This window comes from Alexandromys fortis, unplaced genomic scaffold, assembly GCF_014885135.2.
Source record: "Alexandromys fortis isolate MF-2015 unplaced genomic scaffold, M_Fortis_MF-2015_v1.1 scaffold_219, whole genome shotgun sequence".
NCBI classification, from domain to species: Eukaryota; Metazoa; Chordata; class Mammalia; order Rodentia; family Cricetidae; genus Alexandromys; species Alexandromys fortis.
Window position 1 is genome coordinate 2,002,743 of NW_026068092.1, and position 128,630 is coordinate 2,131,372.

The 128,630-nt window shown below is 43.4% G+C and overlaps 2 protein-coding genes across 4 annotated transcripts in view; both read right to left on the bottom strand.

Moving 5' to 3' along the window:
* Ypel1 (yippee like 1) overlaps positions 1 to 13,144 on the bottom strand; it is a 45,049-nt gene extending 31,905 nt beyond the window's left edge. For both annotated transcript variants that reach the window (XR_007588839.1, XM_050122947.1), the window contains exon 1: positions 12,970 to 13,144. The gene's annotated coding sequence lies outside the window, so the exon portion shown is untranslated. The remainder of the gene's footprint in view (positions 1 to 12,969) is intronic.
* A 26,162-nt stretch (positions 13,145 to 39,306) lies between these two features.
* Positions 39,307 to 106,413, bottom strand: Mapk1 (mitogen-activated protein kinase 1). Of its 2 annotated transcripts, none has more exons than XM_050123000.1 (9): positions 106,162 to 106,413; positions 70,742 to 70,924; positions 69,055 to 69,244; positions 63,294 to 63,410; positions 60,457 to 60,571; positions 60,081 to 60,212; positions 50,828 to 50,937; positions 47,829 to 47,949; positions 39,307 to 42,909 (listed from the first exon to the last, which is right to left on the bottom strand). In XM_050123000.1, the coding sequence occupies exons 1-8, from the start codon at positions 106,269 to 106,271 to the stop codon at positions 47,833 to 47,835; spliced, it is 1,074 nt and encodes a 357-aa protein (XP_049978957.1). In that variant the 5' UTR covers positions 106,272 to 106,413; the 3' UTR covers positions 39,307 to 42,909; positions 47,829 to 47,832. The 2 variants fall into 2 exon arrangements, with proteins under 2 accessions (XP_049978957.1, XP_049978955.1); XM_050122998.1 differs by having other exon boundaries at positions 47,824 to 47,949.
* Between the last annotated feature and the right edge of the window lie 22,217 nt (positions 106,414 to 128,630).

Here is a 128,630-nt window from a genome sequence, read left to right on the forward strand (position 1 = left end):
TTTTTTTTTTTTTTTTTTTGAGACAGGGTTTCTCTGTAGCTTTGGAGTCTGTCCTGGAACTCTCTCTGTAGACCAGGCTGGTCTCGAACTCACAGAGATCTGCCTGCCTCTGCCTCCTGAGTGCTGGGGCTAAAGGCGTGCACCACCACTACCTGGCGACATTATTACTTGCCAGTTAAGGAAAACAGCTCCCCAGACTAGCCAGATGCTGTGTTGCTTCTGTACAGCACTGGAGATGGGAGTCAGGGCCTTGCACATGCTAAGCCAGTGAGCTCCCCCGAGCTGACTTGTATTCCCAGTAATTTTGGGGTGTGTGCATGTGTGTTTACGTGTACATGAATGTTCATGTGTATGGGTGTGTGTATATCGAGAGCAGAGGTCAATCAACTGTGTATGTCTTTCTTCAGGAGCCACCCAACTGTTTTGTTTTAGGTTTATTTTTATTTTATGTGCATGAATATTTGCCTGCATGTATGTCTGTACACTATGTGCATGCAGTGCTCGTGGCTGCCAGTAGAGGGTGTTGGGTCCTTTGGAACTGAAGTTACAAATGGCTGTGAGCTGCCGCATCAGCCGTATCAGTGCTGGGAATCGAGCTCAGGTCCTTTGCGAAGCGCAGTCTACACCCCTCCTAGTTGGATTTCAGTACTGTTGTGTGTATGTTGCATGTGTATGAGCGTAGGCATGCACAGATCATGACACACATGAAGATGCCATAGGACAACTTTTAGGAGCTGGTTTTCTCCTTCCATCATGTCATTGTGGGGTCTTTTGTTCCTGCCACTGCAGATTCCACCGCAGCAGTGCTGCAGCTGAAGTGTGATCCATCTGGCTTTCCGTAGGTTCCAGAGACTGACTCAGAGTTGCAGGCTTGCACAGCAGAAGTTTTCACCTGCTGAGCCACCTCACCAGCCCTCCGTGTTTGAAACAGGGTCCCTCAGTGGCCTGGAACTGCCAATCAGGCTAAGCTGGATGGCTGGCAAGCACAGGGATCTGTGGGTCTCTGTGTCTCTGGTGTGGGGATAGCAGTGTGTGTCCCATGCCATGGACTCTTTAAGACTGGAACGTGAGAATCCAGAATCCACAGCTGCTCAGGCCACAGCACCTGCAGCAGCCCCTTCTCCTCTCCCAGACACCGACAGGCACTGACTCACCTAAGTCTCAGGTCTACATCACAGAACATGGACAGCAGCCCCCACCCTGCCTGCCTCAGAGCACCAGGCTGCAGGGTCTATCCTCAGAGAGCTACGCGGCCTACTTCTACCACACGGGTCTGATTCCTCTCGGAGCCCTCCTCCCCCATGCTGTCTGCTCTTGGGCCTGGCACTCTGGAGTCCCCGCCATTCGGTTTTCTACCTTTCCAGTAAACTCCTCACGTCCAACAGTCCAGCCAATGCTCTTCACGCTGAGCCCCCTTGAGCCTACACCCAAGACCTTTCGCTCCCTGACATTTTCCCTTGAGCACTGAGTCTTCCTCATGTTGGCCTCAAGCCCGTCAGCCTTTTGCCTCAGCATCCTGAGTACTGGCTGAGATTTCAGGCGTGTAGTTTCCAGATGGGTCTTTTAAAAAATGCAAAGGAACTGTCAAGAGGTCCTCAGTGAGAATGAGGTCGTCAGGGTGGGCCTGACAGAGGAGATTCCTCTTAAACCTGCGGCCCACACTGCAAGGCAGTCAAAGCCACCAGGGGAGACAGGTGTTGGCAGGCTGACGCAAGGCCTCAGCAGAAACCAACCCTGTGGACTCCACCTTTCCTGAAGCCTCCAGCACCACCAGGGTTCGCGCTTCCGCAGACGATGCATGCAATGGGTCTTGGAGGCAGGAGAGCATCTAAAGCTCCCCCAGGCTGTCTCCCGTCCTGGGCCTATCCAAAACCACTGGGTGACTGTGCCCTTCCACAGTGCCCCATCTTGACACCACCTCGTTTGGTTTTAGTGTTTCTGTCATGGCAGCTGTGTCCTGTGTATGGATGGCCCCAAGGGATGCCACTGTGCCGTCCAAGTTGTGCTCTGGGTGCAATGTCATGGCCACATGGCTGCATGTGTTCTTTTGGGCGACTGCCACAAGTGCTCACGGTAGCTTGTGGGTTCGCAGCAGCCCTCAGGCTGGTCAGTGCGTAGTGGCCCCACGGATGGCTTGTCTTTGGTAGACAACAGGTGTGTCACTGATCAGCTCTGGGAGCTGAGGGGTCAGGACATATCCTGTCTGCCAGTACGGCCATATCTGAGTATCTTCCCGTGTCACAGGTATAAGACAGCATGGGGTTGGGGCTTTCATTTGCTTCCAGCTGGCCACTCACACAGGAGACATAAGATACAGTCTCGTCTGCGACACTGCTCTCCAGGGGCTCCACTTTCACGGGGCGCCATTCACTTCCATTACAGCTGTATTTATACAAGCGTCTATAACATTCTAAGACGACATGGACAACCTGGCAGCCTGCATGGGGTCCCCTCAGACTCATAGGCTGGTGACCTCCGCATGGAGTGCTGGGTTCCCAGTGCAACAGATGCACCTGGCCCCACATCACTGAGTCTTAGAGATGATGGAGGCGGGGAACTGGCTAGGTTCACAGAAAACATTGTTATCTTCAGTGATCTTGGGCTAACAGGTCACTCCTGTGTCCGCATTCTCTTGGCCTTGAAGCTGTTGATTTCTTCTCCTGCCTCTTTTCCTGACAGCGGTTGATGCTTTGTCCATGTGCTGGAACATGGCCCATTGTGGGACCCAAAACAGATCACAGACATGTCACTGCCTCCTGGAGAGAGAGAGGCTCTGGGACAACTGTGTTTGCCCTGCCTGGTCTGCCAAAGCAGAGAGCACAGCCCTGGAACCATGGAAACCGTAGTAGTTGTTTCTGGGTTACTGAGACAGAAACAACTTCATGTGGTTCATCCCAACTCAGTTTCTGAGGGATTTCAGTTCTTTGTGACAGGAAGGGTATGATGGCAGAGCAACTCCTGTCTGGTGGCGGGAGTCTGTGGACCAGGAAGCAGAGAGAACAAGCCAAAACAAGAAGACACTACCTTTAAAGGCCTACCCTAATCACCCGCCTCCTCCAGGTAGACCCTACAACCTTCCAAAGATCAACACTAGCTGGGGGCCAGGTGAACCTGTGGGGGACTCTGAGACATCAACACCCAAATGCCATCATTGCTTCAAAATCAAACCCAGTGGTTCTGGTAGAGCGGAGCTCCTGAGTAGGTCCTCTCATGGCCTCCTGTGTATCAGGTACATTACGGACATTTGCGCAGTATGCTGCTGACTACTGCATCTCGCCAAGGCATGCACACTGTGAACTCTGGAAAGCATACCTAGATAACAGATGAGTGTGTGTCATATACATGTATGTATGTCATATAAATGTGCGTGTATATGTGTGGACACTCAGTAATGAGCTTCAAGTTCTCCAAAAGAAAAATCTCACTAAACTAAACCAAAGTCTGTCAATAAACTGAAAATCTGTCAGCATATTGCTGGAAAGACGGCTCAGTCAGTGATGTGCCTTTGCCCTTTACTCTGAAGCAAGAGGGCTCGATTTCAGAGCCCCAACACCCATGGTGCAACGTAATGCCCAGGCATGGCGGTACAGTTCAATGGCAGACCCTGTTTCAGAGCAACAACTAGAAGGCCAGGTGTGGTGGCGCACACTCTTAATTTCAGCACTTGGGAGGCAGAGGCAGGAGGATCACTGTGAATTTGAGGCCAGCCTGATCAACAGAGTGAGTTCCAGGACAGCCAAGGCTGATACACAGAGAAACCCTGTCTGGAGAGCAGTGTCTGGGTGTGCAAAGGGTGGGGTCTGGTTCCCAGCACCTATGTCAGCAGGCTCAGAACTGCCTCCAACTCCAGCTCCAGAGGACCCAGCCCCTCTGGCTTCTACAGGCACTGGCCACATGCACATACACATAATGGCCTTCAGGGCACTGGCTGTTCTTCCAGAAGTCCTGAGTTTAATTCCCAGTAACCACATAGTGGGGTCTAGTGCCCTCTTCTGGCCTGCAGCTGTACATGCAGACAGAGCACTCATACATTAAAAGAGTAAATGAAAAAGAGATAGTTTAATCTATCAAAAGTCAATTTGCACTAGCAGTGGTGGCGCACACCTTTAATCCCAGAACTCAGGAGGCAGGTGGGTCTCTGTGAGTTCAAGGCCAGCCTTGTCTACAGAGTGAGTTCCAGAATAGGCAGGGCTACATAGAGAAACCCTGTCTCAAAAGAAAAGAAAAAGAAAAAAGAAAAGTCAACTTCCAGTCTCAAACTACGATCTATCACATTTGGACCAATCTTTCCATAAAGAGGTATTAAAAATTGATAACCAAATAAAACAGTTAAAAAAATTTTGTTGTTGTCATTGTTGAATCTAGCCTTTAATGGCATCTTTTTAGCTCTCTCTCACACACACAAAACAGGCTTTCTATTTAGTTCAAGTTGGCTTTCAACACACTGTCCATCTCTTGTGTACCTGGGATTTCTGGTGCACCGCTACATCCCACCTGGGCCGTTTCCTCAAAGCAACAATGTGAGGTTAAAACAGGATGACCCCATCCTGCAGAAGTCTCTGCTGAGCATGGCGGTTGTTTTGCCCTGAAAGCATCTGGCAGCCCCACGGGGACAGTAACCATAGCACAGCCCCCGATTCCACCAGTCAGAAGGCTTCAGGAATTCCCAATAGATAGGTTTTTGCAAAAGGTCCTAAGGCACCTGGCAAGGGCAGGTGCAAGCACATAGCTGGTTTGGAGAAAGTCTATGTTTTCCAGTCCCGAGATCCCCACCGGAAGAACAACATGGCCATGAGCTGGCCAGATGGCTCAGTGGGAAAAGGGACTTGTCACCAGGCATGGTAACTTGAGAAGGATCACCCGCGTCCTCGTGGTGGTTGGAGGGAACCAGTTCCCAAAGCGGCCCCCTGACCTCCATTTGTATACCGTGGCACACCCCAATTCAATAACAAATGTAATCTTAAAAATCAGAAGAGCACAGTAAAAATAAAATAACCAAGTGGGCTGAGGCATGGCGCAGTGTGGCAGAATACTTGTCTAACAGCCAGGTCTACCCCCACCAAAAAAAAGGAAAGCTCTCAGGAGGACAAAGCACCAGTACCAGGGACAGAAGAGACTCGCAGACACCATGGACACAGGGAAGGACTTCTTGCTCGGTTACAGAGATACACGATTAATAAATGAGGGGAAATGACCTTGCAGATTTAGGAGTTATTATAAATAGCACTAGAAATAAACACCATTAATCCAGTGGGGATTGACAGGAATAAGATGAAGAGCGAATCAGAACTGAAGATGAGTCAGAGAAATGATTGATGAAGGAGTTTCCATGAAGCAACACTAGACTTAAGTGTCTGGGCTAAAGTCCAAGCAGGAGATACAAAGATAAAACCGTGACTAGACATAGAACAAGGGAAGGGGGTATCTGATGCTCAGAAGTGCTTCCACAGTAAACTGAAACCCAGACAGTACTCAGGAAGGGTCAACTTTGGAAAGAGCCAGGTGTGGTGGCCCGCGCAGTTAATCACTTTGGAAAGAGCCAGGTGTGGTGGCCCGCGCAGTTAATCCCAGAACTTGGAGGCAGAGGCAGGCACAGGCAGATCTGAACTGGAGGCCAGCATGGTCTATAGAGTGAGTTCCAGGACAGCCAGGGCTGTTACACAAAGAAACCCTGTCTCAAAAACAACCCTCCCCCCAAAACCAAACAAACCACAAAAACCAAAACAACCGTAAAGATTTCCATCAGCTGTTATCCTGAGCTCTCCATGCAAGAGTCTCTCAGGGAGGGGCTACAACCCAGCATCCCCCAGAACAGAACCAATTCACTTTTATAAAAAATCAGGTAGGGGGCTGGAGAGATGGCTCAGCGGTTGGGAGCATTGTCTGCTCTTACAAAGGTTCTGAGTTCAATTCCCAGCAACCATATGGTGGCTCACGACCATCTGTAATGAGGTCTGGTGCCCTCTTATGGACTGCAGACATACACACAGACAGAATATTGTATACATAATAAATAAATAAACATTAAAAAAAAAAAGAATCAGGTATACGCTCACATCTGTAGTTTCAGCATTTTGAGGGTTAAAGCAGGAGGATTCTGAGTTCTGCGCCAGCCTGCACTACCCAGCAAAACCCTGTCCTCCCTACCACCCTCTAACAAAAACAAAAGAACTGGCGAAATGACACTGTTACACAATTGAAAGGTTCTTACTGTAGTAAAATATCACTAAAGGAAGTTCAAAGATACGGTTCTAGACAAGACGGCAACTCTACGTACTCATACTCAAAACTACAAGTAGAAAATAAAATGGGCTGTGTGGACAATGTGTAGAGTCTAAAAAGACCCAACTGCAGCACATGACAGCAGTCAGGGGAAAGCTCAAGTGGAAAGTGTCTAGAGCCCTGGAATTTTCCCACAAGGATAATAGTGTTTAATTACAGACGTGTTTTCTGAGAAATGTGAGGTCAGAGGAGAATTTCATTACTAGGAGTCCTCATGCATACGAGGCAGATGGTCTTGAGGGAGTCATCATCTACGTGGCCCACTGGTAGGCAAACTGTCATTATAAACTAACTTTGAATCTGATAAAGTAAGGATAAATCTGGAAGTATCTGATGAAATTTCTATAAGAATAAAAATGAAGCCGGGCGGTGGTGTCACACACCTTTAATCCCAGCACTTGGGAGGCAGAGGCAGGTGGATCTGTGAGTTTGGGGTCAGCCTGGTCTACAAGAGCTAGTTCCAAGAAAGACTCCAAAGCTACAGAGAAACCCTGTCTCGAAAAGCCAAAAATAAATAAATAAATAAAAATAAAAAAATAAAAATGGAGTGTGTAACTCCCAAATCCAGTAAGAGAAACAGAGGAATGATGTAAAAACTGGTCTGTTTAGAAGCACTCAAGGGAAAAGAGAAAAAAAATAACGAAAGGAACAGAGGAACTGAGGCCTCTGGCTTCTGTGGATCCCTGCATTCATGTGTATACACACAGACAAACAGGCAAGGTGGCCCATGAGATTCACCAAGGAAAACTCAGCTTCTGCAGGGTTGCTGGGTGGCTGGGCACAGCATGCACAAGCCAGGGCTGTCACCAGAGTCATGCTTGAGTCAGCCTCTGTGGATTCCAGCAAGTGACCTTATTTACACAGATTCAATGTGTCCTTAGCCTACTGTTTAGCTTGGGTCCAGGCTTTGACTTAAATACTTCAGGCAGGGGCTGGAGAGATGGTACAGTGATTAGGAACACTTGGCACTCTTGCAGAGGACCCAGGTTCAGTTTCCAGAGCCTACATCAAGCAGCTCATCACTCACTGCCTGTAACTCCAGTTCCAGGGGATCTGATGCCCTCTTCTGGTGTCTGTGGGTACTGCACACAAATAGTGCACATAAAGACAGGCGCGCGCGCACACACACACACACACACACATAAATAAAAAGATAGAGTAAACAGGTATGCATTCACAACTTTAAGAGGCTGCAAATTCTTGAGCAGCTGAACCATGCCAGCGCCCTGATGAGGAGTGCTGTGCACAGCCCACTGTCGGGCAAGAGCACTGTGAAACTTTGTTTCTCCCAGTCCACAATGCACACTCACCTTATTTGGAGACTGGTGGTCAGTTTTTATGTCAACTTGATTCATGTTAGGATGTCTGGCATCCTCACCTGAATTGTTGTCCACATCAGATAGGCTATGCTCGTGTCTCTGAGAGGTTCTCAGACTGATGACCAAAGTGTAAGAGCCCAGCCCACCCTAGGCAGGTAGGTCTAAGTTATATACAAGACCTAGTTAATTAAGAACTGGAGAGATGCCTCGGTAGTTATGATCACTGGCTGCTCTCGCAGAGGACCTGGTTTCATGGCAGTTCACAACTGTCTGCAACTTCAGTTTGAGGGATCTGACATCTTCTTCTGGCCTCCACAGAAGCTACACACATGTGCATAGACAAACACACAGGCAAAACACCCATACACACACACACACACACACACACACACAAATAGAAATAAATAGATAAAAGCTAGCTGAGCATTGGCCAGCAAGAACATCTTCAATAGTTCCTGGCTCGACCTCCCACGATGATGGAGTAGCACCTGGAAGTGTAAGATGAAGACGCCCTTTCCCTTCCTAAACTACTTTTGGTTGTGGTGTTTATCAGAACAGAAAGCAGAGAAACTATGGCAGAGGCCTTCACCACGTGGCCTGCTCTGGACATGTCCTTACTTGAAGCAGTCATGAAAGGTTAATGACCCTCAAGCCTCAGGTGACCTGAGAAGCTCCCACAGGGAAGCTGGCCTGACTGATGGCACCTGTGGAAGCTTCTGGTCACGAGACCCCACACCAAACCCGCTGGTGTCTACCGCTTCCAGACTACAGGGGACTGATGCAGATGGACTCTTTCATCCCCAAGGTACCCCAAGCGGTCTCCACTTCTGTAGAGAGACGGCAGCCCGCACTGTTCTGGTTCTGCAGGTGCCTGGCTGCCGCCATCAGTCCCTATCTAACCGTCTGTGTCACAGTCCCCAGAGCAGCTCCTAGATTCCCTTCAAGGAGCCGCGCATACAAACTTCAGGTCATCTCAGCAGCTCTGATCCTCGACAGCAGCGGGCAGGCAACAGCCATCCCTGACCTGGTAGCTGTGTGTCAGTCTAACTGCCTTTCAGTCAGAAGCTACAGTGGAAACACTGCAAGACCCAATGAGCAATTAGGAGCCACTGTGAAGTAACTAGAAAGCAAATGCGAGCTGTCGGCCAGGTAAGTCAGGACCAGGTAAGTCGGGACCAGGTCAGGTAAGTCACGGGAAGGGCACTGGAGCCCGAGTGTGGCAGATACCGCCTCCACAACAGACACTGCTTTTGTTTTGTTTTTCTGGTTGTTGTTCTTTTGTTTTTGTTTTTTTTTTTCCTCCTTTTCTTCTCCTTAGCAAACCAGTATGTGGGGTTCCAGAAGTTTCTGATCTAAAATAAACACATACCATTATTTTAGGAGTCTGTGGATCGGGCCCATGTCCATATGGTGTAATTAGCGCACCGTGGAAGACGTAGACTAAGGGGGAGAGTGGAGCGCAGAGGCTCTTGATGTCCGACGGTATAAAGTGTGGAGCCACGGTTCCCTCCAGCTGGCCACACTCCCCCTCCTCTCGCTCTCAAGGCCTCACAATGGAGCTGTGACTGCCCTGGAACTTGCTATGTAGACCGGGCTGACCTAGAACTCACAGGGCTCTGCCTGCCTCTACCTTCCAAGGGCTGGGAGTAATGGCGTGTTTCACCACCTGCCCCACCTTTACCTGTGCCCAGGCTTCTCCACAGCATTCCTTTAACAGGCTCTCACCCCACCACTGAGAAGCAGGTGAGCTTGGGCTAGTCTATAATTTTACTTGGAAGACTCAGACAGGAAGATCAGCTGAACCCAAAAATGTGCAGCCAGCATGGGAAACACAGTGAGGCCTCCTCCGGGGGAGGACTTTCATCCAGAACATTCCTAGGTGTATGTCCCTGCGCTGGAGTGGTCGATCGAAGATTGAAGGAGTTTACATTTGCGAAACAACTGGATAAAAGCAGTCACAATATTCCCTTGTAATAACGAAAAATTAGGATACACCTCAAGCTGGAGAGTCTGTTAATGCCCTCATGTAAACAGACACTGCCAAGATGGGGCTGGAGGCTGTGGTGAGCAAGGGCCTTGTCTGTCTGCACCTTTGTGTTTGCACCACAGGTGTGGTCAGAGGACAACTTTGAGGTGGTTCCCTCCATCCACTGTGTGGGTCTCAGGGACCAGACTCAGGTGCTTAGGGTTGACAACAGGTGTCTTCACTGGCCCTGCACCTGGATATTTTATATTTTGATGCTGAGCATATAAATTGAGTATTCAGATGCCCAGTACCTACACCCAGGCTCGGAAAGATCCCGAAGGAGTCAAAGAGCCACAGTGTCGCTAGAGCTGGCCTCTGGTGGCAGCTACTTGTTTCCTCATGTCCTTTCTTTCCCCACTTGAATCACGGGATGAGACGCTTTCTCCCATACTTCAGGCACCTGGGGACAGTGGTCCCAAGACAAAAATGCCCTGTGCCTGCTGTGGATGCCACCTCCTACTCTCTCGGGACCCTCAGGGGATCTGGCACCTCCACACCAATGTTCGAGCACCTCTTCCCTCAACCCCTCGTCTTCCCCCTCTTTCTGCCATGACCGGGCACAATGCCTACTGTCGGTGTTGTGCAATCGGCTTTCTGGTCTAAGATCCCACAGCACATCCTTCTGCTGCAGTAACATAGCTCTGCACAGCTCGGGCCTGAGACACAAGCCAGCAGAAAGCTGCCTGCTTTCCTCAACTAGCGCGCTGGCTGTGAAGATGGCTGGCAAGCAGAAACACAGCCGGGATTTTAAAGCTTGCCTTTTAGTTCCATGCACACACATCTGACAGGAAAGTCGGGGGTATCAGACCCCTGGGAGCCAGAGTTACAGCTGTCTGTGAGCTGCCTCATGTGGGTGCTAGGAATCAAATGTGGGTCCTTTACAAGAGCAGTGTGCACTCTTAACACGAAGCCATTTCTCAAGTCCTTTCTTTCGTTGTTTTTACACAGGGCTTCACGTAGCTCAGGGTGGCCTAAAACTCAGTATGTAGCCAAGGAATATCTTGAATTCTTCATTTCCTCTGCCACCAGGCCTGGCTAAACTTTTGTTTTTGTTTTTAAAGACAGAATCTCGCTATGTAGCCTTGATGGCCTAGAACTCACAGACATCCCTGTCTTTGCCTCGTTGAGTGCTGGGCATGCCTGGCCTGGCTAAAAGACTTTATTTACTCACATGCTAAATAAAACAATCAAACATTTAAGGATTTTTCACTTCATGTATGTATGTCTGCTGATGGTCTACAGGACCCAGGCATCGAGTTATAATAGGAGGTTATCATCCCCTGGGGACAAAACTGATCTGTCTGATTCTGTCTCATACTGCCTTCCCCAGAATCCTTAGCTCTCCACCCACTCAGGATTTTCTCTCATCTGTACCCGAATCCTCTGCTAAATCCCGTTCCACTTGCCTGGTATAAGACTGGGTTCCGCGTCCTGTGAACGAGCGACTCCTTTATAGTCTAAACTCCCTGTGCCTTTTCAGCCCTCCACCGAGACCACCCAGCCTGCCCTGCCCCCCCCCCCCCCCCCCCCCCCCCTTCGTGACTGAAGACAGATGTGGACACACATTTACCAGCTTTGGTTCTTTAACAGGCAAAAACGACCTGAGATTTAAAGAACAGACCCTTCTCAGTTATTCGGTTTGACCAAATGCACCACAGTAAGGGACGTGAACTGGGTGAGGGTTTGGTGGGACCACCAGAGCTGAGCTGGAAACTTTTGTTTTGTTTTCAAGACATGGTTTCTCTGTGTAGCCCTGGCTGTTCTGGAATTCCTTCTGTAGATCAGGCCTTCAACTCAGAGATCCTCCTGCCTCTGCCTCCAGCGTGCTGGGATTAAAGGCTGAGTACCTCGGGGCCCCAGCAGCTGGAAACGTTTCATTGGCGTGTTCAGCAGGGACGGAACCGTGTGCTGGGCACATGTTCGACCACTGAGCCACACCCACAGCTCTTCTGTAATATTTATGTCATTCTAAAGTTATTCTAAAATAAGTTTATTTACAGAACTGGAGCTGTGGGTAGAATAAGTGACGGAGAGCAGCTGCCTGGAATGCAGGAGGCCCTGAACCAAAACAACAACACAGACTATTACTCAGATTGGCCACTGACATGGTGGACTACACGGCTGTGGTAAGGCAAGAATAAGACATGGTAACCACACAGGGTGCTGGCCAGGAGCACAAGGCCTAGAGATCCTGGTAGCAGCAATCCTCCCACACGCCTCCCAGTCTTTTCAGAGCTCACAGACAATGGCTGGAGAGATATCTCCGTACTTTAGAGCACTCGCTACTCTTGTGGACAGCCCCGGCAGGATTCCCAGCATTCCCATGGTGGCTCACAACCAACTGGAACTTAAGCTCTAGGGGATCTGATATCCTCTTCTGGCTTCTTTGGCACCAGGTACACCCATGGCGAACTTACATGCATGCATGCATGCAAAACATGCATAAATACATATATATGAACGTATTTATTCATATCCCACTACACACGTACGTACACCCACAGGACCAGCTTGTGGTCACAGAAGAACAGCTCCTGGGGAGGGGGAAGCAGGGACTCAGCAAACTTTGTTAGCACATTTACAAGAACACGGCACAGGTGACGATGGGTGAGGGTGGATTGCTCAGAAGGTCCTGGAAAGGCTCCTCGGAGGAGGTGAGCCTTGCCTTGACACCTGAGTAGTTTAGTTCCACCTGCGAGGGGCAGGTACGCTCAATCAGATTAAGACATCAGATTAAGGTAAGTACATTTTGGATATTCAAAAGAAGACAACTGAATTAGAAAGAGCTTTGAATGGAAAATGGTATTTTCAACGTCTATTATCTATCCAAAACAAAATTCTGCCGCCTTTCCCCTCTGGAGCTCAGACCTGATTTGGACGTCAAAGATGAGCTTTTATGTAGGTATTGAGGAGAAAACATCTTATTTAGTTGCTACTATTGGCAATCTGCATTAATAAAGCCTAGAGCCACAAGTGGTAAACAATGAGGACGACTCCTCTTAGTTATTGTTGTACATGCAACTTGAAAACGCCACCCCTTATTTAACATTTCTTTATTGGAGGTATCTTCTGTATTCATTTCCTTTCCCATTTTTTTTAAGGTAGGGTAAAAACAATAGGAGGGTGGCCTTAAAAAAAAATCAAAAGACTGGGGTTTTGCATTGTCTTCCAAAACGTAATGAACCAGATACCAACCCGCCGGAAAAACAGAACAAAAAGTCAACGCGTCCTCCGCGCTCCCGCCCCGCCCGCCGGCGCCCAACAGGTGCTTCCCCCGCCCTCCCGGAGCCGCCGACCGTCGGGTCGCCGCAAGGCACCCGCCGGGGGCCCGCCCGTACTCACGGCCGCTCGGCGGTCCGCGGCCCCGTCCGCAGCGCCCATCCGGCCCAGGCTCGGTCGGCGCGGGCTCGGCTTTCAGGCGGTCCCGGCGTGGCCCGGGACGCGTTCTGGCCGTTGGCGCCCTAGCCCGGCGCGAGGCATCTTCCTGCCGCCGCCCCGCGGGCCGCCTGCCCTTTGTTTTGGAGCGGTGGCCCGGCCCAGCCGCCATAAACGGCCTCGGAACGCCGCGCTGGCCAATCGGTGCCCGCGCCCCGCCCCCGCCGCCCCGCGCGTCCCCGCCCCTCGCCCTGCCCCACGCGCCCACCCGCGTTTCTTAGCGTCCCGGGGACTCGGTTGGAGCCGCCTGCCTCGGCGGAGATCGTGGGGGTCTCGAGGGGCGGGGCCTGGCGAGGGACCCCCTAAGCCCCGAATCCGAGGCGACCGAGCTAGTGGCTGGGCGGTGGGCAGGTCCGGGTCCTGGGTCCACAGGTTTGCGCCTCAGGCTGCTGGCAGGAGGACCGCTGCAGCTGGGTCCCCCGGAGTGCAAGCTTCTTCGCTTTCTCCATCCCGATCATCCTCTCTCAAGTCTCCAAGTCACCACTGAGAGCCTCCAGATCTCCGTGGACTTGAACTGTGGAACCCCCAGATCAGAACAGGGAGCCGATATCCACTTTTCATGTCCACATTTGTGCCTCTTCCATATGCCTGTTATTTTTTTCTTGGTCTCTTTAGATCGATTTAAAAAAAAAAAAAAAGCACACTGCTGAGGGTGGGTGTACACATTTTAATTCGTCTTAGCGCCCTCTGGAGTGTTAGGATTTATTGTGTTGAGAATGCCCCTAATTGATTAGATTGCGGCTTTTGTTGCCAATTACCCATGAGTTGCCATTAAGCGACTCTCAAGTGATTGATTACTCTCTTCCGTATTCTTCCTAACTGAAAGATGGAATTTGATATCGTGTGTGTAATTCAAGATGGCCTCAACTATGCAACCCAAGGATGATCTTGAACTTGGCTCCTAAAACTTATTATTGAGTGAATAAGCGTGCGCAAGCGCACTCAGCATGCAGTGGAGGACAGAGAACAGCTCTGCTTCTCTCCCACCATGTGGGTCCTGTGGTTTGCACTCACATTACCAGGCTTGGCAGAAAGTGCCTTTACCCAGTGAACCATCAGGCTGGCCCTTTTATTTGTAAAGGATTTAATCTTCTAACTTTTTAAGGTTTATTTTTGTTTCTATGTATGCGGATGTGTTAACGTATCCCCCACACACAGGTATCTGTGGAGGCCAGAAGAGGGCATCAAATATTCAGGAGCTGGAATTACAGGTGGCTTTGAATCACCGAATGAGGTTGGGTGTGTGAACAAGCATGCATGTGTGTTTGTGTGCGTGCGTGTATGCTGGTGTGTGTGTAAGACACAGAGACAGAGACACGGACCTATTGTGTTTAAGAGATGCTTGCACACGCATGGGGTGGTTGTTTGTGGGAGCAAGGGCTGCACCACTGAAGACTGATTCTCTTAGACATGATGGGGTGCACCTTTAATCCTAGCAAAGACAGGTGGATCTCTGTGATTCTCTGAGTTAACCTAAATATGGAACTCCATAGCCTACATAGCAAGACCCTGTACCCAAAGTGGAAAAAAGAAAAAGATTTAAAAAGGTAAGAGCAGTGGCTCGGGGTTGAGAGCCCTCATTGCTCTTGCAGGACTGGAGTTTGTTCCCAGCACCCACATCACAACTCAGTTCTAGGGGATCCAACACCTTCTTCTGGCCTCTGTGGTCATCTGCATACATGCAGACACAGAGACATACATTTAAAACTATATGATAAATCTTTAAAAACAGAAAAAGATTTGATATCCCTAGCAGCCGCAAACACACACACACACACACACACATGCACGCACGCACGCACGCACGCACTCGAGCGCGCCTGTGAGTGAATGTGATCAGCTCCTCCTTGCGCTGGGTTCCTCAGTACAGTAACCACACACGTTCAGAAAGTGTGTTCCACAGACACTCCCCTCCTCTGGCTGCCACATTCTCTTTGGCCTGTCTTAGCAGTGTTCCCAGGCTTTGGAGGTGCCAACACAGATGTCCTGTTTAGGGCTGAGCATTCAACTGTCTTGGTTTTTTTTTTTTTTTTTTTGATTTTCGAGACAGGGTTTCTCCATAGCTTTTTGGTTCCTGTCCTGGAACTAGCTCTTCTAGACCAGGCTGGCCTCGAACTCACAGAGATCCTCCTGCCTCTGCCTCCTGAGTGCTGGGATTAAAGGTGTGTGCCACCACCACCTGGCTTCAACTGTCTTGTTTCAAAACTTAAACCAAGGCTGGAGAGATGGCTCAGAGGTTAAGAGCTTCACTTGCTCTACCAAAGATCCTGAGTTCAATTCCCAGCAACCACATGGTGGCTCACAACCATCTGTAATGGGGTCTGGTGCCCTCTTGTGGCCTGCAGGCATAGACACAGACAGAATATTGTATACATAAATATTTTTTTAAAAAACTTAAACCAGTTGTGACTGTTAGCCACTGGCCACTGTAAACGGAAGCGAGCAGCACCGACCCAGGGTGTAACACGAACACGTTGTAAACACGAACATTGAGCAGGGCAGTCTGACCACACAGCCATGAGCAGAGCAGCAGGTTTTCCTTCAGCATTGATGACCTCCTTAGAATGGGCTTTTTTATTGGTTCTTTGTTTTTGTTCTGTTTTGGAGACAGGGATTCACTGTGTAGCCCTGGCTGTCCTAGAACTCACCTCGTAGACCAGGCTGACATTGAACTCAGAGATCCGCTTGACTTGGCCTCCTGAGGGCTGGGATCAAAGGAGGTACCACACCTGCCTGCATCACCATGACTGGCTCTAGAATTGACTTTTGACCATCCATGCATGCATCCATGCAGGGTATCTCTGATCAACTTTTAAAAAAAAAGTTTTTAAATTAGCTTACAAAATAGTAGGTTTACAGATGGCATTTTCATATTTCCTTAACATTGGATAATCTTCCTCCAGCCCCCTGCCCCATGCCAGCTTGACTTTCCACCTCCAACACCCACCAATTCACATAACAGAAATCCTATTGTCCTCCCTGCTGGAAGGCCTCTCCCCAACCGGGTGCCCTTTGTAGCTTCCTGGTTTCTAGAAGCACTCTGGATCAAAGACACAAATCTAAACAGTTTAAACAACTAGAATCCACATTGAGATAGAACTTGTCATTTGATGCCTCAGGAATTTTTGTGAGGCCCAGCAGTGTTGGCACACGACTCTAATCCCAGCACTCAGGAGGCAGAGGCAGGTGGATCTCTTTGAGTTCAAGGCCAGCCTGATCTATAAAGTGAGTGCCAGGACAGGCTCCAAAGCCACACAGAGAAACCCAATCTTGAAAAAAAAAAAAAAACAAGCAACCCAATCAACCGAAGAAAAATAACAACAACAAAACAGCAAACATTTTTTTTGTATCTATCTAGTATAGTGGTGCATGCCTTTAATTGCAGTAATGGGGGTGGGTGGGAGAGCAGAGGAAAGTGGATCTGTGAGTTCAAGACCACCTAGTCTATAGGCTTGCTGTTAAAATAAACAAACCAAAAACAATAAGGACCATCCTTTCAGAGTTTATGCAAATCTCCATATCCTTCCAGCTTTAGTATAAGTGCCGCTGAAGGGAGCATATATAACCTTGAACTTCTAATTCTCCTGCCTGCTGGGAACACAGGAGTGTACCACCATGCTCAGCTGGTTTATCTGGTGCTGAGAGTGAACCTAGAGCCTCAAGCCTGTTGTACCAGCGAGCGCTGTACCAGCCAGCGAGCTCCAGCCCGCTGTGATTACTCTGACTATTCAGCCAGGTTTTGCACTTCCTTATCAACTCTTCCAAACTTCAGGCTTGCTCTTTTCTTTATTATGATTTCCTTTTTTTTCTTCTGAATTTCAAGTTTCTTTTTTAAGTATCTGTTTTTGCTGAATTAAAAACACTGAAAAAAAAAAAAACCCAAACCCTAATTTTGACAAGATTCAGACATAAACTAAAATTCTGACTGTTACACAATAGTTCCCCAGCCCCCGGTAATCCTTGTTCTTTATGTATACATCAGGCTACTTTATGTACCTTGTATAAATAAGATCACAAAGTGTTTGTCCTTTTGTGACTTGTTTCATTTGGTGTGTTGATATCCAAGGCTCATCCATGCACGATTTAGAATCTTCCTCCTCTCTAGGGAGGTTTAACGTTCTGTTGCCAGTAGATCCACTTCCTGCCCTGCGGTCTCTGCCGCTGCTTTCTCTGGCTGCTAGTAAATACAATGTATTTAAACCATACCCACCCCCAACCAGTGCTGGACCTCCCCAAACATCCTCTCCTTCTTCAGCTCCACCCACTGGCACAGGGTCCACCTACTATGGGCCACACTGCAGAACACTGACTCTCCCTCTCTTCTGTGGGCAAAGGCTCCTTGGTTACGGGTGGCCCCTGGAGCTCCTGTGCAATCCATGCAGGAATGCTGCCTGACTTGGTTATGTGCAGCTGCTGCAGCTGCTGTGAGTTCCTGGGTGCAATGCCGCTGCCATGTTCAGCCATGTCCAGAAGACACTGAAGACATGGACGTGGTTCTAGAGCAGCCAAAGAATAAGAACTTTTTGTTCTTTTTTTTTTTTTAAAGTTTTTATTTATTAGCCGGGCGATGGTGGCACACGCCTTTAATCCCAGTACTCGGGAGGCAGAGGTAGTCGGATCTCTGTGAGTTCGAGACCAGCCTGGTCTACAAGAGCTAATTCCAGGACAGGCTCCAAAACCACAGAGAAACCCTGTCTCGAAAAAAAAAAATTTATTTATTTCAAGACTATAAACTGCCCTGGCTGGAACTCACTCTGTAGACCAGGCTGGCCTCGAACTCACAGAGATCCGCCTGCATCTGCCTCCCAAGTGCTGGGACTAAAGATATGCATTTCCACCGCCCAGTCATTTGAAGGACTTTTTTTTTTTTTTTTTAAACAGGGTTTCTCTGTGTAGCTTTGGTTGTTCTGGAACTCCTTCTGTAGACCAGTCTGGCCTGAAACTCACAGAGATCTGCCTGCCTGCCTGCCTCTGCCTCCCAAGTGCTCCCAAGGTGTGGTACACCACTGCCCAGGATTTGAAGGGATCTTGAGCATCAGTTTCTTCCACAAAATATCACATTGGTTCCCTATATTGCTGACATTATGCTGACTGGACTGAGTGAGCAGGAAGTAGCAAATATTACTTGGTAAGATATTTGCTCATAAAAGGATGGGAAAGAAATCCAACCAGAATTCAAGGACCTTCTTACCTTAGTGCGATTCTTAGGAGTCCAGCGGTGTGGGACATGCAGAGATATTCCTTCCAAGGTGAAGGGTAAGTTATTGCACCTGGTCCCTTCCATCACCAAGACAGAAGCACAAGTTTAGTGGGCGCATTAGGATTCTGGAGACAGCTCATTCCCCCACTTGGGTGTGTTATTCTGCCCCAAATACCAAGTGACTTGGGAAGCTGCTAGCTTGTGAGGGACCTGGAACAAGAGAAGGCTCTTCAACAGGTCCAGGCTGCTGGGCAGGCTGTTCTACTGCGTGGACCATATGATCCAGCAGACCCCATGGTACTTGAGGTGTCAGTGGCAGACAGGGATGCTGTTTGGGGTCTTTGGTCAACCCTGGAGGTGAACCACAGAGGAGACGTTTGGGATTTGGGAGCAAGGCTCTATCATCTGCAGACAACTACTCTCCCTTTAAGTGACAGCTCTTGGTTGTGATTGGGCTTTATAGAAACTGAACATTTGACAATGGGCCACCAAGTTCCCATGAGACCTGCCCTGCCCATCATGAGCTGGGTGTTACTGGACCCATCAAGTCATAAAGTAGGCTGTGCACAGCAGCGATCTGTTATCCAGTAGAAGTGGTATATATACGAGATCCAGCCCAAGCAGGTTCTGAAGGCACAAACAAGCTACATGAAGAATTGCCCAGATGCCTCTGGTTTCTATTCCCATTTACAATGCCATCTTCCAAGCATGCACCTGTAGCCTCATGGGGTGTGCCCTATGAGTAGCTGGCTGAGGAAGAGATGATGAGGGCTTGGTCTACCGATGGTTCTGCACGCTCTGCAGCACTAGACAGCTGGAAGTGGACAGCTGCAGCATCACAACCCCTTTCTGGAACAGCCTGAAAGACACTGTCAAAGGGAACTCATCACTGTGGGCAGAACTTCGGCTCTGCATTGTTTGGAAGGAGAAAGGACCAGATGTGTGATTCTTCACTGATTCATGGGCTGTAGCCAATGCACTGACTTGGAAAGAGCGTGATTGGAAAGTTGGTGAGAAAGACATCTGGGGAAGAAGTATTTGAATAGTTTTTTACAACTATGTTGTAAAGATGTGAAGAACCTGTGTTCCATGTAAATGTTCACCAAAAGGTGACTGTAGTGGCATTTCAATTGTATTTTAATAAATAAAGTTTGCCTAAAGATCTGAGAGTAAAACAGCCCCACGGCCTTACAGAGCAGGTAATGGACACACACACCTTTAATCCCAGTAGCCACACTAGTTTGTCATAGGAATCGGGAGGTGCACGCCTTTTATCCCAATGATGCACACCTTTAATCCCAGACCTAGGGAGGATTATAAAATGGGAAGAGACAGATCTCAAATAGTCTTATTCTGAGATTCCTGGAGGCAGGATCGCCGTTTTCAGGCTGAGGCTGAGATAAGAACCAGTGCTGGCTGTTTTGTTATTTGGGTCTTCAGGTTGAACCTCAATTTCTCTCCCTGAGCTTTTATTAATAATCATGCTTCAGGTGACTTCAGCTGAGGAGGAGTTCAGGAACCAACAGAATGGGATGACCCATTCTGTGGACAGTCAGCCATCCCTGTCGCTGCCCAATGGGCCCATGAACAAAGTGGCCATGGTGGCAGGGATGGGGTTAGACATGGGTTCAACAACATGGACTTCCACTCACCAAGGCTAACCTGGCTACATCTGATGCTGAATGCCAGATCTGCCAACAGCGGAGACCAACACTGAGCCCTAGATACGGCACCATTCCCTGGGGAGAGCAGCTAGCAGCCTGGAGGCTGGTTCACTGCACTGGACCACTTCCTCTGTGGGAAGGGCAATGCTTTGTCCTCCTGGAGTAGATATTTATTCCTGCATAGATTAATCTTTCCTACACGTACTGCCTCTGCCAAAACCACCATGCATGGACTTCTCCACCATCATGGTATTCCACACAGTACTGATTCTGACAAAGGAACTCACTTCACAGCCAGAGACATGCAACAGTGGCCGACAATCATGGAATCCACAGGTCTTACCATGCTCCCCACCATCCTGAAGCAGCTGACTCGATAGAAAGCCTTTTAAAGGCACTGTTACAGCACCAACTAGGTGGCAGCGGCCACGGTGCTGGACAGGGCTCTCCAGAAGGTGGTATATACTTCTTAGCTAGGGTTACTATTGCTATGGTGAAACACATGACCAAAGCAACTTAGTGAGGAAAGTTTATCTGGCTTACACTTTGATATCACCATTCATCATCAAAGCAAGACAGGACAGGAACTTAAGCCGGGCAGGACCCTGGAGGCAGGAGCTGATGCTGCTTACTGGCTTGCTCCTCAGGGCTTGCTCGGTCTGCTTTCTTATAGAATCCAGAACCCCGGAATGGCATCACCCACAATGGGCTAGGCCCTCATCCATCAATCACTAATTAAGAAAATGCCCTATAGGGTTCAACTGGATCTTATGGAGGCATTTTCAGATGACTTTAGCTTGTGTCAACTTGACATGAAACCATCCAGCACAGCTTTGAATCAGCATCCAACATATGGTGCAGTTTCTTCCATAGCCAAGATCCATAGTCCAGGAGTCAAGGGGAGGAAGAGAAAATGGTTCCACTATCACCCCTAATGACCCACCAGGAACATTTCTGCTTCCGTTCCTGCAACCTTAAAGTTCTGCCAGCCTAGAAGTTTTGGTTCCAGATGGGGAAGAGCTCCTGCCAGGAGATCCAACAAACATTCCCATTCAATTGGAAGCACAGACTTCCCCCTGGCCACTGTGGGCTTCTGATACCCTTGAGCCAACAGGCTAAGAAAGACATGACAATGTTAAGAGGGGCAACTGACCCAGATTACCAAGGGGAAATTGGATTTCTTCTCCCCAGTGGAGGAAGACAGATTATGTCTGGAGTGCAGGAGATCCTCTAGGGTGTTTCTTAGTCCTACCGCGTCCTGTGATTCACGCCAATAGGAAACTACAACAACCTGATCCAGGCAGGATGACAAAGGACATGGGCCCTTCAGGAATGAAGGTATGGGTTACTCTTCCAGGAAAAGCCAATACCTGTCAGATGCTTGCTGAGGGTGGAGGAAACACAGATGGAGGAAGGTAATCATAAATACCAGCTAGGGTCATGTGACCATTGCAGAGATGAGGATTGTAACTGACATGAGTGCTTCTGTCATATTTTGTTAAGAAGGTGTTTTTACAGATATCTGTAAAATATCTTCTTTCCTTGATTTCCTTATTGTGTAACATAACATCAATTAAGAGAGCATCAACGATCATGTTTGAGATAATAAAAGAATGTCGTCCCTCAGGGGACAGTGACACCTATTCTGAAATTTATATTGCGTTTGCAGTTGTGTGTTATAAGATAGTAGGCATAGTTATGAACTGGTTATTGTTTTCATTTGTAAATTAATCATGATAGAGGAGATATGATTGTGTGTCAAGTAGAGTGGACTTGTGATGGCTGTTCTTGGTTATCAACTTTCTGGAATTAACTAAAGCCCAAATGATGGGTACACCTGTGAGAGTTTTTTTTATAACTAAATCTTTTTAAAAAAAATTATTTATTCTTAGCTTATGTGCATTGGTGTTATGCCTGTATGTATGTCTGTGTGAGGGTCTCAGATCTCTGGAACTGGAGTTATAGCAGTTGTGAGCTGCTGTGTAGGTGCTGGGAATTGCTCTGGAAGAGCAGCCAGTGCTCTTAACCGCTGAGCCATCTCTCCAGCCCCGTAATTAAATCTTTTGAGGTGGGAAACCCCACTTTTAATCGAGACATCCCTTTTGCTGGCAGCCTCTATATAGGGCACAGAAGAAAGAAGCATACTCTCATTCCTTCACCAGCATTAGAACCCCAAGTCTTTAGGACTGCAGCATGTACTGAAGACCAGCTGAGACATCCGGGCTCATGAACAGAAAAACAGATTCTTGGACTTTCCACTGGTAGACAGCCATCGTTGGACTAGCTGAACCATAGCCTGTATCATTCTAATAAATCCCCTGTATATATCTTATCAGTTCTTCCTCTAGAGAACCCTGACGAAGAGACTTTGCTTTTGATTCTTTGAGCTATATCCCAAAGCAAAGCTGTTTATTCTAAAGTGGCAACAGCACCATTCTACAGGCCCATCAGCACTGAACAAGGGGCTCTATCTTTGATGACAGTTTTTTCAAAGTGGGTCTCATAGATCTTCAACTTACTCCACATCTGGAGTGGGTCTCATAGATCTTCAACTTACTCCACATCTGGAGTGGGTCTCATAGATCTTCAACTTACTCCACATCTGGAGTGGGTCTCATAGATCTTCAACTTACTCCACATCTGGAGTGGGTCTCATAGATCTTCAACTTACTCCACATCTGGAAATGACCGTGCTATTCTGATCTTCTTGCCTGAACCTATCAAGTGCTAGGATTGCAGGAGTGCGCACCACACGTCACTTACGTCATGATGGGGGTTGCAGACGTGCGCACGTCACTTACGTCATGATGGGGATTGCAGACGTGTGCACCACACGTCACTTACGTCATGATGGGGGTTGCAGACGTGCGCACGTCACTTACGTCATGATGGGGATTGCAGACGTGTGCACCACACGTCACTTACGTCATGATGAGGACTGAACCCAGGGTTTCAGGCATGTTGGGTAAACACTCAACCACTTGAGTTGCACCTCCAGCCCCCAACTCCCACTTTGTTTTGTTTGTGGATGTAAAACCACAGATCTGATGTCAAAGGGAGAAGGGATTAATCTGGAGCCAGCTACAGCAGCCAGGGAATAGGTTCAAGTTCAGGTTCCCACCTGGAAATAGCTTCATAAGCTTTTTACAGTAACAAGAGCCATAAATCAAGCCATTTGGAGAGTGGCCAAGCAGGGAAATCTTGCTATCGGCCCAGATGTCATCTGATAGCATCCTTAGGCAGTCCTTTGATTGGTGGAAAATACGGTTTTGGTAACATATTCCAAAAGGCTGGCTATCTGGAGATGAACTGTAATCAGTGTCTGGAGCAGCAACACTCCAGCCTCTCCACGCCACTGGGGTTCTAACGGGTCAGCAGCTTTTGCAGGTGGAGCTTCTTTTCGGGAATCCCATTCAGTTGACATTTGCCACCCTAATGGGGGTGCGGAGAGACTTCACTGTGACTTTCATTTGGTATCCCAAATACTTAGTAACGTGTGCTTCTTTTGAACATGTCATTGGCCTGAAACGTTTTTAACCATGGCCCACACGACCCACACCCTTTATCTCTACAGTGCTGTTTGGGGATACGCAATTGAAAGGAGTGGGCTGGTTGTACGACAGTGGCCCTAACACTACCACTAATTTAAAAACTGCTACAATTGCAGGCTCTACAGCCCTCATCTAAAAACCTACATGCGGAAATGCTCCAAAATCTGAAATGCTCGGAGCGTTTAGCATGATATCCTAAGTGGAAATTCATGGGACGGGCCTGGTCAGGCATGAGTACAGGGCCTGAGCTGAACGCAGTGGGGCTCAGCCCCATGTGAGGCCACACAGGAAAGTCGTCTCCGGCGAATGATTCTAGGTAAAGGAACTCTCCTGCCAGGACAGACATTCAGGGCCTTAGAGACCCCACTAGAGGCTGCGGAGAGGCCATTGCTGTCACCTGTGGCTCCTACCTGTGCTCTGCAGCTGGCTACTTTCAGGCTCCTTACCCGTCTTCCCTCACCTTCCGGGTTCTGCTCACCTGCGGCTTCCCACTGTCAGCACACAGAAAGCAATGCCTTTGCCCTCTCCCCTTTTCTTCCTCATTCTCCCCATTCCCTTGGGGAGATGTTTACCCCTGAAGGCAGGGACTTAGTGTGCTCCTCTGTTGCTCAGTGCTAAGGACTTGGGCTGAGTGAGGTGTGCTGAGGGCATGGGTAAAGCCCAAGATGGCAGCCAGAGTCACTGCTCAGGACGGTTAGTCCTCCAGATATTTCTTTCCTCTCAGGAGCCCGAACAGGGCTTCCTAGTCAGCAGGAGAGTGCTCACTTAGCACATGCCCAGCTCTGAGGTCAATTCCACCAAAACCAGACAGCAGGGGCAGTAGCTCACGACAAATCCTGAGTGCCTGGCATGGTGGCAAATGCTTGCAATCCCAATGCTAAGACAGGAGGCGCTCAGGGGCTAACCAGAGAGACCCTGCCTCAAAGAGTATGGCGGAGAGTGACGAGGGACACCTGACATTTTCTGGCCTCCACAGGCCCCATGTGCACGTGAGCACACACACACACTGGTAGGGGCAGGGGGCTGCAGAGACGGCTCAGTGGGCAAAGTACTGGCTACACAAGCATGAGGACTTGAGATGAACCCCCAGGATCCATGTAAGAGTTCTGTGCAGTGTGACACACCTATAATCCCAGTGGTGTGTGTGTGTGTGTGAGAGAGAGAGAGAGAAAGAGAGAGAGAGAGAGAGAGAGAGAGAGAGAGAGAGAGAGAGAGAGAGAGAGAGAGAGAGAGGGGGGGGGGGGGGGGAGGGAGAGGGGGATCTCAGTGAGTTCAAGGCCAGCCTGGTCTACAGAGTGAGTTCCAGTACAGCCAGGGCTCTTACACAGAGAGACCCCATCTTGTAAAACCAAAACAGGGGGCTGGAGAGATGGCTCAGTGGTTAAGAGCATTGCCTGCTCTTCCAAAGGTCNACCCCATCTTGTAAAACCAAAACAGGGGGCTGGAGAGATGGCTCAGTGGTTAAGAGCATTGCCTGCTCTTCCAAAGGTCCTGAGTTCAATTCCTGGCAACCACATGGTGGCTCACAACCATCTGTAATGAGGTCTGGTGCCCTCTTCTGGTCTGCAGACATACACACAGACAGAATATTGTATGCATAATAAATAAATATTTTAAAAAACCAAAACAAACAAACAAAAACACAAAACCAAAAAACTATCCGGTGGCAGGAGTGGGCTCCCTCTTTCGGAGTTGCCAACATTACAAGCTTAGCCATTGCTATTGGTTCCTCCAGAACTGGACACGAGTCACTGAGCTGATGCTCACCTTACCCGGCTGGCTCATACAGTGCAGGGAGGTGCTGTGTACACTGCAGAAAGTGAAGTGAATGTTTTCCTCCAACCAGGCTGGCCTTGAACTCACAGAGATCCTCCTGCCTCTGCCTCCCAAGTGCTGGGATTAAAGGTGTGTGCCACCACCATCCAGCAAAAGCAAATTATATACTTTTTGTTTGTTTGGTTTTGTTTTTTCGAAATAAGGTTTCTCTGTGTAGCTTTGGAGCCTGTCCTGGAACTCACGCTGTAGACCAGGCTGGCCTCAAACTCACTGGAAGGCCTGCGCCACCACCTCCCAGCTGGAACTGTAATGTTGCCACTGTTCTGAATTGTAATGTTAACAGCTGTGTTTTCTGATGCTCTTAGGTGACCCCTGTGAAAAAGCCATTTGAACTCCCAAAGGGGTCGCCACCCACAGGTTGAGAACCAAAGGAAATGCATGCACTTAGAGATAGCTCTTACTGGATGTGCTGGTGCACGTCTTTAATCCCGGCACTCGGGAGGCAGAGGCAGGCAGATCTCAGTGATTCTGAGGCCAGCCTAGTCTACATACCAAGTTCCAGGACAGTCAGGGCTACAGAGACCCTGTCTCAACAGAGATAGCACTAGGTGGACTCTGGGATTAAAAAACAGTACACATGAACATGGGAAGGAAAAGTGGGACCAGGAGAGAGGTTAACTGTAGGGGAGTGAACGGGGGGGGGGGGAAGACTTTGTCAAACATATTATATACATGCATGAAATTCTCTAACAATAATAAAGGGGGAAACGCAGTGGCTAGTGATTGAGGCAGACAGCAGACGATCTCTGCCCACCACGTACATTCATGCATGTGTGCACTTTTTGCACAAATATCTACACATCTCTCTTTACCTTCCTCATTCCTAAGAAGGGCTGAGAGCTGTGAGGGAGCTGGGCCTTCAAACACACACAGCCAAGGCAAGGTGACCCCAGAGGGTCCAGGCTGGAGATGGATTGACTCTTGCCCCAAATGTGACTGCGGTGTTTTTCCTGCCACATATCTACGCACCGTATGTGTGCCTGGTGCCTGCAGAGGATGTCAGGTTCCCAGAACTGGAGTTACAGGTATCTGTGAGCCCCCATGTGGGTGCCAGGAATTGTACCCAGTCTTCTGCAAGAGCAGCCAGTGCTCCTAACTGCTGTCATCTCTTCAGCTCGTTTGTCCCCTCTTAAGATCAGACTGGCTTCAAACTTACAATCTTCCTTTGTCAGTCTCCCAAATAACAGAGAGAACAGCCACGAACTACCCGTGCACAGCTTGCTGAAACTCAAGAAAACAGTAATTAGGGGCCTGGTGTGGTGGCGCACACCTTTAATTTCAGCATGCAGGAGGCAGAGGCAGGTGGCTGTCTGTGTGTTCAAGGCCAGCCTGGCCTACAAAGAGAGTTCCAGAACAACCAGGGCTATACAGGGAAACCCTGTCTGAAAAACAAAAACAAAACCAACAGATAATTAGGTTACAATGACGTCATTAGGGTGGACCTAAAATATTCTGGCCAGACACCTACCAGATGTGAAGCCACAGGCATCCACAAGTTAAGAGGCCTCAGAGGAAACCAACCCTAGCAACACTTTGGCATCAACCCCCAGAACCAAGGCGATTCACCACTTCAGCCGCCCTAGCAGACAAACGCACTGTCTTGGCAAAGAGACATACCTAAAGCAATCCCCTGAAGGGTCTGCCAGTCTGCTTCCACCCCACAGCTCTGTTCCAACCCCGGAATCAGCCAGGTGGAAGCAATCCACACAGGTGTAACTTCCATGAAGACTGGATGGATCGCTGGGTGCCAGTGGGCTACTTGGCCACGTGAGGAGCAGGGATGAGAGCTCGTCACAGCTCCCTCATGTCTAAATTTAGCTGGTTCTCTAATAGTTTTCTGTCTGACCTTTCTAGTCCATTATGGAAGCGTGCAGATGCCACCGACATAGCAACCACACATTATCGTATGTTCTTTCCAAATTAAAACATTTCCAGCTTTAGGAGCAAGAAGAGGAAAATCTAAGAGCAGAGATGAAAGTAAGCTATTGATGGAAGCCGTTGCCATGGCACTGTGCTGTCCTTGGAGCTGCCAGCTGCCACTTGATTTCCCCATTTTTCCTGCAAATGAAGGAGTGCACGAAGCTAAGGACTTGCCTCCCACTGTGAGGGAGAAAATAAACTCTGCATTTTAATTAGAAAGTTAACCAGTGATGGGAATAGGTCTCTACAGTGACGATGCAACCAAGGCGCAGCGCTGCTCTGTTAAAAACGCACATACTGAACTGCTAAGTCCGGAGCCTACTGTAAAGTACAGGGGCTGGGTGGGGGAGTGCGGCAGAGATGAGCAGTTAAGAGCAATGGCTGTTCTTCTGGGGTTAGGATTCGAATCCTAGCACCCTCAGGCAGCTCGCAACCATCTGTAACTCCAGTCCCAGGCAGCCCCATCTGGCCTTAGTGGACAATGCATACATGTAGCATACAGACATACACACAGACAAAACACCTATACAAAAGTAACTAATCAAAATGTAAAACGAATCTTTTAGCCCTTTTATTCTCATTTACCCCTCAAATTTGGTATATAGCTAAGGATGACCTTGAACGTCGATCCTCCTGAGTTTAGAGATTATGCCGCCATGCTTGGTTTATTCTGTGTGGGGGACTGAACCCAGGGCTTCATGAATACTGGACATGCATTTTGCCTGAGCTTCATCTTCAGCTCCACCACAAACACCTCCGTTGTTGTGGAGTCAGGATCTTGCCCAGATTGCATGACCCATTTTTATTTTTCTTTCTTCCTTTCTTCTCTCTCTTCCTTCCTTTTCCTCTCCTTCCGTCCCTTTCTCTTTTTAGTTTTTTTTTAAGATTTATTTATTATGTATACAACATTCTGTCTCGACGTATGCCCGCACGCCAGAGGAGGGCTCCAGATCTCAATACAGATGGTTGTGAGCCACCATGTGGTTGCTGGGAATTGAACTCAGGACCTCTGGAAGAGCAGCCAGTGCTCTTAACCTCTGAGCCATCTCTCCAGCCCTCTTTTTAGTTTTTTGAGACAGGGTTTCTTTCTGTAATAGTTCTAGCTGTTCTGGAACTAGCTCTGTAGACCAGGTTGGCCTCAAACTCACAGAGATCCTCCTGCCTCTGCCTCTTGAGGGCTGGGATTAAAGGAGTGTGCCACCACTGCATGGCTGCATGACCCACTTCTAAGTGCAGAGGAAGATTGGGTATATTATGCACACACCACTGTTGATGGAACCTTCTCATTTGTTCCCGGCCACCCAGACCTGAAAAAAATCACACAGAAACTATATTATAACACCGTTTGGCCTATTAGCTCAGGCTTCTTATTAACTAACTCTTACATCTTAAATTAACCAATTTCTATTACTCTATGTATCACCATGAGGCTGTGGCCTACTGGTAAGGTTCTGGTGTCCTCCTTCAGCAACTACATGGAGTCTCTGACTCTGCCTACTCCATATATCTCTTCCAGCCTGGCTATATTCTGCCTTGCCATAGGCCAAAGCAATTTCTTTATTAACCAATGGTAATAAAATGTACTCAGAGCATACAGAGGGAAATCCCACATCATACCACCTCCAAAAACTTCTTTTCCTCTTCAGTGCTAGGAACGTACCTGCTAGGCAAATGTGCCACTATTGCTGAGCTGTGTTGCCAGCTCAGTTAAAATACATCCTTCAACAAGGGCACTCTTCCATTCAGTCACATTCGTCCTCCCACAGTGACTGAGTGTGGCTAGTCGCAGGTGCTGGTCTCTAGGCCCAATATTTGAATGTGAAGCTTTTATTTAGAACCATTTTTGATACCTGAACCTGAGGAAGGCAGTAGCCAGTGTGACATGCACACACAACAATGTTTTTGTCGTAATTTCTTGGATGAGAGAACAGGCAACATGACTTTGGGGTAGACAGCAGGCCTACCTAGCTCAGAAACACGGCTAGAATCTGTACCGTGTGGGGCGACATAGCTGCTAAATCTTGCTCTCGTTTGGAGATGGTCTGAGTGACCTTCCAGAACTTTACAGGCTGAGGTTCAATTCATACTGTGAGGTACGAGAAGAGCAGATGCTTAGTCCGATGTTTAGACGGGGGTGGGGTGGGGGCAGGTTGTTGTGGGAGCTGTGGGCCTCTTCCCACAGCCCGGCTCCTGGCCGCTTGGCTAGCTTATACCCCGAAATAACAACACACAAATTGTATTCTTTTAAACACTGCCTGGCCCATTAGTTTCAGCCTCTTAACCCATTTCTAATAATCTATGTAGTACCACGAGGTGCGCTTACCAGGAAAGATTCAGCATGTCTGACCTGGTGGCTGGCTACAACTTGTCTGCCCTGGAGAGAGCTGCCTGGCATCTGAGCTCACTTCCTCTTCCTCCCAGCATTCTGTTCTGTTTACTCTGCCTATCTAAATTTTAACCTATCAGGGCCAAGGCAGTTTATTTAACCAATGACCTTCCTCCATCAGCAGGTGACTAAGATCATAGAGCGCTGACAGGCTACAGCTGGGATGGCGTGCATCCTAAACGGGAAAGAAGCACCCGGGAGGCAGAGGCAGGAGGATCTCTGTGAGTTTGAGGCCAGCCTGGTCTACAGAGTTCCAGAACAGTCAGGAATATACAGAGAAACCCTTTCTCAAAGCCCCTCCCCCTCAAAGGAAGCAAGATGGCCAAGGCAGTGTGTGTGTGTGTGCCGTTTCTTGCCATATGAAACGTTATGCTAAAAAAAATTCTCACCAATTGCCACACTGCTGCGTTGACTTGCTGAGATTGCCAGCCTGGTGGGAAACTGACGTGACATGCTTTCTTTTTGCCATGCTAAAACGTTAGCTGGTATCAACGTCTTTACCCATGCCGCCACTTTCTCTTTCATTATTGTCACGGGATATCCGATGGTGGCATATCGCTAAGGTGAAACTCGGTTCTCGCTGGGCCCAGGCATGCTGGCCGGCCAGATTCACTGCATTTATTTCTAGTGTATCAATAGCGCCAAGGTGCATACTACTTTACAACCGTACAGCAGCTGGCCTTTACCATTCCCATTTGCTGAAAGCAAAACCACCACCAAGACAGGATTATTCACTAAAAGACACCTAAGTAGCTTGGTAATCGTTAGTGGTGACAGGTGAGGGCTCTTGGCTGAACGAGGCAGGGGTTTTCATTGTTGATTCTTAAGCTTTGTCTTCAGCTGCATCAGCTCTTTGCACTATTGTCTGTGGTGGCTTGTGTGACATAAGAAAAAAAAAACAACCCAAGACAACAACAAGATGACTGAGTGGTTGAAAGTGCTTGCTTGCCATACAAGCATGACGACCCATGTCTCATCCTCAGATTCCATGGTAGATGACAACCTGTAAGAGTTGGTTTTCTCCTTCCATCCACCCCCCCCCCCCATCAGCAGGATCTTTCCTGTATAGCCCTGGCTGTCCTGGAACTAACAGAGGTCTGCCTAGCTCGACTTCCTGCATGCTGAGATTAGAGCCTTGTTACTTTTTCCTAGACAGGTTCTCTGTAGGTAGCTCAAGCTGGAGCTTGTGATCCCCAGGCCTTAGCTTTGCGAGGTCTACGTAAACACACTGTATCAATGGAGGGAAGGCGGTAAAATGAAAATTTGATATGGGCTCATCATAAAGTCCAGGCTAGCCTAGAACCTGTGTTTCTCCCACCTCAGCCTCCTTTTCTGCTCTTCAACGTGTCCTGAAGTTTCTTTCTAGGTTGAAAACTTCCCTTTCTCTTGTTGCCAGGGTCATACAAAGCACCAAGCCCTGGGGCTGGGCTGGGGTTGTAGCTTGGTGGTAGAGAACATGCTGAGCAAATACAAACCTCAGGCGTCTGTTGGGATGCTGGAGGATGTTGCCTTATATAAATTCCCTGGTTGTAGTAGGAGCGGTGGGCAGCGTTCCCAGTGCCCAGCTGCCCGCATGGTTAGTTTTACCCGAAATAATTACACGGAAACTGTAAACACTGCTTGGTCCATTAGTTTTAGCCTCTTACTGGCTAACTCTCACATCTTGCTTTAACCCATTTCTAATAATGTGTGTAGCACCACAAGGTGGTTTACCAGGGAAGATCTTAACCTGCATCTGTGTTGGGTGGGAGAATCATGGCGACTGCCTGACACGGCTTTCTTTCTCCTAGAATTCTGTTCTGTCTACTCCACCCACCTAAGGGCTGGCCTATCAAAGGCCAAGCAGTTTATTAATTAACCAATGAAAGCAAGAGATAGATGACACTCCCACATTACCTGGTGTATCAGGTAAGCTACTGGTGAAGCGGAGACTGTGGAACAATCATGATCAGACTGTCCCAGAAGCAGAGCTCCCACGGGTACAGGTTGGGGAACTCTTGGTCTCCACTCTGGAAGACTTGCCTTTCTGTCCTGCCTTGAGGAGTGGTAGTTTGGTTCTTGAGTCAGACCTGGTGAGGATTCACCACTGGGAACAGGCAAGCTGCCCAGCTTAGCCCTGTGGTGAGCAGGCTTGGGTGACCTCAGAGACCTCGTAGGGCATGTGACCTGGTTCTTGCTGTGTGCTTGCTGCTGAGACTGGGATGGAGATGGGGATGTCCTGGGCTGGTCGGTACTCACTTCTGACATCAAACACCCAGCATGACCTGTACAATCAAGGAAAAACAAAACTCAAAGCAAGCAGGATATAGGAGAGGAGGGAAAGAGGATGTGTTGGCAGGCCTTTGGGGTGGGCATGGTGAGACAGAGCAACTTCAGGCTGAGACCGACTTGTTTGATGCTTCTCAATCACAGTACAGCTGGGTCTATACGGGCTGTATGGGGGTAACTAAGGCATGCCAGCAATCGGCCGTGGCCTGGCTCTAGCTGCCAAGGTGGCCCAACAGTGGCTCCTGGTGACCAGGGTGGACTTGTTTTCTTCTAAGACATGTTTTTTGCTCTCTAGTGAGCATCATTCTATGACCACAACCCATTCTTAAACAAAAACAGCAGAAAAGCAGCCATGCAATGCCAAGTGGACTCTGTGCCAGTTCTACATGGCTTCAAGTCAAGCTCTGGCTGCTCCCTACGTGGGCAGAACTGCAGCTTGTGTGCTAGCTGACTGCTTACTGTCTGCAAACCCCAGTGCCACTAGGGTGCACAAAGGGGAGGGGCAGAAGCACGCTGTTCCTTTCCTGACATTTTCTACTTTTCAAAAACAAAAGATTAAAATGCCCTTTGTGTGGTTTACTCACTCCCGGCTGCAGCAAATACCTCAGGCAGGCCCAGGGTTCCCAGCTTTAAATGCTGTGCCTCAGCCTGTTTCCTGGGATTATTCCCGCTTATCCTTATATTAACTCCTTTAACCTTTCCTTGGGGTGGGATAGTGCCACCACTAACAGCCTAGTTTCCTTTGTTAAATGTTTTGGTATTGCATTTCCGTTACAACTGAGCTGAGTTCAGCTAAGGCAGCTGCTCTGACATGTAGGGATTTAAAGTTAAAAGGCAAACAAACAATAACAAAAAAGAATTACTTCATGTGTGTGAGTGCAAGGGGCTCCAAGAATCAATTTCAGGATTAATGGCAAGTGCCTCTATCCTTGAAGCCACCCCAAGGGCCCAGAGATTTATTCTTAATTTAGCAGTTGCCAGGGCACCATCTAACAAGGTGGGAGCAGGGTGCTACTCACTCCTGTAGGCTATGACACTGTGATTTAAACATGCAGGCACTTTAGATTACACAGAACCCCTGCTTCTCCGGACCAATCGGGAGAGCCTGCTTCCACAAATCGTTAATTTTTTACGTCTTTAAGTGTCTCTCCCTTGTGTATGGCTTCTCTGTGCAGGGAGGTCTGGACTTCTCATCCTTCTAAGGAAGACAGGTTCTGGACTTGACATTGGCATCTACAAAGCTGAAGCATGGGAACCACTCAATCTATAGTTATGAAATAATCCCATGTTTTGAGAAAGTTTGTCATTTTGTGTTGGGTCTCATCTGGAGCTACTCCAGCACATGGGTCTGTTGCCAGCTCAGTCCCCCTTGCCCACCTCTGTCCACAGTGGATAGCTGCCTATAGCTTCACTGTTTCCTGGGTTACTTCATCTTCTGACATTTGCTCTTCTCTGGGTTCTTCATCTTTAAGGACTGGGAGACAGACAGTTAAGGATGGAGGTAAGCCTTCCCAGATTCTATCTCAGGAAAGGCACTGGTGAGAGAGGCACCCAAAACTTGAGAAATTTGTGCTGTGGTCTTGGCATGTACAATAGATGGCCAAAACAAAACAAAATTAAAAACTGGAATATTTTGGGGGTATTGGGCCCTGTGTGCAAGTAATATATACCACTAAACCACATCTCCAGCCTGTGTCGGTCTAGGAACCCTGGGAGCGTTTCCACTTATCCACTGTTGGTTTTTCAGTTTGGTCTTGTCTCAGTGACCCCCAATTCTGTGCAGTCAGTTCTAAGAAATCCACATTTTCTGCTCTAGAAGGCCTTTGAGAATCTCACAATCATGGTTGGGAACACTTTAGTATTGAAAAAGGAAAGACACTAAGGGAAGAGATACAGGAATACTCCGAGAGACTAGGTGGTGTAGGATTCAAGGAAATAATGATTCAGCTGTTTGTCTCTAAACTAACTTAGGAATGGGCCTGGGCATATGGACAGCTACTATGTGTCCCGGAACTGCCAGTCTGTAGCAAGTCACCACCCAGGGTCTTCCCTTGGGCTCAACAGCTTTGGCCCTGAACCCAGCACCCAGGCTGCTCACCTCCACTTCTTTAAATGCCTAGCTTTCACTACTACTTTCTTATTATACAGATAAACCCCTTCTCTAGGATTCAGCTTCTACTCACCATTCACACATCTAGCTGGGTCCGCTGCCCCTGCTAAGAAATTCAAGAACAATCCAACACTTAGCCATTTAGGCTTATCTACCTGGGTTACTACTTTGTGACTGGAAGCATCACCCCAGACCCCTCTGGCATTCACCCTTGGGGCTCCAATGGAGCATAAAGCTCCATCTCAAGCCCCCTCCCTCTGGGAGTTGCCTTGGGCTAGACTCCCACCTCTGGGAAAGCCTGCTAAGCGCTGACCCCTCCCCAGGGAGGGTCAGGACCACCCCCACAGGCTATTTAGGCCAGAAAAAGGAACACATAGTCTTTGGGTGTTGCCCCCCCCCCCCCCCCGCCATGCTCTGGATCACCAGAGAGTGCTGCAGTCATTAAACACAGGCATCTTTGATTTGGTCCAATCTGAGTTATTTTGCATCAGCGGAGAGGCCCATTTTAGGATTTCCTATCGGAGCTTTCCCACGGAAACGGTCTGTATTTTCCCTGAGGGACCCCTCATTCACTCTCCACCAGGCAAGATCGGGTTCAGGTGACTTCCCCTTTTAAAGTGCATGGCCAGTAGAGTTCCCGGGGTGACCCATTTGCTTTTCGGGCTTTCTGCTGAAGCCTGACCCACACTGAGGTTAAGATTGCGTGCAGGGATGCCTGCCATTCAATTTTCACAGCCCCATTTTTGGCTCAGGGTCTGTCCCAGTGGATGCACGGTGACAGACTTGAGTCACATAGGCATGTGCTTCTAATGGGTTGCTTGCGATTCCAAGCTGATTCCTAAAACACCTTTTGATGGCTTTTTACAAAAATCCTTTAAAATTGGGTCTAACATTTTAAGTAAACAAGACTCCAAAAGCCCGCAGTTTAGGCCATGCCCCCTGCTCTCCCTCTCCTGCTGTCTGCCTCATTCTGCTAAACTACACCAGGTTTCTAAGCTGGTCAGCTGACACAGGTTCCCAAGAGCTTTGTCTGTCCATACGAATGATGTGGCCACAGTATGTCTGTGTGTGTAAATGTGTTTTCATGATGTGGATTTATGTTTCTGTGTGCTCATGTGCTCATTTTAAGATAACTCCAGACTGTGACAGCTCTGGAAAAATCCAAACACGTGGGTAGCTGCTATTTTGACCTCAGCACCGTCTTTGGGTAAAAGTACCGCATGCGCTATAATTCTTTGGGCTCATTAAAATATTCCTTTTAATCTTCTTACATTACTACCATTGGTAAACTAACCTATTGGATAGAATACACACCTAAATTTAGTTTGTATGTCCAACTTAAAATAACAGGAAATGGTACCTAATTCTCAAGTGCCTTTACAGATCTGAGAATACAGCATTTAACAAAAGAGCTTCTAACACAGACATGCCAGCCTCTGCAGCACCCTTTAGCTCCTCCAAGACAGAAAACCTTCCATATCCTGGCCTTGCCTTTGGGTTTGGTAAACCCACCCACATAGCAAAAAGTGGGCTTTCACCTCTTCAGCTTCCTGCACTGATCTTCTCACTCTGCCCAGACAGGTAGACTAAATCTTCCCCACAGAGGAAAAATCCTTGGGCTTCTTGTATTCAGCAGCAAGCAGCAAGCACTGCTTCTAAGACTGGTGTTCTCTAAGGACTAAGGGAAGGATTTGGGATTGCCTGCACAGCTAAAAAGCTGTCTCAGTTTTGCTAATTTAGGTACTGTTATTACTTCATCCATGACATTTAATGAAGTTTCCTGCTAAGATACAGACAGGTGTGCCTCTTTAACAAGCTTCACAGTCAGGATTAACAGATTTCAGGTGTATCCTAAAAGCAATAGCCTCTTCCAGTTTTTTTTTTTTTTAACACGTTCCAGGAAAAGTCTTGCCATGCTAACCCCAGCCAGTCTCAAATATATTTTACAGGCCACTCCTGCTGCCTGGGCCAAGAACAACTTATAAAGCATGCTCCAGACAATGCCAACAATCTGCACCAGCTACTGGGACTTCACCATTGGTATCTGCTATCGTGTCCCATCCCAAGGCTAGCCCCACAGGGCCAATAGTCACCTGCCTTCTCATCTCCCTCAAAAAGTAGCTGCCTGAGGACTCCAGGATGACAGTAAACTGGATGCCATTCTACCCATGCCTCTCACTGACTCTGAGTACACCAATTCCCAGGTCCCTCTCCCACATTGCCCCATGCCTGTAGGAAGTAGCCAGACTTGAGCCAACACCCATATATCCAAGGACTCTGGGATGTTTGACTGAAAGTGAGACCCCAGCCCCTCACATCCCTATATCCAAGCGTCACCCCAGTCTGTGCCATCTATCCTAGGGGCAGCAATGGAGCAGTGTTACATCTCAAATATTCTCCCCCCTGGGAGTTGCCTTTGGCTGGACTCTACCTCCCAGAAAGCCTGCCAAACGCTGACCCCAAGGAGGATTAGGACCACTCCCACAGGCTAGTTAGGTTGGAAAAAGGAAAACATAATCTGAGTTTGGCATGGTCTGTCTTTCCCCTGCCATGCTCCCGATCACCCAGGAACACTGCATCTTTGGTCTAATCTAATTGAAGTTATTTTGTGTCGGTGGAGAGGCTCGTCTTAAGATTATACTTAACACCTTGTTTTTTAGTTTTTCTGAGACAGGATTTATCTGTACTGTAGCCCTGGGTGGCCTCAAACTCAGAGATCCACCTATCTCTGCCTCCCAAGTACTGGGATTAAAAGTGTACCACCTGTCAGGCAATGGCTTTCTTTACGAAGTCTTGCTATGTAGCCGATGCTAGCCTTGATTTCTACCACTGAGCCCAAACCCTGGGCAACCTTCCATCCTTGGCCTGGTCCAGTCAGTCAAGTATATCACCTCCAAGCTCTTATGTGGACGACAAGAACAACCCTCAGGCTGGAGGCAGGCTCAGTGACTGAGTCCTTGCTCTTGTTCATGCTGCAAACTATAGAGTTCACCTCTAGCACTGTAAACATAAAAACCCCCAAAGTAAGCACTTTTCTCCATTCTCTCATAAACCCTCAAGTTTGTGAAGAGGAAATTAGGAAATTGTAAATGAAGGGAAAGCAGGAAACAAAGCAGTTTCCCCAGACACCAATGATTAAACATGCCCTGAATTTCAAAAACCACCCAAGTGCTTATGTGCCCACAACCAAAGTCAGCAAAGGGTACCTAGTGGGCCCCACTGTTCTCAGAATGTTAAGAAAGCTGTTTTAGCAGTGACTACTTTTCACATTCTTGTCACAATCGTTGCTTTTAAGTGAATACTTCGTGAATCCCCACAGGAATACCCCCAAATCTACTACAGGAAATGTTGTTTTTCTTTTGGGTGAAAGGTCTTGCATTTTACAGTCAAGCATTCTCTCCCTTCTCTGCAGAAACATAAAACTCTGGTGGTTTCATGAAGACACCGATGGTTCTTGAGGCAGTCAATAGCTGGCTTTGCAGGTTCCCAGCAGGAATTTAGTGTTTTCTGGATTCACTTGAAATTAGTAAATCAAGGGAAAGACACACAGACAAGTTTCTTTCACTGATTTTTATTTTATATATATTTTTTGAGACAAAGTCTCCTTAAGTATCTTCAGCTGGTCTGAAACGCCCTCTTTAAAGACCAGGCTCTGTCTCCAGAGTGCTGGGATTCAATGTGTGTGCTATCATGCCTAGCCGCAACTGGACGATTACTGAAATGGACAGTCTCTTCTGCTCCTCCGTCCTGGCTATGTAGTGTCACTATGTGCATGGGAGACACGTCCACAGACTGTGTAAATAGCTCTACTGACGTTTCTGCCCTCCTGTGGGGAGAGAGGGGAATCTGCCTTCTGCCTCCTACCGTGCCCTCTCTGTACAGTCTACACCACACCTTACCTACACCATAGCCCCTCTGCCCCTGGCCCTCTGCTGATTTTCTGAGTCACCGCTTCACTGCCCTCTAGAGGATAGCCCTTTAATTTCTACTTCTCACAGAGGATCTTCACCATTAGCAGTGATCTTTACTTCACCAAAATAAATAAATAAATAAATAAATAAATAAATAAATAAATAAATAAATAATAATAAAAGACATATTGTGAGGCATGAGCCTGCTGTTTCTTCCCCACCTGAGTCAAAGAAGCTGGCATCTACCCACTGTCCTTTTTCACTGACTATTCATTTTCTCTTCCCTGTTGCCTCTTTCCTCTTAGACCTGGAGAAACACAAACCACATGCTATAGAAAACCCATCACACTACTACTCCTATGGACACTCTCAGGCCGTATCCTGTTCACCTGGGTACTGGACCTCAAGGAGGACTTCTACATTTGTATCTACCTGCTGTGACTCCACTCCCAGTCTTAGTTCAGATTAAGTATATGAAGATGCTGGTCTGTCATGGCTGTTAAGGGCTGGCAAAGTAGGTTAACCATAACCATCAGGCTTCAGCACTGAACAAAGAAAATAGTCATTTTCATCGTTTTCTCCTGAAGATTTGAATGTGATATGCCAAGCAGCTCAAAACACCCTTCTGAACCATTCAGCTTAGGTGACACCATTTCTTGAGGAGTTTTCAAAGAAGAGATTTACTAGCACCATGCAACATCATAAGAAACATTTAGTACTTGGTACTCACTCAGTATTTGCTGTGTGGTATGGTGAAAAGTACTTGAAATATATTTTTATATCTTCTGTACACATGGCGTATGATACTGATTCCCTTTCATAGCTAACAGTCTGCTACAGAGACTGAGCACAAAGAGAGCCAGTTATAGCTAAGAACAGAGGGGAAGGTGGTCAACTTGGCATTTAGTGACTAAAGCCACCCCAGCATTTAAAAAAAAAAAAACTTGCCCATATCTCTAACTTGTAAATAAGTCACTGCCAACAACACTAAGAAGCCAATGCTCAAGACTTGTTAACAGTCATGAATTTCTGGCGTGAAAAGAGACTGCACCTGATGTCTGCCTGTACTGGGGCCACTGAAGGCCAGGGGTTGGGGCGGGGGATGGAGGGGCCTTCTCCTTCCCCATAACCAAGGTCTCAACAGAATACTCAAGAGTCACCCAGAGCATCCATCTGTGACTACTACTAACAGCTACAGTAGAGTCAAAGTCAGCAGGCATGCTATGTGGAACGACTACACCGTACTGAACAGCACCGTTACCTGGTAACACAGTGACACAATTTAATGATTCTAAGAATTTTTTTTTGTAATTCTTTTTACAAGTCAGGTGCCATAAACATTCAAATAATCTCTCTTAAAAATCACGTTTACAACATCAAAAGAATTAAGGTGAAATATAAATTTCTCTTACAATTTTTATACACATTAACCAAATCACATAAATCACAGATAAATGTTCAAGTTTAACAATATAATGAAACAACATTTAGATTCTTAATAAAATCTTCCTTCAACATTTATTTTTTTTTTAAACTTACCATTATCCTAAATAATCTATGCATTTTGGGATACAATACCAAAAATGTACCAACAGTACAAAGCAGATACAAAGCAGTGTAAGAACTTCTGGAGTGTTCTGCAGGGATAAATGGCACAAAAGGGCAACAAGCTTTAGGTAAACCTGAAGCAACCCTAGAGACTCTGATCCTGCTGTTGTTGATCCACTATGTCAAGCTGGACACTGTATGGAAGTCACACTGACTCCCCTCTTCCACGTTTCTCTTCTGGGTTTTAGGTACCATATTTCACACAGTAGCACAACAATTTTAAAGCTCAAATGCTTTAAAAATGCGTAAGCAAAAGAACTGCTCAGATTTTCAAAACCATTATTACATTTACAAAAATATTTCCCTTAAACTTGGGATTGTTCCAAAACACTGATTTACAAATATAAAAGAATTATGATGGACCCAAAGCATATGCATATATGAGTTTGTGTATTAACATACCATTACCATACTATGTAAGTCACCAAAAATTCAAATGTAACTATTAACGTAAGTGTTATAAGCAGATGAGACTCCCCTAAGTGGCCTGAACACTATGTGGCATGCAGTGTGGATGGTCGACCTTTGTGATCCCTCAGAGACATCTGCTGTTAGTGCACAGCTTTTCAATGCTAATGGTCACCTCCGCCCAACTGCACTGTCCCACTCACAGGAGCAGGAATGAGGTGAGCGAGCACACATGCACACAACACCATTCTTTACTGAGAGGCCTCAATGTAGGTCAGTGTTGGCTCAACACTGGGCAGAATGCTCATAATCTGTCTTGGATTGTTGGGCAGGTGTCTTCTTCAACTAACTAAAGGAGCATAATTTTCTCACCAGTGTTCTGCTCAAATTTTCAGACATGGAAAAACCCACCACCTGACAGCTTATCTGTGTATATACATAATGGAGGCGCTCAATGTCACCAGCCTATCTTGGAAATGTGAGAAGAACCAAAGTCATGAGTGTGACCATACGTGACAGCTGCTGTCAGTTACAGAGGCTACGTGGCCTCGGGTGTGTCACATGCCATGCACATAATGAAGGCTATCCTAGTTGTGGTACAGCGAGTGACTGTAGGATGCAGTGAGTGGTTTCAGGCTAATCTCACCCCACAGTACCAGGAATGGGAGCGCAGACAGCTCAGTCTAGAAGGTGAGGTTATGGTTTCCTTATTTAGAAGATTGCAAATTAAAGTAAAACCTCCCTTAGAAATATAAAGAAGAAATAAGTAGGAAAACTGTCAACGCTTTAAAAAAGAAAAAAGAACAATGAAAACTCACTACTAATGTTATTATTAGAGCTGAGTGGACTTCATGTGTGGAAGTGAAATGCAGGTAGATACTTAGGGCAAGAATCGAGATCTGATTTGTGAGGAGGAGTCAGCCAAGCTGCAGGCAGGTGAGGTGTGTGTCACTCTGAACCTGGCAGCATGTACCATGGGCTCTGAGCAGCCCTTCTCATAGCTCTAGGGTCACACAGGCAGGAAGGCCCTTTTCAGAAGGAACCAGATTCCAGCCTGGTATGTTTGGACTATGTCAGAATCATTTGCTGTCCAGAGAATGAGGAGAGGACCTTTCTTTAACTTGCTTTTTCGAGGCTGGGCCTATGTAGTCCTGGACTTCACTATGTAAACCAGGCTGGCCTCCAATATAGACAGCCACCTGCCTCTGCCTTCTGAGGGCTGGGACTAAAGGTGTGCACCATCACGCTTGGCAGAGGACCTAAGCCATCTTATATAAACAGCTGTGTGGGGCAGTGCAGGGAGGAGGTGGGTGGAGGAGTGGAATGAGGCCCAGGAACATTTCTGTCTGAAGCACAAATTATAAATTGATTATGACTATCCACTTAAGACACACCGATCCAGAGGAAATCAACACTGAATCGTATCATCGGTGTAAAGATAAAGATGTACATTTATTTCCATGAGTTACAAGTGCATTGCTGTTCATACTAGCAGGCAGTCTATATAGAATCCATTCTCCATTGCTGTCAAAAAACAAGGGAGAAAAACAAAAAAGACGGCTGAGAAATGAAAACCTAACACTAGAATTATCTTTCCTAAGTTATCTTCTGGGTAGCAGTCTCTCTGTGGAAAACAACTCAGAGGTCACAATAGATTTTGCTCAATCATAGGCTGTGACACTTAGACAGTGATCTCTGCACAGAAAGCCTTAACAGTCATGCAAGGGCACAATAAGTATGGAACAAGGCAAACTTCTCACTAGAGAGCAGTGAGGGGGTCAGGAGGCACTGGGATAACACCATCAACTCCACAGCACACAGCGCAGGAACAGATTAGAGAGGCAATCAGTAAAGAGGAGAGAGCTCGAACAGTTACGGCTAGTTTTTTATGACATTAACTCAGCAGTACCAGAAACACTTCAGCTTGGCAACAGAACAGAGCCTCATGATGAGAGCTCATGAAGGCTTTATTACAAGTCATTATACTGCTGGAAAGTGGGCTGGAGATGCTGACATGCTGTAAGAGAAGAACTGTACACTTTCTCATTTAAAGACGCAGCGTTCCTCTTAGCTAAATCCCAAGGCAGTGAATGTGGTTACGCAAACAGCCTTCTGTGTGAAACAGCTCAAGGTATATATGGAGCTCCTCCCTGAACATCTAGGTCAGCTTGCTCTCTACTTCACCAGAAACTTCTAGAGCTCAGTGCTTATACATCTCGCAGCAAATGACAAGCGCAGCTGTTACTTTAAATCTCTGGTTAAGGACAGCACCTAACATGTTGGCAAGTGCTATACCTCCATTACAGTACAAGAAAACCTGTAGAACAACAATGCCAGTGCAAGGCTTCCTTTCTAGAACAATGATCAATTTTTTAGAAGCTGGGCAAATAGCACATACCTTAAATATGGAACTAACATGATATACAGAAAAATGCCCCAAAGGACTCCCATGACAGAAGCACATGCCCCTGCAGCCTGCAATACCATCCAGGGATGTCCACAAGCTCCTGCTCTGGGTAGACAGTTACTAGTCAACAGATGAAGTGCAATTTTTGAGCTGTCACTGACTTAAAGTGCCTTATGTAATAGCATTCTTTACTGTAAAGCGAGAGTCAGTGACTGGGGCCAGTTTGGAAAGACTCTCGCTCTGGTGAGGCTGCATGGTTCAGCAGGATGACATGTAAAGGATTCAGGAGAGGGAGGAACCACTGCATCTTTCAAACCAGAAAGCAGTTAGTGACTAAGCAACAGTATGCAGTAAGTGCACTCAATGTGCACACTGCTGCAGGGCACTGGTGCCAGGAAGCATCTCTGGATGAAGGGATTCTGTGAAAGTATAAAAGCCACTACTACCAGAAACTGCCCCTCCAAGCGGCTCAAAGGAGTCAGAGTGGGTAAGCTGAGACGGGCTGGAGACAGGACCAGGGGTCAAGAACTGGGAGGAACACCGACATCTGAGCACGTCCAGTCCTCTGAGCCCTTGTCCTGTAAAAAAAAAAAGACAAACTCAGGAGTAAGGATTGAGCCATGTCACAATAACAGTAACAGTACAAAACAGCAAGGTAAGATGTAATGGGAATAAGGAGCCTTAAAAAGGTCACTGTACTCTCACACATACATGACATCTCTAACATGCGGTCCTGAAGGCTGGAGCGTGGCCTCATTTCACAGCTATCTTTCTCAGACACTCTCCGCCCCCGCCAATCAGACACGATTTCTCTGTAGCTTTGGTGCCTATCCTGGAACTAGCTCTTTAGACAAGGCTGGCCTCAAACTCAAGAGATTCGTCTGCCTCTACCTCCTGAGTGCTGGGATTAAAGGCATGTACCACTACTGGCCGATTTTTCAAAAAATTTATTTATTTATTTATTTTATTATGTATATAGTATTCTGTCTGTGTGTATGCCTGCAGGCCAGAAGAAGGCACCAGACCCCATTACAGATGGTTGTGAGCCACCATGTGGTTGCTGGGAATTGAACTCAGGATCTTTGGAAGAGCAGGCAATGCTCTTAACCGCTGAGCCATCTCTGCAGTCCCACTACTGGCCGATTTTTCAGACAATTTTTAAGAGTTGAATTAGTACAGTGTGTTGGTCTGAATGAAAATGCCCCTCCATATGGGGGTGGTGTTACCACAAGTGTTGCCTTGTTGGAGGAAGTGTGTTACTTGAGGTGGGCTTTGAGGTTTCAGAAGCTCGAGCCAGGCCTAGTGGCTCAGTCTCTTCCTGCTGCCTGCCAATGTGGATGTAGAACTCAGCTACCGCTCCAGCACCATGTCTTCCTGTATACTGCCATGCTGATAACCGGCCCCAACTAAATGTTTTCCTTTATAAGTGTTGTCAATCATGGTATCTCTTCACAGCAATAGAAATGCTAAGATAAGCAGTGACTAAGGGAAGACACATGCCCACATTTCATCACACTCACAGCATTGTTGGCTTCCCCAAATACCCTTCATTAACAATGAACACTCCAACAGCCAAACACCAGAGTTTAAAGGATCTTTTTAAAATATTGCGTCTCTACTGAAAAGACCTTCCTATCTTAGAAAGTTCCCTTTCTGCTAGATGAACAGGCAGGACAGTCACCTATGCTTGCAATGGGACGATGGGGTTGCTAGTGCCCAAGTTTTGTCTTACTGAGAACAAACTAAGCCCTGATGGGGAGTGAGAGCAGTAGGCTGGGATGCTGAAAGGTAAGAAGCTGTAGCTGGTCTCCATGCTAGAAGGTGAAATGAAGCACTCAGCTCAACGGCTTGTCATCTATCTTCTGGTCAACAAAACATCCGTCTGTCTGTGCTCAGCAAGACACCTCTCCCTCCCCTCCAGCAGCCTACATACGGCTGGTCATCTGCAATGTCACTATAGAAAAACACAAGTCATATCTCTTTTTACTTTTCTGAAGTATGTTTTTACTTGGGAGAGAGACCATACACCAATCTACTCTCACCATAATGCAGTCCAGTGAGTGAGTCAGGGTCCCCAAAGCCCTGAGTATTAGGAGTTCCTGGAGGGCTTGTTCAAGTTCACACTACTGGGGGTACACATGGCCAACACTCAGGCTGCCAGAGTACTCACTGCACAGAACAGGTCAGCCTCATTAGTACCCATCATTTTGTACTATCTCTGAGAAGAGAAAGCGCTGCCATGTAAGTCCTATGTTGTATCCAATACTGAAAAGGAAATCTAGTTGGGCTGGTATAGTGACCAAGTGCTTCTAATATTAGGAAGATATTCTCTTTGGAATTTTACTGACTCGATATACTAGCACAAAGATCTGGCGGTGTTGCTTTGATAGGCCACAAGCAACTTCAGGGATATGGCTTTCACCTGCCACTCAAGAGACAGGGTGGAGGCCAGATGTGTGGTGGCACATGCCTTTAATCCCAGCACTCAGGAGGCAGGGCCAGGTGTTTTTCTGAGTTTGATATACAGAGTGATTTCAAGGTTAGCCAGGGACACACAGAGAAATCCTGCCCCCCCCCCCCAAGTCAGGATGGGAAGGATATACGCCATAGGTCAACTAGGCTGACAGGTTGGTTAATGAGGCCCTAAAATGCTTCTATCTTCTAGGAAACAAATAGAGCGGAGGATAATGCTCTTAGTAATTCACCTGCCCAAGGAAACTCATAAAGAGGCAGAGGAGGAAGAAAGGCCTACTTCTACATCTACCGAAGGGAGGACTGAGGAGAATGCTCTGGATGAGTATGAGGTACTGACCACACCATTTTAGATTATCACTGGAAATGCCCATAAGCAAAATGCAACTACCCCCACACCTTTCAGGACTGCGTAGGCCACAGATGGACACCTGAAAGCTAGCCCCGGGCAGCAGGTGTTTGTATGCCCCTCCCGCTATGTCCCCATCCTCAGCCTGGAGCTTGTCTGAGCTCAAAATCATTTCTTCATACTGTTGTCAGGTTCTCAGACCTATGACTGAGACCGAGGAGTATGATCACGTGCAAAATGAACCTGAGAGGACCTGTCAGCATACACTTCAGTGATACCTGAGAGGACCTGTCAGCATACACTTCAGTGATACCTGAGAGGACCTGTCAGCATACACTTCAGTGATACCTTCTGGATTTTTACTTTTTTTAATTAAAAAAAAAATCATTTATTTTACGTGTATTGGTGTTTTATGCATGTGTACAGTGACCATGGAGCCTGCAAGAGGGAGTTACAGGTGGTTGTGACCACCATGTGGATGCCAATCCTCTGGCCCCTTATTTTAATGTTGAAGGAATAAACTGTTAGTCAGTATAGACGGCAATTTCTCCTTGAAATGTATGAAATAAATGAGATGGGTTAATAGGCAGACGGCGGAAGAGACAGACTGGTAAGAGCACCTGGTGGTGGGATATGAGTATTTACTTAAAACTTTTTTAATTCTTCAGAATAGTTGGAAACTGTCACTGAAAGCACTGGGAAAACACCAAGCTTTAAGCATATATGGTTCTCCAGCACTAAACTGCTGTAATAATATTACTGGTTTCTTGTCAACACCACCTTGTCTGCAGTGGCCACGGACAGGACTGTTTGCCGAAGGCTATCACCAGCTCCTTTCATGCTGTTTCTCTAAGTCTTTTCCCTTGTTAGTACTTCAGTCCCATCTAGAATGCTTTACCTCACTGTTCTACATTCTAACACAAATTCTACTTTCTCTTCTTTTACCATATTCTCCCTTAAGTACCTAGGTTCATGAAGTTCAGTCTAGGAACATACAGATCCTTCTGAGAGATCAGTCTAGACTTTGCCTCAAGAAAGCTTTTCTCAGTTTCTCTAGCCCATACTCCATGTGTGAATCAGTAACAGTGGTATCTGGCACAGTGACATTTATGGATCAGGTCCATCAGGAGATTCTCTAGCCTAAGTACTTGGGCTATTTCTTTTGGATCTGCTTCATCTGGGGAGACAACTGGAAAACTCAAACATTGTGGATTACTTCTTCTGCAGCTGTACTTTATTCAAGTGGGAATCTGCCCAAGAACACAGAACGAACAAGAACTGCAAGATGAACAGAGCTGCCAACAAGGCCCATTCATCCCCTTGAGTAGACAAGAGGGACAAGTAATCCCTAGTAAAACTTGGTACTGTGGGGATGGTGTGATGGAGAGGATGGGAAGGAACATGACTCCTAAAGAGTAAATTAACTTTCAAATAATCTTTAGTTCTAATGTAAAGGATTATGGAAAAGAATACAAAATGATGGACTACCTTGAGTTATAAGACAGAAGATGGAGGGACAGCTAGAGACCAGACTGCTACCATGAACACACAAAGCTTAACAAGAGACCCCTCCTCTCTTTGAAAGCAGCGGAACCACTCATGCTTTCTAGCCAGCACAAGAAGTACTGTGCACTGCACGTTCCAATCCCCAACTGAATCTTTCAAAACATGAAGCCACAGCATCACAGCATGAAATCCATTTCCTTCCGGTCTTTTTCAATCGAGACAGGGTTTCTCTGTGAAACATTTCTCGCTATCCTGGAACTCACTTCGTAGACTAAAGTCACAGGGATCCATCCACCTACCTCTGCGTCTCAAGTGCTGGGATTAAAGGTGTGCACCACCACTGCCCAGTTATGGGACTGTTTATTACTTCCTCTCTCCTCCCATGCTGTGCTCCTCTCTCCTTCCTTTCCTGGACGTCTTCTGTACAGTCTCCATGATCCTCCCCTCACACGCTCACTGTTTTCCTAGTTTGCTTAATTCCTACATGTAATTCTCTTATCAGTGTTTGTCATGAATGGCTTCCATTTAGTTACAGTGTTTAGTGAATAAAATTCTATCTTTTCAAATCTTTATTTTTAAATGTATTTTATTATACATTAATTATACATAATAATGGGTTTCACTGACATTTTCATACATGATAATGTATTTTGAGCATATCCATCCATTATCCTTTAACCCCCTTTCCCTCTTCTCAAGTCTCAGAAGTGTAGCTCAGTGATACACTTGCTTAGCATGCATAAGGCCTTGGACCCAATCCTTAACACCACAACCAACCAACCACGAACCAACCACACAGTCCCGAGGCCATGAAAGTTACACAATAGAATTTCTGAACATTTAAAATGTCATATAAAGTAAAATAAGGTTTTTCAGGAGTAAATGCCTCAAAGCTATTCCTTCCCGAGTAATGTTCTCACATATACCCCACCCCCACAATACACATCATTGTCATATGTCTAAGAGCTGCCACTTTATTTCATGTCCTCATATCTGTGAAAGATGAAGTCTAATTTCTTCATTTCACACCATGAAGCAATCAGAAGGAAAGCTTATCAATCCAAGGGAGACACAACTGAATTCCTTTTTCCTTCTAAAGATGTTTTTAACTTGTACCATCTCTCCCTTGCTAGGGGGTTAACTATATAGTTAAAGTTCTAGATACCTGACCAATTTAAGATCTGTATCCTGGCTGGAATCTAGCAGTTTCTTCAAAAATGAGTTCTTTGAGCTTCTCCTTAGGTAAGTCATCCAATTCCATGTCAAACTTGAATGGTGCTTCAGCAATGGGCTTTAAGACAAAAACAATATTTACTAGTCACACATTGTCATGGTCAAGGCAGTGATTTACTGATCTATAACGTAAGTCTGGCTTAAATTCTAAAATTTATACAATAGGATCAATGCCTTACAAAATCTGCACACCGAAAGAGAGGGGGCATAACCATGGTTATTTTGAGAATTTCTTGAACTTATCACATCCCATAGAAGGATTTTCAAATGTTTTAAAGGTACTAAATATCTCAGTAACAAAAGTAGAGGTGGTTTTATATAAACAAAAACAAAACTAGGAAGAGGACTGTTGAATGTGAGGTCAGCCTGGAAAACTTAGCAAGAACTTGTCTTACAGCAAAAAGAGTTGGGGATGTAAGCTCAGGGTAGATCACTTGAGACCTGGGTTCAATGCCTAGTACCACAAAACAAAAATGTTACACTAAGACAAATACATTTGAATTATATGAAGATTAGTATTGTGGAGAAATACCCATGTCTATATAGGTAAATGCATCCTACTTTACTCACCAATGTATATAAAATAAAAACAATCAAAAAATTAGATATAGAAAAATATAAAACTGGGCAGGAAATATTTTATTCATCCTAACTTAAAGACTTTTTGACACAGTTTTACTTTATGTCAAGTTTGGTTTTACATTTATAATTTTCTTGCCCTAGCCTCCTCAATACTTTGATTATAAGTGCTAGCCACCTGAGACAGGAACGCACGTATCCCAAATTGGCCTGAAATTCTCTATGAAGCCTTTCACTTTTGATTTTCACATCTCCAGAGCACTGGGATTAGAGCTTACATGACCATCATGTTCTTTTATGCCTTGCTGGAGACTGATATCAGAACTACATGCATGATAGGTGAGAACAAGATCAAGTGAACAATACCCTAGCACCATATTTGATTTCTTGAAAAGATTTTTCATTGGAGCTTGGAATAGCTGCATTTACCCACTGAACCATCTTGTTGGCCCCATTTTTTTTTTTTTTTTTTTTTTTTTTTTTTTTTTTTTAAGACAGAGTTATTCTGTGTAGCCTGGCTGTTTTCAAACACAGAACTCAGTCTGTCTCTGACTCCCAAGTGCTGGGATTTAAGTCATGTGCCACCATCACTTGACCGATATTTTTATGTTAAATGCCTACAACCAAAATATTACAGGACTAAAATGACAGACAATGATGTCAGCTATCAATCACTATTTACCTAGACCGCCAGATCTTCTGTAGTACTTAATCCTCATACATGGTCACAAATACTGTATATTTTGCCCATGTGAAAAGAATTCCCATCCTCAAGAGAACATCTGTCCCTCAAGGACAGTGAGCGTGCAGGACCACACAAAGCATCCTATGCATGTCATGTACTGCCTCGGTTTGTTTGAGGATAACACTAGCACTTTAGGAAAGAAATACCCAGTTCAAGGAACTGAGGAGAGTCTGAGCTCTCTGAGTTCCCACTGACTTCTTTGTCATCACACTGTAGGTATGTTGCAAGCTGCCTCAAGTGCTTGAAGGGTGGTCTTGGATGTGGAAGGGAACATCACTTAAAAAAGACATTTTGTGTTATGTTGTGAATAGGAATGGCCTCCACAGACTCATGTGTTTGAATGCTTGGCACTATTATTAGGACGCATGGCCTTTTTTGGAGGAAGTGTGTCACTGTGGAGGTGGGCTTTGAGGTCTCAGATGCTCAAGTATGGGACACAGTTCACTTCAGCTGCCTGCAGATCAAGAAGCAGACAGAATTCTCATTTCCTTCTCTAGCACCATGTCTGTATGCTGCCAAGTCCCACCATGATGGTAATAAACTGAACCTCTGAAACTGTACACCAGCCCAATTAAATGTTTTCCATTATATGAGTTGCTGACATCATGCTGTCTCTTCACAGCAATAAAACCCTAAGACATCTTTATTTCTACGTTCTTCCATTTTATCATTTTTAGCTATGTTTGTCTTTTGCATCTTAATTTGAACGCTCTACTTGCTTTTTCCTACATTAAGAACAGGTTTTGTTTTCTATGCATAGAAGTCCCCAAGTAGAAAAACCTAAAATTTTAATTCACTTTGTATCTTCTTTGGTTATCCTTAAATGAACAAAGCTTAAACTGGAGCTGGCCAGGGGATCCAGAGAAGCAAGGCACTGGGTCTGCTCTGGAGAAAGCATGGTATAAAGTATATGAGTCTGTTCTCAGGAGCTATCACATCTACCTCTGGATTCATTGGAATGGCACAATGGGAAGAGTCATGAGGTCACAGTGTGAGTCACTGGCTGACTAACTCTACTTGCTGTCACAACAGAAGACTGCCTATCTCTTCACCCTCAACTCTCAGGACATAATTCATCTATCTCTTTCTGCCACAAGCCATTCCAATTTTAGCTGTGGGAAGCATAGGCTCATGCTTGAATACTTAGTCCTCAGTTGGTGGAACTATTTGGGAAGGATTAGAAGCTGTGGCCTTGTTGGAGGAGGTGTGTCAAGGGCTTTGAGGTTTCAGAAGGCTTTTGAGTTACCTCCCTCTGCTTTGTGCTTTTGTCTCAAGATGTGAGCGCTCACCTACTACCCCAGTGTTGTGTCTGCCTGTTGCTGTGCCCCTGCCAAGATGATCACGAACTCTAACCTCTGGAACTATGAGCTCCAAATGAAACACTTTCATTTATAAGCTGTCTCGGTCCCACCTTCCTCTTTCCATGCTCCACAGTGGTGCAGTCGTCCTCCTCTACATGCAATGCTTTATCCGCTGTGCCTGACAGTGCTCAGCCTCAGGGAGAAAAGATGGGCATGGCATTGTGTTCCTCGGAAAATCTTGACAAGGGCACGGCTAAAGCTTCTGCTGACTACTAAACAAACATCTCTTGTTTAGTAGCATGGGCTCTTACCTCATCACTTGGGTCATAATACTGCTCCAGGTATGGGTGAGCCAGAGCCTGTTCAACTTCAATCCTCTTGTGAGGGTTAAATGTCAACATTTTATCCAGTAAGTCCAGAGCTACAAAGAGAAAAGATTTTACAGTGGTGAGAAGCAGAGCTCATTAGCAAATGTTTTCCATCTCCTACTAAGCTGACCCTTAAGACAGCGGGGTATCACTGTTAAATCTCTTTAAAAAAACAGGTATATGGGTGTTTTACATACATGCTGTGCATCATCTGAGGGCAATGTACACTGAGGTCAGAAGAGGAAATTGGATTCTCCCTGGGATTGGAGTTACAGATAATTGTGAGCAGCCATGTGGGTACAGGAAGTTGAACCTGAGTTCTCTGGGAAGAGCAGCTGGTATTCTTAACTACTTAGGCATTTCTCTAGCCTTACTGTAAATCTTTTGTGACTATGTAAACATAAATGCTGACCACACAACAATCACAGATGCTAATACTCAAATAAGAGGAATGGACAGCCAAAGGAGTAAAGTTTTGCTTACTAAACTTTGACATTTCCTATGTTACTCAGCTTTGTAGATATCAAAAGTATAGAGCTGGGGATATGGCCTCTATAACCACAGGCCTTGAGTTTGGATCTCCAGAACTTGCATAAAAAGGCCAGGCTCAAGAGTGGGATTACCAGAGCAAGGAGGCAGAGTCAAATAGACTCGAGAGGCTTGTTGGTCAGTCACTCAAGCTGAACTGGTTAGCTACAGGTCCAGTAAAGTCCAGCAAAGGCCTCTGGCCTCCACAAACATATAATTAAGCAACATCACCCATACAGCTATGCGTACAGACATCCATATACTATACTCACATATCCAAATAAGGTAGAAAGCAACTGGAGAACCAGATGCTAACCTCCACACAAACTCACACAAAAATGTGAGCATATGTATTTGTGCGCACATGCACACAGTTAGGACAAAGTGTTTCTCTTAGATTCACTCCAAAGCCAATTTTTTTTTGTTACTGATATGCATGTGTGTGGGGCAAGCATGTAAGCATGGCCAACTTACCTGAAGAAAGCTGGCTCTCCCTTGGCAGCTGCCAACTAGGGGCTTTGAGAGCCCTAAACTGTTTTGCAGCATCTTCCCACACCAGAGATCTGTGGTTACTATTCAGCACAAATCATGTAAGTTGTGTGTATGTTACAGGAGTGGAGGGGGCCTGCTAGCTTATACCCGAAATAATCACACAGAAACTGTATTCATTTAAACACTGCCTGGCCCAGTATCTCTAGCTTCTTATTGGCTAACTCTTACATATTAACTTAACCCATCTCCATTAATGTGTATCGCCACGTGACTGTGGCTTACCGGAAAGATTTTAACCAGCGTCCATCTCAGACAGGAGAACCATGGCGTCTGCCACGCTGCCCTTCTTCCCAGCATTCAGTTGTCTTTTCCACCTACCTAAGTTCTGCCCTATCAAAAGGCCAAGGCAGTTTCTTTATTCAACCAATGAAAGCAACACATAAACAGAAGGACCTCCTACACCATGTGTATGTTTTCTTCCACAGTTTATTTTCCATTAAAGACTGAATATCCCATTGGAAGCTGAGATTATATCTGACTAGGATCACTGATACCTTCCCACATTTTCTAGTACTTTCAAAGGTTATATATACATAGCCAGCCAATTCCTGTGGGACCAAGTGGGAAAGAAACTTCTGTCTACAACTGCGATTAAAGGGTGTGTCATTGCTGCCTGGCTTGTAAGGTTGGCCAGTGTAGCTGTTTTACTTTTCTCATCTGCAGGAAAGCTTTATTTATTAAAATACAAATGCCACTACAGATTTCCGTTCTTTTGCCCTGCCCATCCTTATTCTTGCCACATCCTGGGCAAGCCAACTAGTTCTCCAGGTCTGTTTAAATACTCATCTTGGATCAATACTGCAACTTCAACTTGAACAGGGCCAGAGAAAACCAACTAATTTTCAAAACTGCCATGGTAACAGTGCTCCTCACACCTTTGACCTCAGAACCCCTTTATAGCTGTTAAAACTTAGTGAAGACATGCTACTTTGAGAACTGATGCAAAAGAATAATGTTTAAAGACAGCAAGACTGCCTCAAAATCACCACTACAGATCCATTTTTAAAAGTGGCTAATTCAGACCACAGCTCCAATAAGTGCATGAATACTCTTTTTCAAGAAAGCTGATGCATTCCAAATATAGCGGAAATGTTCTTAAATAGATGTCATATTTCTTCACACAGAATAGCACAAAGACTTGTACTGAGTTTAGGAGTTAATAAAGAGAGGACTTTGCTGTTTTGTCAAAGTTTTCTTCCCTGCACCCAACATTTTTTAAAAAATATTTATTTATTTATTTATTTATTTATTTATTTATTTATTTATTATGTATGCAATATTCTGTCTGTGTGTATGCCTGGAGGCCAGAAGAGGGCACCAGACCTCTTTACAGATGGTTGTGAGCCACCATGTGGTTGCTGGGAATTGAACTCAGGACCTTTGGAAGAGCAGGCAATGCTCTTAACCACTGAGCCATCTCTCCAGCTCCCTGCACCCAACATTTTTATTGTGAAGTTTTCGTAGTGGAGGAACCCAGGGATGGCATCTTAGTGATGGCAGTCATAGTGATCAGTGCCTCAGTGCTGTGAAAGTATATGGTGATGTAATAATACTCTTAATAGTATATGAATGTAGTTCTAACTGCATGGAACCTTCAGAGTCCTGGGGTGAGGAAGACACTAGGGTCTGAGCAACACACTATTCAGCTACACTATAAAACTTCAGAATTTCTACCCCATCAAATCCTTCAACAGCCTTCTCCTGATTTAAGAGCCTACTCAACTGATGGACTATGGATCTCCTCCTGCTGATTGTTCCCAGAAGTGATATCCCTGGACTTCTCCCTACTCAGTCAACCTTCCCCACTGAGCTCATATCACGAGTCATGCCCCTCCAGTGGTCCAGCCATTTCTGTCTCCACTTTGTATTACAGATGTCTTACTGTTTCAATCACACCCCCCTCCCAGGCTTGGTGTGAGTGCAAGTATACAAATCTACTGTTAATGTCTCCACAGGTATACAACATTAAGTTCAGCCCTCCCCTTCTACCTGTTTAAAAGACAGAGTTTTCTATTCATTTCTGTATGCACCAGGTTAACTAACCTGCCAGTTTCTAAAGATTCTTGTCTCTACCTCCAAATTTCATCATAGGAAAGCTTAGGCACTTATTTGTTACATATATGGACCGGTCTCCATTTTCTAAAAAAAATTTTTTTCAAAGGCCACAGATTAAGCAACATTCAAAGCAGTCTTTAGTTTGAGGTGACTGAGTTCCAGAATAAATGCAACTCTGTGGCACTAACATCATGCTAGCTTATGATTCCAACTCACATACACAATATCAGAGTTTAAAAGACTCCCAAATATTTGATATTCATTGACTGAGAGACAGAGTTCTTTCTAAAAGTAACCATTGCGGTGTACTCCCTTCCATATTACAGTTACTGTCAGACTGCTTTAAATGCTATTCAGTTTAGACGTATTCTCTGTATCTCCATAACTAATCAGTCTAATGTTTTAAACCTTAAACATACTTAAAATTTTTGTTTGAATGTGTGTGCAAGCTCATATGCAAGGATGCCAAGGTACATGTGAGTGTCAAGAGGACAATGTGCATGAATTATTTCTCTCCTACTATGTAGTCCAAGGGATCAAACTCAGGCTGTCAGACTTGACAGAAAAGTCATCTTGCTGGCTTTAAATTATTTTAAATGTTATGCGACCAAATTTATTTTTTCATATTTGCTTTCTTATTTTTTTTTTAAAAATATTTATCCATTTATGTGTATAGATATTTTGCCTGCAAGTGTATCTGTGTACCAAGTGCATACTTGGTGCCCACAGAAGCCAGTAGGTGTCAGATCCCCTGAACTAGAGTTACAATTCCATGTGGGTGCTGGGAATCAAACCTGGGTCCTATGGAAGAATGACAGTACTCTTAACCACTGAATCATCTATATCCAGCCCTTCTTGATTTGTGTTTAAAGCTTAGGAAAAAAGTACATGAAGAATTCAGAAAACCATGGAATACCCCAATATTGTTTTCAACAGTATGATTTAAAAAGCTGAGCCGGAGCCGGGTGGTTGGTGGTGCACACCTTTAATCCCAGCACTCGGAAGGCAGAGACAGGCGGATCTCTGTGTTCGACGCCAGTTTGGTCTACAAGAGCTAGTTCCAGGACAGGAACCAAAGGCTACTGAGAAACCCTGTCTCGGGAAAAAAAAAAAAAAAAGAAAAAAAAAAAAAAGCTGTTTTAAGATTTGTTATTTTATGTATGAATGTTTTTCTTGCATGCATGTATGTGTACCACATGTGTGCCTGGTATTCTCAGAGGTCAAAAGAGGCATTGGATCCCCTTGAACTGGAGTTGTGGTGGTTGTGAGCAGCAATGTGTGTGCTGGGAACTGAACCTGGGTCTTCTGCAAAAGTAGCTAATGCTCTAACTGTTGAGCCACCTCTCAAAACTCACAGCATCATTAAAACTGCACCTGATCACTGATTCTTTAGGAATTCATTTTCATGCATGAGCAATAATTTAAACCAAATGTACTCCAAATAAAGTTCCAACTAGCTGTACCATCTGCTATAATAATTGTTTCCCTCTCACTGAAGTCACCTTGAAGAGAATTCTAAACTACGACTCCTTTGAAGAAGAAACTTGCAGCATTACTGGCTCAAAAGATTCAGCATTAAAAAACTTTCAACAACCATGTAAAAAAATTCACTTCATCCCCCATCACAGGGTTTTTCTGTGTAGGCCTGGCTGTCCTAGAACTCGTTCTGTACACCAAGTTGGTGAGAGATCTGCCTGCCGTTCAATTTCATTATTAATTAAAACTAAACAAATTAAGCCGGGCGATGGTGGCGCACGCTTTTAATCCCAGCACTCGGGAGGCAGAGGCAGGTGGATCTCTGTGAGTTCGAGATCAGCCTGGTCTACAGAGCTAGTTCCAGGACAGGCTCCAAAGCCACAGAAAAACCAAAAAAAAAAAAAAAAAAAAAAAAAAAAAATACAAAAACCACTAAACAAATTAAATACACATCCACTCTCAATGTTGGCAGAACCAAAAGATGAGTACCTAGAATTGTTAGAACAAAAGATCCAAGCAAAACTGCCCAACTTCCCTCCACAGAGACTCAACCCACCTATTTTCTGCTCTATTTCCCACAGCCTTAACCAGAAAATAAGTTCAACTCTCAATATCTGCTATTTTGATACACTGGTTTTTGCTGTTGTTTTATGGGTAGGGAAAGGAGAGTACTCACTCATCATTCAGTGTTCATACACTGTAAAGACGAGCACTTTCTCTTATGTCTAATAACACCCTTTTCTATAGATTATTATTATACTTATCATTCATTTATTTTCTTATGTCATTTTTATATAAATCAGAGCTATTAGCTCCCTGCAGGTAGGTTCTTATTGTCGATTTTGTGTCCAGGGCTGCAGCAGCCAGGGTGATACAGAACAAATGAACAACTTCTCTGGGATTAAACAGAACACAACCCTTTGCAATTGCTTCTATCAATTCTTGTTATCTTTTTTAAAGATTTATTTATTATGTATATAATATTCTCAGTACTCTGTCTGCATGTATGCCTACAGGCCAGAAGAGGGCACCAGACCCCATTACAGATGGTTGTGAGCCACCATGCAGTTGCTGGGAATTGAACTCAGAACCTTTGGAAGAGCAGGCAGTGCTCTAAAGCTCTGAGCCATCTCTCCAGCCCTCTTCCTATATTCTGTACTAGCTAACAGTATACTTTGACTTAATTCACTAAGTGTGACAGATCATGGTTAGACCTAGTTTCTAAAAAGATCTTGTTGCTTCTGATGCCTTCTTCTGCAGAAGCCTAGTCTAGTCTATCATAGCGAGGAGAAACAACAAGAGTGAGCACCAACAGCAAGGCCACCCTGGACCACTCTACAAGAGGGCACCTGGATCCTCCCTGCCTCGCTGAACCAGCCAAATCAACAACTACCTGGCTGTTATTCCAAGTCCCAAGTTTTGGAGTGGCTTGCTCAACAGTTAAATATAATAAATGTAACTCACGTGAGCTTCAACATGTATTATGAGGCTGAATAAGGATGCTTAAAGGTATTCCCTACAAGAGAACACTATGCACATTTATTTTTTTTTATTTTTTTGGTTTTTTGAGACAGGGTTTCTTTGTGGTTTTGGAGCCTGTCCTGGAACTAGCTCTTGTAGACCAGGCGGGCCTCGAACTCACAGAGATCCGCCTGCCTCTGCCTCCCGAGTGCTGGGATTAAAGGCGTGCGCCATCACCGCCCGGCTTAACACTATGCACATTTATAAAGCTACTGATATGTAAAGATCTTCAAAATACATAAACGAGAAAGTTTTAGTTGTGGGATCTTAGAATCCAGAGTTACAAACAACTAGTATTATTATGAATTTTCACATAATCCTATGATATAAATACTATTACCAATGAGATAATAAGTAGTTTCAAGTTAGTGTGTGGGCTGCAGCTGTGCTCCAGTTGCACACTATTCTACTGTCCTCGGTGCTATCAAGGCCCATTTCTCCACCTCCCACGCTTTAGAGTCACCTAACAGGTAAACTTCTAGGTTAACTTCCTGGGTTTTGCTGTTATTGTTAGACAGGGTTTCCCAGGCTTCCTTCAGACTTGTTATGTAGCTCAAACTGGCCTCAAAACTTATCCTCCTGCTCGAGCCTTCCATGTTCTGGTATTATAGCTGCATACTACACCACTCGTTTCATTTTCTGTTTTGTTCCTTTTTTAATTGTTGTTGCTGCTTTATTTTTGGAGATAGGGTTTCTCTGTGTAACCCTAGCTGTCCTGGAACTCACTTTGGAGATTAGACTGGTACCAAACTCATATAGATCTGCCTGCCTCTGCTTCATGAGTGCTGAGACTAAAGTGTGAGCCACCATCACCTAGCTAATTTCCTGGGTTTTAATGGCATCGATTCTTGTATGACTTTAAGTTAAGGAAAGTAAGATGAAAGATTCAAGCAATCTAATAGAAACCAAAAGCTTGTAGATAAAGAGTAAGGGGACAAAGGGTGAGTCTAGGAACAGGTCAACTTGTATCTGAATCACCAAGTCTTCTTATGTACAAGCCTATCTAAGAGAACAATTCTGAAAATCCAATCTAAACGTAATGTGTTAGGGTTAGCAACCGGCCAAGCCTGACCACCTAAATTTAATCCTGGAACCCATATGGTGGAAGAAGAGTACCAATTCTTGCAGGTTATCTGTCTTCAACACATAAAAAAAAAAAAAATAAATGTTTTTAAAGAAGGTAATGTGTCATATGGGTTAAGTTCTAATTTTCAAAATTAACAAATAACAGTATGATTCTACATATATGATTTTGTTATACCCACAGCAAAACACTAAAAGCTATTTGGAACTAGGTCAGGTGGCCTATGAATGTAACCCCAGAAACTGAGAGTTGAGGAAAGAGGGTAACTTTTGAGTTCAAGGTCAGCCTGGGCTATACAGAAAGATCCTGTCATAAATGCGCTCTCCCCACAAGTTATTTTGAGATTCTCATTATTCATTATCTACAATAACAAACTGTGCTATATCAGAGATGAAAACAGAGAGTTTCTCCTATAACCAAAGTAAATTATAAGCAATTATTTCTGAACCTTAACTTGGGCCCATCCATGTTGCTAGGGGAAGACAGCACAGTAGGTAGAATGTTTGAGGACCTGATTTCAACCCCAGAATTCACTAATGGCTGGGAGGATAAGCAGATCCTTGGGGCTTCCTAGCCAGATAGAGACACTGTCAAAAAAAAAGTAGACAGTGTCTGAGAAACGATATCTAAGGTTGTCCTCCTCTTATAAGACTACCAGAGTGCGAGAATGCGAACTCACTCACCCCCATCCCCAGCTGTAAATGGGGAGGGACAGAATAAGAACAAAACTTCAAGAAATCCTAAACTCCCAACACATAAAACCATTAAAGATAAGTCAGATCTACATACTAACATGAAAAGAACAGACACAATACTATGAACAATAACATTTAAGAAAGCAATGTTAGAAATAAAATAGTATCAGCTGATTATAGACTTTTTTATGGTTTGTCTTTTACACTTTAGACACTAAGCAGAACCTCTTAATCCAATTACTTTGAAATTATGTTTCTTCTTGTTTCCTTTTTTGTTAGTGGTTTTAGCTTTTTAAATAAAGGTTTATTTTTATTTAAAAAAAATAAAACAATGTTAGGAAACAAATTTCACCTTTTAAAAATATTCCTGCAATTTAAAAACTATTACAAGAATTTATAAGAGTTTACAATTGTTTAAAAGCATAAATTTTAGGTAAATTGTGTATGGATATTTTTTGGTCATAAGACACAAGATAAGCAGTGTTATGCCGGCAAGCTGTGAGCTGCCTTCTCCTTGGCCTGTTCAGATCCTCTCTTCTACATTGTTTACTTACACCAACTAATTGTGTGTGTGTTTGAGTGTGTGTGGGGGGGAGGGAGGAAGGGGAGAAAAAGCACTCTAGTAGTTAGTTCTAACAATGTCAACACCACTTGGCATAGAGACTGATATAAAAAACTATCAGGTTCTTTACAAGAGTGGTCCACAATCTTATCCAAGGAAACATCTTTCCAGTACATCACTTTCTAAATAAAGAATTCTGAATAGTTACAAGTTAATTTGCTGATATTTCAGGTTGGAACCTAATAAGCAAACCTAAAGCTAAGCTTAAGAAAAAAATTATCACAACAATGAGGACACTAAGAGAGAATTACATAGATCTAATGTACATGGGAAGTAGAAAAAGACAAGATCTCCTAAGTAAATTTGGAGCATGGGGACCTTGGGGGGTGACTAAGGGGGGGGGGGGAGGAGAGAGGAAGGGAGGGGAGCAGAGAAAAATGTAGAGCTCAATAAAAATCAATTTTAAAAAGGGATTAAAAAAATAAGTAAAAAAAAAAATAAAAGAACTTCCTGAGATAGCACAATCTCTTATTTCAAGCTCTAAACGGGATCAAATCAAAGACCCAGACTTAAATCCACACACCTATAGACATCTGATTTTTGAGAAAGAAGTCAGAATTATACACTGAAAAAAAAAAAATCTTCAACAAATGGTGCTGACCAAACTAGATATCTGCACATAGGAGAATGTAAACAGAAAAACATCACTAAAGTCAGATTTACCTTTGGAGTCAGCGTTTGGGAACAGCCTGTTCCACGGCACCTTGTTTTTGTGCGGGAGAGAAAGCAAGTAGTTTCTAGCTTTTAAATTTATAATACAATTCAGATCTTCCTGTGATGGAGATCCAAGAATACCTATCAGACAGAATATTAACTGTTAATTGTCAAGGTAAGAACAAATTACTACATACACCAGCTACAGCACAGAAAGGACTCTGCACTTAATGTCTTCTTATCATGCCTGGTAATCACCCCTCATTACAAGTTTTCACAAAAAGATCTTAATATTTTTAAATTGGAGATTAAAACAAAACAAATCATCACCATCAACAACGCAACATCTATAGTGAGTCTCATCTAACCATGCTCAAGAACTTACCCAGGATGTGGTTCAGCTGGTCAAGGTAATGTTTTCCTGGGAAGATAGGCCTATTGGAGAGCATCTCTGCCAGGATGCAACCCACAGACCAAATATCAATGGACTTGGTATAACCCTGTAACAGAAAAGGAGAGAAGACAAAGTAACAGACTGTGGTGTCCATAAGAACACAATGAAATCTTCTTATCTGATAACCATGTGGTAGACCAGAGTCTGAACATCTTTGGGACTCCCATTTCAAAACACACAGACATAGAATAAAACACAATAATTTGGCTTTCAGAAATGCTGCTGGAGGGTGGTAGTGTACGCCTTTGATCCTAGCACCTGGGAAGCAGCAGCAGGAGGATCTCTGTGAGTTCAAGGCCAGCCTGATCTACAGAGTGAGCTCCAGGACAGTCAGGACTACACAGAGAAACACTTAAAAAGTAAAAGCAAGGGCTGGAGAGATGGCTCAGAGGTTAAGAGCATTGTCTGCTCTTCCAAAGGTCCTGAGTTCAATTCCCAGCAACCACATGGTGGCTCACAACCATCTGTAATGAGGACTGGTGCCCTCTTCTGGACTGCAGGCATACACGCAGACTATTGTATACATAATAAATAAATATTAAAAAAAGTAAAAGCAAAAAACACCCCCAATCCCACTCCAAAGAAATCGGGGTAGGGGGTGGGGTAGTAATACTCAGTTTATGTCACTTAACTCGTCTTTATGACGTTATAAATAAACTCATAAGAACACTGCTATATTTTTAGAATAATTTTATCCATTTTATAAAGAATAAAAATATTAATATCAATCAGGCTGAGAAGAGCTCCATCTCTAGTGGTGGTGTTGGCGCCAACATTCTCACCTTCTCTATTGTTTCTTAGGTATAAATTTTCTTTTTAAAGTTGTTAAAAATCATGTAATTGCTTTATTTTATTGTTAACAATAGTGCAAGATGATTCTATAAGGAAAACAAGCTGAATTTCATAGAAAATGTTAGGTACAGAAATAAATGGAAAGAGAAATATATACAACAAAGAGGGAAAAGGAGTCAACCAGTAAAACTGAAGAATGAGTTGACTTGGGAAACTAGAGAACCAGGGACTTGGTCCCTGAAGTAACAATACAACAGGTAGAATTCTAAGCAATTCTTTCTGAAACTCTTGTAGTTTAAAATACCCACTGCTCTGGGCCAAAGCTAAATAAAGGGAACAATGAAAACCCTAAACAATAACACATACAAATTAAGAGGAATCTGGGTTCCTGAGAGAAATGGCTGTTCCAGGTCTGGGGCAGGGGGGGGATGTAAAACAGTCTAGTCTGGTGCAGCCGATGTCAGAGAACAGCAGGAAACTGTCCAAGGGTGCTGGGGAGAGGGCTACATCCCAGACAGAATAGATTATAATTCAAGAGAATAAATAATAAAGAACACCAAAACACAAAAGGGAAGACAGTTATGTTACTACCAAAGGAGAGTAAGAAAAGCATTTGAGAGTTTGATGAAAAGAAAACCTTACAACTCTTTTCCCTCCAATTACTATTAACTGCAGTGTTCTAGAAATGACCCAGAAACTGCTCATGAACATCACCTGTCATCAGTACAAATAGCTTTGCCTTCTAATATACTGAAGTTAGCATCGTTTCTGTGCATACACATTAAACGCATGACATAGAAGTCAAGTCCTGAGATGATGCCACATGCTTCACCAATAGCATGGGTTAGAGCGGGTATTTGCTGTGCTAAGATGCCGTGACTGGTTCACAGCCATATTGGGTAGCTCATACCACTGCCTATAATTCAGCCTAAGAATCATAGACACATAACAACAAAAACAAAAAGCCTACCAGAAAACCCCAACAAACCCAAATGGAAGGAATCTCAACACCCTAAACAGCCCTCAAGTTTGCCTACTGGCTTATATTTCTAAGAAAAAATGCATATATACTTCATTTTTTTTTTTCAGTCATGTTTGTTATTTGTGACAAGGTCTTAACAGCCCAGGCTGGCCTTAAACTTGTGGCAATTCTACCTTTGCTCCTGAGAGCTGGGATTATGTCTGCCCGCTTCTCCCTGCTCCACCCTCCCCATTCCTCCCTTTTCTGGTTTTCTGAGAGATCTCTGTGTAGTCTAGGCTATCCTAAAACTTGCTATGCTGAATCATAGAGATCAGCCTACCCTGCCTCCTAATGCCAGAAACAAAGGTATGTGCTACCACATATTACCACGATCCAGATTGCTGGATTTTTATTTCTTGAGACAGGGTTTCTCTGTGTAGCCCTGGCTATCCTGGAACTCGCTCTGGAGACCAGATTGAACTTGAGACCATGAACTCAGAGGTTTGCCAGCTTCTGCCTCCTGAGTGTTGTGCTATATCGCCTGACTTCCAAGATCCAGGTTTTGTTAGCAGAGTTTGGAAGACCTGTATCTACTCTTCACAGCAACTCAGTGAAGAGGAGGAAGGGCTTCATTTTGAAATACAACTATCTACCCTGTAATTTCAAGAGTCCACAGTGGTTCCTATTTTTTCCACACCCAGTAATTTTGCTGAAGAGAAATTCTTCATTATCAGGCAAACTGAAGTTTGTAGGACAAACAGCTCTGGAACATACAAAAACAAGAATTACTAGAACTGTAACAACATAAAAGCAGGTGTGGAAGCAGCTATAGGTAATGCCTCAGTACTGCAGATAAGGGAGGGCACAGACATTTATGGTTACGATGAATGAAGATGGTAAACCTAAGGCCCAAAAGTTAATTCTGAGAAAGACTAAGACAGCATTCTGGCTGTGGCCAGATATAGCAGACTGAAGGATGAAGACCACGGTTTATAGCTATAGTTTTTTTTCTTACCTTGGAATTCAACATAATTTCTGGAGCTCTGTACCAACGTGTGGCTACATACTCTGTCAAGAACCCTGTGTGATCATGATCCGGATCTGCAACACGGGCAAGGCCAAAGTCACAGATCTAAGGGAGAAAAAAGTGGGATACCTTTTTAGAGACACCAAAGAGCTAATATCAAAACACTACGAAAATGAAAAGACAAGAGCAATGACATGAATAACAAGTGCATGCTACCAACACTACGTCAGACACCTTTCTGGAAAGTACAAACTCATTATTCTGAAGTGATGACAAGACACATGCTAGAGGTGAAGAAACAGGCTAAATGATAATTTAATAGGTCATAATCTGACATGTTTGGATTTCATCACTGTCAGCTAGTGTGAGTACATAGCACTCTCACTTAGGTGATCTGAGAAAAGCCACTTTAGGGGGACTAGAGAGATGTGTTTTTTTTTTTTTTTGTTTTTTTGTTTTTTTTTTTTTAAAAACCAAACAACTGATTTCCTCCTTTTTAAAACAGTATTTATTTATTTATTATGTATACAATATTGTCTTGTGTATGCCTGAAGGCCTGAAGAGGGCACCAGACCCCATTACAGATGGTTGTGAGCCATCATGTGGTTGCTGGGAATTGAACTCAGGATCTTTGAAAGAGCAGGCAATGCTCTTAACCTCTGAGCCATCTCTCCAGCCCCGAGATGTGTTTTTCGATAGTGAAAAAACCATAGATTACTCTTGCAGAGTAATATCCACACTAAGTGTCTCACAGTTGCCTATAAATTACAAGGGATCTGATCTGAGACTTTCTTCTGGCCTCCTTGGGTATCCGCATATTACAATGCACAGAAATCAAACCACCAACCCCACCCAGAGTCCCTCTCCTCTCCTCTCCACTGTAGCTTACAGAATCGCTGATGATTTGCTCCTTAATCTGTCTGCCCTGCCCTACTTCTCAAACTCCTCTATTTCTGCCCTTAAAAAAATATTTTTTTGCTTGTTTCATTTCCAAAAATTCTTCTCACTTCCTTACTTTTCACATAGTCAATCCTGACAGTTTTTCAGCTTTCATGTACTTAAGAGAAATCATTCGTTCTGATGTTCATTTTTGTACTATATGCATGTGTCATAGGTGGTGGTCAGAGGATGACTTGCACAAGGTGATTCACTCCTATCATGTGAGTCCAGATAGTAAATGCAGGTCATCTGGCTTTATCACTGGGCCATCCTGTTGTTCACCATTGCTCAGTACGTATGGCAACCAGCTTCTCACATGCTGACTCCCAGGAGCACCTCCCAAGGCTCTCATCATCCAGCTGTCTAAACACTGTGGTGCCACTTAGGTGGGCGTCCTTACAGACCCCAAAGAATATAAAATGCAAGGATACTCTACTTAGGTCAATATAAATAAAAAGATCTGGTCCCCAGGAAACCAATGCAAGAAAGAGACAAGTTAACAGATGGGACACAGTACAGTACAAGACTATTTGGAAAACAGATTAATATGGAGGCTTCGTTGTATTAAGTCAGCTAAAAAACAAGGGCTGGCACTTAAGTTCAACAGTAAAAGACTGGTTAATGATAACAAATACCTTGTAAAACCCCCACAAGAAAAGGCGAATGTTCTGTGGCCCATAGCATTTTTAAATTATTCGTTTTCAAAACTGGTACTTTTTAATAAAAACAATTTGACCAAATTTTGCCAGAGAATTTTGAGATCCAAGAAAATGAGTTTAATGAGAGAGAGAGAGAGAGAGAGAGAGAGAGAGAGAGAGAGAGAGAGAGAGAGAACACAAGAAAACCCAACGGCCTGAACTTTGGCTATAAAAGTAGGACAACAAAGGAAAAGCAAGTCTAAAAGATATAGGACATAGCAATTTGGACCTCCATCTCTGTTTAGACAGCCCAGAGTGTATCAGTAATTGAGAAAGATAAGCAAAGAGCCCCTACCCACTGCACAAATATCTTCCTCTAGATCACTTTGTAGGCCTTTGTTCTCAAAGAGCCTCTTGTTTACTTCAAGTACAACATCCAAGAAGCAGCACATTTATTTTACAGAATGTTATCAAAAGAAGTAGACAAGTTGCTAACTCTCCTGCAGGCTACTTCTCATGTGGGTTCTCATGAAGGGCAGAGAGTGAGGAACTCCTGTGGGAATTGGGAATTCCACAGGGAAATGCCCACTCCAGTCTACCTGGCATACAGCTTGCTTGCCAATGAGATTATAACCCTGATGGTGACTGGTTCCCAAACAGGCTATCAAAGCACTCTACCAATGAGTTACATTTCTAATCCAGCTGTTATTTTCACTATTATGTGTCTGTATGAAGATGTGTCTGTGCTATGGTGTGTATATAGAGGTCAGGAGATAACTTTTAGGAGTTGATTATCTCCTTTCACTGTTCAATACAGGGATCAAATTCAGGCTGTCAGGCTTGGGCAGCGCTTTTATCCACCTGAGCCATTTCACCAGCCCCCAGTTATCACTTTCGAGGAAGAATACAATTAAGTTCCAAATTCTGTCTGAATGATCTTGAGGCTTTCATTGTTTCCATTCTATGTGTTTCCTTAAGAGTCTTTTCTACCACTAGGTGTAGCAGAACACGAGTCCTAGCACTTAGGAGGCTCTGTGAGTTCAAGTCAGCCAGAGCAACACAGTGAGATGCAGTCTCAAAAAAAAGTCCTATCAACCAATTCCTTACATGAAGGGTTTCCAGCACGAGGCACTGTGGTAGTTAAGACTCAAACAAACAAACAAAAAGCAATAAATAAATGATTTTTTTCCCCATGTCTTAGCCACTTTCTATGGTAGACTACTACCAATACATTCATTTCTGAGTGATTTAAACTTTTCAACATGTGTGACTCATAGTGTTTCTCTTTTGCAGAGCTAAATGCTTCATTTTATGATTCACTTTCAAGCAAAGCTCACCACTCAGTCCAGCCACAAATATCCCCTCCTCTTCCTTCCCTCTTTTCTTTCAGGCCAGGGTTTCTCTGTGTAGCTATAACTCACTCTGTAGATCAGGCTGGCCTTGAACTCATGAAGATCTGCCTGCCTCTGCCTCTTGAGTGCTGTGATTAAAGGTATGGAACACCATGCCTGGCAACAAAGTTTTCTTAATATCACACTACTGAAGACGAACCAAATCAGCAAAGTAATAAAATAACAACAACAAAATCCAAACAAGTCTATCACAGCTACAGATAAAGCCCTAGTAATAATCAGAATAACTCTATAAAAGAAGCCAGACAACTAGTGCAGCCTAAGAATCATAAAAGGCCCTATAAATTTCAGCATTCCCATCTGACCACCTTTTGAACTATGTAAATGTTCATAAAAACATGTTTCATTTTGTATTTTTCTTTACAGGTGTAACTGCAATCAAACAGGCTATGGTAATGCTCACTGATAACTCTGTGAGTTCTGTTTTGCAAACAATGACCATATCTCCCATTTTTTGTCCCACAGAAAATATGCCAACAGAAGCTGTAAATAATTTTTAAACCCCTTATGTGTTTCTGTGGACCTGGGAAACAAAGGATCACCATTGAAGTTCCACAATGCGGTACTACTTGACGTACTCTAGAGCTTGAGTAGGTGACTCACCTTTCCACTATTGTTAACTCATATGGCATATAAATATTACTACCGGACAGCCTATTCGGCATGCATATGCTTGCTGTGGCAAATAAGAATCTCAGTGGAAAAACTACACTTGAATGCTCTCTGTATGAATGATATACTCCAGATACACACCTTAAAAATATGAGTGAAAGCCGGGTGGTGGTGGCACATGCCTTTAATCCCAGCACTCGGAAGGCAGAGGCAGGTGGATCTCTGTGAGTTCGAGGCCAGCCTGGTCTACAAGAGCTAGTTCCAGGACAGGAACCAAAAGCTACGGAGAAACCCTGTCTCGGNAAAAAAAGAAAAGAAAAAAAAAATGAATGAAGCTAGCTAGCTATTGTGGAGCATGCCAATAATAAAAAGCTGAAGAGAATGAGGCAGGAGAATGGAGAGTTTGGGATCGGGCCCAACTCTACCTTGCTGGGTGTGGCGGTATAAATCTATTATCTTAGCCTGAGCTACACAGTGAGACCATGTCTCAAAGTAACAATAAAAAGCAAACTTTACATAAAGGTTGTCCATATCTCATTTTCAGCCGATCTCTCTTGCTTATCAGCGACTGCCCAATCCCTAGTGCTGCCCCAAATGGAAAAGGATGTAGTACTTTTCATAACTTATCCATTGCTTTTGACTTTTATTCCTCTGGTCTTCCTGCTTATGACACTCTATGTCCAACAGAGCCCCTCAATAATAAAAGCCGGTTCCATCTTGGAGGGCTAATATGGACATTACCATCTTCCTTTGTAAATGAATATTATTTTCTATGGCCAGATGCAGCGTATGCTGTTAAATATATACTGTCTGCTGGGTTTCCATCTCTCAGTTTTCCACTTTCAGGGGCAGATATTCAGCATCTTGGCTTGGCCTATCTAACAAAGCTTTACATAAGAATGTTCATTTAACTGAAAACTCAAGAAATTATTATTCCTACTCATCTACATATATTTTAAAAATTTCTTTACTGGGATATTCTACACATAGTTAAAGTATACTATACTATAGTTTTTAATATTACAGCTACAGAGTTATGCAACCTCAAACAATTAACAACATAAAAAAACTTTAATGAATTAGTACTGTCTCCCCTAATGCTCTCAACTATAAACGCTATATAGAGCTACCACATATTATCCACAATTACCTGGACATTTGGATTGTTTACATTTCTCAGTGACAATGATTACACTACCATAAATACCTATGCACAAGTTTTTGTGTGGACACATTATTTTCATTTTACTAAGGTACATACTCAAAAAGACTTTTTGTGATGTGAGATGCCCTCCTATATGCTGTTAATATGTTGCTTTTACCGACTGATGAATAAAGCTGCTTTGGCCTATGGCAAGGCAGAATATGGCTAGGTGGGAAAGCCAAACTGAATAGGGGGGGGGGGAAGCTGAGTAGAGGGAGACACCAGCAGCTGCTAGAGAAACAAGATGTGAAGTAATAAGTCACAAGTCTCATGATAAAATATAAACTAATAGATACTAATAGATGGGTTAATTTAAGTTGTAAGAGCTAGTTAATAATAAGCCTGAGCAAACAGGCCAAACAGTATGTAATGAATATTACACCACTGAGAGATTATTTTAAAGCAGCTGTGGGACCAGGCAGGACGAGAAATCTCCAGTTACATCTTTGTCAATGTTCGCTATCATATCTTTCTTCTTCTTTCCTTGCCAGCCTGGAACATGTCATATACACCAGGTGGACCTTAAACTTCCAAAGATCTGTTAGCTTCTGCCTCCTAGTGCTGGGATTTGATGCATATGTGAACATTCCTGACATTATTGAACACTTAAGATTATATTCATCTCAGCGAGAAGCTGTATAATACCATGAACCTTGCTTTATTTTCTTGATACAAAGGATTAAAAAACAAAAACAATGCACATGACACTATATACAAAATATGTAAGCATACACACTCACGTAAGGGCTACTAACTTGCTACAGTGGCTACTATCTCTGGAAAAGAAGAGTGGGTTAAAGAAGGAACAAGACTAATACTGTGTACTTGTGTTTTTGTTATACAATATTGTGTTTCTGGTAGTTTTAAATATAAATAACAATACCTCAAACACAAGTTGTTTTTAAAAGTATGTGTCATTCTTAAGAGTAATCGACTTAGCTGACCTTGAGATCACAAGTGGTGTTCAACAGGAGGTTGGAAGGCTTGAGGTCACGATGCAGAACGTTAGCTGAATGGATATATTTCAATCCTCTCAGGATCTGATAAAGAAAATAGCAGATATGGTCATTGCTGAGGTGTTGTGTCTTCAAGAGCTTGTAGAGATCTGTCTCCATGAGGTCCTGTACTATATATCTGTTTTACAGGTTAAGGTAAAACATCTAACAGTTGGTCATACTTAAGCAAAGCACCAAAAACAAATTCAACTTCTCTTAATCCTTTTCCCATACAGCTTCCGATACAGCAAGGTCATCAATGGGAAGGAGAAAAAGAAGAGAACATGGGTACACTCTCATGAAAGAGAATATACATCATCTCTGCCCTATGTGGGCCTAAACTGAGACTTGAAACAGAATATTGGCCAATCTTGAAGTCTCAACTTCCCTCCTTTCCAAAATTGTCCATTATCAGCCAACTGCCTCCAAAGCTTAAAGAGCGTGGCGGTCAACAAACATCAACATTCATCTCTTTTGGCCCAGAAGCAATGTGCAATGACACTTGTTTTCTTTACTTCCTGCACCATTATCTTCACAGACCTAGAAATGACATTGCCCCTGAGTCCAAGTCCAATCTCTGCCCTTCTTCCTTATTGACTACTGTTAAATTCTGATACATATATAAGACTAAAGGAAGCAGTGTGAAAAAGGGGATGATACTGGATTTTTCTCTTCTTCCTTTGCTGCATAGCTACTACTTAAGCACCCAAAATTTCAGCTAAGACATATCATTTCTTCTAAAAATTATACTGTGGTGTGCAGTGGTGCCACCCAGCTCTTGGTGGAGAAAGACGCAGGCGAATCTCTAAGTTCAAGGCCAGCCTGGTCTACAGAGCTCCAGGACAGATGAGGCCACACAGAGAAACAGTCTTAAAAAACCCAAAACCCAAGCCAAACCAAACTTGTCATCTACAAGAGGCTCCATGACAAAAGGTAAACCAAGACTAACAAGTGGTGGCAGCAGGAGGCATTTCACTTAAAATACCACACCACCTGCTAACAGAGCTGTTTAAAAGTGGAAAAATCTGACTGGAGACATGGAGCTGCCATTCCCTAGTGGTGCAGACTACAAGGGGATCTTCTAGAGCAGTCTTGACCTCCAGTATAATACGTGTAATGTAATGCAATTACGTGTGTCAGAGCTGATCCGGGCTTAAAAGACCAGGAGGCCCAGTTTACCCATTTTAAAGACCGGAAGTTGAGGCTGAAAGAGGAGCAGACTAGGACTGTCTGGAAGGCACTGATCCAGCAGGTGTACCCACTTCCTCGTGTGAATGCTTGCTTGTTTCCCTTTTCACTATTATAACAAGCACAACAGGGCTGGAAATGATAACACCTAAGATTTTCCAAAACTAAAATGAAAGAAAATTGTTATAGACTGATACAGAAAACACTGGACTCACCTAAAACATAACTAAAATTAGTTACCAAAAACTGATAAAATGGAGAAAAGAGTAAAATGCTTTAAACACTAAAGTAAGTGCAAACAGATTACAATCTCTCCTCTTAACATGCTATATGTGTATGGGCAGAGTGATTAAAAGAATGCTTTTAATGTACTCTTCCTTGAGTCCAGTTATTTAGTCCACAAAGTGATCAAGCAGCAGCGGCGGTGGCTAATGTTAGAAAAGGATACACATCTTTCATTTGCTCAATGGTTGGTGCCCGGATGATGTCATTGATGCCAATGATATTCTCATGTCTGAAGCGCAGTAAGATTTTTATCTCTCTTAGGGTTCTCTGGCAGTATGTCTGGTGCTCAAAAGGACTGATTTTCTTGATAGCAACTCGAACTTTGTTGAGATTATCATAGGCAGAGCTAAAAATAAAAATTTAAAAAGGTGCTATGAGTGAGAAGACAGTATTAAAAACAGCTCACAGAATTTTTTGGCAGAAGGAATACAAACCTGTAAAGTATTAAAGTTTTAATATCTGTACTGGTACTTGAAGGTAAAGCAGGCAGCAGATGCTGACTGACACCTAAGAGCTACTACTCACAAGATGAATGCTCATTTCCATAAACAGGACACAAAACAAAACCCACAAGACAAACCAACAACAACAACAAAAATCAGCACATTTTCCCATTTTCTTAAATAGCAGATACATTTTCTTAGAACATTTCTGCCTCCAAAATAACTACTGACAGTTGTATTGAATTCCCTGACTCAGCAGAAACATCATATAAAATCAACCAACAGGTTTGCCACTAAAAACCAGATTTGGAAAGCTTAACTGTTTTTGATCAATCTCAAGCTCATATTTTTTTTTAAAAAGATTTGTTTATTTTTACTTTGTATATATGGATGCTTGTCTCCTTTATCAACCTCAACCTATTTTTTTCTTAAAATAATTTTTTTGCTTATTTTTATTTTGTGTATATAGATGCTTGTCTCCATATGTGACGGTACACAAGTATACAGTACCTGAGGAGGCTAGAAAGGGCATTAGACCTTTCTGAAATGGAGTTACAGACAGTTGGGAGCTGCCATCTAGCTACTGGGAATGGAACCTGGAAGTTCTGCAAGAACAGCAAGTACTCTTAACCACCAAGGGATCTCTCTAGCCCAATTATCAACTTATGTGAACAAAACAGGACTATTTTTGTTGTTATTGCTTTCAAGAAACTGAATTATAATACTGGAGTAATTCTGTAACAAAACCTACAAAGTAATCTTCTAAAAAATACTTTCACGGATTCAACGCAATGCCCAGTAAAATCCGAGCAAAATTCTTCAAAGATCTCGAAAGAACCTTCATATGGAAAAGCAAAAAACCCAGGATAGCCAAAAAAACTTCTGGAGGCATCACAATCCCTGACTTCAAACTCTACTACAGAGCTACAGTACTGAAAACAGCCTGGTACTGGCATAAGAACAGACAGGAGGACCAATGGAACTGAATAGAAGACCCGAATATCAATTCACACATCTTCAAACATCTGATCTTTGATAAAGAAGCAAAAAATATCAAATGAAAAAAAGAAAGCATATTTAACAAGTGGTACTGGCATAACTGGATATCAACCTGTAGAAGAATGAAAACAGACCCATATCTATCACCATGCACAAAACTCAAGTCCAAATGGATCAAAGATCTCAACATAAAGCCAGCCACACTGAACCTTATAGAAGAGAAAGTGGGAAGTACACTTTAACGCATTGGCACAGGGAACCACTTCCTAAATATAACCCCTGCAGCACAGACACTGAGAGAAACAATTAATAAATGGGACCTCCTGAAACGGAAAAGCTTCTGTAAAGCAAAGGTCATGGTCAACAAGACAAAAGACAGCCTACAGAATGGGAAAAGATCTTCACAAACCCCACATCAGACAGAGGTCTGATTATCAAAATATACAAAGAACTCAAGAAATTGGGACACCAAAAGATCACATAATCCAAAAAATATGGAGTACAGACCTAAACAGAGAACTCTCAACAGAAGAATCTAAAATGGCTGAAAGACACTTAGAAATGTTCAACATCCTTAGTCATCAGAGAAATGCAAATCAAAGCAACTCTGAGATTCCATCTTACACCTGTAAGAATGGCCAAGATCAAAAACACTGATGACAACTTATGCTAGAGAGCTTGTGGGGAAAAGGGAACACTTCTGCGTTGCTGGTGGGAATGCAAATTGGTACAGCCGTTTTAGGTATCTGTATGGCGATTTTTCAAAAATTAGGAAACAGCCTTCCTTAAGACCCACAATACCACTTTTGGGTGTATACCCAAAGGAGGCTCAATCGTACCACAAAGACATGTGCTCAACTATGTTCATAGCAACTTTGTCATAGCCAGGGAAACAACCTAAATGCCCCTCGATTGAAGAATGGACAAGAAAAATGTGGTACATTTACACAATGGAGTACTACACAGCAGAAAAAAATAACAACAGCTTGAATTTTGCAGGAAAATGGATGGAGCTAGATAACATTATTTTGAGTGAGGTAGCCCAGACACAGAAAGACAATTATCACATGTACTCACTCATAGGTGGTTTTTAAACATAAAGCAAAGAAAACCAGCCTACAAATCACAATCCCAGAGAACCTAGACAACAATGAGGACTCTAAGAGACATACACGGATCTAATCTATATGGGAAGTAGAAAAAGACAAGATCTCCTGAGTAAATTGGGAGCATGGGGACCTTGAGGGAGGGTTGAAGGGGGATAGGGGAGAGGCAGGGAGGGGAGCAGAGAAAAATGTAGAACTCAATAAATATCAATAAAAAAATGTAAAACAAAAAAAACAAAATAAAACAAAAATACTTTCACAGCCATGATAGGACTTTAGTTTTTCCCAAGCTATCCTAAAGACACAACTAAATATTCTGAACAGAAGCAATAAATATTTCACTTTCAATTTCAGGATGGTTCAAATTTTTCAATATTACTACTATCTTTTTTGGGGGGCAGTCATTTACTTAAATATTTTCTACAAAGGCATTTTATATTAATAAATGTCAACATCTGGCCACTGACTAAGGCAATGAAATATTTTGTTTCCTCATTAAGTACTAGAACCGTAACACAGTGAAACAGTTTATTATTCTAAAGTTCATGCTTCTAAAATGGTATTTATTTTTACTGATACCTCTGTTGAGGTCCACCCGAAGATGATGCTTTAGGAGTAACCTTGGTGGTGGTTGCAATCATCTCACGATGCCATTAACACGCTGTATTGCCCCCAAATACTTTGAAATGAAATACAATTCTTAAACAGAATTAAGTATTTAAATGTTATTTTCCTTGGTTTGTACAGTAGGGCCCAAAGCAGTGGTTTTCAGGGAGGCAGGCAAAAGGATGTACAGTTTAGGCAAGTCTATCTATACTTGGGCCTACTTTAGGTTGTTGTTGGTGGTACACACCTTACTGGGAGGCAGAGGCAGGTGGATCTCTTTGAGTTCAAGGCCATCCTGGTCTATAGAGTTCCAGGACCCAGAGAAACTCTGTCTCAAAAACAAACAAACAAACAAAAATAAATAAATAAATAAATAGATAGATAGAAGAAATAAATACTCTCTTTGGTAATCATAACAAAGAAAAAACACCATTAAAACAGTTAACAAGGGGGCTGGAGAGATGGCTCAGTGGTTAAGAGCACTGACTGCTCTTCCAGAGGACCTGGGTTCAGTTCCCAGCACCCACATGGCAGCTCACAACTGTCTGAAGATCCAGTTGCAGGGGATCTGACACCTTCACACCAATGCACATAAAATAAATTTAAATAGACCATAAAAATATTTTTTAAAAAATCCCACAGTTAACTAATGTTTGGGATTGTCAGCTCAGTGCCAGAAAGCTGCCTGGTAGCATCATAAAGCTGCGTTATTCGATCCTTCAGCACGGCAAAAATTAAATTAAAAAAAAAAGTTGTAAAATACTGGTCAAAAACTCAACATTACAAATTCTTAGTTTTCACTGAATACCATAGTCAAATCTGGCCTGATTTACAGAATTATAATCTGCCAGGATTGGCTTTTATTTTGTTTGTTCGCATATTTATTTATATTTACTAATTTATTTAGTCTAGTTTGTTTGTTTTTGAGGCAGGGTTTCTCTGTGTAGCCCTAACTGTTCTGGAACTCGCTCTGTAGACCACACTCAAACTCAAAGATCTGCTTCCTGAGTACTGGGATTAAAGGCATGTGCCACCACTGCCGAGCTATTTATTTACTTTTAAAGCAGGGTCTTTCTAGCCCAGGCTGTTCCAGAACTCAGATCTGCCTGCCCCTGCCTACCTGAGTGCTGGGATCAAAGGTGTGGCCAGGACAATGGGTTTGTCTAATGGGACTGTTTAGGAGTCAAGCATCAGTGCAGCTTTCTACTATATCACCTGTCTTGGTGGTGAAATAATCAAAATGATTTTTTTGTTTGAAGGTTTGACACCATCCACTTCCAGCTTCACATGAAAGGAAGCCATGATCCTGTTCATATAGTGTGGCCTGCTCTTGTCTGCAGATACACATTCAGGAAAAGGCTCATTTACATAAAGTAAAATTTTTAAAAGAAAGGGGAAAGTGAGCTACAGTATCTGTCCTGATGGCACATGCCTATAATCTCAGTACTAAGGAGGCAGAGGCAGGTGGATCTCTGAGTTCAAGACCAGCCTGGTCTATATAGGAAGTTCCAGACCAGCCTAAGTCATGTAGTAAATGCCTGGGTCAGTGGATAAGAGTTCACACTGTTGTTCCAGGAGGCCCAAGTTAGTACACAGCATCACTTCTGGATTGGATTTGAAGTCTGCTCTACAGGAGAGCTGTGTCTGGTACTAAAAGTCCACGGCCAGGGAAGCCATGGGTCCTTGAGGAGAATCTACTAATGCTGTTTTGCCAACTGGACATGCTGTCAAATTGCCTTCTAAATATATCTATACCCGTAAGTTTCTTTTAAAGGGTCTTTAAAAAAAAACTTTAAATTTATTTTAATTTAAATTTAAATTCATGTGCATTCGTGTGAAGGTGTCAGATCCCCTGGAACCGGAGTTACAGACAACTGTGAGCTGTCATGTGGGTGCTGGGAATTGAACCAGAGTCCTCTAGAAGAACAACTAGTGCTCTGAACCATTGAGCCATCTCTCTAGCCCCTAAACCCATTAATTTCAATACTTTCTCAATCTTGGTCAGAGAAACTTTCTGCAGTGGGCAGCAGTCAATGCAGAGACTTGAAAATGGTCAAAGTGCTGGGAACAAGTGACTGCTGAAATGTTCAGTCTGTATCATGTCCCCATACCCCGGTCTCGGGAAATTTCATGGGAGATGGGGAAAGAGTGTAAGAGTTGGAGGATAGGGAGGAATGATGTGAAATTCTGCATATGATCACACCAGCATGAATGAGAGAAGCGTTCATGACATCCAATAATAGCTGAGGAGTAACTGGCAAGTGATGGTTGCTGGGAAAGAAGTTATTTTTCTTTGGAGGCACAGCTGCTGGTGGGTTGTCTATCTCCTGGTAGATGGCCCCATGTCCATGTAGGTACACTAATTGAACTCAAAGGTTATAAGAAAAATAAGAGAACAGGAATGTGGGAGGACTTTGGCAGAAGTGGGAAGAAAGAATTGGATAGACACATTGCATATATGCACAAAATTATCAAGAATAAAAGAATTTAAAAGGGGGGGGGGAGACACAGGACTTTGGATATACGGTCTATTCCAGGGCTGAGATGAGTTGGAACAGGTTCCAGAAGCTGTTCTGGAAACGATAGACACAAAGGCCATAAAATTCTGGATATTATTTAACAGAAGCTTTGTGAACACTTAGGGAAGAAATGGGATTTAACATGAGTCAATTATGAATAGTCATGGTAAAGCAACTTCATTTCCTGTTTTGATAGGGTTACCACAGCAACAAGAAAATGCTGGTCACAGCTTCTGGGGAACTCAAGCTACTTGAAATGTACTTCCTTTTTGAAAGACTTCATCTTAAGGGTGGTGGAGGGAAAAAAAAAATTCCTGCTCTTGAGCTCTGAATTTAGTGAGGAATGGAGACGTCAATACACAACATTACCCTCACAGAAATACTAACACAAAGAGATTAAAATTCCAAATAAGGATATTAGAGAAAGAATGAAAAATTGGTTCTAAACTCCAGGTGCACATTTTAGGTTTTTCGAGACAGGGTTTCTTTGTATAGCCTTGGCTGTCCTGGAACTTGCTTTGTAGACCAGGCTGGTCTTGAACCCACAGAGATCCACCTGCCAAGGATTACATCAACATCGATGACCCAGAATGGCCCAAGGTTATTTCAGATGCAGTTCTGAAACTGTCCCAAAGCTTGAGGACAAAATGAAAAAAGTTACTTTACATAGAAAAAAACAAGCCGCTATTAGCCACTACCAAGAGGTTGCAAGGAAACGCGTACCTTCCAATATGACAGAATACAGGCTCCGCCTCTAATATTCTTGTGTAAGATTTTTTTTTCAAGTCTACAATCCCAACCATAATGAGAAAAATTCAAAATGGGGCCCTTAGGATGAGACCTGAGAATTTCCTCTGCCTAAAGAGCAACTCAACTATAAAGCAAAGTTTATGCAGATACAATTCAAGGAGAGGGCCAGTTCTATCTCAAGGCAGAATTGAACAAACACATGGTTCTAGACAGAGTCAGGAACAGAATCTTCCACAGCTATAGAGGGATGCCGTTGAAGTCAAGGGTGTCCCTGTATGGAGACCTGGAGAGCCACTGCATGAAGCTGTGAAAGTTAAGCCTGGATTCTGATGGAGGCCACAAGATGTTGGAGATGACAGGACAGTGCCATGGGACATCTGCTGAGGACAACTACCAAAAGAGAATGGAACCAGTCCAAAAGAGAGAAGTATGTTGCAGTCTACAAAGCTGGAAGGAGTTGGAGATCTGAAGAGCTATTTAAGCTTTTTTGACATGAGATGTAGAGCTACAGGATTTGGAGTTTGCCCTGCAGGGTTTAGGTCTTGTTTTGGCTCAGAAAGCAGAGGCAGGTGGATCTTGTTTTGGCTCAGAATTTCCTCAATAATCACTCTTTCATCCCTTTGGAAAGGCAAATTCTATGCCATTTGTTGGAAGTATGCAATTTGCCTTTTGCTTTTATAGGGCTTTATGGTTAAAAGATTGTCTTGAGTCTCAGAAGAGACTTCGGATTTTGAAAATGTGTTGAAACCGTGAAAGACTATGGGGACTTTCAAAGTTGGACTGAATACATTTTATATTATGATATGGTCATGAGCCTCTGCCTCTAGGGGTCAGGGAATGGAATGTGGTGGTTGGAATAAGAATGATCCCCACAGGCCCATATATTTGAATGTTAGTTCCCAGCTGGAACTGTTTAGGAAGAATTAGGTGTGTCACTGGAAGGTGGGCTTTGATATTTCAAAAGCCTATACCAGGCCCAGCCTCTTTGCCTCTAACTTTTGGATAAAATGAAAGTTTTTGCCAGGTGGTAGTGGAGTATGTCCAGTGTCACAGTTCACTTCCTAGTGCCTTCTGATCAAGATGCAGCCAGCACCATGTCTACCTGCACACTACCATGATGATAATGGACTAAATAAATCTCTGAAACTATAAGCTATCACCTCAATTAAATGTTTTCCTTGTAAGAGCTGCTGAGATCATGGTATCTCTTCACAGTAATAGAAACCTTAACTAAGACAGTTGGTAAAGTACATGCCATACAAGCATGAAAACCTGATTCCCAGCACACACATGTGAAGCAAGGCTCGATGGTGTGTGCTCATAATCTCAATCCTGGGAAGGTGGAGATAGACAGATTCCTAGGAATGGCAGGCCAGCTATTCTAATCCAACAGCAGAGCCCCAAGCTTCAGGAAGAAATTCTATTTCAAAGAGACAGAGAGAGAGAGGGAGGGAGGAGGAGAGGAGGGGAGGGGAGGGGAGGGGAGGAGAGATGCATGCTGGCTGCTCTTTCAGAGAACTTGTGCATCTACACCAGTTGGCTCACAACCACCTTTAACTCTAGTCCCAAGGAACCAAATATCCACCTTTGACTTACAAGTGCAGCTATACACCTGTGACATTTAACTCATATAGACACAGACATAAAAAACAATAATTATAACAATTATAACATTTTTTTGCTGGACTTTTGAGAGGCAGAGGCAGGCAGATCTTTGATTTCAAGACCAGCCTAGTCTACAGAGTGAGTTCTGGAAAGCCATGGCTACACAGAGAAACCCCGTCTTAAAAAACAAAACAAACACAACCAAATCTCTTAAAAGAATACAAGGTAGAGGCACTTATGAGAAACCACACCCATTCATGCACGCTCACACCCACCTTATAAGAACATGCACCCTTACACACACTGAGCTATGATACAAAATTACGGGGCTGGTTTCTTTCATGGTTTGTGGTTGATATTGAAGGCAACTCCAAGGGAAATGTTCTGAACAGGTTTTGATTAATGACAACACCTTTGGAACAAATGCCTAGCCATCCACAATCTCCCTATGTTTTGGTATGGAATTTCTGAGTATGTTTCGCTTTTCTCTCTATCCTCTCTAGCTACCTGTCATGCAGTCAGATCGCATGGCAAAAGCTCAATATTATTTGTCTAAATAAAGTGGTTATGTAAAACTATCACACACTGTACACAATGTTAAGCAACCAAAATGCTACCTATCAACTGTGAATGGATTATTTTTAGAGGAAGCCATTAAGCTGTTCTCTAAACCTCCCATTTTGGAGAACTTTAATTATCTGAACACAAAACTACAGTACTTCATTTCACAGATAAAAATTAACTCGTCTTCAGATGCTAAGCAAGTTAGACTGATCCAAATTATTGTTCCAAAAATAAGTAGGTAGATGATAATGATTGCTTTAAAAGTATTCCTTACTTTAACTTAGCTCTCTCATAGTGCACCAACCACTGCAACTGGGTTTTTGTCCTTTTCTTTTTCTTTTTTTTTTAAAGCAAGTTCAAGTCATTAAATGAGGATATAAAAGAACAGAAGGTAGCCTAAAGCCATTTTGGCTCTGAAACCAACAGTAATAAGTGCTTTGGAGCCAGTCAAATGATTAGCGTGTAGGCTCCAATACCTTACAGGTACTGTAAAATCTGATGCCATAAGTAACCTCTAGGTGCTCTGGGCTAATGCTGATGGCTGCGAATGCATTTTTCAACATGTTCTGGCCTTAAAACTATTTTAAAGTTTCTTTCTTTCTAAGATTTATACAACAGGCACGGTGATGCACACCTTTAATTCCTACACTCAGGAGGTAGAGACAGGGGTATCTATCTCTGTGAATTTAAGGCCAGTCTGATCTATACAGAGAGTTCTAGAACAGCCAAAAATGCATAGTAAGACTGTCTCAAACAAAAACACCCCCACCTGCCAAAAACCAAACAGATTTATTTAGTTACTTATTACTTTTATGTGCAATGAGCATATCTTCATGAACATGTGCATAAGCATGAAGAAACTCAAGATACCAGAAGGAGAAATTAGATACCCTAAGTTACCATATATGGGTGTTGAGAACTGATGCTGGGTCCTCTTCTAGAACAGCACACCAAGCCCCCCCCCAATCTTACTGTTTATTACATTTTCCAATATGCTACTCTAAAAAAGAACTAATTTGTCAGAAGAAAATATAGTATTCAAATCAAGAGAGCTGAGTTTTTGTCCTGACCTAGATATGCCTTACATGTGCTGCAATACTGCTAAATTACAAAATAAGAAAGCTCTGCCCACGCACCAATACAGAGAAGAGCAGCACGGCACCTGCACAAGGATGATGTACAAGTTCATGAAGAGAAGAAAACCAACCTGTAATAGCTACTCTTGTCAATCTGATCACATCTAGAACTAACTAAAAACCAAGTGTACGGCCGGGCAGTGGCAGCGCAGATCTTTAATCCCAGTAGAGGCAGGCAGAACTCTGGGAGTTCAAGGCCAGCCTGGTCTACAAGAGCTAGTTCCAAGACAGCCTCCAAAGCTGCAGAAAAACCCTGTCTCAAAAAAACAAAACAAAACAAACAAACAAACAAAAAAAACCAAACCAAGTATCTGGGCACACCTGGGAGAGTTTTTTTTCCTGATCAAATCATCTGATGTGGGAATAAATGAATTCCCCTTTGATCGGGACCACACCTTCTGCTGGCAGCGGATTTAAGTACATGGAGAAAGGAAGCTTGCTCTCTGCCTACTTGCCCTCATTTTCACTGGCAAGTCCTCTCTCCGCTTTCTAGTCTGGTAATCCAGTTATACTGAGGAACCATCTGAGACATGCATCCCTGTGGACGGGAACAACTACTGGATTCTTGTACTTTCCACTGGGAGCCAGCTACTATTAGAAGAGTCAGATCATAACTGTAAGCCATTGTAATAAATCGTGTGTGTGTGAGAGACAGAGAGAGAGACTGATTTTCAATCCATCAGTTTTCTTTCTCTGGAGAACCCTAAGTAATACACTACCTACCACATATTGGACAGAAGCTGAATACATTAATGTGAATTCATGTGTAGTATATCCTGCAGAAGCAAATGAATGAGGAAGACAGGTGTGGAGGTCCATGTTTCTAATCCTAGCACCTATTAGAGGTGCTTTAAGAGAATTTCACAGAATAATAGTATGGTAGTTGTTATCCCAAATGGGATAAATACGTAACAAATCAACTTAATTGTAACACAAATGAATTGCAGAACCACACTAAGAACAGTAGGGAAAATTCTGTCAGACAATACTTTAGTGGGATACTTTAAAGCTAAAGTTATAAAGAAATAAACTACACACAGATGCTAGAACTTTTATTTGAGTTATGGGCTTACAACTGTAGTCCTGGCTGGCTCAAATTCACAGAAATCTGCTTGCCTCTGCCTTTTGACTGGTAAGATTAAAGGTATGAGTGACACCTAGGCAAGCAATCAGTTAACACATACAGAAAAAGACGCAATCTGTAAGTCAGTATGCATACATTTTCCTAGCTCTTCCTACTGAGACCTATAAGCATCAGAACCCCAAGAGCAATAAACATACAACTATACTCAAGAAAAAGATGGGGCTTGTTGAAGGAACTTAGGCTAAAGAAGCAAACAACCCTAAAGTTGAAGATTTTGAATTGGATTATTGTCTGTAGAATAAAACAGGGACAGACAAGGCAAACATAAGATAATGAACCACACTGATGAACAGATTACAAACAAGGGAGAAAGCTAAAACTGTGCAGTGCTAGGACCTGGGTGCTGGATCAAAGGTGTGTTCCACCATACCTAGTTATAATAATTCTAAATGAAGCTTATTCTACTGTCTATCTTCTCATAATAAACTAAAGATTTAATACCCAATTTCTAAAGGATAAACAGCCTAATTACTTAAATATAATTCAAATACTTGATAGAAGCGCAAAACTGAGTAAAAGATTTAGCTTTACAAACAACCCCAATAGAATAAGGCAATTCTAACTACCCGATACTCTAAAAAACAACAAAAAGGCGCACACACACCCTAGGCTGTTCTCAACTTTTACACAGCCAAGGATGACCTGAACTTCTTCTAATCCTCCTGCCTTGACATCCTGAGTGTAGGAATTACAGGTGTGCAGCATGCTATCCAGTTTATACAATGTAAGATCGAACCCAGTGCTTTATACATGCAAGGCAGGCACTCTACCAACCCAGCAAAGAAAATCACATCAAGGGAGACTAAGGAGGCACAAAGATATTGCTAACAAGTTTAATGGTATCATAAATGCAAACCTGTTTCTGCATACAGAGCAATCTGGCCATGCACTACAAACACTTTTTTATTTGATCTGGACATTCCATTTCAGATAGAGTCTGGGAGCGCTGTTGTACTAAGAAAAAGCTTAGAATTGTTTCATTTAAAAATAGTGTCTTACACTTTTAATCTTAGCACTGAAGGCAGAGGCAGGTGGATCTGAGTTGGAGGCCAGTCTGGTCTACAAAGTTGAGTTCCAGGACAGTCAAAGATCCACAGAAAAAACCTGTCTCACAAAACCAAAACAAACAAAAAAATGGTGAAGCAAAAGAAAGTCAAACAAATGAGGGACAATTTATTTTAAATAAAATTTAACTTTAGGTTGCTAGTACATGTCGTAAGTAACTCACAGATATGTGAAAGAGATAGTAATACACAATCATATAGTGTAAGAAGTACACAGGGCAAAAAAACACCAGAAACAAAACACACACAGAAAAACCAAGGGGCTAGTTAAGATGGCTCAGTAGTCAAAGGTGCTTGCTGGCAAACCAAACCTGAAAACCTGAGTTCAATCCCAGGGGACCCAATAAAAGAAGAGGAACAGGGTAAGAGAGTAAAATAAAACTCAACGACGCCGGGCAGTGGTGGCACACACCTTTAATCCCAGCACTAGGGAGGCAGAGGCAGGAGGATCTCTGTGAATTCGAGGCCAGCCTGGTCTACAAGAGCTAGTCCCAGGACAGGCTCTAAAGCTACAGAGAAAGCCAAAGGAGAGAAAGAAAGAAACCCAACAACTAAATAAAGCAAAGTAAAAACTAAATAAACTAATTAAAGTAAAAACAAGTAAATCAAGAAACTCAATAGAGTAATGAGAACTTGAGCCTGAAGTGAGGAGAAGTAAAACAATAAATAGGAACCTAAAGGAGAGACAAGCTTAAGCAAGAACTGCCTTCACTTTTAGAATGCAGAGCTATGAGCACTTTATGCAACACAACGGCACAAGAGTTACCGAAGCTGGGTATGGTGACTCAGGCCTTTAATCCCATCAGTCTAGGAGGCAGAGACAGGTGGTTCTCTATTGAGTTCAAGACCAGCCTGGTCTACCTGGTGAAGTACGAGGCCAGCCAAGACTAAACTCGTGAGACCAAACCTTTAAAAAAAAAAAAGGGGGGGGGGGGCTGGAGAGATGGCTCAGAGGTCAAGAGCAGTGGCTACTCTTCCAGAGATCCTGAGTTCAATTCCCAGCAACCACATGGTGGCTCACAACCATGTATAATGAAATCTGGTGTCTTCTTCTGTAATGCAGACAGAACACTATATATACATAATAAACAAATCTTTAAAAAATAAAGAAAAGAAAGCATAACAATCAGCTGAGCTGGTGGCTGTTGTGAGCAGTATTATAACCAGGGCACATCTCCATTCCATTCTTGCTGACAATCTCCACTCTTCCCATGGCTAACCCCGCACATAGGGCCAGTGTTAATAATCTATTTTTTTTCCTATTAACTTGCCTTCTTAGCTCCCTCAGGGAACAGATGCCTGAGGTCTCCAGGATGGCAGCTAACTTCTTCACCCATACCTCCCATTGGGCGTGAGCCCACTGACTCCCCCACTGATTCCTCAACTTCCCATTCCCACATTGTCTTATGCCCGCAAAAGTAGCCAGATATAAACCCAGTGCCCTGAAGAGTCTGGGATGTTTGGGGGGAGCTCCATCTCTCCCACCCCCACTCTAAACCCTGCCCAGTCTCAGAAAGCCCTCTCTAAACAGCGGCTCCTCCCCTCAAAGATGACAGGGACCATGCTAACAGGCAATTTAAGATGCAGTCCACCGACTTGCCACATGGTTCTCCCTCAAGATTTTCTCTTTACCACTGAGACTACCCAGATGTTGTCTTACTCATTAAACCAGGACTTTAATTCTTAATTCAGTTTGGTTTGTCAATGGAGAGGCTTAATATCGGGGTACAGAAATCTTGTAGCCCTGTCAACACAACCCTTACCCTTCCAACCAACCAAAACTACCTATAACAAGTCAAAGACTTTGAAAAGACTAGAGATATCTCGTGGAAAGATGTGGAGGAAACTTTTTTTTATAAAGGAAATGGCTTTTAGCATGAAATACTCAAGAAAAAAATGTATTTGCCTTAGATAGAGGAAAAAGAAGTTAAGAAAAAAAAATACCCATTTCAAAAAAGACCAACAGGGAGACAGACTAAATATTGGGGAGTGTACATGTTTCAACTGAGAAAAAGTGATAGTAGTGGAGACATGTGGCTATAGCAAGAAGCAAGTTCAGGAGGAACAGTACAGATCATCCTGAGACAATCTGTGAAGTGGACAATGACAAAAGGCAGGACCTGGGAAAGCTCAAGACTAGATCAAGAGGCTGGAATGATAGTTCAGTATCAAAGCATAGACTGCTCTTCCAGAGAGGGCCCAGGTTGGACTCCCAGCACCCACAACTCTCTGTAACTCTAGTCCCAGAGGATCTGACACCCTCTTATCACCTCCATGGGCACTACACACAACTATATGGTACATAGACATATATGCAAATAAAACAATTATACATATAAAAGTCAAATGAAAAAATTAAGAACCTATTCAACCGTACATGGTAATGTGCAATATAAGGTCATTCTCATACAAGTGTATGTCATACAATGTTAAGTAAATCCCTTGCTCCATAGCCCTACCTACCCTCTGCCTTCTTCTTTCCCCTTCCCACTGGTCTTGTTTCTCTTCTCCAGACAGTTCTGCTTTGCTTCTACTTTCACGTCAATATACAATGCATGACTTTATAGCCTGCAGGAAAATTAAGAACCACAAATGATTTTTAAAAACTCATCTGTGGGGGCTGGAGAGGTGGCTCAGAGGTTAAAAGCACTGCACTGGCTGCTTTTCCAGAGATCCTGAGTTCAATTCCCAGGTGTTCACGCAGGCAGAACACATAAGTAAAACAAAACCACCTCATCTTTGAATGGCTTAATTTGCTTAATGATTATCTTCAGTTGCATTTAAAAGGGAATTCTGACACAGGCTATAGCATGGATAAATAAATCTTGAGGACATTAAGATCAAGATAAATGAAGTAAGTCAGTCACAAAAAGCCAAATTCATATAAGGCAGAATGGGAATTATTGCCAGGGAATAAAGAGAGGGAGGAATGGAGAGTAGTTATTTAATGGGTATATGTTTTCAGCTTTGCAAAAAGAAGAGAATTCTGGAGCTTGATTATATAATGTAAATATACTCAAATACTGAATGTATTTATTAAAATAGTTAAGATGCCAAGGCATCATCATTTTTTTTAAAAAAGATTTATTATTTTATGGGTATAGGTGTTTTGCCTACGTATATATCCGTGCACCATATGCCAGAAGAGGACACCAGATCCCTTAGAACTGGTGTTCCAGATGGTTGTCAACCACTACATAGGTGCCAAGAATTGAACCTAGGTTCTCAGAAAGAGTGATTTAACCACTGAGCCATCTCTCTAGCCCTGCCAGACGTGGCACTGTCAACTGTAATCCCAACACCTGAGAGGCTGAAGGACAGTTGTGAGTTCAAGGTCACAAAAATCGAACCTTGATTTTTTTGTTTGTTCAAGACAGGATTTCTCTGTGTAGCCCTGACTGTTCTGGAACTCTTATCTATAGATCAGGCTGGCCTCAAATGCAGATTTGTGTGCCTCTGCCTAAAGTGCTGGGATAAAAGTGTGTACCACAACTGCCCAGCCAAAATGGTAAATTTAAGTGTCTTTTACACAGTTTTTTTTTTTCCAAAGCCTTCATGAAGTTACCTACGTTCAGAAACATTAATTAGACTACACACCCATCATTTGCTTCAGGGCTTTCATTTCCAGCCCTAGTCTCAAGACATAGTCATTTAGCCGATGCAATCATTTCTATACTTCAAAGGTATAAATACGTCTCACCCAGGAGAAAGGAGGCTAAGGTTACAGCAGTAAATGTTAGCATTCCCATCATTCAGGAGATCACCATGAGATCCAGAACATCTTAGGCTATACAGTGAGTTTCAGACCCATTTGGTCTACTGTGTAAGAAAGATCCTGTCTCAAAAACGCAGTGTCTAAGTCACCCAGTGTTGAAGGCCAGAGCTGAGATTTTAAAAGTGGTGTTATAAAACAATACATAAGATATTTCCTGCTTGAAGAAGGGTGCAAGGAAGTAAACAGGAATATCAAAACACCCCAAGGCACTATCACTAATATTGTTATACATCCTTGAGTACTGTATATTGTGCATGTACTAGCTGTTGGAGATGAAACAAGAACAAGTAATTAAGTAACTTAGAAATCCCTCATGCAATTGTGACAGACACCCAACGGATAATTCTCTTACATATACTTAGTTTGACCAGATTTTAAGGTAAACCAAAGCCCAAGGTAAAGACTCACCTCTTACATATACTTGGATAGACCAGATTTTAGGGTAAACTGAAGCCCAGGGAAAAGACTCACACCCATGTTTAAAGATTACAAGGCTGGTTAGAACTTTGTGATCCTAGAGATGTTTGGGCATGGCCCAAACACATTGATAAAGCACTTGTTGCTTGCTATGCAAGCATGAGGACCTTGGCTCAATCAACCCTGAGTACTCACACCCATGTAAAAAGGGCAGGGGTAGCAGTGAACACCTGTTATCCCAGCAACAGAGACAAGGAACCCTGAAGTTTCCTGGCCAGCCAGTCTAACTGGCTTAGTGAGAGACCCTGTCTCAGAAACTAAGATGGAGAGCCATAGAGGAGGACACCCAATGTTCACTTCTGGTCTCCACAGGCACACACAAACTCCAAAGCTAGGAATGTCACTAGAGAGCTTCTGAAACCGAAAACAGAGATCTTTCTGTGGGGCCCAGGGCAGCACAAGGTTCCAGGAAAAGCCGTAAGTTGGCACCCCCCAGGAACAGACCATCCAAAGGAAATTCCTAACATTCCAACCATTGTAGATCACCTGTCAGCACACACCCATTGCTTTTCACCAGGACACCCCTAGACAAATGCCAGCCCATCAGGGGTCCTGAACCTTTGCAGCTATAAAAATCCAACCCCCGCTTTTCACCAAATGTCAGTTAATCAGGGGTCCTGAACCTTAGAAATCCCTCACCCCTACCCGTGGGGGGGGGGGGGGGGGGGGGGGGGGGGGGGCGGCTCTCTCCAATCACTTCAATATGTTGGACACACAGAGTCGAGTTTGTACACTTGTTCAAGAATAAAGGCTCTTTGTTTTTACATCCAGGACATGGTCTCCTAGTTGATTTTGGAGGGACTCTGTGATCTGGGCATAACACTTTCCATTTTGCTGAAACCCACCTATCTGATGTTCACACTAATGTATTTAGAAAACATCTTGATCCGGGCCAGTGAGGTGGCTGTGCTAGTAAGCATACTTGCTCCGTAACCCAATGACCTGAGTTTGAGCCCCAGGGCCCACATATGGTAAAAGGAAAGAACCAACTCCCACAAATTGTCTTCTACCTCTACACACATACCATTCATTGTATGCATGCACCCACACATGTACACACATAAAATTTAAAGTGCACTGAGTTATGATTTCCTTTTGTTCTGTAACTATAAAAACTATGAAATGTTTCCACATTGGAACATGGTATTTGGGGTAACCTGAATCTATCTGTGTTCCTGGGCCAAGGATATTCACATTTAACCCAACAATAAACTGCTACTTCCTGTGAAGTGAGAGCTGTGCTTATGTCCACAGCAGTAATATATCGGCCTCACAGAACTTTCTTTTCTGTATTTGACAGGGAAAGAGCTCATCTGCATTTCCCACCATCTTGTAGTGTACAGGTGTGTGTGCATGAAACTAGGGAGGCTCAGTATAGGCCTGGTTCCTGCCTTCCTAATCACCCCCTTTCCCCCCTATCTTTATTTCCACAGTGTTGCTCAATTCCAGTCCCCAGAGGGGATGTCCCATCTTACCGGGGACCCAACTCTGGCCGCCCTTAGCCAGCTCAGGTGACTCCTGCTTTCCTCCAGTCTGTCCTGAAGGCAAGGCAGTTCCCCTCCCCCTGCTCCCTCCATCCTGCCAGGCTTTCCCTCTTCCTACCCGTCTACTCTCTCGAATGCTACTCAGTCCCTTCCTTAAGGTCTAACCTCAGCGAGCCCCACCCCTGAACACCTCCTTTTTTATTGTCCTACTCTCTCAGCCCCTAATCATCCTTTTTTTCTAATATTGTCAATGTATCCAACAAAAAATTAGAGATTTCTCCATTTGGTACAAACAGCTTATAAATGTTTTATCTCTCACTGATAAACTACTCTCATACGCTTTTAAGTTTTTTCTTTCCTTTTTTTTTGGGGGGGGGGGTGCTTTGGAGCCTGTCCTGCAACTTGCTCTCTACATCAGTCTGGTCTCGAACTCAGAGACCCACCTGTCTCTGCCTCCTGAGTGCTGGGATTAAAGGAGTGCACCACCAGTTAAGTTTAATTACTATGACAAATACCCAAGAGAAAAACAAGAGACTTACATTAGCTCAGTTTACTCCAATACAGAGTAGAAGTTCTGCTCCATGACTCTATGACTGAGGGGAGGCAGAGAAGCATTGGCAGGCGGGGGAGGGAGCAAAGAAGTAATCATTGCGTTGTGGTAGGGGTGCATCACAGCCCCCTTGTAGATTCTTTACTCTATCCATGTTCCTAACCCATTGGATGGTGCTGTACACATTCAAATGTGGATCTACTCCAGTTAATTCTCCTTGAAATGGCACTCAAAAAACTCACAAAAACATCTAGGGATGTGTTTTACTCATTTCCTAGGTGTTTCTCAATTCAATCAAGGCGATGACAATGAGGATTAACTGTCACAAATGCTGATTGTGAAGCCTGCAGCACGTACTTTCCCTACATTCATTTCATCCTCTACAACTGTATAACAGAAATAATCGTCTTCTCTACATATAAGGAGGTTTGAGGCAACAGCAGTGAAGGAGATATAAAAAGGACAAAGTTTTATGTAAGAGACATTTTCATAATTACTATACTTTCATATGACATCTTTTATTATGTCAAAGTACACGTTCAAGTCTTGTTTTGTGCATAAAAGCAAATACCAAGTCTGGCACTTGCCACAGAAACACTCACACACACACACACACTCTTTTTCTCTCTCTATTCCCTATTTAATGTTCACCTGTAAAGTGGTGTTTTTCAGTGTAACTGTGGCATTTGTAGCCAATCTTAGTAGTATACTAAGGCCATAACAACAAAGAAGCCAGATAAACTTGGGTTTTCAAGAAATCTACTACAGCAGACAGGGGGAAACACACACACACACACACACACACACACACACTTTTTCCTAAGCTACTGAAGAGTGTTTCTGGGCAGGTGAGAGGGGGGCTCAGAGGGTAAAAATATTTGTTGCACAGGCATAACAGCTTAAATTCGCTTGCTGAACTCTACTGGAACAAACTGACTTCCAAGGATTGTCCTCTGACCCCTACACACAGAACTAATTACAAAAATAAATTGGTGCAGGACAATTCTGTATTCTGTCATTGATGTTTTAAACAAGCGCTGATTGGCCAGTAGCCAAGCAGGAAGTATAGGCGGGACAACCAGACAGGATGTAGAGGTGGGGTAAGGAAAACAGGAGAATTCTGGGAAGAAGGAAGCCCATTTCTCCGCCGTCCTGTTCAGACACCTAAGAAGGAAGATGTGACCTGCCCTGCCAAAAAAGGTACCAGAGCCACATGACTAACACAGATAATAATAATGGGCTATATAAGTTATAAGAGTTAGCCAATCAGTGGTTAAGAGCATTGCCTGCTCTTCCAAAAGTTCAATGCCCGGCAACCACATGGTGGCTCACAACCATCTGTAATGAGGTCTGGTGCCCTCTTCTGGCCTGCAGACATACACACAGACAGAATATTGTATACATAATAAATAAATATTAAAAAAAAATAAAAGAGTTAGCCAATAAGAAACCTGAGCTAATGGGCCAAACAAGCCGGGCGGTCGGGGTGACAAGCAGGCCCTCGTGTTACAATAAATAAATAAATAGATTATTTCTTGTGGTCTCACAGTGTTAAGGTGACAGAAATAGTCCGGGTCTGAGAATTTTAATAAATACCCCTGACTTGCAGATGTATAGATGGCTATACCCTTAGGAGTGATGGTAAAAATCAAGTAGACAAAGCTGTATGAAAACTGCAGCCAATCTTTAAATCACAGTTTAAAATCACCTAACTGAACTCAGGTGATGTTATTGCATTTTATCTGCCTGTTAGAGGCTCAGTGAACCTCTCTGGAGGAAGAGAATGTCACCTAGGGTCTTCATAAACTTCACACACAGTATCTAGCATTCACTTGATTATTACTACACAAGAGACAGAAACAAGGCAAGAAGGATGGTAGAAATATCTACAGATGCTTTTTTTCTCCAGTTTTTTGAGATAGGGTTTCTCTGTAGCTTGGAGCCTCTCTGCACCAAGCTGGCTTCAAACTCAAAGATCCACCTGTCTCTACCTCCCGAGTGCTGGGATAAAAGGCATGCGCCACCACCACCCAGCTACAGGTCAACTTTTAAATAGCCATGACTCATATGCTTAACAGACAAAATGATCAATTCCACCTGAGAACTGAAATCTGTAATTACAACAAAAAAAGATTCCATTAAGAGTAAGGAAAAAGGGGGCTGGAGAGATGGCTCAGTGGTTAAGAGCATTGCCTGCTCTTCTAAAGGTTCTGAGTTCAATTCCCAGCAACCACATGGTGGCTCGCAACCATCTGTAATGAGGTCTGGTGCCCTCTTCTGGCCTACAGACATACACACAGACAGAATATTGTATACATAATAAATAAATAAATAAATATTAAAAAAAATATTGCCTTTAAAAAAAAAGAGTAAGGAAAAGTAACTCAATCTAATTTGTTCTCCTCCACTTGGCCTACTGCTTAGCCATGCCCTGCTCACAGGGAAAACTTAGCCATTGTCTCGCCTAGTAAGTAGGCTCGGCCTGCAAGGGAGATCTTTGTGTGGTTATAAGACCACTACATAGACTTATACCAAAGAGTCCTTATGAGCTGTTGGCTACAGGATACAATTTGTACAGTGTGCCCAGCTACCCAGAGAAAATAGACATTTAGAGAGTTGTCCCTTCTGGTATGTAGATAGTAACACAGATAAAGATTACTGGAGAAATGTTGTGCTCTGTATGTCGTTTAATTTTGGGAAAGAGAAGTCTGAAGTAAAAATGGGTGATTGAATGGTCATTTGTACACAGATTTTTTTTTTTTTTTTCCGAGACAGGGTTTCTCTGTGGTTTTGGAGCCTGTCCTGGAACTAGCTCTTGTAGACCAGGCTGGTCTCGAACTCACAGAGATCCGTCTGCCTCTGCCTCCCGAGTGCTGGGATTAAAGGCATGCGCCACCACCGCCCATCTGGAAACAGAAGTCGAAGTTCAGGATGACACTGAAAGTCAGGGTTCAGAAGATTTAGATTCTAATAGAAGTATTAGAAAATTTATCTACAACAGAAAATGAAAAGATTTCTTAATAATAACAAGGATTGAAACATTTTGCTGTTTCAATACTGTAAACATACACCTAAGCTTCTAGAAAGTACTCATAAAGCTACCTGTTAGGATCTGTCTTAGTTAAGGCTTCTACTGCAGTGAGAATGACCACAACACTCTTTTTTCCCCCCACAGCAACACTTATATGGCAGCTTACATTTTCAGGGGTTCAGTCCATTATCATCGGAGCAAGTAGCATGACAGCATGCAGGCAGACATGGTCCCGGAGAAGTAGCTCAGGGTCCTACATCTTGCAGGCAACAGGAAGTCAACTGAGTGTCACAATCAGTGAAGCTGGAGCAAACGAGACCCCAAAGTCCACCTCCACTGCAACAAGGCTACACCTTCTAATAGTGACACCACTCCCTATGAGATTATATGGTCAACTACTTTCAAATCATCACAGGATCACAAGTCATTTTACGGTGTTTTATGCAACTGATGGCTGCACGTAGAATCGTGCTATACAACTGTTTTTATGTTACATTTATTGGATGATGTGCTGACTGACACACACCTTTAATCTCAGCACTCTGTGAGTTTCAGGCCAACCAGAACTACAAAGTAAGATCCTGTCTCAAAAAAAGCAAAATAAAAACAAACCTCAAAACAAAAAAGCATTTTATTTATCTTGGGAGAGGGGCATATATGGAGGTCAGGGGTCAGTTTGCAAGAACAAGTTCTTCCCTTCCATTATGTGGGTCTGAGGGATCAAACTCTGAGGTCATTAGGCTTGGTGGCAAGTACTTTAAAAAGCTGAGTATCTTGCTGGCCTAATGCAAAATTTTTAAGCAAATCTACAATTACAAATATAAAAATTTATTTTAGAGCATAATATCCTTTTAAGCAACAGAAAAAGGAAAAAAAGGGAAACTCAAAATGGAGGAAATACTTGCAATACATAAACAGTAATACGGTAAGGGGACAGAAACTCAGTAAAGCGATTGCCGTATATATATATATATATATAAGGACGAGTTTGATCATCAGAACCCACAGAAAAAGCAAGGCATGGTGGCATGTGTTTGTAATCTCAGAAGCAGAAACAGGAGGATCCATGATGCTCATTGGCCAGGTAGCCTAGCCAATCAGTGACAGAATATCAAAAAAAAAAAAAAAAAAAAAAAAAGAAGGTGGGCAGTTCCTGAAGATTAACCTCTGGACTCCAAACATGTGTGCACCCCCCCCACACACCACACATACCACAAACAACTTCACAGCAAAAAGTGGCAAAACCAAAGGTAGCTGAATAGAACTGCACCACTAGTGTGAGTACTGTAAAATCTAATCACTTTAGAGACATCTGAAACTATGCACTGTTGGTGACACAACCATTCTGCTCCTATGGTACATATACACCTAAGAGAAACATGTATAAATTCACTAAACACATTTAAGATAACCACGGAAGCACTGTTAATCACAAACCGAGAGCAAGCTGGCTGTGGTGGCACATGCCTTTAATTCCAGCACCTGGAAAGCAGAGGCAGGCAGATCTTTGTGAATTTGGGGCCAGCCTGGTCTACACAGTATGCTCCAGGACAGCCAGAGCTACATAATGAAAACCCACTTAAAATAACAACAACACACAAACAAACAAACAAACAAACAAAAATGAAATGGAGAATAAGGATTGGGAATGTAACTTAGTGTGGTACTTGCCTAGCATGCATGAAACCGTAAATTAATCCTCAGCACTGCACAAACTAGACATGGTGACTCATGTCTTTTATCCCAACAGTAAAAGGTAGAAGCAGGATGATCCAAAGATCAAACTCATTCTAGGCTACAAGTTAGTCTGAGACCAAGCTGGGTTACATAAGACCTTGTCTCAATACATTAGTAAGAAAATAAACAGAGGGCTGGAGAAATGGCTCGGTGGTTAAGCGCATTGCCTGCTCTTCCAGAGGTCCTGAGTTCAATTCCCAGCAACCACGTGGAGGCTCACAACCATCTGTAAAAGAGGTCTGGCGCCCTCTTCTGGCCCTCAGGCATACAGACGGAATATTGTATACATAATAAATAAATAAATAAATATTTTTAAAAAAAAAAAAAGAAAATAAACAGAGCTAAAAGCTGGCAACAGACCAAAGGCCTATTCTCAGACTGAAAAAAATAATTTTTATCATATACTATTAATACTGTGGTAAAGATGAATCCTCAAACAGGAGCACAATGTTAATTAAAAAAAAAAGACATAAAAGAGATCATGTTACCTGACTCTATTTATAAAAGAACAAAACCAAATGAATCTGCTGTTAGATGCCAGTAAAGAGGCTTCTTTATGAGAGTAATGACTGAAAGGGAATTAAAAAGAACTTCTTTGATGCTGGGGTTCAAACTTCATTTGGTTGGAAGTAGGTTATAATGGGTACATTTGATTTGTGAAACTATATCACACTTTTTTTGAGATTTTATTTTTTAATGTGTGAGTGTTTGCTGATATGTATCTACATATCACATTTGTGACACAGAGCATATCACATTTGTGACACAGAGTGCCTGCAGAGGTCAGAAAATGGTGTCAGTGTTGTAATTAAAAAAAAAAATTCGGGTTGTAAAAGACACCATGTGACAGAGCTCAGGTGGAGCGTTTTTTTTTTAATTGGGGGAAAGTGATTGGAAAAGGAGGGAAGGGGAGAGTGGCTTCTGGGGACAGGAACAGCAGAGGAGACAGAGAGACAGAGACAGACACAGAGAGAGAGAGACAGACTAGAGGAGGCCCTTTTGAAATGGAAGAAGGTCCTGTCAGGACCACAAAGGCAGGCCAGTGCAAAGGCCTGAATACTGACAGTCAGATCCCCTGGGACCAGAGTTCTAGACTGCTGTGAGCCACCACATGGGTTTGTGGAATTGAACTGAGTCCTCTGAAGAGCAGTCAGTACTGTTAGCACTGAGCCATTTCCCCAGCCCCTCAAGTTGCAATCTTTAACTGGAGCTCTTCAGGCCTCTGCACTCACTGCACCTCTAACGCAGCACACATGTGGAGGTCACATAGGAGAACTTTGGGTAGTCAGTTCTCTCCCTTTATCTCTACATGGTTCAGGTCACCAGGCTTGTAAGACAAGCACGTTACCTTGCCAAGTAGACCTGTTAGCTCCAAATCCATTTTTCTATATGTGTATCATGATTCAGTAAAAGTATGAGGCAAGACTGAAAAGAAAATGAGAATCACAAAAAACTGAAGACAGTAACCAACTTCAGAGGGGAACTGGTTAAGGGTGCTTGTGCACATGGAGGCCAGAAGACAGGCTTAGGTTGAACAATCTCGCCAGACCTCTAAAGTACCTATTTTATAATCTGCACAATGATAATCTATGTATTTAATTTATTCTTTAAACAATGTTTAGATACATTTGAGTAAATGTTCCAAGGTCAAATTAAACTAACTTCAATAAAGCTAAGAATGAACTTTTAAAAGGAAGTGATCANTAATCTATGTATTTAATTTATTCTTTAAACAATGTTTAGATACATTTGAGTAAATGTTCCAAGGTCAAATTAAACTAACTTCAATAAATATAAGAATAGGGCTGGAGAGATGGCTCAGAGGTTAAGAGCATTGCCTGCTCTTCCAAAGGTCCTGAGAGTTCAATTCCCAGCAACCACATGGTGGCTCACAACCATCTGTAATGGGGTCTGGTGCCCTCTTCTGGCCTGCAGGGATACACACAGACAGAATATTGTACACATAATACATTTAAAAAAATAAATAAATATAAGAATAAATTTATAGAAAAACAATATAGTAAAACGAACCAGAAAGGGGCTGGAGAGAGGGCTCAGGTTTGGTTCCCAGTACCCCCATATGGTGCCTCATAACCATCAACCCCAGTTTGAAGTCTGATCCTTCTTCTGACCTCAGAAGGAACAGGGCATGCATATGGTGCACATACATACATGCAGGCAAAACACACACACACACAACTCATCAGTTAAAAGCACTGGCTGCTTTCCAGAGGACCTACCTGGGTTCAATTCCCAGCACCTACATGGCAGCTCACAACTGTCTGTAACTCCAGGATCCAACTTCCTCACACCAATACAAATAAAAATAAATTAAAAAAAAAAAAACACTTCAAAAATCAAGGCAGGCCCTAGTGGGGGCACACCTTTAATCTCAGCACCTGGGAAGCAGAGATAGACGGTGTTACCTTCAGTCTGGTCTCTGAGTCCAGCCTGATCTATACAAGTTGAGTTCCAGGACACCCAGAAGTGAGCTACATAATGACACCCTGCCTCAAGCCTTCACTGTGACATTCTTTTACTCATGTCTTACCATTCTTGTCACTCCTGGCAAAGGCCAAACTCAAGTGTTCTCCCCACAGATTTTTCAACCTCCTCCCTCCATCCTCTCTCCCTGCCCAACAACTACCTCAGCTTGTAAAGAGACAGCCAGGATACTCTAATTCTTATAGATTTTTACAGATTCCCCCTGTGCAGGAAAGGCCCACACTGTCTTCAGTCATTTGTCTGACCTTGCTGATCTTTCAAAATCCAGCCAGCATCTTTAAACAATGGCTTTCCTTTAACAGAGCAAGTAGGAATGCCCTCTACCAACACTGTGCTTCCATTTCAGTTCTGTTATGGACGGTCTGGTAATTAAGACAGGATAAAAGACATCTAAATTGTCGGTGGTGCTTTAATCCCAGCACTCAGGAGGCAGAGGCAAACGAATCTCTTGAGTTTGAGGCCAGTCTGGTCTACAGAGAAGTTTCAGAGCAACTGGAGCTACACAAAGAAACCATCTCAAAAACAAAGAAAACAAAAACAAACCAACCAAATAAAAAAGAAACCTAAGTAATGAAGAGACAAAGCAGAGACAATAGACAACCACAAGTTTATTTTCTCTCCATATTTCTTTGTATTGAAGAAAATTTCTAATATTCTTTGAAAATATTTTTTATTGTCAATGAATGATGTATGACTAGGAATGTCCCAAAAGATTACTCGAAAATATAATCAAAAGGGATGGGAGCTGGGCATGATAGCACATGTATTTAAATCCCAGTACTCAGGAGACAGAGTAGATCTGAGTTTAAGGCTAGTCTAGTCTACAAAGTGGGACCCTCCAATTCCAAGCCTGTTAGTAAGAGAAAAACCCAGAGTTTCTGGAGTTTCTGTCTCATGTCAAGAGCCATGATATGGGACAGAAAGAAATATGAGTTTAGAAAACATCTTTGCTTTTCTTCATATCTATCATACTTTTCACTGAATATATCTATCATGCCTTTCATTGAATATATATATGTATATGTCTATATGTCTATATGATTAATGTTTAAGTTTTTCACAATGAACAATGAGTTTTTCCTGAAGTGACATTTGAAGTTTCCAGGAAGAAGATGGGGCCCCATAACAACAACTCTACCTGGTTGATATGACGTCATGATACTGATAGCGCTACTACAAGACCTGTTTTGGGTACCAGCTGCACAAGACGATACCAACTTGGTTAGCTGAAATGGTGCACATCTTATACAACATTCTGGCCAGAACTGCACAAATTACTCAGAGACTATTTGCAATTTTAAAAGACATTGATCTTGAAATTTAACCATCATTTTACTTTCACAGGATCCCCCAGAAAGAACGTCGCCCCCATGACAGCTGGAAGTAATTCTAGAGGACGATGTCCCCTCTCCCAGTAAAGTTTGCCCTTGGGTTTAGGGACATCATTTAGGGGTTGATTATAATTAGTATATGGTTGAGGGTTGGGGGAGGAATTTTATAAGCTCAGGGATCATTTTGGGGAAAAAAAAAAGAGGGATGATGGGATAATAGATTTGTAATTGTGAGTTACTGTTTTTAGACAAATATATTGGTATCGATTCTTGTATATTGATACAAAGTTAAATTATATTGACTATTGTATGTATGCATGTTTCTACCTGTTTAAAACATTTTTATGTATTGACATATATATTGTATATATTTACCATATTGCAGTGTACATTTCTACCTCTGATTAAGATACTTATATATTGTTTGTGTATTGATATATATTTACCATACTGCAATGTATATTTGTACATTGTTTATATTTGGAGGTCATTGTCCTCATTTGTTTCACCGTCATTTATTGTCTTAGTCTTTAAGTTAGATAGGTATTGAGAAGTATATAGGTCAATAGTATTCTAAGTTTGTCACTTACAATTAGACTAATCAGGTTCTTTAGATACATAGATTATATTCAGTATAGATAGAAAATCTTCAACCTCTTCAAAGAGCTGTAGAAAATGGCCTTTAATCTAACTCAGAGTTTTGTGGTAGTGAGACACAATTGCTCCTGGCAACACCACTCTATTCCCAAGAATGTTGAGCACCAAAGACATTCCGCCTTTCTTTTTGGCAGAACTGGCCTTAGGGCAAAGAAATGCCCATACCTCAACCACTGACAGAGATACAGAGCATGCATCAATGGATAAAACAGGACTGTCATATCCTGCCAAGACAGGGTAAGATAGTTTTGAAAAGTTGCTTGCCTTTGAAAATGGTATGTCAGTTATGTTAGGCCTTAGTCAAAGTTGGTTGCTTCAACGCTGCAAACGTGACTTTGGGTGACTGCCCAGGTAGCTAGTTGTCTCTGTGATTTGTTGCATGTTTTGGAAGTTGTTTGATTGCACTTCCTAATTACTCAGGTTAACATTATTTCCCTTCTCAGATCTTCAATGGGGTTGAAGACTATATAAATATAGTTACTTTCCACTCATGACTTGGCCAAGCTATTTATTATACAAGACCTAAGCTAGTTAGGATAGGATATTTGTATTTACTGTATATAATTTCGTAGTAGGTTTAGACCGCTCTTAAACAAAAGGGGGAGGTGTTGCGGGAGGTCCTTCCGCTCCTCCAGCCAATAGCCACTGAGATACCAGCCCATTGGGGCGTGGTCTCTCTCCCTTTAAAAAAGCGGCCACTTCCCTTCTCGCTCTCTCTTACTCCCCCCCCCCCATCCCGCTCGCTCCGCTTCCAGCGACTAGACTCCCTTCCTGATTGCGCAGAGGGCTGATGACTGGGACGGTGATCTGTAAGTTTTTTCCCCTTTAAATAACCATTCTATTAATCATAATTCTAAACTGGTGTGAGATTGTTTTTGACTTAGGCCTTCGCCTTCAACAGAGGAAAACTGATAGCAACATCTGACCATCACAGGGATGGCTCTTGAGCTGGGTGTAGTCATTTGTGCCTGTAATCCTTACTGAGTAACAGGCAGAGGCACGATTCCTCCGAGTTTGAGGCTAGCCAGGTCTACCTACAGTAAGGCTATTGAGTTCATTATTTATAAATTTTAAAAAGGAAAGAGCATGAATGTGAAACTAGGCAAATTAAGACAGGTTTACAACCACAATCTATCAGTTGGCTGTGGCAGATTCCATGACATTCCACGTTTTAGTTTTGACTACAGGTTCCTGACTAAGAGCATGTCCTAAGACTTCTCTGTTGCTGTGATAAAACACCATGACCAAGACAGCTTAAGGAAGAGTTTATTTTGGTTTATGGGTTCAGAAGGGTAAATAGAAGTCCAAGATGGCAGTGACAGCATGGCTGCAGGCAGCAGGCATGTCATCTGTTAACAGCAAGCTAAGATTTCACAGCTTGAACCACAAGCAGGAAACAGAGGGCACATGGGACCAAACCATGCTTTGAATTCTCAAAGCCTACCTCCAGAGACATACTTCTTACAAGGCCACACCTTCTATCCTTTTCAAACAATGCCACCAACTGAAAACCAAGTGTTCATACAAGCCTATGGAGGACATTTTCATTCAATCCACCACAGGGACCCTGGAGAATAATCTATTCCATTGACTTTCCCCCCTAAATAAACAGTTTCACCCCCTCCTCTCCTCCTACTCCCTCCCTACCATATCCCCTTTGTTCCCACCCCCCAATTCCACTCCTCCATTTCTGTTCAAGGGCAGGTATCCCATGAGCATCCACAAAACATGGCACATCAAGTTGCAGTAAGACTAAGCACCATGTATTAAGGCTGGAGAAGGTGAGCCAGTATAAGGAGCAGGGCCCCAAAGGCCTGTAAAAGAGTTGGAAACAGCTCCTGTTCCTGCTGTTAGGAGTCCCACAGGAGGAACAAGCTGCACAATTGTAACATGTATCAAGAATGCCTAGGCTATCCTGGTGACTTTTTAATGCTTTTAAAGCAAGTGAATCCTTGCCTTATGCTGCTGGTCCTAATAATCATGTGTGAAGGTTAATAGATGAATGAAAGGAAAACAGAAAAGTGGAAGAGGAGAAGGGAAGGGAGAAGACAGAATAAAGACAGGCCCAAGTAGTGTTGCTTCAAGTAGGGAAGACTATGTTGCACTAGCGGTAAAGCTGTGACGGCCCTAGAAAAGGCAGCAATTTGAAAACCCAGACAGAACACAATTGATTTGTCTTTTTTGTCAATGAAACAGGAACCTCTAACTCTGTTTTTTGTAGCTTTCTCCTTTAGAGGTTCTGCTCACAATCTACTAAAGCTACTGTAGTCAAAATCCTCCTGGCATCTTTCTCCTTGCAGAGTAGGCCATTTCAAAGCTCAGCCAGCCAGCCTTCACTAGTGGAAACAGAAGCAATGAAGCTATTGGATGTATTTTTAGGCATCTCTCAGTGTGGGAACCCAAAGTGAAAAGGAATAAAAACAAAGGAGGATTCAGGGAAAACATTAAAAAAAAATGTTTTCAAAGACTTATTTTTGTGTAGTTGTGTGAGAGAACATACACACATGTGGAGGTCGGCAGACCTAATAGGCTGGTCCTCCTTGAAGCAGGGCTTTTTACTTATACTGTGTTGCATGCTCCAGGTTAGCTGGCCCATGAGCTTCTAAGGTAATCTTTTGTCTCCACCTCCCATTTCGTGTTCAGGAATGCTCTAATTACAAACATATGCCACTGTGTCTGGCTTTTACATGGGTTTCAAAGATCCAAATACAGGTCCCTCAGGCTTGCAAAAACTTTTACCCACTGAGACATCTTCCCCGCCTTCAACTGTTTTGTTTTGTTTTTCCTCTTATTCTTCTTTTCTCAATTGTTTTTGTTTTCTGAGACAAGGCTGACACTGAACTCAGAGACTTGCCTGCCTCTGCCTCCCAGCGCTGGATTAAAGGTGTGAGCTACCATGCACAGCTTCAACGTTTTTTAAACTAGTAAGTACATACAGTTGCCGGGGAAACTAGGATGCTTTTCATAAGAACCTTCAAAATACCTAAGAATTGAAAACAATCCAAGTAAATTCGTATTAATAGTATTAACAGTTACAACTCTTAATCCCAAGATGGATGTGGTGGCACACCCTATAAACCTAGCATTTGTGCCAGAGACCAGAAGCCCAAGATCATCCTCAGTTACAGATTAAGTAAGTCAGTGGCCAGCCAGGTCAAGCTACTAGACCCTTTCACAAAACACACACAAAACAGAAATAAAAGTAAGAGTGGATACAAACTGCAGAAAAGGCCATCCTTTGATGAGTCCCAATCATCTACAACACCAAGTTCAAACTCCCAGCTGTTATAACCACACTTTTCTCCCTAAGGTGTCCTTTACTCTAGCTGTGGCACTTTGTGGTTTTCCTGACCACATATGCTATTTTCATGCTCTTGTGCCTTTGCATGTATTATTTCTCTCTGCCTAGAAAGCATTTTTAAAAGTAAACCACTCATAACATTAACACTAAGTTCAACATCGAAAAGGCCTTCCATTACCTAGCACGTTATGCATCCCTCCTGTACAGCACTGGCAGTCTGTTACTGCCCAAGTATATCCTATTCAAAGTTACCACCATGCAGGAACCAAGTGAAATCAATCCTGTGTTTGATAAGCTCCTCCTGAGCAAACCACCTTATATCAACAGTTTTAAGGAAGGCTATAATGAGACGCAAGAAAAAGTAAATAACACTTTTGTTACTGAAGTCATTATTTTCTCAACTTCATCTTCCCTCCCTGTTTGTTTTCAACACTGAAGATGAAATCCAGAGAATGCTAAGCAAGCACCACCACAGACTCGCTGCGCCCCACCCCTAATCTATAATCATCTGAACGTCACTCAGGAGCCAGCCAGAATGGGTTGCCTCACCTGTATCAGGCCCAAGTCCTCTACCATGGAGTCCTACTCCTAGTGTTGTCATATTCTAGCTGTGTCCTAGAGCAAGTCACCCACATGCTCTCAAATCACCTCACGGAAAAGTACAAAAGAAAAGCGAATCACTTTCACAGTTGCTTGATTTGATATACACCTTCTAAAACACACATACAAAAGAAAGTACAGAATAAGTGATACGTAAGTGAATATTTTAATCAAGTCTTAAAAGAACAAAATACTGTAGTATCAGGAAAAAGAATATAATAGAATTTTGATAGGAACCATCTTTTTATTTAAGAGGGGAAAATATGCCAGGTGGTGGTAGTGCACGCCTTTAATCCCAGCACTCAGCAGGCAGAGGCAGGTGGGATCTCTCTGGATTCAAGGCCATCATGGTCTACACAGAGAATTCCAGGACAGGCTCCAAAACTACAGGGAAACTCTGTCTCAAAAAAAAAAAAAAAAAAAAAAAAAAAGAACGCAGCTGAAACAAGCTATCATTATTTTTTTATTCTTTTGGGGAGTTTGTTTATTTTTGGTTTTTCGAGACAGGGTTTCGAGACAGGTAGCTTTGGAGCCTGTCCTGGAACTAGGTCTTGTAGACCAGGCTGGTCTCGAACTCCAGAGGTCCGCCTGCCTCTGCCTCCCAACTGCTGGGATTGAAGCCAGCCACTACCGCCCGGCTTTCAGCTGCATTCTTTTGCTCCCTGGAGTAACTCTTTAAGGGAGGACTACTATGTCCTTCCTTGGGTTCCTGTAACAACATCAATCCTGGCCCCTTTCACCACAATTCCTGTCCTCTTTGTGTGACTTGCCTTTCATTGACACCTAGAGGTAGATATTCCTGTCTCGGTTCTCAGTTTCTCACCACTTCCATTAGCCTGATCTTAAATTAAGAATCCCCCAGCCCCTGTCACACACTGAAACATATTTCAAAATTAAAATTATCCAGGGATGGGGAGAGAGCTCAGGGTTTAAGGGTGCTAGCTGTTCTCACAGAGAACCCCAGTTCAGTTTTCAGAACCCACATCAGGTGGCTCACAAAGCCTTCTTACTCCCTCTCTTTTGGCCTCAAAGGAGACACACCCACATACCCATATAAACTGATTTTTTTTTAAATTGAACTCAGTCATCTTAGTAGACAATCAAGTACACAGCTTCCATTTCTTCCTTTCATCTCTGCCACTCTGTGCCTTTGGATCCTGTCCTGGAACTTGCTTTTGCAGACCAGGCTGGCCTCGAACTCACAGAGATCTGCCTGCCTCTGCCTCCCGAGTGCTGGGATTAAGGTGTGCGCCACCACTGCTCAGCTTTGTTAAGTCTCATCACTTCCGCAAGAGCTCCTGACTGATTCTGTCGGCTCAAGATTCCTCATCTCCACTGACAATTACTGCACCCAGAGATGGCTACAATGGACTCATTTCTCTATCACCACCAAAAATTAAAATTTGATCATGACTGACTGTAAAAAAAAAATGCTTTCTTTCCCATTCAACGAATAAAATCATTTACTTTTGCTGTTATGAAGTCCTTTACAGTTTTCACCCAAAGACTTTTCTTAGATTCAACAGCCCAGGCTGTTACTAGTCCCTATTATCTGACTATCAAAATCACACCCACTCTTAAACGCCCAACTCAAAACCCATTTTAAATTATGTATACTCCACATGCATGCATATTTGTGCACACACACAGGTACCTACAAGAGTTCAGAGGCACTGATTACTTGGAGCTGGAGTGACTGTTAGGAACTGAACTCTAATAAGAACTCTTAGCTACTGAGCACCCACCACCCAATCTTATCTTTTAGTCTTCACATTGTAATTAGGAAAGAGAACCTAAATAAAATAGGCACAATTTCCAGTGAACTGCTTTAGGGAAAACCCTGCTAAAGACTAGCTAAAAATACCTGAAATAATTTTTAATGATTTTTAAAATTATTCTTTAGTATGTATGTGTACCCAATGAGTTTTCTATGCACATGTGTGCAGATGCCCTTGGAAGCCAGAGGGTCACCTAATGTAGATGCCAGGATCTAAAGGAGCTCTTAACCATTAAGTCATTTCTCCAGCTTTTTAAAAATCACAATGATTCAAGAAGACATTTAATCCAAGATGCCCTTCATAAGTCCAGCACAGATAAAATGCTAATTACCTTTAATTAAGAATATTCTATAAATATTAAAATGTTTTCAACCTGGAGATAAAAGGATGCACCCAAAATTTAAATTCCAATTGTACCTTCAATTTTCTTAAAACTAAAATTTGTATCTTTAAATTTATTTCATGCATATGAGTGTTTTGCTCAAAAGCATGTCTAAAGGGGACATCTGACCCTCCATAACTGGAGTTACAGATAGTTGTGAGCTGCCCATGTGGGTGCTGGGAATCAAACCCAGAGCAGCAAGTGCTCTTAACTGCAGAATCCTCTCTCCAGCCTCTAAAATTTGAATTTTAAAGCAAACTTTGCACAGTAGCTGGGAACTTCAAAGGTCAAGTAACTCCACAGCAGCAATAGCACCAGGATCTAAACAATCCGTTTTATCAGACAGGTGGGGGAGAGGAGTCCAAATGACATAGCCTAAATTTATCATTCCTACTTAAAATAAGCCAATTTTTAAAATAAATGAGACTATGACAGGCAATCTTGAGTATCTGTAATAAGAGAGTTACTGGGATGTTTACCTGCAGGTGCAAGAGCAGTAACAATAGGTGCAAGACAGATGTGGAAAGTACTTTCCCTCTATTCCTTTATAAAGGTCTTTTTTTAATTGTGACTAATTTAATCTCCCTTTTGACTCCCAGGACTAGTTCTCTTCTATCTTCATAGTTGTACACTACGAAATATTTTGCTCATCAAGAAAATAAAATTATAGTCTTTTTAAAAAGAACATTAATTATTCTATCTAGTTAAGACACTTGGTAAAAAAAAAATACATCTTTCCTAGCATTTCTAAAATGACCATTCAAATTAGATGCATTTCTGAAAATAGACTTGCTCATCAGAAAAATACGCTAAAGTCCCGAGATTATTAATAACATCAAGGAAAGGCGGTGTAATGACTGAAGAGCTGCAGCATTTTAAACAGGATCTGTCTATAACCAAAGCCTGATTCTAGTTCTGCACCCTTGGGAAAGGACTTCTTACAATACCTTATCTGAAAAAGAAAGGTATCTTTTCTTACCTCAAAATGGCTATCCGGGTAAAATTAAACTACGAGGATAGCAGAGTATCTAATTTTGAGATCTTCAATAAATTTACTTCATGTAGCACAAAAAACAAATTTAAAAGAAAATCTACTTCCCCGAGTTTTCAACGTACAAAATACCAGCAGCCCGTTTTAATAAATACACTTTTTAATAAATACATCATTTCACAATCTGGTGAGAAATCTTGCAAGTGACCACGCAAAAACTATCAGGGCTGTACGTATACCGAACACTAAAATGTGAAGGAGAAACGGCCACAGTAAACTGGGCTAAAACGTATGGATACATTTACAATTTGAAGAAAGCGTTCTCGATGATAAGGAAGGAGTAATTTAAAATCAAATTGGGCCAATTCCAAATACATCTTAATAACTCTCAGGGTGATGCTGGTTTATCTTTCCTGAAACGCAACCGCTACGATATTTAAAGCCATTTCGAAACTCTTCAAGATTTAAATGGCCTCACAACCAACCCTGGTGTCATTAATGCTTTTTAGAAAGCCTGAGCAGGAACGCATCATTAGCTCCACTGAAGATATTTGGTCAAAGCTGTTCATGAGCACAGAAAGAAGGGAAGAGAGATATTCTGGTGTTCAGCACACAAACTGGCTTGCAAAACCACGGCCGCCTCCACCACCACCACCACGGACAAGTATGTGATGGAATTCCTGGTTTTACAATCTAATGTCAAAAGAAGACGATTATAAAGCTATAAATTAGGGGGCACGGTGCACTTCCGTTCCCGTCCCAAGGGAAAAGACACGAAAGTAGGAGCCTGAGAGCAAGCCCTCGCCGGTCCTGGCTTCATTCTGGGGGTGCCCCTCCAACCGCAAACGGGGGTCAGCCCAGGAAGCACACAACACCACCTAAGCCTCGATGGGCTTCGTGAGTGTGGACCAAAGAGAAGTCAGGCGTCCAGGGCGCCGCAGAACGCGAGGCCAAGGCGCGGGAAGGGCCGCGGCTGCGCCCAGAGCCACGGGCAGAGGCATGAGGTGAGCGGGTGAGTCCGGGCTTGCACACCAGCGCAGACACTCACCAAACCATGCCGTAGGCGCCCTCCCCGATGTACGAGAGGTTGGTGTAGCGCGGCCCCACGTCGAACACCTGCCCGCGGACCATCTCCGGGCCCGCCGCCGCCGCCGCCATGTTGGCTGCCTAGCCGCCGCCGCCGCTTTGGGCTCGACGCTTCGCGGCCGCCGCTCGGCTTGTGCAGCGCCTCCCGCAGGGACCGCGCCGCCACCCGTGCAGCCGCCGCCGCCGGCGACCGGGAACAAGAAATGGAAACAACACAGAGGGGGAGAAGTGACCGCCAGTCGAGCCACTGCCTGCCTTCCAGCCTGACGGGCGGGCAGCAGCGAGCGGGAGGAGGGAGGGGCTGGCGTCGAGGGGCGCTGGGGCGGAGCCAAGGGCGTGCTCTCTTATTGGCTCCTCGCGGTGCTGGGGCGGAGTCTCGCGAGCCGGCGGAAGCAGCGAGCTCAGGCAGGAGCACTGCGGCTGCGGGGGAGGCCCGTCACGTGCGTTTGGAGAACCGGGCGCTAGGTGGCTCTTGAAAGCCAAGTTGGAACCTGAGCGTAACGACCCCATAGAGTGCCCCTCTGTGCCCGGTCCAGAACGAACTCGTGTGGGACCAGGAACTTGGTGAGACCGGAGGACTCACCATACACCAGCCTCTGAACTCCTGAGACTGGCCTCTGGGAATCCGTGGTCCACCACTCTCTGATGAACTTAGACTACCAATCTGAGACAGAAACCAAAAACCATGACCCAGACCCAGATAGATATTTTCATACATAAAAGTGTGAGACAGAAGTGAAAACCAAAACACAAGGCATTGAATCCCTTAATTAGAGGTTTGTTCAAGAAGATTTGCTGCATACTTTAAAAGAGTGTTGGAGCCAGCAACCTTGCTAGAGAGAAGAGATAGACAAAATGCAATCCTTTTAACTGCAAGTGCTGTTTAGAGGATTGTGGGTAGGGACCCTGGGAAAAGACTTTCAAATTCAGAGACTGAGACCCCGGTGTTGTGTAAGAGTTTCCTGAGATTGAAACATTTTATCCTGAGGTTCTCCTTAAACAGGAAGGTAAACAGCAAAGGAACTATGGGAAGTCCTTGAAACTGACCAGATTTGCCAGGCTACTTCTTGTTAGAGTAAGCAATAAAACCTGAGAGTCCCTCTCAGATGAACTCAGGGGAGCTGCAAAGAAGACTCTCAGCCAAACTGTCTGAGAAGCAGAAACCAGCGCCCCCTCCCTGGAAGAGGTTTAGAGCAACTTAAATATCTGGAAGGACTCTTCAACTTTGATGGTAGCCCTACTTTGGTCTGTTCTGAGCTCCCTATCAGTAGTGAGGGAGTTGTGTCTCTCCGGGAATCCTTTTGTCACACAACACCCGTTTGGTACAGATGAGCAGAAACCTAGAAATACAGCACGTTTAGAATTGCTGAAACATCTGAACAAGATTTAGGAAAGAAACACGATGTCTGACGAACCAGTCACAAACACCAATAAACTGAAGAATAAAATTGGAATCCTATAGTAGGTAGGTGCCAAGGAAAGCAATGGTGAGACAGCGACACGGTTTGTGTCCCTGGGAGCAGACTCCTCTATGGCCAACAGTGCCGTCTAACCCAGAGACACCAACCCTGCCCTTTTAGACATCAATGAGGATCAACTGGGCAATCCCAAAGATAAAACAGTAAATCTTTAAAGGGAAGAACTGGGGGTGTCCCTGGGTGGTAGAGTGCATGCTTACCCTATGGCAGGCCTTGGATCATTTCGCAACACTAAAGGAACAACATCTGGAAGGGGGAAAAAACAAAGCTTTGAGAGTTAAAATTAGTCCTTCAAAATGTATTGGGCCACTCAGCGGAATCCTTTTTAGAAGACAATACCATGGCTCGATTAAGATGCATTTTCTTCTAAAGATCAGGATAAATGGATAGTACCATGAAGTTAAACCCACATTCACCAACACAAAAGTAGCGGTTGAAACAGTAAAACAGACCTGATGACGCAGCACGTTGGCAGTGTAAACGGTGGACGTGAGAAGAGTTTATGAAGTCGTGGAGTTCCTGAAGGAAGAAAATGATCAGGGATAGTGCTGTATGCTTTTAATCACAGCACTTCCCTGCCAGGGCTACATACATAGTAAGACTTGTCTTTAAAGAGAGACAAAATAATTGAGATAGTCGTAGGGGTTCAAACGATACAGATTCCAACAATAAAACTGAGGGAACCAATTAGAAGTAGAAGTCTAAGTGGAAGAAGGCTTTCCTCAGTGGAAGAGAAAATTCAGTGGGCCAACCTCTTCCATTGCTGTGTCAGAATGTGCTGACAAAAGCAATGTACGGGAGACAGGGTCTATTTCGACTCCCCGTTTGAGAAAACGTGGCTAAAAGTCCTGGTGGCAGGACCCTAAGGCAGCTATTCACATTGCAGAAGCCGGAAGCAGAGAATGATGTTAATACTCAGCTCCCCTGCCCCCACTTTTAAATATAGTCTTGGACTTCAGCACTGAGAAAGGTGCTCTTCGCAGTTAAGGTGGGTCTTCCACCTTCCATTAACATGAACTAAATGTTCTCTCACAGGCATGCCCAAATCCTGTCTCCTAGAAGATTCTATCAGCCAGGCGGTGGTGGCGCACGCCTTTAATCCCAGCACTCGGAGGCGCAGAGGCAGGCGGATCTCTGTGAGTTCGAGACCAGCCTGGTCTAAGAGCTAGTTCCAGGACAGGCTCCAAAACCACAGAGAAACCCTGTCTCGAAAAACCAAAAAAAAAAAAAAAAAGATTCTATCAGATTGACAGTATTGACCATCATGCATCTTTAAGAGGAAATCTGGGTGAGTGCACACGTTTAAAAATGACATATATTTTCTATGTATATAACTGTTTGGCCTGGTGTGGGTAGAGTCAGAAGAGGGTGTTGGATCCTGGAATTACAAACAGTTGGGAGCAGCCATGTGGATGCTGAGAACTGAACCTGGGTCCTCTGCAGGTGCAGCCAGTGTCCTTAACTGCTGAGCCATCTCTCCAGCAGCCAAAAGCTGATGCATTTCAGGGATAAAGAACACACTAGTAGCATCCTATCAGAGGATAAAATTACTTAATTGAAAAGCTAGAAACTAGCTCCAGAGTGATGATAGATACCCATAATCCTGCATGTGGAGGCCAAGGATTGGAAGTGTAAGGTCATTCTTGGCTGCAAAGCAAGTTGGAGGTCAGTCTGAGCTACAGGAGACCCAGTTTCAAGAAAGAAAAAAAAAACCCAGATACCTAAATACTGACCCTCAGCTATCTTCTCTGTAATAATAAAATGCTAAAGGAAAATGAAGCAAAACTGGCAGCTGTTGGAAGGGTTCATTGTGATTCTCCTTGGATCATTTCATTCACTCTGAAGTCTTGGTTGCTCTGAATAACTCTCTTAATTTTGCCTTTGCACTGGCTTACTGGGTGGGCAGCGCATGTCGCAAACAGCGTGTCTATGGAAGTTGGTGACAGCTCGTAGGAGTTTTGTCCTTTCTACCATGTGTGTTCTGGGAACCAAACTCAGGTCATCAGATTCCGTGGCAGGCACCTTTATTTTCTGAGCCATCTCACAGGCCCAAGAATAACTCTTCTTGAGCGCCAGGTCAGTATATCTCCTACACACGGGACAGTGTCATGTGACCTCCCACATTGACATGAACTCTACGTAGCCAGACTACCAGCAGTTAATTGAGAAAACCTTAGCTTCGATTTCCCCAGACTTGGAGGGGTTTGCAATAATACCGACCTGAGACACGTATTGCACAGGGTAAATAAGATAACACACAAAGAATCCGGTACATAATACTATGTACCCAATAAAGGTTATCTGTTACTGTTATCTACCCCACCCAGCCCTGTTCCTCATCTTCTATCTAGTGGACAGTGATACCTTTACATGGATACAAACTGTAAATAAGGCTGTAATTGTAATGCCTCATAGGCTGGCGGTGTAGCTTTGAGGTAGAATATTTATCCAATATGTATTTTGCCCCACTCCTGAATGTAACACCACCTACCCAGTCACAAATTCCCATAAAGTTTAATGTATATGAATCTATTTAAGATTTCTTTTGGTAACTTTTTATGTGTAAGGTGTGTCCATATCTATGTGCATGTATGCGTGTGTGAGTGTACTTACGTGTATGTGTCCAGGTGGAGGCTAGAGGTTGACCCTGGGTGTTTTCCTCCATCACTCTCTACTTTAGATATTTTTTGAGACTGCATTGCCCACTGAAACTAGAATTCTCATTTCTGCTAGACTGGCTAGCCTTTCGGCCCTCTGCCCAAAACTGGGGGTACACATGCATACTGCTGGACCAGGCTTGTATGTGGGTGCTGGGGCTCTGAACTCAGTTTATCATGCTTTTGTAGCAAGCACCCTACGTTCTGAGCCCTCTCCCCAGTCCTAATACCTCTTTAATATATTTTTGCTACTCGAAAGTATGGTCCCCAGACCCAGCAGCATTTCTGAGAGTTTGTTGTAGCATCTCAGGCCCCACCCCTAACCTCCTGAATCCAGATCTGCATTTTAACAAGAGCCTCTGGTCATTAGTTTCCATCTAAAGTTTGAGAAGCAAACTTTGCACATAACCACTTGTTGGTTAAAGCCTGTTGTATCATCTTACTGAGACTGTGCAATGTCTTGACTCCTCCCCGTGGTGTCATCTCCAGTTGTTTCTTCTTGTACTGGGATTGGTCTTTCTATAACAAACTTAATCATAGTCCTGTCCTGACTCCCATCTTCCTTTTCCTTTTTGTTGCTGGGGCTTGAACCCTGTGCCCTAGTATCCTTCCATACTTCCCAGATAATCAGGAGTTTTGGCTGGACCTTAGAGCACATATCAAGATTGTGAGGAGCCAGGCGAAACCCGGTAACTGTGGCACTGAAACAGATATGACACCATGTAAATGAGTTAAAAGCACCAGAGGAGCCCTGAAAGTTAAGTGTGAACACCGACACACAAATGCTTCAGTTAGGGGCTGGAGAGATGGCTCAGTGATTAAGAGCACTTGCTGCTCTTCAGAGGACCCAGGTTCGATTCCCAGCTGGCAGCTCACAATAATGATTTCAGTTCGAGGGGATCTGTCACCCTCTTCTGGTCTCTGAAGGCACCACACACATATGGAATGCGGACAAAACATCCATACACATAAAATTATTGATTATAAAAGCAAAACCAAACCAGAGTTCTAGCTCTGAAAAAAAATTATGCTTCAGAATGGCAGAAATGGAAACATATCTTAAATTTTTAGATATTTTTTGAGCATTAAATGGGCTGGCATGTGGCTTTGAACATGCTATTCAATAGTTATTGTGATGTGGGAGTGTCATATCAATCTGTTGATTTCATTGGTTGAGCAATAAAGAAACTGCTTGGCTGGCCCTGATAGGTTAAAAGATAGGTGGGAGGAGTAAACAGGAGGAAGAGGAAGTGAGGTCAGACTCTACTCTGCTCCCGGACAGACCCAACAGCTCTGCTCTCTGGAGCAGAGACGCCAGGCTCCGCTCTCCCAGGCAGCTCCGACCCAGGATGGACAGAGGCTAGAATCTTTCCGGTAAGCGCACCTTGGGGTGCTTACACACATCATTAGAAATGGGCTAGTCCAGGTGCAAGAATTAGCCTCTAAGGGCTAGAGTTCATGGGCCAAGCGGTGTTTAAATGAATACAGTTTGTGTGTTGTTATTTCGGGCATGAGCTAGCAGGCGGCTGGGGTGCTGGGGATGCAGCCCCGCCGCTCCTATTTCAACATTACTGCTTTTTTTGAACAATGTGTATATCTCAAAAATCTTGCTTAAGATTCTGATTTTTAGCCGGGCGGTGGTGGCGCACACCTTTAATCTCAGCACTCGGGAGGCAGAGGCAGGCGGATCTCTGTGAGTTCGAGGCCAGCCTGGTCTACAAGAGCTAGTTCCAGGACAGGAACCAAAAGCCATGGAGAAACCCTGTCTTGAAAATCCAAAAAAAAAAAAAAAAAATTCCTGATTTCTACCCTATTAATCTTCATTAATATCAAGTTGTTTCCTGGTCTAAATATTTTTCTTATTTTTATTTTTTATGTGTATGGATGTTTTGTCTGCTTGTATGTCCGTGTACTACATTTGTGCCTGGTGCCCTTTGGAGGCCGGAAAAGAGCACTGGATTCCCGGTACTGGACTTACAGATGGTTGTTAAATGGAAATCAGCCCTGGGTCCTTTGGAAGAGTAGCCAGTGCTCTAAAGAATTATGGAGTATTGACACTTGACATATATGCTTGTAAATTAGAAATCAGTGTTTATGTGGCATGTGGTTGATTCAACCTGTAGAAGATTTCCATGTATGTACATTTGATTTTTCAGCTGTTGATATCAGAATTATGAGAACACATTTTAAAACTCCTGATCTAGGGCTGGAGAGACGGCTCAGCAGTTAAGAGCACTGACTGCTCTTCCAGAGGACACATGTTCAACTCCCAGCACTCACATGGCAGTTTACAACTGTCTGTAACTCCAGTCCTAGGGACCTGACACCTTCACACCAATGCACATAAAATAAAAAATAAAAAAAAACCTTCCAGATCCACACACAATATTAGTAAGGGGATAAGTTCAGAAGGGGGAAATTTCTTTTTAAGATACCATTTGTCTAAAAATAAAGTATTATTTGGCCATTGATATATTTTGTGTTTATTTTCCATTTGTTCTAATCCCATGCCCCCAAACAAGATTAACATATATGTATTGCTTACTAATATTTTATCGACATGCTTATTATTGCAATACGTTAAGCTCTAGCTATAAAGCTTGAATTTGATCAATTCATTGAGAGAAAAAGAAGTTCAAGAACTAGGTACTATTTCTTGAGGCAGCAGATGTCTCAGTGGGTAAAGGAACTTGTCATCAAGCCTAATGGCCTGCGTTTGATCTTCAGATGCTGCAAGGTGGAACGAGAGAACTGACTCTCGCAAACTGTCTTTTGAATTCCACTGGTTAAGGTGTTGGAACCAGGAGGCTCAGAAATCCAAGGCCAACCTTAATTTCATCAGAGTTTGAGGTTGGCCTGGGTTAGAGACTCCATCTAAAAGAAAAAAAAAAAAGTTCAAGAAACAAAAAGTTGATTCTTGTGACCAGTTTACGTCATCATAAAAATGTAATTGGTAATGAAAGTCTGAAATGTAAAACATCTTTCCTGGGGCTGGGGAATGAACTCAAACCAGTAGAGCTCTTGGCACACAAGCATCCAGGAAGCCCTGGACTCAATACCCACAAAACATGAACTGGGAGTGGAGGTGTAGGTATGGAATTCCAGCACTTAGGAGCTGGGAGCAGGAACATCAGACGTTTAATGTTAGCCTTACCTGCATAGGCAGTTCAAGGACAGCCTGGGTTACCTGAACCTTTGTTTAAAAAATAAAACAACTAAAAAAAAAAAAACAACTATACAAAGTCCTTTCTTCAGAATTTCAATGGACGAGGCTGTTTTTATTGCATGGATGTTCACTGAGATGGTGGCAGAACTTGAGGTTGGGCAAAGCTTTGTGGCCTTAAAGAAATTGCTGTAATAGCATTGTTTGTGTCCTAATTAAAGGACTTTTTTTCTTTCAGAAGAAAAAGAACTAATGCATGTACACAGAAGTCTTCCTGTCCCAGCAGCCACTTTCCACGTAATCTCTCAGAGGCTTGCATTAACTATAATGCTGGCTGGTAACTCAGGCTTGTTAACCACCAACTCTTACGTTTAAAGTAACCCTTGTTTCTATTTATGCTTTGCCACGTGGCTCATGGCTTGTTACCTCATTTCCTACTGTCCCGCTTGCTTGGTAGTTGGCCGGCATCTCTCAACTCTACCCTTCTCCTTCCCAGCATTCTCCATTTGGCTTTCCCACCTAACTTTATCCTGCTCAGCTGTTGGCCAGTCAGCTTCTTTATTTAACCAATCACAGCAACAACTCTTCAGAGTGTACAAAAAATTATTCCACAGAAATACATTATATTTGACCATGTTTTTCCTAAAGAATTTTCCTTACTTGGTTCCATGGACATTACAAAACTGTATGAGTTTGGCTGCGCTTGAAGTTCTCTAACAGGCCAAGTGCCCTACCAGCAGACAGCTTCATTCAGGTCCTGTGCGGATTACTATTCATGCTAGGATGGGGTTTAATCTCATCAATCTGTGCTGAGTCAGACCCAGAGGGAAGCATAATCCGGTCACTGCACAGGATACTGTGAGACATACTAAGCTGTCATCTAGGGATAGGGCTGTGCCTGGTTGGTCAGGTGGCCACCTGAGTGTTTCTACAGAAGGGTAACTATTCACAGTAGCCATCTTAGGCAACAGTGGGAGCTGTTCCATTTACCTGTCCATCAGGGATGTCTCCCTTTCCTAGCAGTAACAACTCAGTTTTCCTTAGGAAAACTGTATTGTCTACACACTCCTGTAGTTTGAAGGGCTAACCCCTCCCCCACTCCCACTCCCACTCTCTAGCACCGGACCCTGTCTCTTCAACCAGAATCATCAGTGTTGGCTGGAAGCTTGGGCATGTGACCTTGTGCAGGTTCATGACACTCAGCTGAGACTCTTTCAGACACTATTGGGAAAACAATGTTGCTCTCTGCAAGGATGTCAGGGAAATGAATGCAAATCTGAGACCCAACATATTACACTGCTTTCTGAGTATGAAGGCAAGGCAGGAAACATAGAATTCAGAGCTACAGATACAATTTCTTGCGGCCAGAATTTGCTCTTGTATTTCAGTTGCTCCTGGACTTCAAAGGATGATGAGCCAGCATAGTTTGAGCTCGTTTTCTGTCACTTAAAACCAGAGTTACAACACATGATTCAGCTCCAGTTTTTTCAAATATTGCTTAGGAGTGTTCCATAAATCAGGGGACATCAATCGGAAACTCATCAGTGATGAAACGAGAGGGAAGAACTGGCGTCAGCCTCAGAACCGAAGACAGTTGAGGTCGCTGAATAAAATCGCCACTCAAAGGAACGTGGGGTACTGAGAAATTTAAATATTGGTAATAAGCAGAATGCAAAAGAAAACTGAGAAAGATGATGATGTTGCTTTTCAGACAGTGTCTTATAGTGCAGTCCTGGCTGGCTGGGAATTTGTGATGTAGACCAGGCTAGCCTCCAAATCAAAGAGATCCACCTACCTCTGCCCCCTGAGTTCCGGTATTAAAGGGATTAACATTATTTGACAAATGAATAATGAAACAAATTTTAAAAATCAATGAACAATGAACATCTTGCTAGATACTTCAGAATTAAGACATTATACTAAGCCAGCAGTGGTGGCGCACGCCTTTCATTCCAGCATTTAGGAGACACAGGCAGGTGGATCTCTGAGCTTGAGGCCAGTCTAGTCAACAAAGAGAGTTCTAGGACAGCCAGGGCTAAACAGGAAAACCCTGACTAACTCCCCCTCAAAGACATTATACTAAAGAATTTTTTGGTCAAGATGGAATACAACTAACACACTAATACACTTCAGGAAACCATGAAATAAGATGGCTTATTCTGGGTTTTATTGCTGTGAAGAAACACCATGACCACAGGAATTCTTATAAAGGAAATATTTAATTGGGACAGGCTTATAGTTTCAGAGGTTTAATCCATTATCATCACGGAGGGAAGCATGGTGGCATGCAGGCAGACATGGTGCTGGAGAAGAAGCTGAGAGTTCTACTTCTGGATCTACAGGCAGCAGCAAGAGAATGCCTCACTGGGCGTGGCTTAAACTTCTGAGACTTCCAAGTCCATTCCCTACTGATACACTTCCTCCAGCACGGCCATACCTCCTAATAATGCCACTCCCTTATGAGCCTGTGGGTCCCGTTTTCTTTTAGACCACCACATATGCCAAGTACTATTGCACAAACTTAGAGGATAATCCTTTTACTACCAGGCACATGATCGCCATGCTGACTCACAGAGAAACTGCTTATTTATCCCTTTGCAGGGTCCTCTGCGTTATCTGTCCATTTCTTAAGTTCTGCTGCCCTCTGTCTTACTAGTCCAGAAAACCTTGGACCATGCATGGCTTGAACCAGGGTGAAGCAAGCAAGCAAGTGGTGGAGCGCTTAAGGAGCCCTGCTCTCTGGTGCTGACAGGGGCAGAGAGGAGACCTTTCAATATGCTATCCAGGGGCCTCACATCTCTCTCTGGGCTTGTCTCTGTCAAGCAAAATTGACACCAACAGTAAGGACTTCCTCATCAAACACAGGGGAGGTGCTCTGCCTCTCTGCTGTTGGTAAGTGTCTCACGCCTCTGAAACATGAAATCAATTAGCAATGCCTTAGTCAAGGGACTGCTCGGTAAGGGTCCTCTTGCTGCATCGTATGGCGTCAGGAAAGAAGCCTGCCAGCGCAGGGCTCTACTCTCGTCCTGAAAACCACTAGTCTCATCACTGGGCTCCACATTCATGACCAGTTAATGGTGTAGTTTGGATATGAGTACCCCAAAGAAGCTCACATGTTGAAAGCTAACGTTCTGCAGCTAATGGACTCACTCACTGTGAGGTGATTATATCAGGAGGTCTCTTATATACCTTGTGGATTAACCCACTGATGGTTGCATAATCTGATGGTCTTATTTGGAAGTACTAAAATTGCATCTGGTGGTGGTGTCTAGCTGGATAAAATAGATTAATATGTGCATCTTCTTAGGGCTGTATCTTGTTCTGGCACCCCGGCTCTGCTTCCTGGATATTAGGAGCCATCCGTTTCTGAGCCATCACACCCCCTCCACTTGATATTCTGTCCCACCACAGTCCCACTCCAGTGGAACCAAGCAAGTGTAGACTAAAATCTTTGAAACTATGATCCAAAATAATTTTTTTCTCCTTTTAAGTTGTTTAGGTCAGGAATTTTGTCATAGCCACAAGAAGCTAACTAGCTTCCCTAACTACCACCAAATACCACCAATATATGAATTTGAAGGATTAAGTTCCCAACACAAGAATTTTGAAGGGACAGTAAAAATCATTCTCAGACCAGTAGGGCATTAGTACAACAGCCCCTGGCAACACGTGGTACCACACTGTAAAAAAGGCAGGCAGGAGCTGTCTTTGGGGATTGCTTTCTTGGTCCCAACAGTCTCATGTGTTTGAAAAGATGGTCTCTGGCATCTTTTCACATGGTACCTTCAAATGGTGCAAAAGATGGTACTGACAAAACTTCTGGAGGTTGTGGGGCTTTTTTGAAATGGGACCTAACTGACATTTATGGGGGTAGGGCTTTTGGGTTAGAGTCACATAAGGTTGGAGCCTGAGGTCTGCGGTGTCTGATTGGCTGCTGAGATGTAGGCAAGTTGCTTTGAGTCTTCACAGGCGTGTCTTCTGCTTCCACGAATGCCATCATGCGTCTCTCCATGAACACCATCATGCTTCCCTGTCATGAAACTATGAACTAAAATAAATCCTTCACCCAAGTTTTGGACATGTAATGGGAAAAGTCCCCAGTGCCTCTCTCAGACTCCCTTCATGATTAGCATCTTATGCAAATGTGGCACCTTCATTACAACCCTCAAACCATTGCTAATATGTACTCTTTACCAAAGCCCATCCTTTAATCAGGCGCCCTTGGTTTTTGCTTAAGGTCCTTTCATTATTTGAGAGTAAGACACAACATAGAGGACATCTTCTCAATCCTCACTGGGAGGCTGGGTCAGTGACCCATCACACGTCATCACAGTAAAAAGTGTGACTACCATGAGTGGTTGGGATTTATGCCTGTCTTCCTGAGAGAGCGAGTCTTCTTCCTAGTCACATGTCACAAGGGAGCTGTGCACACCACTCAAGTTGGTGGGCCAGCACAAACAGGGAAGAGAATATGGACTATAGAGAAGCCTGCTTCCTCTTCTCTCCTTGTCTTCAGGGTCCAGACATTCTAACCCTTCATCCCAAATGTCCTCCCAAATTTTTCTATGCCCACTGTTTTATATTTTACCCAAGAATCTCTCCGAGGTGGGTTTTTGGGAGCTGATTGAATCATAGGAGTGGAGCCCACATGGAGGATGGTGGTGTCCTTATGAAAAAAATCCCAGGGAGGTCGTTTACCATGAGAGACTGTAGCCAACAGATGGCTTTGAGAACCAGAAAGTACATCCTTACCCAACACTGAATCTGCTTCCATGTTAACCTAGAATGTCCCTTCCACAGCACCATGAAAACATTGTTTTTAGTTACCTAGTCTGTGGCATTTTATCATATATTGTGGTTACTGCTCTATTGCTGTGAAGAGACACCAATACCGAGGCAACCCTTATAAAGCATTTAGTTGGGGACTTGTGTAGGCAGAAGCCGCTTGTTTATTCTTAGCTGCCCAGACCTGAAATAATTAGTCAGAAACTATATTGTTTGCAATAATGTTTGGCCAATAGCTTAAGCGTATTTCTGGCTTACTATTAACCCATTTCTATTAATCTTTGTATCACCATGTGGCTGTGGCTTACTGGGTAAAGTTTTGTCCAGCATCTGTCTCTGGTGTGGCTACATGGCTTCTCCTGACTCCACCTACTCTCTCTATTTACATCTAGAATTAACCCATTTCCATTATTTTATTTTTTACCATGAGGCTTGTGACCTACCAGCAAGGTTCCAACTGGCAGCTCGCAATCTTTCCCCTTTGGCGGCTACATGGTGTCTTCTGTCTCTGCCTGCTGTCTCTATATAATTGGCCAAAAGCTGTTTCTTTATTAACCAATAAAGGCAACAAATATACAGAAGGACTTCCCACATCAGACTTGTTTACAGTTTCAGAGGTTTTGTCAGGCATGGAAGCTACATCCTGATCCACAGGCTGAGAGGGAGGAGAGAGAGAGAGAGAGAGAGAGAGAGAGAGAGAGAGAGGAGAAGGAGGAAGAGGAGGAGAGAGAGAGAGAATATGAACGAATATGGATCCTGGCATGGACTTTTGAAACCTCAAAGCCCACCCCCAGTGACACACTTCCTCCAACAAAGTCAAACCTCCTAATCCTTCTAATCCTTTCAAATAGTGTGCCATTCCCTGGTGACCAAGCAGTCCAAAGACATAAAATCTACATGGTCATGTCCATTTGTACCCCACTCCTGGTACCAATACTGTCCTGGTATTATTATTTGGCTTTGATAAAACACTTTGACCCAAAGCAACTCAAGGACAATCCTTCAGTCTCATCCCAAGCCTTGTAGCAGACCGCCTGCAGTTTCCTACCTTCCCTCTCTGCCTCTATTCCCAGACCCTTGAGGTACCCACCTTTCCCCCTTCCTGCGGACCCTCTCAGCACCCTTCTCCATCTAGACCATCCCCATTCCTTCATGTCACCCCCCATACCAAACAACAAAATAACAGGAATCTGTGAGTTTGAGGCCAGCCTGTTCTACAGAGTCAGTTCCAGGACAGACTTCAAAGCCACAAAGAAACCCTGTTTCAAAAACCAGAAAAGAAAAAAGAAAAGAAAAGAAAAAGAAAGAAAAGAAAAGGGCCATTCTACCAGAAGTAGTCTATAGATTCAAGGCAATGCCCATCAAAATTCCAACACAATTCTTCCCAGAAATTGAAAGGACAATTTTCAGCATCATATGGAAACACATAAACCCAGGATAGCTAAAATAATTCTGAAGAGTAAAACTTGTGGAGATATTACCACCCTCAATCTCAAGATGTACGACAAGCTATAGTAATAAAAACCAGATGGTATCAGCATAAAAACAGACACATTGATCAATGGAATCAAAATGAAGTCCTAGACATAAGTCCACACACCTATAGACACCTGATTTTTTATTAAGAAGCCAGAAATTCACACTGAAAAAAAAACAAGACAGTATCTTCAACAAATAGTGCTGGTCAAACTATATGGTTGCATAAAGAAAAATGCATATAGATTTACACTTATCACACTGCACAAAACTCAGCACCAAATGAATCAAGAACCTTCGTAAGGCCAATGTCCTAGTCATAACTATTGCTATGACAAAACACCATAATCAAAACGCAAGTTGGGGAGGGAAGGGTTTATTTGACTTACACTTCCATATTACTGTTTATCATAGAAGGAAGTCAGAACAGGGAAGGAACCTGGAGGCAGGAGCTAATGCAGAGGCCATGGAGGGATGCTGCTTACTGGCTTGCTTCCAATGGTTTTCTCTGCTTGCTTTCTTAAAGAACCCAGGACCACCAGCCCAGGGATGGCATCACCCAGCATTGGCCGGGTCTTCCCCTTCAATTACTAATTAAGAAAATGTGCTACAAGCTTGCCATCTTATGGGAGCATTTCCTTCGTTCCTTCGTTCCTTCCTTCCTTCCTTCCTTCCTTCCTTCCTTCCTTCTTTTTTTTTTGTTTGATTTTTTTTCCAGACAGGGTTTCTTTATATAACCCTGACTGACCTGGAGCTAGCTCTGTCAGGTTGGGCTTGAACTCACAAAGATCCACCTGCCTCTGCCTCCTGAGTGCTGGGATTAAAGCATGCACCATTACCACCCAGCGTGGAGGTGCTTTCTTAACTGAGGTTCTCACTTCTCAGATGACTTTTGCTCGTGTCAAGTTGGCATTAAACTATCCAGCACAGACAGATACACTGAATCTGATGGAAGGGAAAGTGGGGGAGTAGTCTTGAATTCATTGGCACAGGAGAAGACTTTCTTAGCAGAACATTGATAGCACAGGCACTAAGATCAACAATTAAACAAAATCTTATTAAACTGAAAAGTTTCTGTATGGCAAAGGACAGCATCATTCAGATAAAGCAGCAGCCTACAGGATGAGGAAAGATTTTATTTTACTAACTATGCATCTAATAAAGGGCTAAAATCTAAAATAAATAAAAATAAAGCAAAAACCAAACAATAACAACAATAAAAGCGCCAAACAACAACTGTGCTTCAAGAATACAAATTATAGCAGGGCATGGCAGTGTACACCTTTAATTCCAGCACTCAGGAGGCAGGTAGAGGAAGGCAGATCTCTGAATTTAAGGCCAACCCGGTCTACAGAGCAAATTCCAGGACAGCCAAGACTACACAGAGAAACCCTGTCTTGAAAAACCAAAATGAAGAAGAAGGGAGAAGAGGAAGAAGAAGAGGAGGAAGAGAAATCCAATTTAAAAATAGGGTACACAACGGGGCTGGAGAGATGGTTCAGTGGTTAAGAACATTGCCTGATCTTCCAGAGGTCCTGAGTTCAATTCCCAGCAACCACATGGTGGCTCACAACCATCTGTAATGAGGTCTGGTGCCCTCTTCTGGCCTGCAGACATACACGCAGACAGAATATTGTATACATAATAAATAAGTAAATATTTAAAAAAATAGGGTACACAACTATATCTAAACAACAAATTCTCTAGAGATGAAATACAAACGGTTGAGGAGCATTTAAATATTCAACATCCTTAGTCATCCAGGAAATGTAAATCAAAATAAAGCAAATGACAGTTCATGATGTCAAGGATATGGGGAAAGGAAAAGGCTCATTCATTGTTGATGGGAGTGAAAACTTGTATAGCTATTACAGAAAGCAGAGGTGCAATTATTCCTCAGGAAGCTAGGAATATATCTACCTCAAGATCCAGCTATACTACTCTTGGGCATTGCCTTATAGAGTTTCTATTGCTGTGAAGAGTCACCGTGACCATGCCAACTCTTATAAAGGAAACATTTCACAGGGGTGGCTTGCTTACAGTTTCAGAAGTTCAGCCCATTATTATCATGGTGAGGTGCATGATGGTATGCAGGCAGACATGGTGCTGGCTATATCTTGATCAGAAGGCAACAGGAAATGGACTAAAACACTGGGTGGTATCCTGAGCATAGATGAGACCTCAAAGCCCACCTCCACAGTAACACTTCATCCAACAAGACCACACCTTCCTTTGAGAGCCATTTCTTTCAAACCACCATAGGCACATACCCAAAGGATTCTATATCTTACTCTGCAGAGACACTTGTTCAATCATGTTCACTGCTCTGTTCATAATAGCCCAAAATTGAAAGCAGCCTATATGTCTGCCAGTGGATAAATGGATAAAAAATGTGGTACATTTACACAATTGAATGTTACTTAGCTGTTTACAAAAAAGCTCACATCATGAATTTCACAAGTAAGTGGATACAGCTAGAAAAATATCCTGAGTGAGATAGCCCAGACCCCAAAAGACAAATATAACACGTGTGCTGGCCAGTTCTCTGTCAACTTGACACAAGCTAGAGTCATCAAACAGTAAGGGTCTTAGTTGAGAAACTTCCTCCAGAAGATTGGGCTGTAGGTAAGCCTGTAAGGTATTTTCTTATTCATGATTGATGGGGAAGGGCCCATCCCATTGTGAGTGATGCTATGTCTGGGCTGATAGTCCCGGGTTCTATAAGAAAGCAGGCTGAGGGCTGGAGAGATGGCTCAGTGGTTAAGAGCATTGTCTGCTCTTCCAAGGGTCCTGAGTTCAATTCCCAGCAACCACATGGTGGCTCACAACCATCTGTAAAGAGGTCTGGCGCCCTCTTCTGGCCTTCAGGCACACAGACAGAATATTGTATACTAAATAAATAAATAAATATTTAAAAAAAAAAAAAAGAAAGAAAGCAGGCTGAGCCGGGCGGTGGTGGCGCACGCCTTTAATCCCAGCACTCGGGAGGCAGAGGCAAGCGGATCTCTGTGAGTTCGAGACCAGCTTGGTCTACAAGAGCTAGTTCCAGGACAGGCTCCAAAACCACAGAGAAACCCTGTCTCGAAAAACAAAAAAAAGAAAAAAGAAAGCAGGCTGAGCAAGCCATGAAGAGCAAGCCAGTAAGCAGCACCCCTCTGTGGCCTACAGGTCAACTCCTGTCTCCAGATTCCTGCCCTATTGAGTTTCTGTCCTGACTTCCTTCAGTGATGGACTATAATGTCTATAAGTCAAACAAGTCCTTTCTTCCCCAAGTTGGTCGTGATGTTTCATTGCAGCAATAGCAACCCTAACTAAGACAGTAACATGTTTGTTCTTATATGGATGTTAGCTGTTAAGCCTTTGATAAACAGGATGCTAGGTATTAGAGTAAGGGACTATGGGGCAGGGGAGGATCTTCCTAGGCAGGGAAATAAAATGGATAGTTGGGGTGGGAGGCTGGAATGGGAGGGTCACATGGAGAGTGGGCACAAAGAGGGAGGTAAGGGAGTGAATTTAGGGAGGGCCAGTTAAAACTAAGAGGCATTTGAGAAGTTGTATGGAACATTGCTATAGTAGAGGCTTGCTTAAAACATATACATTTGTGAAATAAATCTAAATAGAATCACCAAAAACACATACATACATGAAAGAAATATAAATAGAATCACCAAATAATAGGGAAGACAAAGCCCCAACTAGATATCTCTTGCCACCAAATGAAACATCAAACCCCAAGAACAGATTACATCTAATCAAGTTGTTGGCCAAAGGGGCTCCAAGGAAAACACTAAACAACCCAGGCTATTGACAAGGCAATTGTTGCTCTCCACAAACTGATAGTGAGCAAGAAGTCAAACTGTGCCTATCTAGAGCTTTTACCCCTACTGACTAGTGTTCACAGGACTGGAAGGTGCTCTGCATGCTATCACAGGGAAAGGTAAACATTAACTCAGCTACAAACCCTGAAATTCGCCATGGTGACCTGCCTGAAAGTTATACTGGTGCAATAGTGGCACAAAGTTGTAGGAATAACCAACTACTATTTGATTGGAATTAAGGTCCACCCTATGAGATGGAACCCATGCCCAACACTGCCTGGTGGCCAAGAACCTGAGAATAGATTGGTCATGGACCTAGGGGAAATCAAAATACTATTGTTCTGCTAAAGGAATGTAGCAATACAATAACTCCTAATGCCATTCTGCTGTGCCTGTAGATCCATCCTCAGAAACACTTCCTTCTGGAATAAATACAGAGACCCACAACTAGACAATGTGCAAAGAGTGAGAGACTTAGGACACTCCGTCCTAAATGGGATGTCAATATCAAATTCCTCCACTCAGGACTCAGGGAACCCTGTGGAAGAGGAGGCAGGAAGATTGTAAGAACTGATGGGGACAGATGACACCAAGGACAGAAGATCTTCTAGACACAGCAGGATGGATGCACATATGAACTCCCAGAGACTTGGTATGGCGGATGCACAGATCTAAGCCAGATGGGGTCCATGATGGCTATTCTTGGTTGCCAATTTGAATTAACTAAAAACCATGTTTCTGAGCACACCCATGAAAGATTTTTAGTTAGTTGGATCATTTGAGGTAGACAGAACTACCTTAAGTCCAGATTACTTAAATCAGAATCATTTGAGATCAGAAGAACCACTCTAAACTGGCCACACCTTGCCTCACAGATGACTCCTTGTTACCAGGTGTGTGGTGCATACCTATGAGCCCTGTACTCGGGGGCTGAAGCAGAAAGATCATACCTGGACCGGGTAGTAAGACTATGTCTCAAAAATGGGAGCAAGATTGTGGAGGAGACAACTTAGTGGTGAAAGCATTTACCATGCAAGTGTGAAGATGGGAGTTTGAATTCTCAGACCCCACTAAATGCCCAGGGGGTTTAGCAGCCCACCTGTAATTCCACACCCAGGAGGAAGAGACGGGGAGTCTCCAGAGCAAGGGGGCTAGCAATACTCATCATATTGCTGGGCTCTGGGTTTGACAGAGAGACCCTAGCTAAATTAATAAGATGGAAAAGCCATCGAAAGTGATTCTTAATATCAATTTTGGGCCTCCGCAGGCACATGCACACACACCTAGACACAAGTGCTCACACACATGCAAAATGTGCACACACACACGAATGGAAGGAAAAAAAAACCAAGAATGAGTCAATAAAAGGGTAAAAGGAGATGAAGAAAGAAAAGAGAGATGGAGGGTAGAGGAGGGGCTGGGGAGATGGCTCAGAAAATACAAAGCTAAAATCAATAGACAGAGTCAAATCTTTTACAGTTAATTGCTGTATTTTTATATAGTTTATGACTTTTTATTTTATTAAAAAAACCTATCTTTTTTCATTTTACATACCAACCCCAGTTCCCACTCCCTCCCCTCCTCCCCTTCCTTCCTCCTTTACACTTACTCCACCCCCATTCACTCCTCAGAGAGGTTAAGGCACATAGCTTTGAGGAAGAACACCCCACTATATCTAGGCTGAGTAAGGGATCCCTTCAAAGAGAATGGGTTCTAAAAAGCCAGTACAAGCAGTAGGGATAAATCCTGGTCTCACTACCAGTGGCCCAGCCGTCTGCCCCAGACATACAACTGTCACCACATTCCGAGGGCCTAGTTTGGTCCTTTGCTCATTCCTTCCCTGTCCAGCCAGAGTTGGTGAGCTCAGGTTAATTGCTATGTGTTAAATACATTAAAGTTTCTTATTGTAAAACAGAGGTCACTAGAATAATTTAAAAAATAAGATCTATTGTTGTCATAGTAAATTTCATTTGGCTTGTTATAATAATAATGTGTTGGGCTGAGTGCTTGTCATGAAAACATGAGAGTCTGAGTTCTATCCCTAGAACTCACATAAACGAACAACCAAATAAACAAACAAAAGGACATGTTGGTACACAGCTATAATCCTGGAACTTCGGAGGTAGAGGCATCAGATCTCCTGGGACTGGAGTTATAGATGGTTGTGAACTATGTAGGTCCTGGGAATTGAACTTAGGTCCTTTGGAAGAGCAGCCAGTGCTTTTAACCACTGAGCTACCTCTCCAGACTTATAAAATAAAAAATTTAAAAAGAAGGTATAACCATTGTAAATATTTGTGCATTAAATATTGGAGCCTATAGTTTCATAAAATAAACAGTAAATGCATAAAGGCCATGATTGCCCTGACACAATAATAGTGGGGGCTTTGGTACCCCGCACATAATTAGATATGTCTTTCAAACTAAAATTAAGTAAAGCAACTTCAGAGCTAAAATATAGTGTGGATCAATTGAACTTAATAGATGTACACAGAGTCTCCTTTTTCTTGGCAGCACATGGAACTTTCACCAAAATTGATCACATCATAGACTACAGATGAAGCATTAACAAACACAAAACTATCGCAGGAATTTCTTGTATCCTATCATACCACAGTGTAATAAAAGTACAATGCAACAAGAAAAACTACAGAAAGACTGAACAATTAACCAATCTCTTTGAATGATTGTCAGTTATTCTAGAAACCAGAGGAGAAATTAAAAAAGAAAATTCCTAAGTCAAATGAATACAGTTACAATCAGAACAATACCAGAGCCTCTGGGATGCAGCCAAGGCAGCCCTAAGAGGAAAGTGTGTAGCTGCGAGTGCTCATATTTAAAGCGTCTCAAATACCCCAATGATGTACCATAAGGCTCTAGAAAACAACAGACCCAGTAGATGGCAAGAAATCATACAAGTTAGGGAAGACATTAATAAGATAGAGGCTGAAAATAATACACAAAGTCAACCAAAGAACTGATTCTTTGAAAACCTTAACAAGGTTGACAACCTCCCAGGCAAAATGACATAGAAAGAGAAGACCCAAATTAACAAAATTGGAGATGTACGGTGTGGTACAACAGACTCCAGAGAAATCAAAAGTATGATTAGAGGAAAAGAGCCTGTCTATCTTGTCAGCATGCAGATTTGCTGTGGTCTATAATCAATGGTAACATATATATACTGAGAATTAATTGATTCTCCTTTTATCATTTGTGGTGCACTTTTCCTCATGGTGCTGGGGATCAAACCCATAGGCTTGCACTAATGTTAGGCAAGCTCTCTACCATTGAGCTACAGCCACAACAACTTTCTGAAAGTCACTGGAGGTATTGTATTTCATTAGATTCCTTTTCTGCATCAATTGAGATGATTGTGCGAATTTTTCTTCCTATTCCTTTCCCCGAGTGTGGGATATGACATTAATAATTATTTTGTGTCAAACCACAATCCTGGGATAAATCCCATTAATTTTATTAATACTTATTTTATTTTCAGCTTACTGACTAACTCATTTATTTATTTATTTGTGTGTGCATGTATGTGTGCATGCATGCCTGGGCCACAGAGTGCATATGGAGATCAGAGAGCAGCTTGCTCTCCTTGTAGTTCACAGGACCTGGAGATTAAGCTCAGGTATCAGACTTACATTCACTTGACAATATTTTGCTGAGGACTTTCATGGTTATGTTTTTAGGGATACATACGTACACTTTTTTTTTTTGAGAGAGGGTCTCATGTAGCTCAGGCTGCCTTTGTTTCACGACACTGGGATTATAGGTATGTACAGTCTAGGAACTGAATGCAGAGTTTCTTGCATACTAAAGAAATACCCCACCAGTTGAGGTATATTTCCAACTCCTTGTAAGGGATATTGATATATAATTATTTTTCCTATGATTTTTTTTAAAAATACAACTTCAGTATCAGAATAATGCTGATCTCAGGTGAGGGCTTTTCTTTTTTTTTCTTTTTTTTTTTAAAAAATATTTATTTATTTATTATGTATACAATATTCTGTCTGTGTGTATGCCTGAAGGCCAGAAGAGGGCGCCGGACCTCTTTTAAAGATGGGTGTGAGCCACCATGTGGTTGCTGGGAATTGAACTCAGGACCTTTGGAAGAGCAGGCAATGCTCTTAACCACTGAGCCATCTCTCCAGCCCATGAGGGCTTTTCTTTTCTTTCTTTTTTTTTCTTTTTTTCTTTCTTTTTTTTTTTTTTGGTTTTTCGAGACAGGGTTTCTCTGTGGTTTTGGAGCCTGTCCTGGAACTAGCTCTTGTAGACCAGGCTGGTCTCGAACTCACAGAGATCCACCTGCCTCTGCCTCCCAAATGCTGGGATTAAAGGCGTGCGCCACCACCGCCTGGCTGAGGGCTTTTTTTAAAAACTTTTTCCACTTATGACCCCCTTTCACCAGAGAAAATTTTTACACATGTCCAGCCATATAAATATATAGAATAGGTATACAAGTCAAACATTAACCAATAATAAACAAATCATAAGAAAATTTGTTCTAAACAGTTCTAAACCAGGTGTGGTGGCTTATGCCTATAACTCTAGCACTTGGAAAAGGGAAGTTTTCCAATCACTCCTGGCTACACTGTGAGTTTAAGGCCAGCCTGGCTTATATGAGAGCTAGTCTCAAAAGGAGGAGGAGGAGGAAAAGAAAAATTATTTTTCTCTGAATATTAGGGCATTTTTAGCAGTGGGTGTTAAGACAACATTGTCAGTTAATTCTGGTTTCTCTGATGTGCCGATAGACTTTTCACCTTTTTCTGATCAAGCTGACATTTTTCTAGCATGTTTTTCCTTCCAGTGTTGAAGACTGAATCCAGGACCTAAGGCCTCATGCGTATGAGGCAAGTGCTCATGCAGCCGCAGTTGTAGCCAAGGTGTCGCTCAGTGGGCCTCCTGATCCTCCCACCTCTGCCTCTTCAGCACACCCTCCTGGAGTGCATCACCATAACTGGCTCCATGATTTTCTGTTGTTGTTGTTGGTTTTTTTTTTTTTTTTTTTTTTTTTTTTTTTTTTTTTTTTTTTTTTTTGTTTT

Coding starts and splice junctions, on each gene's coding strand:
- Mapk1 (XM_050123000.1), bottom strand. CDS start 106,271: ATGGCGGCGGCGGCGGCGGGCCCGGAGATGGTCCGCGGGCAGGTGTTC. Junction 60,572..63,293: donor AAATTATGTTGAATTCCAAG/GTAAGAAAAAAA, acceptor TTTCTGTTACAG/GGTTATACCAAGTCCATTGA. Junction 47,950..50,827: donor ATTATGACCCAAGTGATGAG/GTAAGAGCCCAT, acceptor TTTGTCTTAAAG/CCCATTGCTGAAGCACCATT.